We start from the raw sequence: 143,679 nt of genomic DNA on the forward strand, positions 1-143,679 counted from the left end.
CCATACTAAAAAAAAAAAAAAAACAGTATCATCACGCGGATTTAAGTACTGTAGAAAATTACAAAACTCGAATCCAGAAGGGAAAGACAGACCTTTTGTAATGAGGATGAATCTAAACATGAAAAGATAAACAGGAGAATGAAACCAATACATAGAAAAATACTACAAAAAAAAATACAAAATCACCTTAAAAGTTTGAAAAGAATACGATAAAACTTGGGTCTATAAGGGAAACGCGATTTGTAATGAGGAAAAACAAAAGATAGTAAAGGAAACATGATATTGATATAATTGGACATCAGATCATTAGGTAGTTTGCCTTGAAAACAGACGATGGCGCAGACGGTAACAGAGTGCATGGGGAGCCTCAGAAGGTCGTCACCGCAGGAGCCTTGGCCGCTCATCCTGTACAGCTTCGTGTTTGCCTCCGCCACCTGCACTGCCTCCACCATCACCACCACCACCACCATCACCACCACCACCAGCCTCTCCGCTCTCATCTTCCACGTGGCTGAGTGTCTCTGGAATAGAATAGGCGAGTTTACGTAGAGAGAGAGAGAGAGAGAGAGAGAGAGAGAGAGAGAGAGAGAGAGAGAGAGGCAATCTATATCAGGAATTTACATCCATTATCACAGTATAACTACTAATACATTTTTCCCCATACTCATTTCACAAACTGCTCTTACAATATTAAAAAAAAAAGTATGAAAGAAAAACCAAATCCATAACAACAAATAATAATCATAATAAAATAGAACCAATATACGTACATTACACACTAATACTGTATATACCTGACTTTCCTGTATATATGTACACAATTTACCCTAAGTGTACAGTGTATTGATACTAACTGCGTGTCGAACTGATTTACTGCGTCGCGGTGGAGGTTAGGCTTCCTTCCCCTACTAATGTGCTGAGGGAGTCCGTAAGGGAGAAAGTAATAACTAAGTCGTGAAAAGAATAGAGAGCTGGAGTGACGGAAAAGGACAGGAGGAGGAATGAGTGTGCGTATGTATCAGGGTTTTCTGAAAGTCGTGGAAGTGTCCAAGAAAGTCCAGGAGGCAAAATTAAGATGATTTGGTTGTCTGAGGAGAGGAAATTAAAACCAGCGCGTTGCAGGGGAAGCCATGGTGGTAACAGAAATGCGGCGAGGAAGATTTAGGATAAGGTGGAAAGACTGCATTAAAGAACACACGAGAGAAAGAATGAAAGACAGAAACACCTGGAAAGACTCACTCAAAACAGCGACTCCGAATAGGGATTTAATCTGAGAAAGGAATGCACAGTTACTTAATTTAATTCATCACATTAGAAGTGGTTATCTGACTGACCTTCACCTTCGTATTCTTATGTTACTAAAGGAAAGGATGTAGTCTCAGTTACGAGTCTGCTGTTCACTCCTTCGCAGCTCCTTCGCTCAATATCCTGTTCTTAAACGCTTTGCTCGCTCATCTGAACTGTTTTCAAAGACCACAGAGATGCTTAGCCATGTTCTAATGAGTGTTTCTCCAACTGGTGTGGGGTCCTTGTTAAACTGGTGCTGGAATCGTGAAAACACCACTGAAACTCACAAATAATTTCCACTGGAGCGTTAGTTGTAAGAGATAAGATGAAATGTTTAGAAGTACGGTCGTAAGTCAAGCAAGGACTGTGGATTGAAGTGAAGCGGTTGGTTGTAGAACGAGCGATAAAATAAAACTTCCCCCTCCCCTTTCTTTCTCTCTCTCTCTCTCTCTCTCTCTCTCTCTCTCTCTCTCTCTCTCTCTCTCTCTCTCTCTCTCTCTCTCTAACTCATTTACACACTAGCACCCGCACACGAATAAAATAACAGCTTCATGTATCAATCTCGAGTCCCAGCCCTCAACATATACTTTTCCAATTACCAGTAAGGAGGGCGGCTCAATATTCACCTTTTTTTATCCCGGCACGATACTCGAGTCCTGAATGCCTCTGGATTGATTGGAAAAGTAAAGTGCACGGGGAAGTAGAAGAAAGTAATTGGACATGATAGACTGAGATTTATGAAGTGAGAGTGAGTAGAGAGAGAAGGTAAAAAGCTGCAGATATTTAAGCGTTCAGTGTGATCCTTGTAACTTTAATTGTGTGTGTGTGTGTGTGTGTGTGTGTGTGTGTGTGTGTGTGTGTGTGTGTGTGTGTGTGCGCGCATTACCTCAGTAGTAAGCTAAAGATAGTTCCGGGCACCTCATTAGGAACTTTTTTGGGGCTCTATTGACCACAGAATTGCAACATAATATCTCTGTACTATTTCTGTAAATTAAAAATATAAATAAATAAATCAAGGTCATGAGTTTCAGAGAGACGATCAAGGAAGATGTAAGGAGAGGGACAGAGACTAGCACTCCTTTCTAATGCACTTATCAAAATAGCCACGCACACAGAAAGGAATGTTGATGTTCTCGTTTCTCTTGCCTTTAGTTCTACACGCACCACTCTGCACTCGTAACTCTGGTTTCATGACGGTGTTCGTGAAGTCAAGTACACGCTTTATATTCCTAAGAGGATTTTCAAGACACGTGTCAGAAACTAAATTGGTCTCTCTTTCTCTGTGAATCTTATACTAGTTTCTTTTCTGGGAACAGCATTGAAAGCTTTACTTTAGACTTTTTTTCTTTTACCTTGGCCGATCTCCCACATCCATGTAAAAGGTGCTATTTAACAACATTATTAGGGTTATTTTTCTTCTTCTGTGTCCATTAGAAGTTATTACAGATTTTTAAGAGTGTTTATATGATTCTAATGATAGCTGAGTAAAGGATCCAGTGGACTCAATAGATCTTATCCTTATTTTTAAAACGTCATTATAAGTGTCTTTCTTTTTTTTTATACTTAATTTTTAAAACTACATTATAAGTGTTTCTTTTTCTTATACTTTATTTTTGGAACAGCATTACTTATGAGTGTGTTTCTTTGTCTTTCTTTTTTTTCTATTATTTTTTTCCCTTGGCTAATCTCCAGAACCCGTAACAAGTGCTATAACTCAATTACTTTTATCTGGATGCACTGAAGCTGTTGGGGTTTTCAAGAGTGTTTGCATGGCTTTAGTGATACCTGAACAAATTATTCTGCATCGTCATTAGGAAAAAAAAAATACCCATGAAAACCCAAATGATCATCCCTGTGAACTTTGAAATCAGTCCTCATGAGAAGCTAAAAGGATTGAGAATGTGGATCTTGGTGTTAAGAGGCTTGTGTTCATGTGAATCCTCGCCCAGTAGGAGTGATTGCTTAATTACTAAAGTGTCTTTGAATGTTGTGATGCTGAAGTGAAGGCAGAGTGTAATGGTGATAATGATGATAAGAATTTGGCAAAAGATACCGGTGAATATCAGGACAAAATGTGAAATAAGAGAAGAACAAAAGCAATAACTAGAATAATCAATATGAGAAGAATGTTAATTAAATGATAACATCAGCGACGGTGATTAGATATGACAATGATGATAATGGAAAGAGTGATAGTGAGGATGATGATGATGATGATGATGATGATGATGAGGAGGAGGAGGAGGAGGAGGAGGAGGAGGAGGAGGAGGAGAAGGAGAATAGTGATCCCAATAATCTTAATGAGTAGAGAAGTATTTATGATCTGAGAGCTACAGATCTTGAGACCTTTATTGCTCCTGGTGATGGCAATTAAGATACAATCTAAGAAGAGGCGACTGTTGAGCTGTTGACACCTGCGTTATAACAGAAGAAAACATGTAAGACTGAAGCTGCACTATGTATTAGGCAAGTGCTTGAAATAGTAAATGCATTGAAAAGTTCATTCTTTAATTCATTCATATATTAATAAACAGTGACTGAATGGTAATTTAGTGTCAAAACAATGAGGTAATATGTCAATTAATACAGGAATACTATACATATTAGAAAAGTGTTTGAGATGATAAATACACTAATAAATTGATTCATCATTTTATTTATCCATTTCATTCAAGACACATAATTTTGTGATGCTCTTTTTGACAGTTTTTTCTTGGGACTTGTATCTCCAGTGGAGCTTTTTCTTCTGTCTTTCTGTTTATCCTGGTCAAATCCCCTTTTACATTAAAAAAGAAATGTATATATACTCTTGGTAATAAAGGCTGATTGAATGGTATTTTGGCGTCTGTTCATACTGAAATACTATCAATATAAAATGAGTAACAATTGTATATAGCACATGCCCAAGTTAAGTCCACCGTCACATGAATATTAGTCGTTAGTGTTACCCAAGGAGGTGACAAGAGGCGGACACTCGCGCCGTAACACTGCCTTCCTCACCTGGTTAGCGCCCCGAACCTCGCGTTCCTTGCTGGAGGGAGACAAGGGGTAATGAGACCCTTTTTAATATTTCACCCACCCACACATCCACACCTTACCCCATCCAACCTCTCCAACCCACACATCTACACCCTCAGTTCACATCCATACACATCCACCAGTCCACCCTACCCCCATCCACCCACATACCTACACTTCCTCCACCCCCCTCCCCCACTCACACACACACACACACACACACACACACACACACACACACACACACACACACACACACACACACACACACACACACACACACACACACACACACACACACACACACACACACACACACACACACACACACACACACACACATAACATGACGGAAATAATTACCCCTAAACTAATCAAACATATAAAGCGAGATTAATTTTTCACACGCTGCAGATCACTGAACAAAATTTATAATATGTAGAAAAATCAGTACGTGTGTGACAGTAAATCCCATTGCTGGGGAATTAGTACATGCGGAGATTTATTTGATTTCCTGTTCAAAATTTTAAAAAATAATAATAAATAAATAAATAAATAAAAAACCTGAAATGGTTTTATTGTGAATGCTGTATAGAGTAAAAAGTTTTTTTTTTTTTTGTCGTATATTACTGAAATCACTGAATCACAGACATTTTTGTGGTAGTTATTAATTTGCAGGTGTTGTGTGTATGTGTGTGTGTGTGTGTGTGTGTGTGTGTGTGTGTGTTAGTAATCTCAAGTCAGGCGTTTATATTTCAATTAACACAAGTGTGGAATGCAGTATTTTTTATGCTTTCTGAAACTTATATTTTGTGGCTAATTTTATTGTAGAACTGGGGTCAATAAAACTACTACTACTTTTACTACTACTGTGTGTGTGTGTGTGTGTGTGTGTGTGTGTGTGTGTGTGTGTGTGTGTGTGTGTGTGTGTGAGTGTGTATGTGTGTGTGTGTAGGTAAGTAGGTGGGTAGGCAGTAGTTAGGCAAAGAGGTAAATAACTTATATTTTGTTGCTAATTTTATTGCAGAACTGGGATCAATAAAACTACTACTACTCTTACTACTTTTTGTTTTGTGCGTGCATGTATGTATGTATGTATGTCTGTGTGTGTGTGTGTTTAGGTAGGTAGGTAGGAAGGCAGAAGGAAGGCAGGCAAACAGGTAAATAGCAAAGCAAACGAGAGACCAGAAACCCACCTGTGTTCCCGGCCACTGTATTCACCACACTACGCTTATTTCTTGCCTGACTTCACGCCCTAGTCAGTGTGTTTCTTTGTCGCCTTGCCTCTCGCCTTGCCTCTCGCCCCGCCCCTCCCTGCCTTGCCTTGCCTCCCTCCCTTCTTTGACCCGTCACTATGTAAGGAACGTCACCGCCAAATAGAGACGTTAATACCTCAACCTTCTTACACACACACACACGCGCGCATACACACGAGGCTGAGTCATTCCTCTATTCACTTTCCTTCCTCCACCTGCCTCTCTTTAGTCTCCCCCAGCAGTGTTGTTTATCTCACTTCTTTGTCGGTACGCTGATGCTCTTCTTTGAGTCGAGTGATTTACTTTCCTATCCATACGTCCAGCTGTTCAAGACTCAATATGACCCATTTTTCGAGTCTGTTTCATGTGGATCAGCAGTTACCCTCCGCCAGACGTCCACATCTAGAAAATAAAGGATAAAAAATCATTCTTGTTATATCTCCATCTCACTCGTGCGGGAGTTAAGCACTATCTTCACTCCCTCATCCTTTGCTGCCAAGCCCAGGATGGTTTCTCTATTGCCTCTGTTCCTCAACTTGCCACAACTCCACAACTTCCTACGTGGGCCCCAGCGAGGGTCATCAAAGTGCCTCAGGAAAGAAGAAAGAATAGACTACTTTTCAGAACTCTTTTGCTTTGTCTGAAGAAGAGTTGCTCACGTTTCTCTCTCTCTCTCTCTCTCTCTCTCTCTCTCTCTCTCTCTCTCTCTCTCTCTCTCTCTCTCTCTCTCTCTCTCTCTCTCTCTCTCCCCTTTAAAGTTTGTCTTTCCTTTTTTTTTGTTGTGAAAGCGCGAAACAATATTATATATACTAGAGAGAGAGAGAGAGAGAGAGAGAGAGAGAGAGAGAGAGAGAGAGAGAGAGAGAGAGAGAGAGAGAGAGAGAGAGAGAGACTAACTCCAACTCTAAACAATTTAAACTTATGTTTTAGAACTTTCACGCTGTGTGGCGCCACTTGCACAGTAATCACGGAAGTAAGGAGAACTGTAATAGATCATTTTCATGTTTTACTATTTTCTTTTCTTGCTACCCAAAGAAATATTATAGTGTTAATAAGGATTGTATTACTACTACTACTGCTACTACTACTACTACTACTGCTACTACTACTACTACTGCTACTAGCAATAATAATAATAATAATAATAATGATGATGATAATAATATTAATAATAATAATAATAATAATAATAATAATAATAATAATAATAACAATACTAGCAATAATAGAAGAAGAAGAAGAAGAAGAATGATAAAAGCAACACAATAACCAGAAAAGAGGTTATTATGACGGAAAATAATCTTTATACTACCCTTTTGCCTGTGGTGGTGATGGCGGCGGTGGTGGTGGTGGTAGTGGCGGTGGTAGTGGCGGTAAACACACAAGGAGGTGCAGTTGAAAGAGAGACAAAAACACCACAGCAGGAACTCATAAACATTACCATAGTGACACTTGGGGCTTGCGTAATGACACACGGGGGAGTGGAATATTTGCTTAATTAACCTCAAACCAAGAAACATAATGCAGAACCGTTTTCTGAGTCCCACTTAATTTGTAGGTTTTAGTTTTTACTTTCTTTATTCGTTTAAAATCTAACTATCTTATTTTTGTTACTTTTACCTTTCATTTTAACATTTCATCCGTTCAGTGCTGGTCTATCTTTTCCATAATCATCTACAATTTTTAAAAGACTTTTTTTTTTTTTGTAGTACAGTGTCTTAAAAACGTACTTCTGTAACTTGGCAAAGATCAAATTAGCCTCATTTTTTTTATTCTTCGTCTTTATGCCCATCCAAAAAACTTATCGCAGTGGTCTTAAGGTTCACGAAAGACGCCCATAGCAGGAAAGGATTAATTTTCTTTTTTTTTTTTTGTTTTTTGTTTATGTAATTTTATTATTCTGCGTCATACAGGGTTGACATTGAAGAAACCCACCCAAAAAAAAAAAAACACCCCAAAAAAGCACCCAAATTGGGTTTTTTTTTTTTTTAGGGTTTTATTAAAAATATTTTACATATAAAAATTTATTTCTATTGCTAAATAAGGTCTATATATGTACCTATACATAAAAAATGTAAAAGTAGTCAAGCCTGACCCGTTCATTTCCCGTACAGTAAAAGTTAACACAGGCTTTGTACAAACGGACCAACTTGTATCAGCATGACGTAAACAAGTGCATGTTCTTCATTAAGAGAAAGTGTTAAAATCTTTCAAGATCTAACTCCCATCGTGACTTCTGGCACCTAACAAAGAATATCTCCAATAACTTTGCTTCTTCATCTTTCACTCCTTTATTTCAACCTGATGGCACCACTGCCATCTCATCTATTTCTAAAGCTGAACTCTCCGCTCAAACCTTTGCTAAATACTTTACCCTGGACGATTCAGGGTTTATTCCCCCTTCTCCTCTACCTTCTGACTACTTCATGCTACCCATTAAAATCCTTCACAGTGATTTTTCCATGCCCTCGCTTGTCTAAACCCTCGGAAGGCTTATGGATCTGATAGGGTCCCTCCTATTGTTCTCCGAAACTGCGCCCCCGTTGTTGCATCTTGCCTAGTCATACTCTTTCAAATCTGTCTGTCAACATCTACTTTTCCTTCTTGCTGGAAATTGCATACATTCAGCCTATTCCTAAAAAGGGTGACCGTTCTAATCCCTCATACTACCGTCCTATTGCTTTAATTTCTTGCCTATTTAAAATTTTGAATCTATCCTTAACTGGAAGATTCTTAAACATATATCACTTCACAACCTGATCGCCAGTATGGTGTTCCGTCAAGGCCGCTCTACTGGTGATCTTCTGGCTTTCCTTACTGAGTCTTGGTCATCCTCTTTTAGGGATTTTGGTGAAACTTTTGCTCTTGCCTTGGACATATCAAAAGCTTTTGATAGACCCTGGCACAAAGCTTTGATTTTCAAACTATTCTCCTACGGTTTCTATCCTTCTCTCTGTAACTTCATCTCAAGTTTCTTTTCAGACCATTCTATTATTGTTGTGGTAAACGGTGACTGTTCTTCTAAATCTATTAACAGTGGTGTTCCTCAGGGATCTGTCCTGTCACCCACTCTCTTCCTATTATTCATCAATGATCTTCTGAACCACACTTCTTGTCCTATCCTCTCCTCTGCTGATGATGTCACCCTGCACTTTCCCACGTCTTTTCGTAAACGTCCAGCCTTTCAGGAAGTAAACAGTTCACGCAGGGAAGCCACAGAATGCCTAACTTCTGACCTCTCTAAAATTTCTGATTTGGGCAGTATTGCTGATTGGACAGTATAACTTAGTATTGTTCAATGCCTCAAAAACTCAATTCCTCCATCTATCAACTCGACACAACTTTCCAGACAACTATTCCCTCTTCTTCACTGACACTCAACTGTTTCCCTCTTCTACACTGAACATCCTCGATATGTGTTTTACTTATAATCTAAACAGCGAACTTCACATCTCATTTCTAGCTAAAACAGCTTCTGTGAAGTTAGGTGTCCTGATTCGTCTCCGCTAGTTTTTCTCATCCCCCCCACCCCCAGCTGCTAACTCTGTACAGGGGCCCTAACCATCCATGTATGGAGTATGCTTCACACGTCTAGGGGGGATTCCACTTATACCGCTCTTTTTAGACAGGTGGAATCAAAAGCTTTTCGTCTTATCAACTCTTCTCCTCTAACTGACTGTCTTCGGCACCTCTCTCATCTCCGCAATGTTGCATCTTTTGTTATCTTGTACCGCTATTTGCATGCCAACTGCTCTTCTGATCTTGCTAACTGCATGCCTCCCCTCCTCCCACGGCCTTGCTGCACATGACTTTCTTCTATCTCTCATCCTTATTATGTCTACCTCTCTGATGCAAGAATTAACCAGTATTCTCATTCATTCATCCCTTTTTCTGATAAACTCTGGCACTCCCTGCCTGCTTCTGTATTTTTACTTCCTATGACTTGAACTCTTTCAAGAGGGAGGTTTCAAGATACTTATCTTGTAATTTTTTACTTCCGCTTTCGACTATGTTCCGTTACAGGCACCTCATTGTTTTCTTTTTTCTTCTTTTTTTTAATCATTATATTTTTGCTGCTCCTGACCGGTGCTCATCCTACATGAAAAAAAAATCTAACCTTTTATTTCACTCTAAATGATTTTTAATTGATTATTTAAACTGATTTACATATAAATATGAGGAATAAACAAAAAAAATAAAATCCAAGAATCAATAAAACAAAAAACAATAAAACTTCCGTTTTTTTTTTTTTTTTTTTTTTTTTTTTTTTTTTTTTTTTTTTTTACTCAGAATTTTTTTTCCACCCCTGGTGCCATATGACCTTAGTAGTTGCGGCGCCACGTAAGAAATTTTTAACTCACTTCACTTCGCTCCCCGCCATCCCGTCAGTGTTCCTGCCACGCGTCCTTTCCTTTGCTTTACATCAACCCATCGCCCCGCCAGGAAGAGGAAAGCAGCATCGTCCTAAGTGAAATAATTGTAACTCATGATTCGCTTTACATTCGCATTCCTCTTTTCTTTCTTTTTCTTAAGGGGACTGACTAAATGGCATAAATAATAGGAGGAAAGAAAGTAAAGCTCTCCCAATTTTTTGCTACCAGAAAGTCTTAGGAGTTAAAAAGAAAAAAAGAAAGAAAGAAAGAAAGCGTTGGTCTGTTGAATTTCGGAATTGTTTTGATACCTCTCTTCTGAAACAGGTTGAGATGTACGTACGTTATATACGAGTACAAAAGAGTTCCAGTCAAGCTGTTCTGTGATACAAGAAGCTCCGAAGATGTCTTGATACTGCTTTCCTGCTGTCTAAGTCACAAGAAGGAGAAAAGCAGAATCAGGCGAAGTTTCTCAGAGTCTATCAGCAAAAGGAGTAAAGCAGCAAAGATACTATACTGTTCAACTCTTCCATTACTAAAGTGGACTAAATAGCGATGAAAGTATAAAGTCGTACAAATCAGCATTGATCACTGTGCATATATATATATATATATATATATATATAAAGGTACTAGGCCTTGCTGGCGCCCGAGAGTGTAAGAAAGGCAGGAAAAGTGAGTGGCGAGTGTGTGGGGCGACACTGTACCCTCCCCACGGTTTTGGAGGACAAAGCGAAAGATGTAGGCGGGAGGAAGGGCCAGTGAGCTGCGTATGCTTGACCTCTGAGTGGACGTAGGAAAAAAAAAAAATGACACGTTTCGGAAATAACTTGTATCATAAGTAGAGAACGTGCATCCCGTTAAGCAGCCGCGCATTGCAAGGCCACGAGAGTACGTGGTATGATCGCAAGTGACACGTCCGGAAATCAGCGTTTAATTGCGTGTCTTAATAGAAAAAAATAGCTGATTTACAAATTATACATCAAAGTATGACCTCGTCTAGTTCAGGAGAGTCCTTCGTATAAATGCACTGGTGTGTGTATGTGTGTGTGAGTGTTATTGCTAGTTATCTCTCTCTCTCTCTCTCTCTCTCTCTCTCTGTCAATAGTTGCACAGGTCTTCAAGGGTATTTTTACAGTTTTAGTGACAAATTAACAACATTTCTACATTAATAACAGGAGAAACACCATTGAAAACCCTGATAATCATCTTTATGGCTTTGAAAAACAGTCGTGAGGCGAGAGAGAGAGAGAGAGTAGGAGCATTTCAGTTGAGCCTATTCTGCCCTGGTTCGTGTTTGCTGCGGTGACACGGTGCCGCACTGAGTGAAGATTGCGTTCATAATCACTTATCGGGGGTGGAGTGGGGAAAGGAGAGTCAGGAAGTGAGGATGTTTATATTATTTGACATATTATTTGATAGCATGTCAACTTTTGTGTGTGTGTGTGTGTGTGTGTGTGTGGGTGTTGGATCAGTGACAGGTGGCGCTGGGGAGCTACCACGGCGAGCGGCTGGCTGGCTGCAGTGTTTTGGTCAGCACTGGTCAATCTTGCCCTACACGCTCTATTAACCAGTGTTTCCGTCTTCCCGACACCTTCTTCCTGCACCAAGCACCGTCAAGCATCACCAGAGAGGCACGAGTACGTAAGGTGAGTCTAGCGGAGCCAATCTCTCCTCAGTCAGCCTTACTGCCTTCACAACACCCTAATCCTCCCTGTAGTGTCTTGTATTCGTTTATTTAGGATTCATTATTCGTTATTTAGTTTTTTTAGGGGTTAATTATTTATATTTAGGTTTTGTTTACGTCTGAGTCTGGAAAGAGTTGGAAATTTATTCAAATATTTAATGTTCGCTAATATGGAAACAAGCCCTCAGCTGTGTTATTAGCCATTATTTGCCTCGTCTCTCACTTATTGTAAGCCTAACATATCACAAGATGGATCCACATGTCTACCCTTCATATCCGCTGGTCAGATATATCCGTCATTGCCTGGTTTTGGTGTTATATAGGAATAAATAAGGCAACATGGCCGCCGGCTCCCCCACTGAGGTCGCCCCCCGAGGGCCGTCATGATGGACTGGCACCTGTTCCGGCTTGTTGGTTCCAATATTTTTTTTAATTTTTCTGAATTAATTTATTTGGCTTGTATAGTAAGATTTTATGGTTTCTAAAAATATTTCGTTGCTTTTGAAGAGTTTTTCTTGCTTCAGTTAAGTAAATGTGCTGAATCTGGTGGTGTTTTTTATGTAAATAAGGGGCAGTTTGTACGGTGAAATTTACCCAGCCTGGTTTTTGGCTTTTTTATTTGAGGCTTTAATGAAGATTTTATTGCTTCAAAAAATCGTTTATGATTTTTAAAGTATGTTGCGTTCCTGTTGAGTTAAGTATGTGGAATTTGATAGGCTTATTGTCCCGTTGAAAGTGGTGATTTTGTCATTTTTTAGCTTCTTTATTTTTTTATTGTAGCTTGTAACTAAGTGTGCATTATTTTAAAAAATAGTTCAGATTTTTTAAAATGTTTTTTTACCAGTGTAAAGTGGAATAGGTGGACTTTTCAGTGTTTTTAATGGTGTGAAAATTTCCAACACTTTTTCCATATTTCACATAATATTTCTTTATAACTACTGAGACTGGAGGTGTTTTGATATTGTGAATATTAATTAAAGTAATTGTCAAGTCAGAATATATAATGCATTCGAGCCTAGCTTCATTTTTTCTATGGGTCAATTTCAAAATGAAATACATTACGTACGTATGGCAGCGGGGCGCCGGCACCTCGCCTGTGACGTCATCAAGGATTCGGGACTCTGTCTGCTCCAGTGTCTCCTCAATATTTACCGTAATTTCCAGTGTTTTCCAAGTGTTTCCAGCTGTTTCTAAAGTCAGGCGTGTAGATAGTTGTAGTAGAAGGAAGAAAATAAGAGAAATGAAAGAGGAGAAGGAAGAAATAAAAAGAAATGGAGGAGGAGGCAAAACAAGTAAACAATATTTAGCTTAGTTTCCCTTTCTGCGCTGCAGTTCTCTGTAATATTTGGTGTGTTTTGGGTGTTTTATGTGTTTAGGATGTATGTAGGAATATTGTGGGGTGTTTAGAGTGTGTTTTGGTGGTGTTTAGGTGTGTTTTGGGTGTATATTTGCTGTTATCATTGTGTTTTGGGTGAATTTTGGGTGTTTTAAATGTGGTTTAGGATGTTTTTAGTTATATTGTAAGTGGTTTGAGTCGTGTGGGGTGTTTTGAGTATATTGTGGGATGTTTCTGTGTGTTATGGGTGTGTTTGGGGGTATATTGAGGTGTAGTGAGTTTGTTTTGGGTTTATTTTCTGTTTTAAGTGTTTCGGTGAGTTTGGGTGTGTGTGTCGGGTCTTTTGAGGTGTATTTGATTGTGTGGAAGTAGTTTTGGGTCTTTAAGGGTGTGTTTGTGGCGTGTTTGTGGTGTTGAGTGGTGCTTTAAGTGTGTTTTGGATGTTTTGATGTGTTTTGGGTGTGTTTGATGAGTTTTGGGGTGATGTAGTGTATTTTGGGTGTTTTAAATCTTTTGAGTGTGTTTGGATGAGTTTTAGGTATATTGGGATGCTTTGAGTGTGTTTTGGATAAATTTCGCGTGATTGGGGTGGGTTATTTGGATATTTTTAGATGTTACAGGGTGTTTTCAGTGAATATTCAATATTTGGTTGTGTTTAGGTGAGTGTAGTGGGTATTTTGGGGTGTTGTGATGTGTTTTGGTTGTGTTTTGGATGTTTTGAGTGTATTTTGAGTGTGTTTTGGTAAGTTTTGTTGCATGTAGGGATGTTGAGTGTTATATATATATATATATATATATATATATATATATATATATATATATATATATATATATATATATATATATATATATAATAGGAAGGCAATGAGAAGAGGGACAAAAGAACACGGGATGCACTGCCTGTGTTCATACCGGGATCTGATGTCAGTTCTTGTGAAGGGCCAGAATGCATATTCCTGAAGTCTGGAAGGAGTCGTCCCCCAGCCTGTATGGACACTAGGCTGTAGCTCCAAAACTAACTGTAGGATTCTCTCTAAAATAGTCTCATTGAGATTCTTGCACAAAATTACCTATACGTAACTTAATCTAACCTAACCTAACCGCTACAAGAGTAAATGGGCCGAAACATTACCAGACTTCAGGAATATGCCTCCAGAGGGATACAGGTTAAGGTCGCTTCACACACATCAGTGCCGTATTCGTTCCATGCTGTTCAGTGCTTCAGTGTCAGTAAAAAAAAAATTCATCATTTTGGAATTCAGCGGAAGCATTTACACACGTCCGGCGAAGTACCGTGTTTTGACAGAAGTGATTGTTACGTCTCCGTTCCGTGAAATGGAATATCGTCGTCACTGGTATTTTAAAAATTTTCACGGATGTCGGACAAGTGTTTGAAATAAAATAGAAGAAATTGAAATGGTGATAAATACTCTTTTTAATTGATGTAATTAATCACATTGTACATTATACTTACCACAACACACCACATCACACCACACCACATCATAACACACCACACCATACCACAGCACACCACACATCACTGAGCAATGTCATCAAACAGTTTTTGGACATTCTTAAGTACTGGAAAATTTTTGTTTCATCATTAATTAATTCCTTGCACAGAGTAGCAAAATCTCCTTCAGTTTCTCTTTTTCTTCCACGTTTCATGTACCCACTTTTCTTTTCTTTATTTTTTGTTAAGCAAGCATCTTGCTCTTCATGAAGAATTATGACAATCATAGCCAACTCCACGTCTGAAAGGGATATGTGTGCATAGACGTCACGAAAGCGACATGGATATCACTGACACTATACGATACTAATACGGCACTGATAGGTGTGAAACCACCTTTGAGTGTACTATTCAGATAGTGTACCCACTATCTGCCAATTTCACTGGGACAAAAGCACAATTAGGTGATTGTTAAGAAGAAGAACAACAATAATAATAATAATAATAATAATAATAATAATAATAATAATAATAATATAATAAAAGGAGTTAAGCCATCTATATAGTTAGCTAGATTGATATTATCATTATTATTGTTATCATCATTATTACATATCAAGGTATTGTGACATTATTATTAATAATATATTATTATTATTATTATTATTATTATTATTATTATTATTATTATTATTATTATTATTATTATTATTGTTATTGTTATTATTATTATCATTATCATATTTCAGCTATCCAACATCAGAACAGTATATGAATATCGCAAATGCTGTTTTGACATCATTTCCTGCCATCCTGAGAAACAGTGATCTCGAGGAGCATGAATTGCAGCTGCAATGGAAATTGCGCATCCAGCGCAAGTTTCAGAATTCAAGAAAGAGGCAGGATTCCTCAGTGACTGAGGTGACGTCAAGGAAAAAGAAGATCCCTTGCATAGCGCCAAAAGAGACTACATGTCCACTGATGTATGGAGTAAAGGCTTACCTTCCACCAAGGCCCCATTCAGAAGATGATGAGTCATTAGAGAGACATAGACAGTGGCTTGCTCTACATTGGATGAAGAAAGATCCCGAGTTAGATAAGGTATGTGATATTTGTACGCTTGATTTATCTTTTTTATATTTCAGAGACTTCTTTACTGGTGTTGTTTAAAAATACCTGCTCTTATGTAAGCAATTTCAATGGTACTGGTGGATAGCCACTGAAAAATTATGCTTGTATATATATATATATATATATATATATATATATATATATATATATATATATATATATATATATATATATATATATATATATATATATATATATATATTTATATATATATATATATATATATATATATATATATATATATATATATATATATATATGAGGGAGAGAGGGAGGCTGGCGGGACAGTCAACTTATGAAAACTAATTTTACTTTAATGATTTCCCTCAGGCTGAACGCCTCATGCAGTTGACACTCTCTGAGAGACGCAAAAAAATAATCAATGGGAACATTCTTCTAGCAGAAATCCTGAACTTGTACCCGTGGATTCAGATTTTTGATGGCATAAGTGTGTATATATGTACACTTTATGGATTTTGCTACATATTGTTACTAATTGTCAACTTTATATGTAGGGCTATAATGTATATAGCTATTTATATTTTATAGTAGGTAATTGATATTTAACTACTGGTACTTCCATTCTCCCTCTCAGGCTCAGAGGCCTCAGTGACGGGAGATAAGCACTCATAACTAAGAACAGTTATTGCAGATGCTCATCTCTGTAACCTTCACATATAATTATTTGATGCTTATATCTTTACAGATAATCAAGGAGTTCTTGAGATTAGAACCACAAGCGGATGAACCAGACCCAAGAGTAGCAGTTTTGAAAGGGCTGGAGAAATATAGGCTCCCAATAATTGCCATTCTCAAAAAAAGAAAAGCAGTTCCTCTGTATATGGAAACCTTACTTGAAGCTAAATCCCCACGATGAAAGTCAATGTGAGTAATGTCTAGTTCAATTTGTTCATTTCAGTAGCTGGTACCAATTTAATATATGTATCTTTTCATCATTAGCAATGCATCTTTCACTTTTATAAGCTTAGTATTCATGAAACTATGCTGCATGCAAAAACCAAACATATGATATATATATATATATATATATATATATATATATATATATATATATATATATATATATATATATATATATATATATATATATATATATATATATATATATATATATATATATATATATATATATATATTTTTTTTTTTTTTTTTTTTTTTTTTTTTTTTAATGCCTTTTTTACCTTTTTTTTTTTTTTATTTCTCTATGTTATTGCAAGTGATAAGTGAAGCTTCTTTATTACTGTTCTGAGCATTTCTGTAGATTTGTTTAGTTAGTATATCCCATAGAAATACTCATTTTCTTTTTTTGTGTGGCTTTAAAGGATTAATGGTGACATATGGATATGATCTGGGTTAAAAGCTTGTACAAATAAGGTTAAATTTCTATTTTTGCACTTGTTCTTTCCCTAAGTTTCTTAAAAGTACTGTGATATAATAATTAGCAGTGGACTAATTAATTATTCTTTACAGGGTCTGTAACTCCTTACATTTAATTTATGTTAACTTTACTTACATATTTTTTTCCTTTAGTTTATGAATGGGAGGAAGGTTTAATATTCATATCTTAAGAGATGCTTACTTTCTTTTCCGCATTGCAAGTTTTAGTGATTAATACTAACAAATGTGTATTATTTACTTAATGGCTTGTTAAAGCAGGTTGTTTTTGTGTTGGTTTTTTTTTTTTCTCATGCTAGGATGAAGTGTTACTAATGGAGTTTATTTTTTACATATGTTTTATATATCATTACAGTTTTGAGGGGAGCTTTCTGTTAAATGTTCAAGTGAAAAGCATATTATAGTATAGATGATAAAAATTATAGTGTTTATTTTTTTTATTTTTTTTTTTTTAATGCAATGAAATGTAAGGAACATTTAATTGTATATGAATATATTGAATTTATTACCTATTCTCTCCATAACCTTGAGACAGCAGTAGCTAGCTGCTAGTATTAAAGGTACTAATGATTCATCATCTGCCTAAGAAAGACTAACTAATTAGTCATTTAATTGACTAACCTATGATCCACTTTACTAATGTGGTTAGTAGAAGCAGTGAACAGTACGAAGGCATTAGTCAGATATATTTGAGTAAGACCATACTCAGGTTGAGTGCTCAGTTAGTCACAAATTGACTAACATTATGTTAGTCACTGTGACTAATGCTCCCACTCGTTCTAGACCCCATGGGTTTTACTAAGAAAAGTTAGTCAGCACGACTAACTTTGGTTTTGTGTGATATATAAAGGTACTAGGCCTTGCTGGCGCCCGAGAGTGTAAGAAAGGCGGGAAAAGTGAGTAGCGAGTGTGTGGGGCGACACTGTACCCTCCCCACGGTTTTGGAGGACAAAGTGAAAGATGGAGGCGGAAGGAAGGGCCAGTGAGCTGCGTATGCTTGACCTCTGAGTGGACGTAGGGAAAAAAAAAAAAAATGACACGTTTCGGAAATAACTTGTATCATAAGTAGAGAACGTGCATCCCTTAAGCAGCCGCGCATTGCAAGGCCACGAGAGTACTTGGTATGATCGCAAGTGACACGTCCGGAAATCAGCGTTTAATTGCGTGTGTCTTAATAGAAAAAAATAGCTGATTTCCAAATTATACATCAAAGTATGACCTCGTCTAGTTCAGAAGAGTCCTTCGTACAAATGCACTGGTGTGTGTACGTGTGTGTGAGTGTTATTGCTAGTTATCTCTCTCTCTCTCTCTCTCTCTCTCTCTCTCTCTGTCAGGAGTTGCACAGGTCTTCAAGGGTATTTTTACGGTTTTAGTGACAGATTAACAACATTTCTACATTAATAACAGGAGAAACACCATTGAAAACCCTGATAATCATCTTTATAGCTTTGAAAAACAGTCATGAGGAGAGAGAGAGAGAGAGAGAGAGAGAGAGAGAGAGAGAGAGAGAGTAGGAGCCAGGGTTGCCAGGTCTGCGGCAGTATTCCCGCGCACTTTTACTCCAAAAAGAGCCCAAACCCGCGGACTCCACCCTCCAAAAGAGACCAAAAAGAGCCCAATATTTTATGAATAATATGCATGTTGTGTTAAAAACGAGAAAGGTAGAAAACGAGACATACTTTATTTAAACCTATAATAATAATAATGATAATAATAATAATAATAATAATAATAATAATAGTGATAGTAGTAGTAGTAGTAATTGTTGTTGTTGTAGTAGTAGTAGTAGTAGTAACAGCAATAATAAAGAGTATTGTCAGTACTTTCGTCTATTATCAATGAATATTCACTTTTTCCAATGTCACAACACATTTCCTTCAGCATACACGGTGCTAACACTTTGTTTACGAGTGCCGTGCATTTTGTCCTATGTAAGGATATATCCTTACCAGAAACATCTTTTACTAGCTCACCCATGTGATCGATTGTCCTGACGCTTGAATGACAAGCAATGTGAGCTGCTAACTTCAGCTCAGCAACTTTTGCATCACTAGTGACTTTTGTTCTTGATAACCCTGATTGAAACAGAGTCCTCATGTTAGAAAATGGAGCAGCATTTTTCTCATGCTTTGCTGTTAGACCATGCTTGATAAGGTCACTGTGATGGGCTCTGATCACAGTTTTGCAAAATTTGCAGGATGCATGAGTATCATCGCCGGGTATACTCCTTATCCACGTCTTGAGCCCGTCCTCTTGTTCCCACTCTTTACAGTATCTTTTGCTGTATTTCGACCACTTGCTCATGTTCACTTGAGCGTACACACGTATGCACGTGGCCTGTATCCAGTATACTTGTATCTCCTCCAGGCAGGCTGAGGCAGCTATGAGGCTGAGAATAAACTGGCTGTGTTTCAGTGTGTGTGCTGTGAGGTGAATGTGGAAATTATGGGTGCGGCATGCAGGTGTTCAGGATGGGTGTCCTACAGTCTTAATGAGGTCATGCGGCCCCAGTAGTAATCCCCTTAGGGAGAGGGGAGACTTGTTCACACCCTTCTGCTGGCTGACCTGGCGCCATTCCTTAACATATGAGTGAGTCTACTCCCTGATTTGGTATGTCGGGAAGGCAAGAGTATATTATATATTTTCAAATATAAGTAGCCCAGAAAATAGCCCAACTGCGGTAAAAAGAGCCCAAAAAGCGCCAAACCGCGGAAACCATATTTTTCACGCCCAATACCAGGAACGACTCTGGTAGGAGCATTTCAGTTGAGCCTATTCTGCCCTGGTTCGTGTTTGCTGCGGTGACACGGTGCCGCACTGAGTGAAGATTGCGTTTATAATCACTTATCGGTGGAGTGGGGAAAGGAGAGTCAGGAAGTGAGGATATTTATATTATTTGACATATTATTTGATAGCATGTCAACTTTTGTGTGTGTGTGTGTGGGTGGGTGTTGGATCAGTGACAGGTGGCGCTGGGGAGTTACCACGGCGAGCGGCTGGCTGGCTGCAGTGTTTTGGTCAGCACTGGTCAATCTTGCCCTACACGCTCTATTAACTAGTGTTTCCGTCTTCCCGACACCTTCTTCCTGCACCAAGCACCGTCAAGCATCACCAGAGAGGCACGAGTACGTAAGGTGAGTCTAGCGGGGCCAATCTCTCCTCAGTCAGCCTTACTGCCTTCACAACACCCTAATCCTCCCTGTAGTGTCTTGTATTCGTTTATTTAGGATTCATTATTCGTTATTTAGTTTTTTTAGGGGTTAATTATTTATATTTAGGTTTTGTTTACGTCTGAGTCTGGAAAGAGTTGGAAATTTATTCAAATATTTAATGTTCGCTAATATGTAAACAAGCCCTCAGCTGTGTTATTAGCCATTATTTGCCTCGTCTCTCACTTATTGTAAGCCTAACATATCACAAGATGGATCCACATGTCTAGCCTTCATATCCGCTGGTCAGATATATCCGTCATTGCCTGGTTTTGGTGTTATATAGGAATAAATAAGGCAACATGGCCGCCGGCTCCCCCACTGAGGTCGCCCCCGAGGGCCGTCATGATGGACTGGCACCTGTTCCGGCTTGTTGGTTCCAATATTTTTTTAAATTTTTCTGAATTAATTTATTTGGCTTGTATAGTAAGATTTTATGGTTTCTAAAAATATTTCGTTGCTTTTGAAGTGTTTTTCTTGCTTCAGTTAAGTAAATGTGCTGAATCTGGTGGTGTTTTTTATGTAAATAAGGGGCAGTTTGTACGGTGAAATTTACCCAGCCTGGTTTTTGGCTTTTTTATTTGAGGCTTTAATGAAGATTTTATTGCTTCAAAAAATCGTTTATGATTTTTAAAGTATGTTGCGTTCCTGTTGAGTTAAGTATGTGGAATTTGATAGGCTTATTGTCCCGTTGAAAGTGGTGATTTTGTCATTTTTTAGCTTCTTTATTTTTTTATTGTAGCTTGTAACTAAGTGTGCATTATTTTAAAAAATAGTTCAGATTTTTTAAAATGTTTTTTTACCAGTGTAAAGTGGAATAGGTGGACTTTTCAGTGTTTTTAATGGAGTGAAAATTTCCAACACTTTTTCCATATTTCACATAATATTTCTTTATAACTACTGAGACTGGAGGTGTTTTGATATTGTGAATATTAATTAAAGTAATTGTCAAGTCAGAATATATAATGCATTCGAGCCTAGCTTCATTTTTTCTATGGGTCAATTTCAAAATGAAATACATTACGTACGTATGGCAGCGGGGCGCCGGCACCTCGCCTGTGACGTCATCAAGGATTCGGGACTCTGTCTGCTCCAGTGTCTCCTCAATATTTACCGTAATTTCCAGTGTTTTCCAAGTGTTTCCAGCTGTTTCTAAAGTCAGGCGTGTAGATAGTTGTAGTAGAAGGAAGAAAATAAGAGAAATGAAAGAGGAGAAGGAAGAAATAAAAAGAAATGGAGGAGGAGGCAAAACAAGTAAACAATATTTAGCTTAGTTTCCCTTTCTGCGCTGCAGTTCTCTGTAATATTTGGTGTGTTTTGGGTGTTTTATGTGTTTAGGATGTATGTAGGAATATTGTGGGGTGTTTAGAGTGTGTTTAGAGTGGTGTTTAGGTGTGTTTTGGGTGTATATTTGCTGTTATCATTGTGTTTTGGGTGAATTTTGGGTGTTTTAAATGTGGTTTAGGATGTTTTTAGTTATATTGTAAGTGGTTTGAGTCGTGTGGGGTGTTTTGAGTATATTGTGGGATGTTTCTGTGTGTTATGGGTGTGTTTGGGGGTATATTGAGGTGTAGTGAGTTTGTTTTGGGTTTATTTTCTGTTTTAAGTGTTTCGGTGAGTTTGGGTGTGTGTGTCGGGTCTTTTGAGGTGTATTTGATTGTGTGGAAGTAGTTTTGGGTCTTTAAGGGTGTGTTTGTGGCGTGTTTGTGGTGTTGAGTGGTGCTTTAAGTGTGTTTTGGATGTTTTGATGTGTTTTGGGTGTGTTTGATGAGTTTTGGGGTGTTGTAGTGTATTTTGGGTGTTTTAAATCTTTTGAGTGTGTTTGGATGAGTTTTAGGTATATTGGGGTGCTTTGAGTGTGTTTTGGATAAACTTCGCCTGATTGGGGTGGGTTATTTGGATATTTTTAGATGTTACAGGGTGTTTTCAGTGAATATTCAATATTTGGTTGTGTTTAGGTGAGTGTAGTGGGTATTTTGGGGTGTTGTGATGTGTTTTGGTTGTGTTTTGGATGTTTTGAGTGTATTTTGAGTGTTTTGGTAAGTTTTGTTGCATGTAGGGATGTTGAGTGTTTTATATATATATATATATATATATATATATATATATATATATATATATATATATATATATATATATATATATAATAGGAAGGCAATGAGAAGAGGGACAAAAGAACACGGGATGCACTGCCTGTGTTCATACCGGGATCTGATGTCAGTTCTTGTGAAGGGCCAGAATGCATATTCCTGAAGTCTGGAAGGAGTCGTCCCCCAGCCTGTATGGACACTAGGCTGTAGCTCCAAAACTAACTGTAGGATTCTCTCTAAAATAGTCTCATTGAGATTCTTGCACAAAATTACCTATACGTAACTTAATCTAACCTAACCTAACCGCTACAAGAGTAAATGGGCCGAAACATTACCAGACTTCAGGAATATGCCTCCAGAGGGATACAGGTTAAGGTCGCTTCACACACATCAGTGCCGTATTCGTTCCATGCTGTTCAGTGCTTCAGTGTCAGTAAAAAAAAAATTCATCATTTTGGAATTCAGCGGAAGCATTTACACACGTCCGGCGAAGTACCGTGTTTTGACAGAAGTGATTGTTACGTCTCCGTTCCGTGAAATGGAATATCGTCGTCACTGGTATTTTAAAAATTTTCACGGATGTCGGACAAGTGTTTGAAATAAAATAGAAGAAATTGAAATGGTGATAAATACTCTTTTTAATTGATGTAATTAATCACATTGTACATTATACTTACCACAACACACCACATCACACCACACCACATCATAACACACCACACCATACCACAGCACACCACACATCACTGAGCAATGTCATCAAACAGTTTTTGGACATTCTTAAGTACTGGAAAATTTTTGTTTCATCATTAATTAATTCCTTGCACAGAGTAGCAAAATCTCCTTCAGTTTCTCTTTTTCTTCCACGTTTCATGTACCCACTTTTCTTTTCTTTATTTTTTGTTAAGCAAGCATCTTGCTCTTCATGAAGAATTATGACAATCATAGCCAACTCCACGTCTGAAAGGGATATGTGTGCATAGACGTCACGAAAGCGACATGGATATCACTGACACTATACGATACTAATACGGCACTGAGAGGTGTGAAACCACCTTTGAGTGTACTATTCAAATAGTGTGCCCACTATCTGCCAATTTCACTGGGACAAAAGCACAATTAGGTGATTGTTAAGAAGAAGATCAAAAATAATAATAATAATAATAATAATAATAATAATAATAATAATAATAATAATAATAATATAATAAAAGGAGTTAAGCCATCTATATAGTTAGCTAGATTGATATTATCATTATTATTGTTATCATCATTATTACATATCAAGTTATTGTGACATTATTATTAATAATATATTATTATTATTATTATTATTATTATTATTATTATTATTATTATTATTATTATTATTGTTATTATTATTATCATTATCATATTTCAGCTATCCAACATCAGAACAGTATATGAATATCGCAAATGCTGTTTTGACATCATTTCCTGCCATCCTGAGAAACAGTGATCTCGAGGAGCATGAATTGCAGCTGCAATGGAAATTGCGCATCCAGCGCAAGTTTCAGAATTCAAGAAAGAGGCAGGATTCCTCAGTGACTGAGGTGACGTCAAGGAAAAAGAAGATCCCTTGCATAGCGCCAAAAGAGACTACGTGTCCACTGATGTATGGAGTAAAGGCTTACCTTCCACCAAGGCCCCATTCAGAAGATGATGAGTCATTAGAGAGACATAGACAGTGGCTTGCTCTACATTGGATGAAGAAAGATCCCGAGTTAGATAAGGTATGTGATATTTGTACGCTTGATTTATCTTTTTTATATTTCAGAGACTTCTTTACTGGTGTTGTTTAAAAATACCTGCTCTTATGTAAGCAATTTCAATGGTACTGGTGGATAGCCACTGAAAAATTATGCTTGTATATATATATATATATATATATATATATATATATATATATATATATATATATATATATATATATATATATATATATATGAGGGAGAGAGGGAGGCTGGCGGGACAGTCAACTTATAAAAACTAATTTTACTTTAATGATTTCCCTCAGGCTGAACGCCTCATGCAGTTGACACTCTCTGAGAGACGCAGAAAAATAAATCAATGGGAACATTCTTCTAGCAGAAATCCTGAACTTGTACCCGTGGATTCAGACTTTTGATGGCATAAGTGTGTATATATGTACACTTTATGGATTTTGCTACATATTGTTACTAATTTTCAACTTTATTTGTAGGGCTATAATGTATATAGCTATTTATATTTCATAGTAGGTAATTGATATTTAACTACTGGTACTTCCATTCTCCCTCTCAGGCTCAGAGGCCTCAGTGACGGGAGATAAGCACTCATAACTAAGAACAGTTATTACAGATGCTCATCTCTGTAACCTTCACATATAATTATTTGATGCTTATATCTTTACAGATAATGAAGGAGTTCCTGAGATTAGAACCACAAGCGGATGAACCAGACCCAAGAGTAGCAGTTTTGAAAGGGCTGGAGAAATATAGGCTCCCAATAATTGCCATTCTCAAAAAAAGAAAAGCAGTTCCTCTGTATATGGAAACCTTACTTGAAGCTAAATCCCCACGATGAAAGTCAATGTGAGTAATGTCTAGTTCAATTTGTTCATTTCAGTAGCTGGTACCAATTTAATATATGTATCTTTTCATCATTAGCAATGCATCTTTCACTTTTATAAGCTTAGTATTCATGAAACTATGCTGCATGCAAAAACCAAACATATGATATATATATATATATATATATATATATTTTTTTTTTTTTTTTTTTTTTTTTTTTAATGCCTTTTTTACCTTTTTTTTTTCATTTCTCTATGTTATTGCAAGTGATAAGTGAAGCTTCTTTATTACTGTTCTGAGCATTTCTGTAGATTTGTTTAGTTAGTATATCCCATAGAAATACTCATTTTCTTTTTTTGTGTGGCTTTAAAGGATTAATGGTGACATATGGATATGATCTGGGTTAAAAGCTTGTACAAATAAGGTTAAATTTCTATTTTTGCACTTGTTGTTTCCCTAAGTTTCTTAAAAGTACTGTGATATAATGATTAGCAGTGGACTAATTAATTATTCTTTACAGGGTCTGTAACTCCTTACATTTAATTTATGTTAACTTTACTTACATATTTTTTCCTTTAGTTTATGAATGGGAGGAAGGTTTAATATTCATATCTTAAGAGATGCTTACTTTCTTTTCCGCATTGCAAGTTTTAGTGATTAATACTAACAAATGTGTATTATTTACTTAATGGCTTGTTAAAGCAGGTTGTTTTTGTGTTGCTTTTTTTTTTTTTTCTCATGCTAGGATGAAGTGTTACTAATGGAGTTTATTTTTTACATATGTTTTATATATCATTACAGTTTTGAGGGGAGCTTTCTGTTAAATGTTCAAGTGAAAAGCATATTATAGTATAGATGATAAAAATTATAGTGTTTATTTTTTTTATTTTTTTTTTTTTAATGCAATGAAATGTAGGGAACATTTAATTGTATATGAATATATTGAATTTATTACCTATTCTCTCCATAACCTTGAGACAGCAGTAGCTAGCTGCTAGTATTAAAGATACTAATGATTCATCATCTGCCTAAGAAAGACTAACTAATTAGTCATTTAATTGACTAACCTATGATCCACTTTACTAATGTGGTTAGTAGAAGCAGTGAACAGTACGAAGGCATTAGTCAGATATATTTGAGTAAGACCATACTCAGGTTGAGTGCTCAGTTAGTCACAAATTGACTAACATTATGTTAGTCACTGTGACTAATGCTCCCACTCGTTCTAGACCCCATGGGTTTTACTAAAAAAAGTTAGTCAACACGACTAACTTTGGTTTTGTGTGATATATAAAGGTACTAGGCCTTGCTGGCGCCCGAGAGTGTAAGAAAGGCGGGAAAAGTGAGTGGCGAGTGTGTGGGGCGACACTGTACCCTCCCCACGGTTTTGGAGGACAAAGTGAAAGATGGAGGCGGAAGGAAGGGCCAGTGAGCTGCGTATGCTTCACCTCTGAGTGGACGTAGGGGAAAAAAAAAAAATGACACGTTTCGGAAATAACTTGTATCATAAGTAGAGAACGTGCATCCCTTAAGCAGCCGCGCATTGCAAGGCCACGAGAGTACGTGGTATGATCGCAAGTGATACGTCCGGAAATCAGCGTTTAATTGCGTGTGTCTTAATAGAAAAAAATAGCTGATTTCCAAATTATACATCAAAGTATGACCTCGTCTAGTTCAGAAGAGTCCTTCGTATAAATGCACTGGTGTGTGTACGTGTGTGTGAGTGTTATTGCTAGTTATCTCTCTCTCTCTCTCTCTCTCTCTCTCTCTCTCTCTCTCTCTCTCTCTCTCTCTCTCTCTCTCTCTCTCTGTCAGGAGTTGCACAGGTCTTCAAGGGTATTTTTACGGTTTTAGTGACAGATTAACAACATTTCTACATTAATAACAGGAGAAACACCATTGAAAACCCTGATAATCATCTTTATAGCTTTGAAAAACAGTCATGAGGAGAGAGAGAGAGAGAGAGAGAGAGAGAGAGAGAGAGAGAGAGAGAGAGAGAGAGAGAGTAGGAGCCAGGGTTGCCAGGTCTGCGGCAGTATTCCCGCGCACTTTTACTCCAAAAAGAGCCCAAAACCCGCGGACTCCACCCTCCAAAAGAGCCCAAAAAGAGCCCAATATTTTATGAATAATATGCATGTTGTGTTAAAAACGAGAAAGGTAGAAAACGAGACATACTTTATTTAAACCTATAATAATAATAATGATAATAATAATAATAATAATAATAATAATAGTGATAGTAGTAGTAGTAGTAGTAATTGTTGTTGTTGTGGTAGTAGTAGTAGTAGTAACAGCAATAATAAAGAGTATTGTCAGTACTTTCGTCTATTATCAATGAATATTCACTTTTGCCAATGTCACAACACATTTCCTTCAGCATACACGGTGCTAACACTTTGTTTACGAGTGCCGTGCATTTTGTCCTATGTAAGGATATATCCTTACCAGAAACATCTTTTACTAGCTCACCCATGTGATCGATTGTCCTGACGCTTGAATGACAAGCAATGTGAGCTGCTAACTTCAGCTCAGCAACTTTTGCATCACTAGTGACTTTTGTTCTTGATAACCCTGATTGAAACAGAGTCCTCATGTTAGAAAATGGAGCAGCATTTTTCTCATGCTTTGCTGTTAGACCATGCTTGATAAGGTCACTGTGATGGGCTCTGATCACAGTTTTGCAAAATTTGCAGGATGCATGAGTATCATCGCCGGGTATACTCCTTATCCACGTCTTGAGCCCGTCCTCTTGTTCCCACTCTTTACAGTATCTTTTGCTGTATTTCGACCACTTGCTCATGTTCACTTGAGCGTACACACGTATGCACGTGGCCTGTATCCAGTATACTTGTATCTCCTCCAGGCAGGCTGAGGCAGCTATGAGGCTGAGAATAAACTGGCTGTGTTTCAGTGTGTGTGCTGTGAGGTGAATGTGGAAATTATGGGTGCGGCATGCAGGTGTTCAGGATGGGTGTCCTACAGTCTTAATGAGGTCATGGGGCCCCAGTAGTAATCCCCTTAGGGAGAGGGGAGACTTGTTCACACCCTTCTGCTGGCTGACCTGGCGCCATTCCTTAACATATGAGTGAGTCTACTCCCTGATTTGGTATGTCGGGAAGGCAAGAGTATATTATATATTTTCAAATATAAGTAGCCCAGAAAATAGCCCAACTGCGGTAAAAAGAGCCCAAAAAGCGCCAAACCGCGGAAACCATATTTTTCACGCCCAATACCAGGAACGACTCTGGTAGGAGCATTTCAGTTGAGCCTATTCTGCCCTGGTTCGTGTTTGCTGCGGTGACACGGTGCCGCACTGAGTGAAGATTGCGTTTATAATCACTTATCGGTGGAGTGGGGAAAGGAGAGTCAGGAAGTGAGGATATTTATATTATTTGACATATTATTTGATAGCATGTCAACTTTTGTATGTGTGTGTGTGGGTGGGTGTTGGATCAGTGACAGGTGGCGCTGGGGAGTTACCACGGCGAGCGGCTGGCTGGCTGCAGTGTTTTGGTCAGCACTGGTCAATCTTGCCCTACACGCTCTATTAACTAGTGTTTCCGTCTTCCCGACACCTTCTTCCTGCACCAAGCACCGTCAAGCATCACCAGAGAGGCACGAGTACGTAAGGTGAGTCTAGCGGGGCCAATCTCTCCTCAGTCAGCCTTACTGCCTTCACAACACCCTAATCCTCCCTGTAGTGTCTTGTATTCGTTTATTTAGGATTCATTATTCGTTATTTAGTTTTTTTAGGGGTTAATTATTTATATTTAGGTTTTGTTTACGTCTGAGTCTGGAAAGAGTTGGAAATTTATTCAAATATTTAATGTTCGCTAATATGTAAACAAGCCCTCAGCTGTGTTATTAGCCATTATTTGCCTCGTCTCTCACTTATTGTAAGCCTAACATATCACAAGATGGATCCACATGTCTAGCCTTCATATCCGCTGGTCAGATATATCCGTCATTGCCTGGTTTTGGTGTTATATAGGAATAAATAAGGCAACATGGCCGCCGGCTCCCCCACTGAGGTCGCCCCCGAGGGCCGTCATGATGGACTGGCACCTGTTCCGGCTTGTTGGTTCCAATATTTTTTTTTATTTTTCTGAATTAATTTATTTGGCTTGTATAGTAAGATTTTATGGTTTCTAAAAATATTTCGTTGCTTTTGAAGAGTTTTTCTTGCTTCAGTTAAGTAAATGTGCTGAATCTGGTGGTGTTTTTTATGTAAATAAGGGGCAGTTTGTACGGTGAAATTTACCCAGCCTGGTTTTTGGCTTTTTTATTTGAGGCTTTAATGAAGATTTTATTGCTTCAAAAAATCGTTTATGATTTTTAAAGTATGTTGCGTTCCTGTTGAGTTAAGTATGTGGAATTTGATAGGCTTATTGTCCCGTTGAAAGTGGTGATTTTGTCATTTTTTAGCTTCTTTATTTTTTTATTGTAGCTTGTAACTAAGTGTGCATTATTTTAAAAAATAGTTCAGATTTTTTAAAATGTTTTTTTACCAGTGTAAAGTGGAATAGGTGGACTTTTCAGTGTTATTAATGGTGTGAAAATTTCCAACACTTTTTCCATATTTCACATAATATTTCTTTATAACTACTGAGACTGGAGGTGTTTTGATATTGTGAATATTAATTAAAGTAATTGTCAAGTCAGAATATATAATGCATTCGAGCCTAGCTTCATTTTTTCTATGGGTCAATTTCAAAATGAAATACATTACGTACGTATGGCAGCGGGGCGCCGGCACCTCGCCTGTGACGTCATCAAGGATTCGGGACTCTGTCTGCTCCAGTGTCTCCTCAATATTTACCGTAATTTCCAGTGTTTTCCAAGTGTTTCCAGCTGTTTCTAAAGTCAGGCGTGTAGATAGTTGTAGTAGAAAAAGAAAATAAGAGAAATGAAAGAGGAGAAGGAAGAAATAAAAAGAAATGGAGGAGGAGGCAAAACAAGTAAACAATATTTAGCTTAGTTTCCCTTTCTGCGCTGCAGTTCTCTGTAATATTTGGTGTGTTTTGGGTGTTTTATGTGTTTAGGATGTATGTAGGAATATTGTGGGGTGTTTAGAGTGTAATTTGGTGGTGTTTAGGTGTGTTTTGGGTGTATATTTGCTGTTATCATTGTGTTTTGGGTAAATTTTGGGTGTTTTAAATGTGGTTTAGGATGTTTTTAGTTATATTGTAAGTGGTTTGAGTCGTGTGGGGTGTTTTGAGTATATTGTGGGATGTTTCTGTGTGTTATGGATGTGTTTGGGGGTATATTGAGGTGTAGTGAGTTTGTTTTGGGTTTATTTTCTGTTTTAAGTGTTTCGGTGAGTTTGGGTGTGTGTGTCGGGTCTTTTGAGGTGTATTTGATTGTGTGGAAGTAGTTTTGGGTCTTTAAGGGTGTGTTTGTGGCGTGTTTGTGGTGTTGAGTGGTGCTTTAAGTGTGTTTTGGATGTTTTGATGTGTTTTGGGTGTGTTTGATGAGTTTAGGGGTGTTGTAGTGTATTTTGGGTGTTTTAAATCTTTTGAGTGTGTTTGGATGAGTTTTAGGTATATTGGGGTGCTTTGAGTGTGTTTTGGATAAATTTCGCGTGATTGGGGTGGGTTATTTGGATATTTTTAGATGTTACAGGGTGTTTTGAGTGAATATTCAATATTTGGTTGTGTTTAGGTGAGTGTAGTGGGTATTTTGGGGTGTTGTGATGTGTTTTGGTTGTGTTTTGGATGTTTTGAGTGTATTTTGAGTGTGTTTTGGTAAGTTTTGTTGCATGCAGGGATGTTGAGTGTTATATATATGTATATATATATATATATATATATATATATATATATATATATATATATATATATATATATATATATATATATATATAATAGGAAGGCAATGAGAAGAGGGACAAAAGAACACGGGATGCACCGCCTGTGTTCATACCGGGATCTGATGTCAGTTCTTGTGAAGGGCCAGAATGCATATTCCTGAAGTTTGGAAGGAGTCGTCCGCCAGCCTGTATGGACACTAGGCTGTAGCTCCAAAACTAACTGTAGGATTCTCTCTAAAATAGTCTCATTGAGATTCTTGCACAAAATTACCTATACGTAACTTAATCTAACCTAACCTAACCGCTACAAGAGTAAATGGGCCGAAACATTACCAGACTTCAGGAATATGCCTCCAGAGGGATACAGGTTAAGGTCGCTTCACACACATCAGTGCCGTATTCGTTCCATGCTGTTCAGTGCTTCAGTGTCAGTAAAAAAAAAATTCATCATTTTGGAATTCAGCGGAAGCATTTACACACGTCCGGCGAAGTACCGTGTTTTGACAGAAGTGATTGTTACGTCTCCGTTCCGTGAAATGGAATATCGTCGTCACTGGTATTTTAAAAATTTTCACGGATGTCGGACAAGTGTTTGAAATAAAATAGAAGAAATTGAAATGGTGATAAATACTCTTTTTAATTGATGTAATTAATCACATTGTACATTATACTTACCACAACACACCACATCACACCACACCACATCATAACACACCACACCATACCACAGCACACCACACATCACTGAGCAATGTCATCAAACAGTTTTTGGACATTCTTAAGTACTGGAAAATTTTTGTTTCATCATTAATTAATTCCTTGCACAGAGTAGCAAAATCTCCTTCAGTTTCTCTTTTTCTTCCACGTTTCATGTACCCACTTTTCTTTTCTTTATTTTTTGTTAAGCAAGCATCTTGCTCTTCATGAAGAATTATGACAATCATAGCCAACTCCACGTCTGAAAGGGATATGTGTGCATAGACGTCACGAAAGCGACATGGATATCACTGACACTATACGATACTAATACGGCACTGATAGGTGTGAAACCACCTTTGAGTGTACTATTCAGATAGTGTACCCGCTATCTGCCAATTTCACTGGGACAAAAGCACAATTAGGTGATTGTTAAGAAGAAGAACAACAATAATAATAATAATAATAATAATAATAATAATAATAATAATAATATAATAAAAGGAGTTAAGCCATCTATATAGTTAGCTAGATTGATATTATCATTATTATTGTTATCATCATTATTACATATCAAGGTATTGTGACATTATTATTAATAATATATTATTATTATTATTTTTATTAGTATTATTATTATTATTATTATTATTATTATTATTGTTATTATTATTATCATTATCATATTTCAGCTATCCAACATCAGAACAGTATATGAATATCGCAAATGCTGTTTTGACATCATTTCCTGCCATCCTGAGAAACAGTGATCTCGAGGAGCATGAATTGCAGCTGCAATGGAAATTGCGCATCCAGCGCAAGTTTCAGAATTCAAGAAAGAGGCAGGATTCCTCAGTGACTGAGGTGACGTCAAGGAAAAAGAAGATCCCTTGCATAGCGCCAAAAGAGACTACATGTCCACTGATGTATGGAGTAAAGGCTTACCTTCCACCAAGGCCCCATTCAGAAGATGATGAGTCATTAGAGAGACATAGACAGTGGCTTGCTCTACATTGGATGAAGAAAGATCCTAAGTTAGATAAGGTATGTGATATTTGTACGCTTGATTTATCTTTTTTATATTTCAGAGACTTCTTTACTGGTGTTGTTTAAAAATACCTGCTCTTATGTAAGCAATTTCAATGGTACTGGTGGATAGCCACTGAAAAATTATGCTTGTATATATATATATATATATATATATATATATATATATATATATATATATATATATATATATATATATATATATATATATATATATATTATATATATATATATATATATATATATATATATATATATATATATATGAGGAAGAGAGGGAGGCTGGCGGGACAGTCAACTTATGAAAACTAATTTTACTTTAATGATTTCCCTCAGGCTGAACGCCTCATGCAGTTGACACTCTCTGAGAGACGCAAAAAAATAATCAATGGGAACATTCTTGTAGCAGAAATCCTGAACTTGTACCCGTGGATTCAGACTTTTGATGGCATAAGTGTGTATATATGTACACTTTATGGATTTTGCTACATATTGTTACTAATTGTCAACTTTATTTGTAGGGCTATAATGTATATAGCTATTTATATTTTATAGTAGGTAATTGATATTTAACTACTGGTACTTCCATTCTCCCTCTCAGGCTCAGAGGCCTCAGTGACGGGAGATAAGCACTCATAACTGAGAACAGTTATTGCAGATGCTCATCTCTGTAACCTTCACATATAATTATTTGATGCTTATATCTTTACAGATAATGAAGGAGTTCCTGAGATTAGAACCACAAGCGGATGAACCAGACCCAAGAGTAGCAGTTTTGAAAGGGCTGGAGAAATATAGGCTCCCAATAATTGCCATTCTCAAAAAAAGAAAAGCAGTTCCTCTGTATATGGAAACCTTACTTGAAGCTAAATCCCCACGATGAAAGTCAATGTGAGTAATGTCTAGTTCAATTTGTTCATTTCAGTAGCTGGTACCAATTTAATATATGTATCTTTTCATCATTAGCAATGCATCTTTCACTTTTATAAGCTTAGTATTCATGAAACTATGCTGCATGCAAAAACCAAACATATGATATATATATATATATATATATATATATATATATATATATATATATATATATATATATATATATATATATATATATATATATATATATATATATATATATATATATTTTTTTTTTTTTTTTAATGCCTTTTTTACCTTTTTTTTTTCATTTCTCTATGTTATTGCAAGTGATAAGTGAAGCTTCTTTATTACTGTTCTGAGCATTTCTGTAGATTTGTTTAGTTAGTATATCCCATAGAAATACTCATTTTCTTTTTTTGTGTGGCTTTAAAGGATTAATGGTGACATATGGATATGATCTGGGTTAAAAGCTTGTACAAATAAGGTTAAATTTCTATTTTTGCACTTGTTGTTTCCCTAAGTTTCTTAAAAGTACTGTGATATAATGATTAGCAGTGGACTAATTAATTATTCTTTACAGGGTCTGTAACTCCTTACATTTAATTTATGTTAACTTTACTTACATATTTTTTCCTTTAGTTTATGAATGGGAGGAAGGTTTAATATTCATATCTTAAGAGATGCTTACTTTCTTTTCCGCATTGCAAGTTTTAGTGATTAATACTAACAAATGTGTATTATTTACTTAATGGCTTGTTAAAGCAGGTTGTTTTTGTGTTGCTTTTTTTTTTTTTCTCATGCTAGGATGAAGTGTTACTAATGGAGTTTATTTTTTACATATGTTTTATATATCATTACAGTTTTGAGGGGAGCTTTCTGTTAAATGTTCAAGTGAAAAGCATATTATAGTATAGATGATAAAAATTATAGTGTTTATTTTTTTTTATTTTTTTTTTTTTTAATGCAATGAAATGTAAGGAACATTTAATTGTATATGAATATATTGAATTTATTACCTATTCTCTCCATAACCTTGAGACAGCAGTAGCTAGCTGCTAGTATTAAAGGTACTAAAGATTCATCATCTGCCTAAGAAAGACTAACTAATTAGTCATTTAATTGACTAACCTATGATCCACTTTACTAATGTGGTTAGTAGAAGCAGTGAACAGTACGAAGGCATTAGTCAGATATATTTCAGTAAGACCATACTCAGGTTGAGTGCTCAGTTAGTCACAAATTGACTAACATTATGTTAGTCACTGTGACTAATGCTGCCACTCGTTCTAGACCCCATGTGTTTTACTAAGAAAAGTTAGTCAGCACGACTAACTTTGGTTTTGTGTGATATATAAAGGTACTAGTCCTTGCTGGCGCCCGAGAGTGTAAGAAAGGCGGGAAAAGTGAGTGGCGAGTGTGTGGGGCGACACTGTACCCTCCCCACGGTTTTGGAGGACAAAGTGAAAGATGGAGGCGGAAGGAAGGGCCAGTGAGCTGCGTATGCTTCACCTCTGAGTGGACGTAGGGGAAAAAAAAAAATGACACGTTTCGGAAATAACTTGTATCATAAGTAGAGAACGTGCATTGCAAGCCGCGCATTGCAAGGCCACGAGAGTACGTGGTATGATCGCAAGTGACACGTCCGGAAATCAGCGTTTAATTGCGTGTGTCTTAATAGAAAAAAATAGCTGATTTCCAAATTATACATCAAAGTATGACCTCGTCTAGTTCAGAAGGGTCCTTCGTATAAATGCACTGGTGTGTGTATGTGTGTGTGAGTGTTTTTGCTAGTTATCTCTCTCTCTCTCTCTCTCTGTCAGGAGTTGCACAGGTCTTCAAGGGTATTTTTACGGTTTTAGTGACAGATTAACAACATTTCTACATTAATAACAGGAGAAACACCATTGAAAACCCTGATAATCATCTTTATAGCTTTGAAAAACAGTCATGAGGAGAGAGAGAGAGAGAGAGAGAGAGAGAGAGAGAGAGAGAGAGAGAGAGAGAGAGAGTAGGAGCCAGGGTTGCCAGGTCTGCGGCAGTATTCCCGCGCACTTTTACTCCAAAAAGAGCCCAAAACCCGCGGACTCCACCCTCCAAAAGAGCCCAAAAAGAGCCCAATATTTTATGAATAATATGCATGTTGTGTTAAAAACGAGAAAGGTAGAAAACGAGACATACTTTATTTAAACCTATAATAATAATAATGATAATAATAATAATAATAATAATAATAATAGTGATATTAGTAGTAGTAGTAGTAATTGTTGTTGTTGTGGTAGTAGTAGTAGTAGTAACAGCAATAATAAAGAGTATTGTCAGTACTTTCGTCTATTATCAATGAATATTCACTTTTGCCAATGTCACAACACATTTCCTTCAGCATACACGGTGCTAACACTTTGTTTACGAGTGCCGTGCATTTTGTCCTATGTAAGGATATATCCTTACCAGAAACATCTTTTACTAGCTCACCCATGTGATCGATTGTCCTGACGCTTGAATGACAAGCAATGTGAGCTGCTAACTTCAGCTCAGCAACTTTTGCATCACTAGTGACTTTTGTTCTTGATAACTCTGATTGAAACAGAGTCCTCATGTTAGAAAATGGAGCAGCATTTTTCTCATGCTTTGCTGTTAGACCATGCTTGATAAGGTCACTGTGATGGGCTCTGATCACAGTTTTGCAAAATTTGCAGGATGCATGAGTATCATCGCCGGGTATACTCCTTATCCACGTCTTGAGCCCGTCCTCTTGTTCCCACTCTTTACAGTATCTTTTGCTGTATTTCGACCACTTGCTCATGTTCACTTGAGCGTACACACGTATGCACGTGGCCTGTATCCAGTATACTTGTATCTCCTCCAGGCAGGCTGAGGCAGCTATGAGGCTGAGAATAAACTGGCTGTGTTTCAGTGTGTGTGCTGTGAGGTGAATGTGGAAATTATGGGTGCGGCATGCAGGTGTTCAGGATGGGTGTCCTACAGTCTTAATGAGGTCATGGGGCCCCAGTAGTAATCCCCTTAGGGAGAGGGGAGACTTGTTCACACCCTTCTGCTGGCTGACCTGGCGCCATTCCTTAACATATGAGTGAGTCTACTCCCTGATTTGGTATGTCGGGAAGGCAAGAGTATATTATATATTTTCAAATATAAGTAGCCCAGAAAATAGCCCAACTGCGGTAAAAAGAGCCCAAAAAGCGCCAAACCGCGGAAACCATATTTTTCACGCCCAATACCAGGAACGACTCTGGTAGGAGCATTTCAGTTGAGCCTATTCTGCCCTGGTTCGTGTTTGCTGCGGTGACACGGTGCCGCACTGAGTGAAGATTGCGTTTATAATCACTTATCGGTGGAGTGGGGAAAGGAGAGTCAGGAAGTGAGGATATTTATATTATTTGACATATTATTTGATAGCATGTCAACTTTTGTGTGTGTGTGTGTGGGTGGGTGTTGGATCAGTGACAGGTGGCGCTGGGGAGTTACCACGGCGAGCGGCTGGCTGGCTGCAGTGTTTTGGTCAGCACTGGTCAATCTTGCCCTACACGCTCTATTAACTAGTGTTTCCGTCTTCCCGACACCTTCTTCCTGCACCAAGCACCGTCAAGCATCACCAGAGAGGCACGAGTACGTAAGGTGAGTCTAGCGGGGCCAATCTCTCCTCAGTCAGCCTTACTGCCTTCACAACACCCTAATCCTCCCTGTAGTGTCTTGTATTCGTTTATTTAGGATTCATTATTCGTTATTTAGTTTTTTTAGGGGTTAATTATTTATATTTAGGTTTTGTTTACGTCTGAGTCTGGAAAGAGTTGGAAATTTATTCAAATATTTAATGTTCGCTAATATGTAAACAAGCCCTCAGCTGTGTTATTAGCCATTATTTGCCTCGTCTCTCACTTATTGTAAGCCTAACATATCACAAGATGGATCCACATGTCTAGCCTTCATATCCGCTGGTCAGATATATCCGTCATTGCCTGGTTTTGGTGTTATATAGGAATAAATAAGGCAACATGGCCGCCGGCTCCCCCACTGAGGTCGCCCCCGAGGGCCGTCATGATGGACTGGCACCTGTTCCGGCTTGTTGGTTCCAATATTTTTTTTAATTTTTCTGAATTAATTTATTTGGCTTGTATAGTAAGATTTTATGGCTTCTAAAAATATTTCGTTGCTTTTGAAGTGTTTTTCTTGCTTCAGTTAAGTAAATGTGCTGAATCTGGTGGTGTTTTTTATGTAAATAAGGGGCAGTTTGTACGGTGAAATTTACCCAGCCTGGTTTTTGGCTTTTTTATTTGAGGCTTTAATGAAGATTTTATTGCTTCAAAAAATCGTTTATGATTTTTAAAGTATGTTGCGTTCCTGTTGAGTTAAGTATGTGGAATTTGATAGGCTTATTGTCCCGTTGAAAGTGGTGATTTTGTCATTTTTTAGCTTCTTTATTTTTTTATTGTAGCTTGTAACTAAGTGTGCATTATTTTAAAAAATAGTTCAGATTTTTTAAAATGTTTTTTTACCAGTGTAAAGTGGAATAGGTGGACTTTTCAGTGTTTTTAATGGTGTGAAAATTTCCAACACTTTTTCCATATTTCACATAATATTTCTTTATAACTACTGAGACTGGAGGTGTTTTGATATTGTGAATATTAATTAAAGTAATTGTCAAGTCAGAATATATAATGCATTCGAGCCTAGCTTCATTTTTTCTATGGGTCAATTTCAAAATGAAATACATTACGTACGTATGGCAGCGGGGCGCCGGCACCTCGCCTGTGACGTCATCAAGGATTCGGGACTCTGTCTGCTCCAGTGTCTCCTCAATATTTACCGTAATTTACAGTGTTTTCCAAGTGTTTCCAGCTGTTTCTAAAGTCAGGCGTGTAGATAGTTGTAGTAGAAGGAAGAAAATAAGAGAAATGAAAGAGGAGAAGGAAGAAATAAAAAGAAATGGAGGAGGAGGCAAAACAAGTAAACAATATTTAGCTTAGTTTCCCTTTCTGCGCTGCAGTTCTCTGTAATATTTGGTGTGTTTTGGGTGTTTTATGTGTTTAGGATGTATGTAGGAATATTGTGGGGTGTTTAGAGTGTGTTTTGGTGGTGTTTAGGTGTGTTTTGGGTGTATATTTGCTGTTATCATTGTGTTTTGGGTGAATTTTGGGTGTTTTAAATGTGGTTTAGGATGTTTTTAGTTATATTGTAAGTGGTTTGAGTCGTGTGGGGTGTTTTGAGTATATTGTGGGATGTTTCTGTGTGTTATGGGTGTGTTTGGGGGTATATTGAGGTGTAGTGAGTTTGTTTTGGGTTTATTTTCTGTTTTAAGTGTTTCGGTGAGTTTGGGTGTGTGTGTCGGGTCTTTTGAGGTGTATTTGATTGTGTGGAAGTAGTTTTGGGTCTTTAAGGGTGTGTTTGTGGCGTGTTTGTGGTGTTGAGTGGTGCTTTAAGTGTGTTTTGGATGTTTTGATGTGTTTTGGGTGTGTTTGATGAGTTTTGGGGTGTTGTAGTGTATTTTGGGTGTTTTAAATCTTTTGAGTGTGTCTGGATGAGTTTTAGGTATATTGGGGTGCTTTGAGTGTGTTTTGGATAAACTTCGCGTGATTGGGGTGGGTTATTTGGATATTTTTAGATGTTACAGGGTGTTTTCAGTGAATATTCAATATTTGGTTGTGTTTAGGTGAGTGTAGTGGGTATTTTGGGGTGTTGTGATGTGTTTTGGTTGTGTTTTGGATGTTTTGAGTGTATTTTGAGTGTGTTTTGGTAAGTTTTGTTGCATGTAGGGATGTTGAGTGTTATATATATATATATATATATATATATATATATATATATATATATATATATATATATATATATATATATATATAATGGGAAGGCAATGAGATGAGGGACAAAAGAACATGGGATGCACCGCCTGTGTTCATACCGGGATCTGATGTCAGTTCTTGTGAAGGGCCAGAATGCATATTCCTGAAGTCTGGAAGGAGTCGTCCGCCAGCCTGTATGGACACTAGGCTGTAGCTCCAAAACTAACTGTAGGATTCTCTCTAAAATAGTCTCATTGAGATTCTTGCACAAAATTACCTATACGTAACTTAATCTAACCTAACCTAACCGCTACAAGAGTAAATGGGCCGAAACATTACCAGACTTCAGGAATATGCCTCCAGAGGGATACAGGTTAAGGTCGCTTCACACACATCAGTGCCGTATTCGTTCCATGCTGTTCAGTGCTTCAGTGTCAGTAAAAAAAAAATTCATCATTTTGGAATTCAGCGGAAGCATTTACACACGTCCGGCGAAGTACCGTGTTTTGAAAGAAGTGATTGTTACGTCTCCGTTCCGTGAAATGGAATATCGTCGTCACTGGTATTTTAAAAATTTTCACGGATGTCGGACAAGTGTTTGAAATAAAATAGAAGAAATTGAAATGGTGATAAATACTCTTTTTAATTGATGTAATTAATCACATTGTACATTATACTTACCACAACACACCACATCACACCACACCACATCATAACACACCACACCATACCACAGCACACCACACATCACTGAGCAATGTCATCAAACAGTTTTTGGACATTCTTAAGTACTGGAAAATTTTTGTTTCATCATTAATTAATTCCTTGCACAGAGTAGCAAAATCTCCTTCAGTTTCTCTTTTTCTTCCACGTTTCATGTACCCACTTTTCTTTTCTTTATTTTTTGTTAAGCAAGCATCTTGCTCTTCATGAAGAATTATGACAATCATAGCCAACTCCACGTCTGAAAGGGATATGTGTGCATAGACGTCACGAAAGCGACATGGATATCACTGACACTATACGATACTAATACGGCACTGATAGGTGTGAAACCACCTTTGAGTGTACTATTCAGATAGTGTACCCACTATCTGCCAATTTCACTGGGACAAAAGCACAATTAGGTGATTGTTAAGAAGAAGAACAACAATAATAATAATAATAATAATAATAATAATAATAATAATAATAATAATATAACAAAAGGAGTTAAGCCATCTATATAGTTAGCTAGATTGATATTATCATTATTATTGTTATCATCATTATTACATATCAAGGTATTGTGACATTATTATTAATAATATATTATTATTATTATTTTCATTATTATTATTATTATTATTATTATTATTATTATTATTGTTATTATTATTATCATTATCATATTTCAGCTATCCAACATCAGAACAGTATATGAATATCGCAAATGCTGTTTTGACATCATTTCCTGCCATCCTGAGAAACAGTGATCTCGAGGAGCATGAATTGCAGCTGCAATGGAAATTGCGCATCCAGCGCAAGTTTCAGAATTCAAGAAAGAGGCAGGATTCCTCAGTGACTGAGGTGACGTCAAGGAAAAAGAAGATCCCTTGCATAGCGCCAAAAGAGACTACGTGTCCACTGATGTATGGAGTAAAGGCTTACCTTCCACCAAGGCCCCATTCAGAAGATGATGAGTCATTAGAGAGACATAGACAGTGGCTTGCTCTACATTGGATGAAGAAAGATCCCGAGTTAGATAAGGTATGTGATATTTGTACGCTTGATTTATCTTTTTTATATTTCAGAGACTTCTTTACTGGTGTTGTTTAAAAATACCTGCTCTTATGTAAGCAATTTCAATGGTACTGGTGGATAGCCACTGAAAAATTATGCTTGTATATATATATATATATATATATATATATATATATATATATATATATATATATATATATATATATATATATATATATATATATATATATATATGAGGGAGAGAGGGAGGCTGGCGGGACAGTCAACTTATGAAAACTAATTTTACTTTAATGATTTCCCTCAGGCTGAACGCCTCATGCAGTTGACACTCTCTGAGAGACGCAAAAAAATAATCAATGGGAACATTCTTCTAGCAGAAATCCTGAACTTGTACCTGTGGATTCAGACTTTTGATGGCATAAGTGTGTATATATGTACACTTTATGGATTTTGCTACATATTGTTACTAATTGTCAACTTTATTTGTAGGGCTATAATGTATATAGCTATTTATATTTTATAGTAGGTAATTGATATTTAACTACTGGTACTTCCATTCTCCCTCTCAGGCTCAGAGGCCTCAGTGACGGGAGATAAGCACTCATAACTAAGAACAGTTATTGCAGATGCTCATCTCTGTAACCTTCACATATAATTATTTGATGCTTATATCTTTACAGATAATGAAGGAGTTCCTGAGATTAGAACCACAAGCGGATGAACCAGACCCAAGAGTAGCAGCTTTGAAAGGGCTGGAGAAATATAGACTCCCAATAATTGCCATTCTCAAAAAAAGAAAAGCAGTTCCTCTGTATATGGAAACCTTACTTGAAGCTAAATCCCCACGATGAAAGTCAATGTGAGTAATGTCTAGTTCAATTTGTTCATTTCAGTAGCTGGTACCAATTTAATATATGTATCTTTTCATCATTAGCAATGCATCTTTCACTTTTATAAGCTTAGTATTCATGAAACTATGCTGCATGCAAAAACCAAACATATGATATATATATATATAATATATATATATATATATATATATATATATATATATATATATATATATATATATATATATATATATATATATATATATATATATATATATATATATATATATATATATATATATATATTTTTTTTTTAATGCCTTTTTTACCTTTTTTTTTTTTATTTCTCTATGTTATTGCAAGTGATAAGTGAAGCTTCTTTATTACTGTTCTGAGCATTTCTGTAGATTTGTTTAGTTAGTATATCCCATAGAAATACTCATTTTCTTTTTTTGTGTGGCTTTAAAGGATTAATGGTGACATATGGATATGATCTGGGTTAAAAGCTTGTACAAATAAGGTTAAATGTCTATTTTTGCACTTGTTGTTTCCCTAAGTTTCTTAAAAGTACTGTGATATAATGATTAGCAGTGGACTAATTAATTATTCTTTACAGGGTCTGTAACTCCTTACATTTAATTTATGTTAACTTTACTTACATATTTTTTCCTTTAGTTTATGAATGGGAGGAAGGTTTAATATTCATATCTTAAGAGATGCTTACTTTCTTTTCCGCATTGCAAGTTTTAGTGATTAATACTCACAAATGTGTATTATTTACTTAATGGCTTGTTAAAGCAGGTTGTTTTTGTGTTGCTTTTTTTTTTTTTCTCATGCTACGATGAAGTGTTACTAATGGAGTTTATTTTTTACATATGTTTTATATATCATTACAGTTTTGAGGGGAGCTTTCTGTTAAATGTTCAAGTGAAAAGCATATTATACTATAGATGATAAAAATTATAGTGTTTATTTTTTTTATTTATTTTTTTTTAATGCAATGAAATGTAGGGAACATTTAATTGTATATGAATATATTGAATTTATTACCTATTCTCTCCATAACCTTGAGACAGCAGTAGCTAGCTGCTAGTATTAAAGGTACTAATGATTCATCATCTGCCTAAGAAAGACTAACTAATTAGTCATTTAATTGACTAACCTATGATCCACTTTACTAATGTGGTTAGTAGAAGCAGTGAACAGTACGAAGGCATTAGTCAGATATATTTGAGTAAGACCATACTCAGGTTGAGTGCTCAGTTAGTCACAAATTGACTAACATTATGTTAGTCACTGTGACTAATGCCACTCGTTCTAGACCCCATGTGTTTTACTAAGAAAAGTTAGTCAGCACGACTAACTTTGGTTTTGTGTGATATATAAAGGTACTAGGCCTTGCTGGCGCCCGAGAGTGTAAGAAAGGCGGGAAAAGTGAGTGGCGAGTGTGTGGGGCGACACTGTACCCTCCCCACGGTTTTGGAGGACAAAGTGAAAGATGGAGGCGGAAGGAAGGGCCAGTGAGCTGCGTATGCTTCACCTCTGAGTGGACGTAGGGGAAAAAAAAAATGACACGTTTCGGAAATAACTTGTATCATAAGTAGAGAACGTGCATCCCTTAAGCAGCTGCGCATTGCAAGGCCACGAGAGTACGTGGTATGATCGCAAGTGACACGTCCGGAAATCAGCGTTTAATTGCGTGTGTCTTAATAGAAAAAAATAGCTGATTTCCAAATTATACATCAAAGTATGACCTCGTCTAGTTCAGAAGAGTCCTTCGTATAAATGCACTGGTGTGTGTATGTGTGTGTGAGTGTTATTGCTAGTTATCTCTCTCTCTCTCTCTCTCTCTCTCTCTCTCTCTCTCTGTCAGGAGTTGCACAGGTCTTCAAGGGTATTTTTACGGTTTTAGTGACAGATTAACAACATTTCTACATTAATAACAGGAGAAACACCATTGAAAACCCTGATAATCATCTTTATAGCTTTGAAAAACAGTCATGAGGAGAGAGAGAGAGAGAGAGAGAGAGAGAGAGAGAGAGTAGGAGCCAGGGTTGCCAGGTCTGCGGCAGTATTCCCGCGCACTTTTACTCCAAAAAGAGCCCAAAACCCGCGGACTCCACCCTCCAAAAGAGCCCAAAAAGAGCCCAATATTTTATGAATAATATGCATGTTGTGTTAAAAACGAGAAAGGTAGAAAACGAGACATACTTTATTTAAACCTATAATAATAATAATGATAATAATAATAATAATAATAATAATAATAGTGATAGTAGTAGTAGTAGTAGTAATTGTTGTTGTTGTGGTAGTAGTAGTAGTAGTAACAGCAATAATAAAGAGTATTGTCAGTACTTTCGTCTATTATCAATGAATATTCACTTTTGCCAATGTCACAACACATTTCCTTCAGCATACACGGTGCTAACACTTTGTTTACGAGTGCCGTGCATTTTGTCCTATGTAAGGATATATCCTTACCAGAAACATCTTTTACTAGCTCACCCATGTGATCGATTGTCCTGACGCTTGAATGACAAGCAATGTGAGCTGCTAACTTCAGCTCAGCAACTTTTGCATCACTAGTGACTTTTGTTCTTGATAACCCTGATTGAAACAGAGTCCTCATGTTAGAAAATGGAGCAGCATTTTTCTCATGCTTTGCTGTTAGACCATGCTTGATAAGGTCACTGTGATGGGCTCTGATCACAGTTTTGCAAAATTTGCAGGATGCATGAGTATCATCGCCGGGTATACTCCTTATCCACGTCTTGAGCCCGTCCTCTTGTTCCCACTCTTTACAGTATCTTTTGCTGTATTTCGACCACTTGCTCATGTTCACTTGAGCGTACACACGTATGCACGTGGCCTGTATCCAGTATACTTGTATCTCCTCCAGGCAGGCTGAGGCAGCTATGAGGCTGAGAATAAACTGGCTGTGTTTCAGTGTGTGTGCTGTGAGGTGAATGTGGAAATTATGGGTGCGGCATGCAGGTGTTCAGGATGGGTGTCCTACAGTCTTAATGAGGTCATGCGGCCCTAGTAGTAATCCCCTTAGGGAGAGGGGAGACTTGTTCACACCCTTCTGCTGGCTGACCTGGCGCCATTCCTTAACATATGAGTGAGTCTACTCCCTGATTTGGTATGTTGGAAAGGCAAGAGTATATTATATATTTTCAAATAAGTAGCCAAGAAAATAGCCCAACTGCGGTAAAAAGAGCCCAAAAAGCGCCAAACCGCGGAAACCATATTTTTCACGCCCAATACCAGGAACGACTCTGGTAGGAGCATTTCAGTTGAGCCTATTCTGCCCTAGTTCGTGTTTGCTGCGGTGACACGGTGCCGCAGTGAGTGAAGATTGCGTTTATAATCACTTATCGGTGGAGTGGGGAAAGGAGAGTCAGGAAGTGAGGATATTTATATTATTTGACATATTATTTGATAGCATGTCAACTTTTGTGTGTGTGTGTGTGGGTGGGTGTTGGATCAGTGACAGGTGGCGCTGGGGAGTTACCACGGCGAGCGGCTGGCTGGCTGCAGTGTTTTGGTCAGCACTGGTCAATCTTGCCCTACACGCTCTATTAACTAGTGTTTCCGTCTTCCCGACACCTTCTTCCTTCACCAAGCACCGTCAAGCATCACCAGAGAGGCACGAGTACGTAAGGTGAGTCTAGCGGGGCCAATCTCTCCTCAGTCAGCCTTACTGCCTTCACAACACCCTAATCCTCCCTGTAGTGTCTTGTATTCGTTTATTTAGGATTCATTATTCGTTATTTAGTTTTTTTAGGGGTTAATTATTTATATTTAGGTTTTGTTTACGTCTGAGTCTGGAAAGAGTTGGAAATTTATTCAAATATTTAATGTTCGCTAATATGTAAACAAGCCCTCAGCTGTGTTATTAGCCATTATTTGCCTCGTCTCTCACTTATTGTAAGCCTAACATATCACAAGATGGATCCACATGTCTAGCCTTCATATCCGCTGGTCAGATATATCCGTCATTGCCTGGTTTTGGTGTTATATAGGAATAAATAAGGCAACATGGCCGCCGGCTCCCCCACTGAGGTCGCCCCCGAGGGCCGTCATGATGGACTGGCACCTGTTCCGGCTTGTTGGTTCCAATATTTTTTTAAATTTTTCTGAACTAATTTATTTGGCTTGTATAGTAAGATTTTATGGTTTCTAAAAATATTTCGTTGCTTTTGAAGAGTTTTTCTTGCTTCAGTTAAGTAAATGTGCTGAATCTGGTGGTGTTTTTTATGTAAATAAGGGGCAGTTTGTACGGTGAAATTTACCCAGCCTGGTTTTTGGCTTTTTTATTTGAGGCTTTAATGAAGATTTTATTGCTTCAAAAAATCGTTTATGATTTTTAAAGTATGTTGCGTTCCTGTTGAGTTAAGTATGTGGAATTTGATAGGCTTATTGTCCCGTTGAAAGTGGTGATTTTGTCATTTTTTAGCTTCTTCATTTTTTTATTGTAGCTTGTAACTAAGTGTGCATTATTTTAAAAAATAGTTCAGATTTTTTAAAATGTTTTTTTACCAGTGTAAAGTGGAATAGGTGGACTTTTCAGTGTTTTTAATGGTGTGAAAATTTCCAACACTTTTTCCATATTTCACATAATATTTCTTTATAACTACTGAGACTGGAGGTGTTTTGATATTGTGAATATTAATTAAAGTAATTGTCAAGTCAGAATATATAATGCATTCGAGCCTAGCTTCATTTTTTCTATGGGTCAATTTCAAAATGAAATACATTACGTACGTATGGCAGCGGGGCGCCGGCACCTCGCCTGTGACGTCATCAAGGATTCGGGACTCTGTCTGCTCCAGTGTCTCCTCAATATTTACCGTAATTTCCAGTGTTTTCCAAGTGTTTCCAGCTGTTTCTAAAGTCAGGCGTGTAGATATTTGTAGTAGAAGGAAGAAAATAAGAGAAATGATAGAGGAGAAGGAAGAAATAAAAAGAAATGGAGGAGGAGGCAAAACAAGTAAACAATATTTAGCTTAGTTTCCCTTTCTGCGCTGCAGTTCTCTGTAATATTTGGTGTGTTTTGGGTGTTTTATGTGTTTAGGATGTATGTAGGAATATTGTGGGGTGTTTAGAGTGTGTTTTGGTGGTGTTTAGGTGTGTTTTGGGTGTATATTTGCTGTTATCATTGTGTTTTGGGTGAATTTTGGGTGTTTTAAATGTGGTTTAGGATGTTTTTAGTTATATTGTAAGTGGTTTGAGTCGTGTGGGGTGTTTTGAGTATATTGTGGGATGTTTCTGTGTGTTATGGGTGTGTTTGGGGGTATATTGAGGTGTAGTGAGTTTGTTTTGGGTTTATTTTCTGTTTTAAGTGTTTCGGTGAGTTTGGGTGTGTGTGTCGGGTCTTTTGAGGTGTATTTGATTGTGTGGAAGTAGTTTTGGGTCTTTAAGGGTGTGTTTGTGGCGTGTTTGTGGTGTTGAGTGGTGCTTTAAGTGTGTTTTGGATGTTTTGATGTGTTTTGGGTGTGTTTGATGAGTTTTGGGGTGTTGTAGTGTATTTTGGGTGTTTTAAATCTTTTGAGTGTGTTTGGATGAGTTTTAGGTATATTGGGGTGCTTTGAGTGTGTTTTGGATAAATTTCGCGTGATTGGGGTGGGTTATTTGGATATTTTTAGATGTTACAGGGTGTTTTCAGTGAATATTCAATATTTGGTTGTGTTTAGGTGAGTGTAGTGGGTATTTTGGGGTGTTGTGATGTGTTTTGGTTGGTTTTTGGATGTTTTGAGTGTATTTTGAGTGTGTTTTGGTAAGTTTTGTTGCATGTAGGAATGTTGAGTGTTATATACGAGTATATATATATATATATATATATATATATATATATATATATATATATATATATATATATATATATATATATATATATATATATATATATATATATATATAATAGGAAGGCAATGAGAAGAGGGACAAAAGAACACGGGATGCACCGCCTGTGTTCATACCGGGATCTGATGTCAGTTCTTGTGAAGGGCCAGAATGCATATTCCTGAAGTCTGGAAGGAGTCGTCCGCCAGCCTGTATGGACACTAGGCTGTAGCTTTAAAACTAACTGTAGGATTCTCTCTAAAATAGTCTCATTCAGATTCTTGCACAAAATTACCTATACGTAACTTAATCTAACCTAACCTAACCGCTACAAGAGTAAATGGGCCGAAACATTACCAGACTTCAGGAATATGCCTCCAGAGGGATACAGGTTAAGGTCGCTTCACACACATCAGTGCCGTATTCGTTCCATGCTGTTCAGTGCTTCAGTGTCAGTAAAAAAAAAATTCATCATTTTGGAATTCAGCGGAAGCATTTACACACGTCCGGCGAAGTACCGTGTTTTGACAGAAGTGATTGTTACGTCTCCGTTCCGTGAAATGGAATATCGTCGTCACTGGTATTTTAAAAATTTTCACGGATGTCGGACAAGTGTTTGAAATAAAATAGAAGAAATTGAAATGGTGATAAATACTCTTTTTAATTGATGTAATTAATCACCTTGTACATTATACTTACCACAACACACCACATCATACCACACCACATCATAACACACCACACCATACCACAGCACACCACACATCACTGAGCAATGTCATCAAACAGTTTTTGGACATTCTTAAGTACTGGAAAATTTTTGTTTCATCATTAATTAATTCCTTGCACAGAGTAGCAAAATCTCCTTCAGTTTCTCTTTTTCTTCCACGTTTCATGTACCCACTTTTCTTTTCTTTATTTTTTGTTAAGCAAGCATCTTGCTCTTCATGAAGAATTATGACAATCATAGCCAACTCCACGTCTGAAAGGGATATGTGTGCATAGACGTCACGAAAGCGACATGGATATCACTGACACTATACGATACTAATACGGCACTGATAGGTGTGAAACCACCTTTGAGTGTACTATTCAGATAGTGTACCCACTATCTGCCAATTTCACTGGGACAAAAGCACAATTAGGTGATTGTTAAGAAGAAGAACAACAATAATAATAATAATAATAATAATAATAATAATAATAATAATAATAATAAAAGGAGTTAAGCCATCTATATAGTTAGCTAGATTGATATTATCATTATTATTGTTATCATCATTATTACATATCAAGGTATTGTGACATTATTATTAATAATATATTATTATTATTATTATTATTATTATTATTATTATTATTATTATTATTATTATTATTGTTATTATTATTATCATTATCATATTTCAGCTATCGAACATCAGAACAGTATATGAATATCGCAAATGCTGTTTTGACATCATTTCCTGCCATCCTGAGAAACAGTGATCTCGAGGAGCATGAATTGCAGCTGCAATGGAAATTACGCATCCAGCGCAAGTTTCAGAATTCAAGAAAGAGGCAGGATTCCTCAGTGACTGAGGTGACGTCAAGGAAAAAGAAGATCCCTTGCATAGCGCCAAAAGAGACTACATGTCCACTGATGTATGGAGTAAAGGCTTACCTTCCACCAAGGCCCCATTCAGAAGATGATGATTCATTAGAGAGACATAGACAGTGGCTTGCTCTACATTGGATGAAGAAAGATCCCGAGTTAGATAAGGTATGTGATATTTGTACGCTTGATTTATCTTTTTTATATTTCAGAGACTTCTTTACTGGTGTTGTTTAAAAATACCTGCTCTTATGTAAGCAATTTCAATGGTACTGGTGGATAGCCACTGAAAAATTATGCTTGTATATATATATATATATATATATATATATATATATATATATATATATATATATATATATATATATATATATATATATATATATATATATATATATATATATATATATATATATATATATATATATATATATATGAGGGAGAGAGGGAGGCTGGCGGGACAGTCAACTTATGAAAACTAATTTTACTTTAATGATTTCCCTCAGGCTGAACGCCTCATGCAGTTGACACTCTCTGAGAGACGCAAAAAAATAATCAATGGGAACATTCTTCTAGCAAAAATCCTGAACTTGTACCCGTGGATTCAGACTTTTGATGGCATAAGTGTGTATATATGTACACTTTATGGATTTTGCTACATATTGTTACTAATTGTCAACTTTATTTGTAGGGCTATAATGTATATAGCTATTTATATTTTATAGTAGGTAATTGATATTTAACTACTGGTACTTCCATTCTCCCTCTCAGGCTCAGAGGCCTCAGTGACGGGAGATAAGCACTCATAACTAAGAACAGTTATTGCAGATGCTCATCTCTGTAACCTTCACATATAATTATTTGATGCTTATATCTTTACAGATAATGAAGGAGTTCCTGAGATTAGAACCACAAGCGGATGAACCAGACCCAAGAGTAGCAGTTTTGAAAGGGCTGGAGAAATATAGGCTCCCAATAATTGCCATTCTCAAAAAAAGAAAAGCATTTCCTCTGTATATGGAAACCTTACTTGAAGCTAAATCCCCACGATGAAAGTCAATGTGAGTAATGTCTAGTTCAATTTGTTCATTTCAGTAGCTGGTACCAATTTAATATATGTATCTTTTCATCATTAGCAATGCATCTTTCACTTTCATAAGCTTAGTATTCATGAAACTATGCTGCATGCAAAAACCAAACATATGATATATATATATATATATATATATATATATATATATATATATATATATATATATATATATATATATATATATATATATATATATATATATATATATATATTTTTTTTTTTTTTTTTTTTTTTTTTTTTTTAATTTTTTAATGCCTTTTTTACCTTTTTTTTTTTTTTATTTCTCTATGTTATTGCAAGTGATAAGTGAAGCTTCCTTATTACTGTTCTGAGCATTTCTGTAGATTTCTTTAGTTAGTATATCCCATAGATATACTCATTTTCTTTTTTTGTGTGGCTTTAAAGGATTAATGGTGACATATGGATATGATCTGGGTTAAAAGCTTGTACAAATAAGGTTAAATGTCTATTTTTGCACTTGTTGTTTCCCTAAGTTTCTTAAAAGTACTGTGATATAATGATTAGCAGTGGACTAATTAATTATTCTTTACAGGGTCTGTAACTCCTTACATTTAATTTATGTTAACTTTACTTACATATTTTTTCCTTTAGTTTATGAATGGGAGGAAGGTTTAATATTCATATCTTAAGAGATGCTTACTTTCTTTTCCGCATTGCAAGTTTTAGTGATTAATACTCACAAATGTGTATTATTTACTTAATGGCTTGTTAAAGCAGGTTGTTTTTGTGTTGCTTTTTTTTTTTTTCTCATGCTACGATGAAGTGTTACTAATGGAGTTTATTTTTTACATATGTTTTATATATCATTACAGTTTTGAGGGGAGCTTTCTGTTAAATGTTCAAGTGAAAAGCATATTATACTATAGATGATAAAAATTAGTGTTTATTTTTTTTATTTTTTTTTTTTTTTAATGCAATGAAATGTAGGGAACATTTAATTGTATATGAATATATTGAATTTATTACCTATTCTCTCCATAACCTTGAGACAGCAGTAGCTAGCTGCTAGTATTAAAGGTACTAATGATTCATCATCTGCCTAAGAAAGACTAACTAATTAGTCATTTAATTGACTAACCTATGATCCACTTTACTAATGTGGTTAGTAGAAGCAGTGAACAGTACGAAGGCATTAGTCAGATATATTTGAGTAAGACCATACTCAGGTTGAGTGCTCAGTTAGTCACAAATTGACTAACATTATGTTAGTCACTGTGACTAATGCTGCCACTCGTTCTAGACCCCATGGGTTTTACTAAGAAAAGTTAGTCAGCACGACTAACTTTGGTTTTGTGTGATATATAAAGGTACTAGGCCTTGCTGGCGCCCGAGAGTGTAAGAAAGGCGGGAAAAGTGAGTGGTGAGTGTGTGGGGCGACACTGTACCCTCCCCACGGTTTTGGAGGACAAAGTGAAAGATGGAGGTGGAAGGAAGGGCCAGTGAGTTGCGTATGCTTGACCTCTGAGTGGACATAGGGGAAAAAAAAAAATGACACGTTTCGGAAATAACTTGTATCATAAGTAGAGAACGTGCATCCCTTAAGCAGCCGCGCATTGCAAGGCCACGAGAGTACGTGGTATGATCGCAAGTGACACGTCCGGAAATCAGCGTTTAATTGCGTGTGTCTTAATAGAAAAAAATAGCTGATTTCCAAATTATACATCAAAGTATGACCTCGTCTAGTTCAGAAGAGTCCTTCGTATAAATGCACTGGTGTGTGTATGTGTGTGTGAGTGTTATTGCTAGTTATCTCTCTCTCTCTCTCTCTCTCTCTCTCTCTCTCTCTCTCTCTCTCTCTCTCTCTCTCTCTCTCTCTCTCTCTGTCAGGAGTTGCACATGTCTTCAAGGGTATTTTTACTGTTTTAGTGACAGATTAACAACATTTCTACATTAATAACAGGAGAAACACCATTGAAAACCCTGATAATCATCTTTATAGCTTTGAAAAACAGTCATGAGGAGAGAGAGAGAGAGAGAGAGAGAGAGAGAGTAGGAGCCAGGGTTGCCAGGTCTGCGGCAGTATTCCTGCGCACTTTTACTCCAAAAAGAGCCCAAAACCCGCGGACTCCACCCTCCAAAAGAGCCCAAAAAGAGCCCAATATTTTATGAATAATATGCATGTTGTGTTAAAAACGAGAAAGGTAGAAAACGAGACATACTTTATTTAAACCTATAATAATAATAATGATAATAATAATAATAATAATAATAATAATAATAGTGATAGTAGTAGTAGTAGTAGTAATTGTTGTTGTTGTGGTAGTAGTAGTAGTAGTAACAGTAATAATAAAGAGTATTGTCAGTACTTTCGTCTATTATCAATGAATATTCACTTTTGCCAATGTCACAACACATTTCCTTCAGCATACACGGTGCTAACACTCTGTTTACGAGTGCCGTGCATTTTGTCCTATGTAAGGATATATCCTTACAAGAAACATCTTTTACTAGCTCACCCATGTGATCGATTGTCCTGACGCTTGAATGACAAGCAATGTGAGCTGCTAACTTCAGCTCAGCAACTTTTGCATCACTAGTGACTTTTGTTCTTGATAACCCTGATTGAAACAGAGTCCTCATGTTAGAAAATGGAGCAGCATTTTTCTCATGCTTTGCTGTTAGACCATGCTTGATAAGGTCACTGTGATGGGCTCTGATCACAGTTTTGCAAAATTTGCAGGATGCATGAGTATCATCGCCGGGTATACTCCTTATCCACGTCTTGAGCCCGTCCTCTTGTTCCCACTCTTTACAGTATCTTTTGCTGTATTTCGACCACTTGCTCATGTTCACTTGAGCGTACACACGTATGCACGTGGCCTGTATCCAGTATACTTGTATCTCCTCCAGGCAGGCTGAGGCAGCTATGAGGCTGAGAATAAACTGGCTGTGTTTCAGTGTGTGTGCTGTGAGGTGAATGTGGAAATTATGGGTGCGGCATGCAGGTGTTCAGGATGGGTGTCCTACAGTCTTAATGAGGTCATGCGGCCCTAGTAGTAATCCCCTTAGGGAGAGGGGAGACTTGTTCACACCCTTCTGCTGGCTGACCTGGCGCCATTCCTTAACATATGAGTGAGTCTACTCCCTGATTTGGTATGTTGGAAAGGCAAGAGTATATTATATATTTTCAAATAAGTAGCCAAGAAAATAGCCCAACTGCGGTAAAAAGAGCCCAAAAAGCGCCAAACCGCGGAAACCATATTTTTCACGCCCAATACCAGGAACGACTCTGGTAGGAGCATTTCAGTTGAGCCTATTCTGCCCTAGTTCGTGTTTGCTGCGGTGACACGGTGCCGCAGTGAGTGAAGATTGCGTTTATAATCACTTATCGGTGGAGTGGGGAAAGGAGAGTCAGGAAGTGAGGATATTTATATTATTTGACATATTATTTGATAGCATGTCAACTTTTGTGTGTGTGTGTGTGGGTGGGTGTTGGATCAGTGACAGGTGGCGCTGGGGAGTTACCACGGCGAGCGGCTGGCTGGCTGCAGTGTTTTGGTCAGCACTGGTCAATCTTGCCCTACACGCTCTATTAACTAGTGTTTCCGTCTTCCCGACACCTTCTTCCTTCACCAAGCACCGTCAAGCATCACCAGAGAGGCACGAGTACGTAAGGTGAGTCTAGCGGGGCCAATCTCTCCTCAGTCAGCCTTACTGCCTTCACAACACCCTAATCCTCCCTGTAGTGTCTTGTATTCGTTTATTTAGGATTCATTATTCGTTATTTAGTTTTTTTAGGGGTTAATTATTTATATTTAGGTTTTGTTTACGTCTGAGTCTGGAAAGAGTTGGAAATTTATTCAAATATTTAATGTTCGCTAATATGTAAACAAGCCCTCAGCTGTGTTATTAGCCATTATTTGCCTCGTCTCTCACTTATTGTAAGCCTAACATATCACAAGATGGATCCACATGTCTAGCCTTCATATCCGCTGGTCAGATATATCCGTCATTGCCTGGTTTTGGTGTTATATAGGAATAAATAAGGCAACATGGCCGCCGGCTCCCCCACTGAGGTCGCCCCCGAGGGCCGTCATGATGGACTGGCACCTGTTCCGGCTTGTTGGTTCCAATATTTTTTTAAATTTTTCTGAACTAATTTATTTGGCTTGTATAGTAAGATTTTATGGTTTCTAAAAATATTTCGTTGCTTTTGAAGAGTTTTTCTTGCTTCAGTTAAGTAAATGTGCTGAATCTGGTGGTGTTTTTTATGTAAATAAGGGGCAGTTTGTACGGTGAAATTTACCCAGCCTGGTTTTTGGCTTTTTTATTTGAGGCTTTAATGAAGATTTTATTGCTTCAAAAAATCGTTTATGATTTTTAAAGTATGTTGCGTTCCTGTTGAGTTAAGTATGTGGAATTTGATAGGCTTATTGTCCCGTTGAAAGTGGTGATTTTGTCATTTTTTAGCTTCTTTATTTTTTTATTGTAGCTTGTAACTAAGTGTGCATTATTTTAAAAAATAGTTCAGATTTTTTAAAATGTTTTTTTACCAGTGTAAAGTGGAATAGGTGGACTTTTCAGTGTTTTTAATGGTGTGAAAATTTCCAACACTTTTTCCATATTTCACATAATATTTCTTTATAACTACTGAGACTGGAGGTGTTTTGATATTGTGAATATTAATTAAAGTAATTGTCAAGTCAGAATATATAATGCATTCGAGCCTAGCTTCATTTTTTCTATGGGTCAATTTCAAAATGAAATACATTACGTACGTATGGCAGCGGGGCGCCGGCACCTCGCCTGTGACGTCATCAAGGATTCGGGACTCTGTCTGCTCCAGTGTCTCCTCAATATTTACCGTAATTTACAGTGTTTTCCAAGTGTTTCCAGCTGTTTCTAAAGTCAGGCGTGTAGATAGTTGTAGTAGAAGGAAGAAAATAAGAGAAATGAAAGAGGAGAAGGAAGAAATAAAAAGAAATGGAGGAGGAGGCAAAACAAGTAAACAATATTTAGCTTAGTTTCCCTTTCTGCGCTGCAGTTCTCTGTAATATTTGGTGTGTTTTGGGTGTTTTATGTGTTTAGGATGTATGTAGGAATATTGTGGGGTGTTTAGAGTGTGTTTTGGTGGTGTTTAGGTGTGTTTTGGGTGTATATTTGCTGTTATCATTGTGTTTTGGGTGAATTTTGGGTGTTTTAAATGTGGTTTAGGATGTTTTTAGTTATATTGTAAGTGGTTTGAGTCGTGTGGGGTGTTTTGAGTATATTGTGGGATGTTTATGTGTGTTATGGGTGTGTTTGGGGGTATATTGAGGTGTAGTGAGTTTGTTTTGCGTTTATTTTCTGTTTTAAGTGTTTCGGTGAGTTTGGGTGTGTGTGTCGGGTCTTTTGAGGTGTATTTGATTGTGTGGAAGTAGTTTTGGGTCTTTAAGGGTGTGTTTGTGGTGTTGAGTGGTGCTTTAAGTGTGTTTTGGATGTTTTGATGTGTTTTGGGTGTGTTTGATGAGTTTTGGGGTGTTGTAGTGTATTTTGGGTGTTTTAAATCTTTTGAGTGTGTTTGGATGAGTTTTAGGTATATTGGGGTGCTTTGAGTGTGTTTTGGATAAACTTCGCGTGATTGTGGTGGGTTATTTGGATATTTTTAGATGTTACAGGGTGTTTTCAGTGAATATTCAATATTTGGTTGTGTTTAGGTGAGTGTAGTGGGTATTTTGGGGTGTTGTGATGTGTTTTGGTTGTGTTTTGGATGTTTTGAGTGTATTTTGAGTGTGTTTTGGTAAGTTTTGTTGCATGTAGGGATATTGAGTGTTATATATATATATATATATATATATATATATATATATATATATATATATATATATATATATATATATATATATATATATATATATATATATAATAGGAAGGCAATGAGAAGAGGGACAAAAGAACATGGGATGCACCGCCTGTGTTCATACCGGGATCTGATGTCAGTTCTTGTGAAGGGCCAGAATGCATATTCCTGAAGTCTGGAAGGAGTCGTCCCCCAGCCTGTATGGACACTAGGCTGTAGCTCCAAAACTAACTGTAGGATTCTCTCTAAAATAGTCTCATTGAGATTCTTGCACAAAATTACCTATACGTAACTTAATCTAACCTAACCTAACCGCTACAAGAGTAAATGGGCCGAAACATTACAAGACTTCAGGAATATGCCTCCAGAGGGATACAGGTTAAGGTCGCTTCACACACATCAGTGCCGTATTCGTTCCATGCTGTTCAGTGCTTCAGTGTCAGTAAAAAAAAAATTCATCATTTTGGAATTCAGCGGAAGCATTTACACACGTCCGGCGAAGTACCGTGTTTTGACAGAAGTGATTGTTACGTCTCCGTTCCGTGAAATGGAATATCGTCGTCACTGGTATTTTAAAAATTTTCACGGATGTCAGACAAGTGTTTGAAATAAAATAGAAGAAATTGAAATGGTGATAAATACTCTTTTTAATTGATGTAATTAATCACATTGTACATTATACTTACCACAACACACCACATCACACCACACCACATCATAACACACCACACCATACCACAGCACACCACATATCACTGAGCAATGTCATCAAACAGTTTTTGGACATTCTTAAGTACTGGAAAATTTTTGTTTCATCATTAATTAATTCCTTGCACAGAGTAGCAAAATCTCCTTCAGTTTCTCTTTTTCTTCCACGTTTCATGTACCCACTTTTCTTTTCTTTATTTTTTGTTAAGCAAGCATCTTGCTCTTCATGAAGAATTATGACAATCATAGCCAACTCCACGTCTGAAAGGGATATGTGTGCATAGACGTCACGAAAGCGACATGGATATCACTGACACTATACGATACTAATACGGCACTGATAGGTGTGAAACCACCTTTGAGTGTACTATTCAGATAGTGTACCCACTATCTGCCAATTTCACTGGGACAAAAGCACAATTAGGTGATTGTTAAGAAGAAGAAGAACAAAAATAATAATAATAATAATAATAATAATAATAATAATAATAATATAATAAAAGGAGTTAAGCCATCTATATAGTTAGCTAGATTGATATTATCATTATTATTGTTATCATCATTATTACATATCAATGTATTGTGACATTATTATTAATAATATATTATTATTATTATTATTATTAGTATTATTATTATTATTATTATTATTATTATTATTGTTATTATTATTATCATTATCATATTTCAGCTATCCAACATCAGAACAGTATATGAATATCGCAAATGCTGTTTTGACATCATTTCCTGCCATCCTGAGAAACAGTGATCTCGAGGAGCATGAATTGCAGCTGCAATGGAAATTGCGCATCCAGCGCAAGTTTCAGAATTCAAGAAAGAGGCAGGATTCCTCAGTGACTGAGGTGACGTCAAGGAAAAAGAAGATCCCTTGCATAGCGCCAAAAGAGACTACGTGTCCACTGATGTATGGAGTAAAGGCTTACCTTCCACCAAGGCCCCATTCAGAAGATGATGAGTCATTAGACAGACATAGACAGTGGCTTGCTCTACATTGGATGAAGAAAGATCCCGAGTTAGATAAGGTATGTGATATTTGTACGCTTGATTTATCTTTTTTATATTTCAGAGACTTCTTTACTGGTGTTGTTTAAAAATACCTGCTCTTATGTAAGCAATTTCAATGGTACTGGTGGATAGCCACTGAAAAATTATGCTTGTATATATATATATATATATATATATATATATATATATATATATATATATATATATGAGGGAGAGAGGGAGGCTGGCGGGACAGTCAACTTATGAAAACTAATTTTACTTTAATGATTTCCCTCAGGCTGAACGCCTCATGCAGTTGACACTCTCTGAGAGACGCAAAAAAATAATCAATGGGAACATTCTTCTAGCAGAAATCCTGAACTTGTACCCGTGGATTCAGACTTTTGATGGCATAAGTGTGTATATATGTACACTTTATGGATTTTGCTACATATTGTTACTAATTGTCAACTTTATTTGTAGGGCTATAATGTATATAGCTATTTATATTTTATAGTAGTTAATTGATATTTAACTACTGGTACTTCCATTCTCCCTCTCAGGCTCAGAGGCCTCAGTGACGGGAGATAAGCACTCATAACTAAGAACAGTTATTGCAGATGCTAATCTCTGTAACCTTCACATATAATTATTTGATGCTTATATCTTTACAGATAATGAAGGAGTTCCTGAGATTAGAACCACAAGCGGATGAACCAGACCCAAGAGTAGCAGTTTTGAAAGGGCTGGAGAAATATAGGCTCCCAATAATTGCCATTCTCAAAAAAAGAAAAGCAGTTCCTCTGTATATAGAAACCTTACTTGAAGCTAAATCCCCACGATGAAAGTCAATGTGAGTAATGTCTAGTTCAATTTGTTCATTTCAGTAGCTGGTACCAATTTAATATATGTATCTTTTCATCATTAGCAATGCATCTTTCACTTTTATAAGCTTAGTGTTCATGAAACTATGCTGCATGCAAAAACCAAACATATGATATATATATATATATATATATATATATATATATATATATATATATATATATATATATATATATATATATATATATATATATATATATATATATATATATATATATATTTTTTTTTTTTTTTTTTTTTTTTTTTTTTTTTTTAATGCCTTTTTTACCTTTTTTTTTTTTTATTTCTCTATGTTATTGCAAGTGATAAGTGAAGCTTCCTTATTACTGTTCTGAGCATTTCTGTAGATTTGTTTAGTTAGTATATCCCATAGAAATACTCATTTTCTTTTTTTGTGTGGCTTTAAAGGATTAATGGTGACATATGGATATGATCTGGGTTAAAAGCTTGTACAAATAAGGTTAAATGTCTATTTTTGCACTGGTTGTTTCCCTAAGTTTCTTAAAAGTACTGTGATATAATGATTAGCAGTGGACTAATTAATTATTCTTTACAGGGTCTGTAACTCCTTACATTTAATTTATGTTAACTTTACTTACATAATTTTTCCTTTAGTTTATGAATGGGAGGAAGGTTTAATATTCATATCTTAAGAGATGCTTACTTTCTTTTCCGCATTGCAAGTTTTAGTGATTAATACTCACAAATGTGTATTATTTACTTAATGGCTTGTTAAAGCAGGTTGTTTTTGTGTTGCTTTTTTTTTTTTCTCATGCTAGGATGAAGTGTTACTAATGGAGTTTATTTTTTACATATGTTTTATATATCATTACAGTTTTGAGGGGAGCTTTCTGTTAAATGTTCAAGTGAAAAGCATATTATACTATAGATGATAAAAATTATAGTGTTTATTTTTTTTATTTATTTTTTTTAATGCAATGAAATGTAGGGAACATTTAATTGTATATGAATATATTGAATATATTACCTATTCTCTCCATAACCTCGAGACAGCAGTAGCTAGCTGCTAGTATTAAAGGTACTAATGATTCATCATCTGCCTAAGAAAGACTAACTAATTAGTCATTTAATTGACTAACCTATGATCCACTTTACTAATGTGGTTAGTAGAAGCAGTGAACAGTACGAAGGCATTAGTCAGATATATTTGAGTAAGACCATACTCAGGTTGAGTGCTCAGTTAGTCACAAATTGACTAACATTATGTTAGTCACTGTGACTAATGCTGCCACTCATTCTAGACCCCATGGGTTTTACTAAGAAAAGTTAGTCAGCACGACTAACTTTGGTTTTGTGTGATATATAAAGGTACTAGGCCTTGCTGGCGCCCGAGAGTGTAAGAAAGGCGGGAAAAGTGAGTGGCGAGTGTGTGGGGCGACACTGTACCCTCCCCACGGTTTTGGAGGACAAAGTGAAAGATGGAGGCGGAAGGAAGGGCCAGTGAGCTGCGTATGCTTGACCTCTGAGTGGACGTAGGGGAAAAAAAAAAATGACACGTTTCGGAAATAACTTGTATCATAAGCAGAGAACGTGCATCCCTTAAGCAGCCGCGCATTGCAAGGCCACGAGAGTACGTGGTATGATCGCAAGTGACACGTCCGGAAATCAGCGTTTAATTGCGTGTGTCTTAATAGAAAAAAATAGCTGATTTCCAAATTATACATCAAAGTATGACCTCGTCTAGTTCAGAAGAGTCCTTCGTATAAATGCACTGGTGTGTGTATGTGTGTGTGAGTGTTATTGCTAGTTATCTCTCTCTCTCTCTCTCTCTCTCTCTCTCTCTCTCTCTGTCAGGAGTTGCACAGGTCTTCAAGGGTATTTTTACGGTTTTAGTGACAGATTAACAACATTTCTACATTAATAACAGGAGAAACACCATTGAAAACCCTGATAATCATCTTTATAGCTTTGAAAAACAGTCATGAGGAGAGAGAGAGAGAGAGAGAGAGAGAGAGAGAGAGTAGGAGCCAGGGTTGCCAGGTCTGCGGCAGTATTCCCGCGCACTTTTACTCCAAAAAGAGCCCAAAACCCGCGGACTCCACCCTCCAAAAGAGCCCAAAAAGAGCCCAATATTTTATGAATAATATGCATGTTGTGTTAAAAACGAGAAAGGTAGAAAACGAGACATACTTTATTTAAACCTATAATAATAATAATGATAATAATAATAATAATAATAATAATAATAATAATAATAATAGTGATAGTAGTAGTAGTAGTAGTAATTGTTGTTGTTGTGGTAGTAGTAGTAGTAGTAACAGCAATAATAAAGAGTATTGTCAGTACTTTCGTCTATTATCAATGAATATTCACTTTTTCCAATGTCACAACACATTTCCTTCAGCATACACGGTGCTAACACTTTGTTTACGAGTGCCGTGCATTTTGTCCTATGTAAGGATATATCCTTACCAGAAACATCTTTTACTAGCTCACCCATGTGATCGATTGTCCTGACGCTTGAATGACAAGCAATGTGAGCTGCTAACTTCAGCTCAGCAACTTTTGCATCACTAGTGACTTTTGTTCTTGATATCCCTGAATGAAACAGAGTCCTCATGTTAGAAAATGGAGCAGCATTTTTCTCATGCTTTGCTGTTAGACCATGCTTGATAAGGTCACTGTGATGGGCTCTAATCACAGTTTTGCAAAATTTGCAGGATGCATGAGTATCATCGCCGGGTATACTCCTTATCCACGTCTTGAGCCCGTCCTCTTGTTCCCACTCTTTACAGTATCTTTTGCTGTATTTCGACCACTTGCTCATGTTCACTTGAGCGTACACACGTATGCACGTGGCCTGTATCCAGTATACTTGTATCTCCTCCAGGCAGGCTGAGGCAGCTATGAGGCTGAGAATAAACTGGCTGTGTTTCAGTGTGTGTGCTGTGAGGTGAATGTGGAAATTATGGGTGCGGCATGCAGGTGTTCAGGATGGGTGTCCTACAGTCTTAATGAGGTCATGCGGCCCCAGTAGTAATCCCCTTAGGGAGAGGGGAGACTTGTTCACACCCTTCTGCTGGCTGACCTGGCGCCATTCCTTAACATATGAGTGAGTCTACTCCCTGATTTGGTATGTCGGGAAGGCAAGAGTATATTATATATTTTCAAATATAAGTAGCCCAGAAAATAGCCCAACTGCGGTAAAAAGAGCCCAAAAAGCGCCAAACCGCGGAAACCATATTTTTCACGCCCAATACCAGGAACGACTCTGGTAGGAGCATTTCAGTTGAGCCTATTCTGCCCTAGTTCGTGTTTGCTGCGGTGACACGGTGCCGCACTGAGTGAAGATTGCTTTTATAATCACTTATCGGTGGAGTGGGGAAAGGAGAGTCAGGAAGTGAGGATATTTATATTATTTGACATATTATTTGATAGCATGTCAACTTTTGTGTGTGTGTGTGTGGGTGGGTGTTGGATCAGTGACAGGTGGCGCTGGGGAGTTACCACGGCGAGCGGCTGGCTGGCTGCAGTGTTTTGGTCAGCACTGGTCAATCTTGCCCTACACGCTCTATTAACTAGTGTTTCCGTCTTCCCGACACCTTCTTCCTGCACCAAGCACCGTCAAGCATCACCAGAGAGGCACGAGTACGTAAGGTGAGTCTAGCGGGGCCAATCTCTCCTCAGTCAGCCTTACTGCCTTCACAACACCCTAATCCTCCCTGTAGTGTCTTGTATTCGTTTATTTAGGATTCATTATTCGTTATTTAGTTTTTTTAGGGGTTAATTATTTATATTTAGGTTTTGTTTACGTCTGAGTCTGGAAAGAGTTGGAAATTTATTCAAATATTTAATGTTCGCTAATATGTAAACAAGCCCTCAGCTGTGTTATTAGCCATTATTTGCCTCGTCTCTCACTTATTGTAAGCCTAACATATCACAAGATGGATCCACATGTCTAGCCTTCATATCCGCTGGTCAGATATATCTGTCATTGCCTGGTTTTGGTGTTATATAGGAATAAATAAGGCAACATGGCCGCCGGCTCCCCCACTGAGGTCGCCCCCGAGGGCCGTCATGATGGACTGGCACCTGTTCCGGCTTGTTGGTTCCAATATTTTTTTTTATTTTTCTGAATTAATTTATTTGGCTTGTATAGTAAGATTTTATGGTTTCTAAAAATATTTCGTTGCTTTTGAAGTGTTTTTCTTGCTTCAGTTAAGTAAATGTGCTGAATCTGGTGGTGTTTTTTATGTAAATAAGGGGCAGTTTGTACGGTGAAATTTACCCAGCCTGGTTTTTGGCTTTTTTATTTGAGGCTTTAATGAAGATTTTATTGCTTCAAAAAATCGTTTATGATTTTTAAAGTATGTTGCGTTCCTGTTGAGTTAAGTATGTGGAATTTGATAGGCTTATTGTCCCGTTGAAAGTGGTGATTTTGTCATTTTTTAGCTTCTTTATTTTTTTATTGTAGCTTGTAACTAAGTGTGCATTATTTTAAAAAATAGTTCAGATTTTTTAAAATGTTTTTTTACCAGTGTAAAGTGGAATAGGTGGACTTTTCAGTGTTTTTAATGGTGTGAAAATTTCCAACACTTTTTCCATATTTCACATAATATTTCTTTATAACTACTGAGACTGGAGGTGTTTTGATATTGTGAATATTAATTAAAGTAATTGTCAAGTCAGAATATATAATGCATTCGAGCCTAGCTTCATTTTTTCTATGGGTCAATTTCAAAATGAAATACATTACGTACGTATGGCAGCGGGGCGCCGGCACCTCGCCTGTGACGTCATCAAGGATTCGGGACTCTGTCTGCTCCAGTGTCTCCTCAATATTTACCGTAATTTACAGTGTTTTCCAAGTGTTTCCAGCTGTTTCTAAAGTCAGGCATGTAGATAGTTGTAGTAGAAGGAAGAAAATAAGAGAAATGAAAGAGGAGAAGGAAGAAATAAAAAGAAATGGAGGAGGAGGCAAAACAAGTAAACAATATTTAGCTTAGTTTCCCTTTCTGCGCTGCAGTTCTCTGTAATATTTGGTGTGTTTTGGGTGTTTTATGTGTTTAGGATGTATGTAGGAATATTGTGGGGTGTTTAGAGTGTGTTTTGGTGGTGTTTAGGTGTGTTTTGGGTGTATATTTGCTGTTATCATTGTGTTTTGGGTAAATTTTGGGTGTTTTAAATGTGGTTTAGGATGTTTTTAGTTATATTGTAAGTGGTTTGAGTCGTGTGGGGTGTTTTGAGTATATTGTGGGATGTTTCTGTGTGTTATGGGTGTGTTTGGGGGTATATTGAGGTGTAGTGAGTTTGTTTTGGGTTTATTTTCTGTTTTAAGTGTTTCGGTGAGTTTGGGTGTGTGTGTCGGGTCTTTTGAGGTGTATTTGATTGTGTGGAAGTAGTTTTGGGTCTTTAAGGGTGTGTTTGTGGCGTGTTTGTGGTGTTGAGTGGTGCTTTAAGTGTGTTTTGGATGTTTTGATGTGTTTTGGGTGTGTTTGATGAGTTTTGGGGTGTTGTAGTGTATTTTGGGTGTTTTAAATCTTTTGAGTGTGTTTGGATGAGTTTTAGGTATATTGGGGTGCTGTGAGTGTGTTTTGGATAAATTTCGCGTGATTGGGGTGGGTTATTTGGATATTTTTAGATGTTACAGGGTGTTTTCAGTGAATATTCAATATTTGGTTGTGTTTAGGTGAGTGTAGTGGGTATTTTGGGGTGTTGTGATGTGTTTTGGTTGTGTTTTGGATGTTTTGAGTGTATTTTGAGTGTGTTTTGGTAAGTTTTGTTGCATGTAGGGATGTTGAGTGTTATATATATGTATGTATATATATATATATATATATATATATATATATATATATATATATATATATATATATATATATATATATACTCGTGTATATATATAATAGGAAGGCAATGAGAAGAGGGACAAAAGAACACGAGATGCACCGCCTGTGTTCATACCGGGATCTGATGTCAGTTCTTGTGAAGGGCCAGAATGCATATTCCTGAAGTCTGGAAGGAGTCGTCCGCCAGCCTGTATGGACACTAGGCTGTAGCTCCAAAACTAACTGTAGGATTCTCTCTAAAATAGTCTCATTGAGATTCTTCCACAAAATTACCTATACGTAACTTAATCTAACCTAACCTAACCGCTACAAGAGTAAATGGGCCGAAACATTACCAGACTTCAGGAATATGCCTCCAGAGGGATACAGGTTAAGGTCGCTTCACACACATCAGTGCCGTGTTCGTTTCATGCTCTTCAGTGCTTCAGTGTCAGTAAAAAAAAAATTCATCATTTTGGATTTCAGCGGAAGTATTTACACACGTCCGGCGAAGTACCGTGTTTTGACAGAAGTGATTGTTACGTCTCCGTTCCGTGAAATGGAATATCGTCGTCACTGGTATTTTAAAAATTTTCACGGATGTCGGACAAGTGTTTGAAATAAAATAGAAGAAATTGAAATGGTGATAAATACTCTTTTTAATTGATGTAATTAATCACATTGTACATTATACTTACCACAACACACCACATCACACCACATCACATCATAACACACCACACCATACCACAGCACACCACACATCACTGAGCAATGTCATCAAACAGTTTTTGGACATTCTTAAGTACTGGAAATTTTTTGTTTCATCATTAATTAATTCCTTGCACAGAGTAGCAAAATCTCCTTCAGTTTCTCTTTTTCTTCCACGTTTCATGTACCCACTTTTCTTTTCTTTATTTTTTGTTAAGCAAGCATCTTGCTCTTCATGAAGAATTATGACAATCATAGCCAACTCCACGTCTGAAAGGGATATGTGTGCATAGACGTCACGAAAGCGACATGGATATCACTGACACTATACGATACTAATACGGCACTGATAGGTGTGAAACCACCTTTGAGTGTACTATTCAGATAGTGTACCCACTATCTGCCAATTTCACTGGGACAAAAGCACAATTAGGTGATTGTTAAGAAGAAGAACAAAAATAATAATAATAATAATAATAATAATAATAATAATAATAATAATAATAATAATAATAATATAATAAAAGGAGTTAAGCCATCTATATAGTTAGCTAGATTGATATTATCATTATTATTGTTATCATCATTATTACATATCAAGGTATTGTGACATTATTATTAATAATATATTATTATTATTATTATTATTAGTATTATTATTATTATTATTATTATTATTATTATTATTATTGTTATTATTATTATCATTATCATATTTCAGCTATCCAACATCAGAACAGTATATGAATATCGCAAATGCTGTTTTGACATCATTTCCTGCCATCCTGAGAAACAGTGATCTCGAGGAGCATGAATTGCAGCTGCAATGGAAATTGCGCATCCAGCGCAAGTTTCAGAATTCAAGAAAAAGGCAGGATTCCTCAGTGACTGAGGTGACGTCAAGGAAAAAGAAGATCCCTTGCATAGCGCCAAAAGAGACTACGTATCCACTGATGTATGGAGTAAAGGCTTACCTTCCACCAAGGCCCCATTCAGAAGATGATGAGTCATTAGAGAGACATAGACAGTGGCTTGCTCTACATTGGATGAAGAAAGATACCGAGTTAGATAAGGTATGTGATATTTGTACGCTTGATTTATCTTTTTTATATTTCAGAGACTTCTTTACTGGTGTTGTTTAAAAATACCTGCTCTTATGTAAGCAATTTCAATGGTACTGGTGGATAGCCACTGAAAAATGATGCTTGTATATATAAATATATATATATATATATATATATATATATATATATATATATATATATATATATATATATATATATATATATATATATATATATATATGAGGGAGAGAGGGAGCCTGGCGGGACAGTCAACTCAGGAAAACTAATTTTATTTTAATGATTTTCCTCAGGCTGAACGCCTCATGCAGTTGACACTCTCTGAGAGCCGCAAAAAAATAATCAATGGGAACATTCTTGTAGCAGAAATCCTGAACTTGTACCCGTGGATTCAGACTTTTGATGGCATAAGTGTGTATATATGTACACTTTATGGATTTTGCTACATATTGTTACTAATTGTTAACTTTATTTGTAGGGCTATAATGTATATAGCTATTTATATTTTATAGTAGGTAATTGATATTTAACTACTGGTACTTCCATTCTCCCTCTCAGGCTCAAAGGCCTCAGTGACGGGAGATAAGCACTCATAACTAAGTACAGTTATTGCAGATGCTCATCTCTGTAACCTTCACTTATAATTATTTGATGCTTATATCTTTACAGATAATCAAGGAGTTCCTGAGATTAGAACCACAAGCGGATGAACCAGACCCAAGAGTAGCAGTTTTGAAAGGGTTGGAGAAATATAGGCTCCCAATAATTGCCATTCTCAAAAAAAGTAAAGCAGTTCCTCTGTATATGGAAACCTTACTTGAACTCTATGACCACGATGAAAGTCAATGTGAGTAATGTCTAGTTCAATTTGTTCATTTCAGTAGCTGGTAGCAATTTAATATATGTATCTTTTCATCATTAGCAATGCATCTTTCACTTTTATAAGCTTAGTACTCGTATTCATGAAACTATGCTGCATGCAAAAACCAAACATTGTATTAAGCATGACTTATCTAACTGTAATGCTTGCACCAATTTCTATAAAGGTACAAATTTAATTGTTAAATTCCTGCTCTTCTATCAAATTTTTGGCTGAGTGCTATGGCTAAATAATTGTTTGCAGCATAAGTGATGTTAAAGATTTTAATAGGTGTAAAGCATCTCTCTCTCTCTCTCTCTCTCTCTCTCTCTCTCTCTCTCTCTCTCTCTCTCTCTCTCTCTCTCTCTCTCTCTCTCTCTCTCTCTCTCTCGTAAGGAAAGACATTATTTCTAGTGTAAATAAACCCAATAGGCTGTCCAATTTGAAATTTAAAATGTAAATATTATCAATCTTTTTAGAAATGTTAGCTGCATCCTCTTCCCTTGCAGTCCAATAATACAGGTCACTAATTCGTGTGGAGATAGAATTCTTGGAGTCACCTTTGCCGGCACTAGCGCAAGTGCAAACAGTCTAATAAAGATTTCTTCCATGGTTGTGATGAAGTTCAGGACTTCTCACACTGTTTTGATGGATATGATGAGAAGAATCAGGAGTTCGGAACATCAGTGCGTTATGTCGGGGCATGTAGGTTCGGCTGGGGTTTTCTTTCTTTCTTTCTTTTTTTTTTTTTCGATCAGTACTCATCATATTCTTATGAGGACTTGCTAGACAAAGCATTATTGCATTATGATATTACCCAAATAGTGTCTCAAGTAAAAAACATAACCGCATACTCGTACAAAAGATTTGCTGCTGTGACACAAAGGACAAAAATCATTAGTATACTGGTCGTTCTGAGCATTCAATCAAAATGCTTGTCATTCATATAATTAGTAGAACCATCGAGGAGCTTTATTTTTGTTAATTCTTATGTGATAAAGCAATAATTACAGGAGACTTTTAAAAGATTGGTACTCAAATTAGTGGACTGTCCTATTGGATGTGAGCATATCTTCACTTTTTCCTTACACAGTTAATTTTCTTTTGTTTATTTGATTTACTGATTATCATATTTATTTATATATTTATTTATTTGCACCAGATGCTTGCTTAGTTATATTGGGGTTACTTCACCTGCTTGGAGAAAGGAAAGACTCCATTTTTACTAAGGTTAAATTTCAGTATCTTTGATTTTAGAGAGGTGTGTATATATTGAAATTTCTGAATATATTATCACCTTAAGATATACATCTACATATAAATTTTATTTTAATGTCAAAATGTTATTATGTTTACACTATTATTTCTTCCTTAAGGTACCAGAAGAAGAACTAAGAACAGGGCAGTGTAGTGTGTATTTGATGGTGCACCTGTAGCTGAAACAACATGTATTTTTATGGCTGTAGAATCATTGGTAGCAGGGCTTTGTGTTTAATATTCAACACCCAAAAAATTGTGAACATTTCCTCCGTTTCACAACATCCCATCTCTTAGGTATCAAGTATGACAAAGGTAACACTTCAAAAACAAGATCTCTACTTGTAAAACTCAATGAAGTAAAGACAGAATTAAGCTACAAAAATGCATAAATCTGCTTCCAAATATATTCAACTTCACACATAATGCCTCTCTCTCTCTCTCTCTCTCTCTCTCTCTCTCTCTCTCTCTCTCTCTCTCTCTCTCTCTCTCTCTCTCTCTCTCTCTCTCTCTCTCTCTCTCTCTCTCTCTCTCTCTCTCTCTCTCTCTCTCTCTCTCTCTCTCTCTCTCTCTCTCTCACACACACACACACACACACTAGTCAATTACTAGTTAAAGATTAATCAGTGAAATAAATACATAACATTATGTAAATAAGTTTTCTAAAAGGAAAAGGAAATACTTGTACTTCCCCTTCCCCCCAACCCAGTATTCATGAAATCTTACTGAATTGTTCTTGTTATATATATATATATATATATATATATATATATATATATATATATATATATATATATATATATATATATATATATATATATATATATATATATATATATATATATATATATATATATATATAATGAATGGAGAGTAGACATTCTCTCTCTCTCTCTCTCTCTCTCTCTCTCTCTCTCTCTCTCTCTCTCTCTCTCTCTCTCTCTCTCTCTCTCTCTCTCTCTCTCTCTCTCTCTCTCTCTCCAAATCGGGAAGTATTCTTCATGTACCATATGATATATATATATATATATATATATATATATATATATATATATATATATATATATATATATATATATATATATATATATATATATATATATATATATATATATATATATATATATATATATATATATATATATATATATATATATATATATATATATATATATATATTTTATTTATTTATTTATTTTTTTTTTTATGCCTTTTTTACCTTTTTTTTTTTTTATTTCTCTATGTTATTGCAAATGATACGTGAAGCTTCTTTATTATTGTTCTGAGCACTTCTGTAGATTTGTTTAGTTAGTATATCCCATAGAAATACTCATTTTCTTTTTTTGTGTGGCTTTAAAGGATTAATGGTGACATATGGATATGATCTGGGTTAAAAGCTTGTACAAATAAGGTTAAATGTCTATTTTTGCACTGGTTGTTTCCCTAAGTTTCTTAAAAGTACTGTGATATAATGATTAGCAGTGGACTAATTAATTATTCTTTACAGGGTCTGTAACTCCTTACATTTAATTTATGTTAACTTTACTTACATATTTTTTCCTTTAGTTTATGAATGGGAGGAAGGTTTAATATTCATATCTTAAGAGATGCTTACTTTCTTTTCCGCATTGCAAGTTTTAGTGATTAATACTCACAAATGTGTATTATTTACTTAATGGCTTGTTAAAGCAGGTTGTTTTTGTGTTGCTTTTTTTTTTTTTCTCATGCTAGGATGAAGTGTTACTAATGGAGTTTATTTTTTACATATGTTTTATATATCATTACAGTTTTGAGGGGAGCTTTCTGTTAAATGTTCAAGTGAAAAGCATATTATACTATAGATAATAAAAATTATAGTGTTTATTTTTTTTATTTTATTTTTTTTTTAATGCAATGAAATGTAGGGAACATTTAATTGTATATGAATATATTGAATTTATTACCTATTCTCTCCCTAACCTTGAGACAGCAGTAGCTAGCTGCTAGTATTAAAGGTACTAATGATTCATCATCTGCCTAAGAAAGACTAACTAATTAGTCATTTAATTGACTAACCTATGATCCACTTTACTAATGTGGTTAGTAGAAGCAGTGAACAGTACGAAGGCATTAGTCAGATATATTTGAGTAAGACCATACTCAGGTTGAGTGCTCAGTTAGTCACAAATTGACTAACATTATGTTAGTCACTGTGACTAATGCTGCCACTCGTTCTAGACCCCATGTGTTTTACTAAGAAAAGTTAGTCAGCACGACTAACTTTGGTTTTGTGTGATATATAAAGGTACTAGGCCTTGCTGGCGCCCGAGAGTGTAAGAAAGGCGGGAAAAGTGAGTGGCGAGTGTGTGGGGCGACACTGTACCCTCCCCACGGTTTTGGAGGACAAAGTGAAAGATGGAGGCGGAAGGAAGGGCCAGTGAGCTGCGTATGCTTCACCTCTGAGTGGACGTAGGGGAAAAAAAAAAATGACACGTTTCGGAAATAACTTGTATCATAAGTAGAGAACGTGCATCCCTTAAGCAGCCGCGCATTGCAAGGCCACGAGAGTACGTGGTATGATCGCAAGTGACACGTCCGGAAATCAGCGTTTAATTGCGTGTGTCTTAATAGAAAAAAATAGCTGATTTCCAAATTATACATCAAAGTATGACCTCGTCTAGTTCAGAAGAGTCCTTCGTATAAATGCACTGGTGTGTGTATGTGTGTGTGAGTGTTTTTGCTAGTTATCTCTCTCTCTCTCTCTCTCTCTCTCTCTCTGTCAGGAGTTGCACAGGTCTTCAAGGGTATTTTTACGGTTTTAGTGACAGATTAACAACATTTCTACATTAATAACAGGAGAAACACCATTGAAAACCCTGATAATCATCTTTATAGCTTTGAAAAACAGTCATGAGGAGAGAGAGAGAGAGAGAGAGAGAGAGTAGGAGCCAGGGTTGCCAGGTCTGCGGCAGTATTCCCGCGCACTTTTACTCCAAAAAGAGCCCAAAACCCGCGGACTCCACCCTCCAAAAGAGCCCAAAAAGAGCCCAATATTTTATGAATAATATGCATGTTGTGTTAAAAACGAGAAAGGTAGAAAACGAGACATACTTTATTTAAACCTATAATAATAATAATGATAATAATAATAATAATAATAATAATAATAATAGTGATAGTAGTAGTAGTAGTAGTAATTGTTGTTGTTGTGGTAGTAGTAGTAGTAGTAACAGCAATAATAAATAGTATTGTCAGTAATTTCGTCTATTATCAATGAATATTCAATTTTGCCAATGTCACAACACATTTCCTTCAGCATACACGGTGCTAACACTTTGTTTACGAGTGCCGTGCATTTTGTCCTATGTAAGGATATATCCTTACCAGAAACATCTTTTACTAGCTCACCCATGTGTTCGATTGTCCTGACGCTTGAATGACAAGCAATGTGAGCTGCTAACTTCAGCTCAGCAACTTTTGCATCACTAGTGACTTTTGTTCTTGATAACCCTGATTGAAACAGAGTCCTCATGTTAGAAAATGGAGCAGCATTTTTCTAATGCTTTGCTGTTAGACCATGCTTGATAAGGTCACTGTGATGGGCTCTGATCACAGTTTTGCAAAATTTGCAGGATGCATGAGTATCATCGCCGGGTATACTCCTTATCCACGTCTTGAGCCCGTCCTCTTGTTCCCACTCTTTACAGTATCTTTTGCTGTATTTCGACCACTTGCTCATGTTCACTTGAGCGTACACACGTATGCACGTGGCCTGTATCCAGTATACTTGTATCTCCTCCAGGCAGGCTGAGGCAGCTATGAGGCTGAGAATAAACTGGCTGTGTTTCAGTGTGTGTGCTGTGAGGTGAATGTGGAAATTATGGGTGCGGCATGCAGGTGTTCAGGATGGGTGTCCTACAGTCTTAATGAGGTCATGCGGCCCCAGTAGTAATCCCCTTAGGGAGAGGGGAGACTTGTTCACACCCTTCTGCTGGCTGACCTGGCGCCATTCCTTAACATATGAGTGAGTCTACTCCCTGATTTGGTATGTCGGGAAGGCAAGAGTATATTATATATTTTCAAATATAAGTAGCCCAGAAAATAGCCCAACTGCGGTAAAAAGAGCCCAAAAAGCGCCAAACCGCGGAAACCATATTTTTCACGCCCAATACCAGGAACGACTCTGGTAGGAGCATTTCAGTTGAGCCTATTCTGCCCTGGTTCGTGTTTGCTGCGGTGACACGGTGCCGCACTGAGTGAAGATTGCGTTTATAATCACTTATCGGTGGAGTGGGGAAAGGAGAGTCAGGAAGTGAGGATATTTATATTATTTGACATATTATTTGATAGCATGTCAACTTTTGTGTGTGTGTGTGTGGGTGGGTGTTGGATCAGTGACAGGTGGCGCTGGGGAGTTACCACGGCGAGCGGCTGGCTGGCTGCAGTGTTTTGGTCAGCACTGGTCAATCTTGCCCTACACGCTCTATTAACTAGTGTTTCCGTCTTCCCGACACCTTCTTCCTGCACCAAGCACCGTCAAGCATCACCAGAGAGGCACGAGTACGTAAGATGAGTCTAGCGGGGCCAATCTCTCCTCAGTCAGCCTTACTGCCTTCACAACACCCTAATCCTCCCTGTAGTGTCTTGTATTCGTTTATTTAGGATTCATTATTCGTTATTTAGTTTTTTTAGGGGTTAATTATTTATATTTAGGTTTTGTTTACGTCTGAGTCTGGAAAGAGTTGGAAATTTATTCAAATATTTAATGTTCGCTAATATGTAAACAAGCCCTCAGCTGTGTTATTAGCCATTATTTGCCTCGTCTCTCACTTATTGTAAGCCTAACATATCACAAGATGGATCCACATGTCTAGCCTTCATATCCGCTGGTCAGATATATCCGTCATTGCCTGGTTTTGGTGTTATATAGGAATAAATAAGGCAACATGGCCGCCGGCTCCCCCACTGAGGTCGCCCCCGAGGGCCGTCATGATGGACTGGCACCTGTTCCGGCTTGTTGGTTCCAATATTTTTTTAAATTTTTCTGAATTAATTTATTTGGCTTGTATAGTAAGATTTTATGGTTTCTAAAAATATTTCGTTGCTTTTGAAGAGTTTTTCTTGCTTCAGTTAAGTAAATGTGCTGAATCTGGTGGTGTTTTTTATGTAAATAAGGGGCAGTTTGTACGGTGAAATTTACCCAGCCTGGTTTTTGGCTTTTTTATTTGAGGCTTTAATGAAGATTTTATTGCTTCAAAAAATCGTTTATGATTTTTAAAGTATGTTGCGTTCCTGTTGAGTTAAGTATGTGGAATTTGATAGGCTTATTGTCCCGTTGAAAGTGGTGATTTTGTCATTTTTTAGCTTCTTTATTTTTTTATTGTAGCTTGTAACTAAGTGTGCATTATTTTAAAAAATAGTTCAGATTTTTTAAAATGTTTTTTTACCAGTGTAAAGTGGAATAGGTGGACTTTTCAGTGTTTTTAATGGTGTGAAAATTTCCAACACTTTTTCCATATTTCACATAATATTTCTTTATAACTACTGAGACTGGAGGTGTTTTGATATTGTGAATATTAATTAAAGTAATTGTCAAGTCAGAATATATAATGCATTCGAGCCTAGCTTCATTTTTTCTATGGGTCAATTTCAAAATGAAATACATTACGTACGTATGGCAGCGGGGCGCCGGCACCTCGCCTGTGACGTCATCAAGGATTCGGGACTCTGTCTGCTCCAGTGTCTCCTCAATATTTACCGTAATTTCCAGTGTTTTCCAAGTGTTTCCAGCTGTTTCTAAAGTCAGGCGTGTAGATAGTTGTAGTAGAAGGAAGAAAATAAGAGAAATGAAAGAGGAGAAGGAAGAAATAAAAAGAAATGGAGGAGGAGGCAAAACAAGTAAACAATATTTAGCTTAGTTTCCCTTTCTGCGCTGCAGTTCTCTGTAATATTTGGTGTGTTTTGGGTGTTTTATGTGTTTAGGATGTATGTAGGAATATTGTGGGGTGTTTAGAGTGTGTTTTGGTGGTGTTTAGGTGTGTTTTGGGTGTATATTTGCTGTTATCATTGTGTTTTGGGTGAATTTTGGGTGTTTTAAATGTGGTTTAGGATGTTTTTAGTTATATTGTAAGTGGTTTGAGTCGTGTGGGGTGTTTTGAGTATATTGTGGGATGTTTCTGTGTGTTATGGGTGTGTTTGGGGGTATATTGAGGTGTAGTGAGTTTGTTTTGGGTTTATTTTCTGTTTTAAGTGTTTCGGTGAGTTTGGGTGTGTGTGTCGGGTCTTTTGAGGTGTATTTGATTGTGTGGAAGTAGTTTTGGGTCTTTAAGGGTGTGTTTGTGGCGTGTTTGTGGTGTTGAGTGGTGCTTTAAGTGTGTTTTGGATGTTTTGATGTGTTTTGGGTGTGTTTGATGAGTTTTGGGGTGTTGTAGTGTATTTTGGGTGTTTTAAATCTTTTGAGTGTGTTTGGATGAGTTTTAGGTATATTGGGGTGCTTTGAGTGTGTTTTGGATAAACTTCGCGTGATTGGGGTGGGTTATTTGGATATTTTTAGATGTTACAGGGTGTTTTCAGTGAATATTCAATATTTGGTTGTGTTTAGGTGAGTGTAGTGGGTATTTTGGGGTGTTGTGATGTGTTTTGGTTGTGTTTTGGATGTTTTGAGTGTATTTTGAGTGTGTTTTGGTAAGTTTTGTTGCATGTAGGGATGTTGAGTGTTATATATATATATATATATATATATATATATATATATATATATATATATATATATATATATATATATATATATAATAGGAAGGCAATGAGAAGAGGGACAAAAGAACACGGGATGCACCGCCTGTGTTCATACCGGGATCTGATGTCAGTTCTTGTGAAGGGCCAGAATGCATATTCCTGAAGTCTGGAAGGAGTCGTCCCCCAGCCTGTATGGACACTAGGCTGTAGCTCCAAAACTAACTGTAGGATTCTCTCTAAAATAGTCTCATTGAGATTCTTGCACAAAATTACCTATACGTAACTTAATCTAACCTAACCTAACCGCTACAAGAGTAAATGGGCCGAAACATTACCAGACTTCAGGAATATGCCTCCAGAGGGATACAGGTTAAGGTCGCTTCACACACATCAGTGCCGTATTCGTTCCATGCTGTTCAGTGCTTCAGTGTCAGTAAAAAAAAAATTCATCATTTTGGAATTCAGCGGAAGCATTTACACACGTCCGGCGAAGTACCGTGTTTTGACAGAAGTGATTGTTACGTCTCCGTTCCGTGAAATGGAATATCGTCGTCACTGGTATTTTAAAAATTTTCACGGATGTCGGACAAGTGTTTGAAATAAAATAGAAGAAATTGAAATGGTGATAAATACTCTTTTTAATTGATGTAATTAATCACATTGTACATTATACTTACCACAACACACCACATCACACCACACCACATCATAACACACCACACCATACCACAGCACACCACACATCACTGAGCAATGTCATCAAACAGTTTTTGGACATTCTTAAGTACTGGAAAATTTTTGTTTCATCATTAATTAATTCCTTGCACAGAGTAGCAAAATCTCCTTCAGTTTCTCTTTTTCTTCCACGTTTCATGTACCCACTTTTCTTTTCTTTATTTTTTGTTAAGCAAGCATCTTGCTCTTCATGAAGAATTATGACAATCATAGCCAACTCCACGTCTGAAAGGGATATGTGTGCATAGACGTCACGAAAGCGACATGGATATCACTGACACTATACGATACTAATACGGCACTGATAGGTGTGAAACCACCTTTGAGTGTACTATTCAGATAGTGTACCCACTATCTGCCAATTTCACTGGGACAAAAGCACAATTAGGTGATTGTTAAGAAGAAGAAGAACAATAATAATAATAATAATAATAATAATAATAATAATAATATAATAAAAGGAGTTAAGCCATCTATATAGTTAGCTAGATTGATATTATCATTATTATTGTTATCATCATTATTACATATCAAGGTATTGTGACATTATTATTAATAATATATTATTATTATTATTATTATTATTATTATTATTATTATTATTATTATTATTATTATTATTGTTATTATTATTATCATTATCATATTTCAGCTATCCAACATCAGAACAGTATATGAATATCGCAAATGCTGTTTTGACATCATTTCCTGCCATCCTGAGAAACAGTGATCTCGAGGAGCATGAATTGCAGCTGCAATGGAAATTGCGCATCCAGCGCAAGTTTCAGAATTCAAGAAAGAGGCAGGATTCCTCAGTGACTGAGGTGACGTCAAGGAAAAAGAAGATCCCTTGCATAGCGCCAAAAGAGACTACGTGTCCACTGATGTATGGAGTAAAGGCTTACCTTCCACCAAGGCCCCATTCAGAAGATGATGAGTCATTAGAGAGACATAGACAGTGGCTTGCTCTACATTGGATGAAGAAAGATCCCGAGTTAGATAAGGTATGTGATATTTGTACGCTTGATTTATCTTTTTTATATTTCAGAGACTTCTTTACTGGTGTTGTTTAAAAATACCTGCTCTTATGTAAGCAATTTCAATGGTACTGGTGGATAGCCACTGAAAAATTATGCTTGTATATATATATATATATATATATATATATATATATATATATATATATATATATATATATATATATATATATATATGAGGGAGAGAGGGAGGCTGGCGGGACAGTCAACTTATGAAAACTAATTTTACTTTAATGATTTCCCTCAGGCTGAACGCCTCATGCAGTTGACACTCTCTGAGAGACGCAAAAAAATAATCAATGGGAACATTCTTCTAGCAGAAATCCTGAACTTGTACCCGTGGATTCAGACTTTTGATGGCATAAGTGTGTATATATGTACACTTTATGGATTTTGCTACATATTGTTACTAATTGTCAACTTTATTTGTAGGGCTATAATGTATATAGCTATTTATATTTTATAGTAGTTAATTGATATTTAACTACTGGTACTTCCATTCTCCCTCTCAGGCTCAGAGGCCTCAGTGACGGGAGATAAGCACTCATAACTAAGAACAGTTATTGCAGATGCTAATCTCTGTAACCTTCACATATAATTATTTGATGCTTATATCTTTACAGATAATGAAGGAGTTCCTGAGATTAGAACCACAAGCGGATGAACCAGACCCAAGAGTAGCAGTTTTGAAAGGGCTGGAGAAATATAGGCTCCCAATAATTGCCATTCTCAAAAAAAGAAAAGCAGTTCCTCTGTATATGGAAACCTTACTTGAAGCTAAATCCCCACGATGAAAGTCAATGTGAGTAATGTCTAGTTCAATTTGTTCATTTCAGTAGCTGGTACCAATTTAATATATGTATCTTTTCATCATTAGCAATGCATCTTTCACTTTTATAAGCTTAGTATTCATGAAACTATGCTGCATGCAAAAACCAAACATATGATATATATATATATATATATATATATATATATATATATATATATATATATATATATATATATATATATATATATATATATATATATATATATTTTTTTTTTTTTTTTTTTTTTTTTTAATGCCTTTTTTACCTTTTTTTTTTTATTTCTCTATGTTATTGCAAGTGATAAGTGAAGCTTCCTTATTACTGTTCTGAGCATTTCTGTAGATTTGTTTAGTTAGTATATCCCATAGAAATACTCATTTTCTTTTTTTGTGTGGCTTTAAAGGATTAATGGTGACATATGGATATGATCTGGGTTAAAAGCTTGTACAAATAAGGTTAAATGTCTATTTTTGCACTTGTTGTTTCCCTAAGTTTCTTAAAAGTACTGTGATATAATGATTAGCAGTGGACTAATTAATTATTCTTTACAGGGTCTGTAACTCCTTACATTTAATTTATGTTAACTTTACTTACATATTTTTTCCTTTAGTTTATGAATGGGAGGAAGGTTTAATATTCATATCTTAAGAGATGCTTACTTTCTTTTCCGCATTGCAAGTTTTAGTGATTAATACTCACAAATGTGTATTATTTACTTAATGGCTTGTTAAAGCAGGTTGTTTTTGTGTTGCTTTTTTTTTTTTTCTCATGCTAGGATGAAGTGTTACTAATGGAGTTTATTTTTTACATATGTTTTATATATCATTACAGTTTTGAGGGGAGCTTTCTGTTAAATGTTCAAGTGAAAAGCATATTATACTATAGATGATAAAAATTATAGTGTTTATTTTTTTTATTTTAATTTTTTTAATGCAATGAAATGTAGGGAACATTTAATTGTATATGAATATATTGAATTTATTACCTATTCTCTCCATAACCTTGAGACAGCAGTAGCTAGCTGCTAGTATTAAAGGTACTAATGATTCATCATCTGCCTAAGAAAGACTAACTAATTAGTCATTTAATTGACTAACCTATGATCCACTTTACTAATGTGGTTAGTAGAAGCAGTGAACAGTACGAAGGCATTAGTCAGATATATTTGAGTAAGACCATACTCAGGTTGAGTGCTCAGTTAGTCACAAATTGACTAACATTATGTTAGTCACTGTGACTAATGCTGCCACTCATTCTAGACCCCATGGGTTTTACTAAGAAAAGTTAGTCAGCACGACTAACTTTGGTTTTGTGTGATATATAAAGGTACTAGGCCTTGCTGGCGCCCGAGAGTGTAAGAAAGGCGGGAAAAGTGAGTGGCGAGTGTGTGGGGCGACACTGTACCCTCCCCACGGTTTTGGAGGACAAAGTGAAAGATGGAGGCGGAAGGAAGGGCCAGTGAGCTGCGTATGCTTCACCTCTGAGTGGACGTAGGGGAAAAAAAAAAATGACACGTTTCGGAAATAACTTGTATCATAAGTAGAGAACGTGCATCCCTTAAGCAGCCGCGCATTGCAAGGCCACGAGAGTACGTGGTATGATCGCAAGTGACACGTCCGGAAATCAGCGTTTAATTGCGTGTGTCTTAATAGAAAAAAATAGCTGATTTCCAAATTATACATCAAAGTATGACCTCGTCTAGTTCAGAAGAGTCCTTCGTATAAATGCACTGGTGTGTGTATGTGTGTGTGAGTGTTATTGCTAGTTATCTCTCTCTCTCTCTCTCTCTCTCTCTCTCTCTCTGTCAGGAGTTGCACAGGTCTTCAAGGGTATTTTTACGGTTTTAGTGACAGATTAACAACATTTCTACATTAATAACAGGAGAAACACCATTGAAAACCCTGATAATCATCTTTATAGCTTTGAAAAACAGTCATGAGGAGAGAGAGAGAGAGAGAGAGAGAGAGAGAGTAGGAGCCAGGGTTGCCAGGTCTGCGGCAGTATTCCCGCGCACTTTTACTCCAAAAAGAGCCCAAAACCCGCGGACTCCACCCTCCAAAAGAGCCCAAAAAGAGCCCAATATTTTATGAATAATATGCATGTTGTGTTAAAAACGAGAAAGGTAGAAAACGAGACATACTTTATTTAAACCTATAATAATAATAATGATAATAATAATAATAATAATAATAATAATAGTGATAGTAGTAGTAGTAGTAGTAATTGTTGTTGTTGTGGTAGTAGTAGTAGTAGTAACAGCAATAATAAAGAGTATTGTCAGTACTTTCGTCTATTATCAATGAATATTCACTTTTTCCAATGTCACAACACATTTCCTTCAGCATACACGGTGCTAACACTTTGTTTACGAGTGCCGTGCATTTTGTCCTATGTAAGGATATATCCTTACCAGAAACATCTTTTACTAGCTCACCCATGTGATCGATTGTCCTGACGCTTGAATGACAAGCAATGTGAGCTGCTAACTTCAGCTCAGCAACTTTTGCATCACTAGTGACTTTTGTTCTTGATAACCCTGATTGAAACAGAGTCCTCATGTTAGAAAATGGAGCAGCATTTTTCTCATGCTTTGCTGTTAGACCATGCTTGATAAGGTCACTGTGATGGGCTCTGATCACAGTTTTGCAAAATTTGCAGGATGCATGAGTATCATCGCCGGGTATACTCCTTATCCACGTCTTGAGCCCGTCCTCTTGTTCCCACTCTTTACAGTATCTTTTGCTGTATTTCGACCACTTGCTCATGTTCACTTGAGCGTACACACGTATGCACGTGGCCTGTATCCAGTATACTTGTATCTCCTCCAGGCAGGCTGAGGCAGCTATGAGGCTGAGAATAAACTGGCTGTGTTTCAGTGTGTGTGCTGTGAGGTGAATGTGGAAATTATGGGTGCGGCATGCAGGTGTTCAGGATGGGTGTCCTACAGTCTTAATGAGGTCATGCGGCCCCAGTAGTAATCCCCTTAGGGAGAGGGGAGACTTGTTCACACCCTTCTGCTGGCTGACCTGGCGCCATTCCTTAACATATGAGTGAGTCTACTCCCTGATTTGGTATGTCGGGAAGGCAAGAGTATATTATATATTTTCAAATATAAGTAGCCCAGAAAATAGCCCAACTGCGGTAAAAAGAGCCCAAAAAGCGCCAAACCGCGGAAACCATATTTTTCACGCCCAATACCAGGAACGACTCTGGTAGGAGCATTTCAGTTGAGCCTATTCTGCCCTGGTTCGTGTTTGCTGCGGTGACACGGTGCCGCACTGAGTGAAGATTGCGTTTATAATCACTTATCGGTGGAGTGGGGAAAGGAGAGTCAGGAAGTGAGGATATTTATATTATTTGACATATTATTTGATAGCATGTCAACTTTTGTGTGTGTGTGTGTGGGTGGGTGTTGGATCAGTGACAGGTGGCGCTGGGGAGTTACCACGGCGAGCGGCTGGCTGGCTGCAGTGTTTTGGTCAGCACTGGTCAATCTTGCCCTACACGCTCTATTAACTAGTGTTTCCGTCTTCCCGACACCTTCTTCCTGCACCAAGCACCGTCAAGCATCACCAGAGAGGCACGAGTACGTAAGGTGAGTCTAGCGGGGCCAATCTCTCCTCAGTCAGCCTTACTGCCTTCACAACACCCTAATCCTCCCTGTAGTGTCTTGTATTCGTTTATTTAGGATTCATTATTCGTTATTTAGTTTTTTTAGGGGTTAATTATTTATATTTAGGTTTTGTTTACGTCTGAGTCTGGAAAGAGTTGGAAATTTATTCAAATATTTAATGTTCGCTAATATGTAAACAAGCCCTCAGCTGTGTTATTAGCCATTATTTGCCTCGTCTCTCACTTATTGTAAGCCTAACATATCACAAGATGGATCCACATGTCTAGCCTTCATATCCGCTGGTCAGATATATCCGTCATTGCCTGGTTTTGGTGTTATATAGGAATAAATAAGGCAACATGGCCGCCGGCTCCCCCACTGAGGTCGCCCCCGAGGGCCGTCATGATGGACTGGCACCTGTTCCGGCTTGTTGGTTCCAATATTTTTTTAAATTTTTCTGAATTAATTTATTTGGCTTGTATAGTAAGATTTTATGGTTTCTAAAAATATTTCGTTGCTTTTGAAGTGTTTTTCTTGCTTCAGTTAAGTAAATGTGCTGAATCTGGTGGTGTTTTTTATGTAAATAAGGGGCAGTTTGTACGGTGAAATTTACCCAGCCTGGTTTTTGGCTTTTTTATTTGAGGCTTTAATGAAGATTTTATTGCTTCAAAAAATCGTTTATGATTTTTAAAGTATGTTGCGTTCCTGTTGAGTTAAGTATGTGGAATTTGATAGGCTTATTGTCCCGTTGAAAGTGGTGATTTTGTCATTTTTTAGCTTCTTTATTTTTTTATTGTAGCTTGTAACTAAGTGTGCATTATTTTAAAAAATAGTTCAGATTTTTTAAAATGTTTTTTTACCAGTGTAAAGTGGAATAGGTGGACTTTTCAGTGTTTTTAATGGTGTGAAAATTTCCAACACTTTTTCCATATTTCACATAATATTTCTTTATAACTACTGAGACTGGAGGTGTTTTGATATTGTGAATATTAATTAAAGTAATTGTCAAGTCAGAATATATAATGCATTCGAGCCTAGCTTCATTTTTTCTATGGGTCAATTTCAAAATGAAATACATTACGTACGTATGGCAGCGGGGCGCCGGCACCTCGCCTGTGACGTCATCAAGGATTCGGGACTCTGTCTGCTCCAGTGTCTCCTCAATATTTACCGTAATTTCCAGTGTTTTCCAAGTGTTTCCAGCTGTTTCTAAAGTCAGGCGTGTAGATAGTTGTAGTAGAAGGAAGAAAATAAGAGAAATGAAAGAGGAGAAGGAAGAAATAAAAAGAAATGGAGGAGGAGGCAAAACAAGTAAACAATATTTAGCTTAGTTTCCCTTTCTGCGCTGCAGTTCTCTGTAATATTTGGTGTGTTTTGGGTGTTTTATGTGTTTAGGATGTATGTAGGAATATTGTGGGGTGTTTAGAGTGTGTTTTGGTGGTGTTTAGGTGTGTTTTGGGTGTATATTTGCTGTTATCATTGTGTTTTGGGTGAATTTTGGGTGTTTTAAATGTGGTTTAGGATGTTTTTAGTTATATTGTAAGTGGTTTGAGTCGTGTGGGGTGTTTTGAGTATATTGTGGGATGTTTCTGTGTGTTATGGGTGTGTTTGGGGGTATATTGAGGTGTAGTGAGTTTGTTTTGGGTTTATTTTCTGTTTTAAGTGTTTCGGTGAGTTTGGGTGTGTGTGTCGGGTCTTTTGAGGTGTATTTGATTGTGTGGAAGTAGTTTTGGGTCTTTAAGGGTGTGTTTGTGGCGTGTTTGTGGTGTTGAGTGGTGCTTTAAGTGTGTTTTGGATGTTTTGATGTGTTTTGGGTGTGTTTGATGAGTTTTGGGGTGTTGTAGTGTATTTTGGGTGTTTTAAATCTTTTGAGTGTGTTTGGATGAGTTTTAGGTATATTGGGGTGCTTTGAGTGTGTTTTGGATAAACTTCGCGTGATTGGGGTGGGTTATTTGGATATTTTTAGATGTTACAGGGTGTTTTCAGTGAATATTCAATATTTGGTTGTGTTTAGGTGAGTGTAGTGGGTATTTTGGGGTGTTGTGATGTGTTTTGGTTGTGTTTTGGATGTTTTGAGTGTATTTTGAGTGTGTTTTGGTAAGTTTTGTTGCATGTAGGGATGTTGAGTGTTATATATATATATATATATATATATATATATATATATATATATATATATATATATATATATATATATATATATATATATATATATAATGGGAAGGCAATGAGAAGAGGGACAAAAGAACATGGGATGCACCGCCTGTGTTCATACCGGGATCTGATGTCAGTTCTTGTGAAGGGCCAGAATGCATATTCCTGAAGTCTGGAAGGAGTCGTCCGCCAGCCTGTATGGACACTAGGCTGTAGCTCCAAAACTAACTGTAGGATTCTCTCTAAAATAGTCTCATTGAGATTCTTGCACAAAATTACCTATACGTAACTTAATCTAACCTAACCTAACCGCTACAAGAGTAAATGGGCCGAAACATTACCAGACTTCAGGAATATGCCTCCAGAGGGATACAGGTTAAGGTCGCTTCACACACATCAGTGCCGTATTCGTTCCATGCTGTTCAGTGCTTCAGTGTCAGTAAAAAAAAAATTCATCATTTTGGAATTCAGCGGAAGTATTTACACACGTCCGGCGAAGTACCGTGTTTTGACAGAAGTGATTGTTACGTCTCCGTTCCGTGAAATGGAATATCGTCGTCACTGGTATTTTAAAAATTTTCACGGATGTCGGACAAGTGTTTGAAATAAAATAGAAGAAATTGAAATGGTGATAAATACTCTTTTTAATTGATGTAATTAATCACATTGTACATTATACTTACCACAACACACCACATCACACCACACCACATCATAACACACCACACCATACCACAGCACACCACACATCACTGAGCAATGTCATCAAACAGTTTTTGGACATTCTTAAGTACTGGAAAATTTTTGTTTCATCATTAATTAATTCCTCGCACAGAGTAGCAAAATCTCCTTCAGTTTCTCTTTTTCTTCCACGATTCTGGGCTTGTTCCTCCCTCTCCTCCACCCTCTGACTACTTCATGCCTCGTATTAAAATTCTTCGTAATGATGTTTTCCATGCCCTCGCTGGCCTAAACCCTCAGAAGGCTTATGGACCTGATGGGGTCCCTCCTATTGTTCTCCGAAACTGTGCCTCCGTGCTTGCACCTTGCCTAGTCAAACTCTTTCAGCTCTGTCTGTCAACATCTACCTTTCCTTCCTGCTGGAAGTTTGCCTACATTCAACCTGTTCCTAAAAAGGGTGACCGCTCTAATCCCTCAAACTACCGTCCTATTGCTTTAATTTCCTGCTTATCTAAAGTTTTTGAATCTATCCTCAACAGGAAGATTCTTAAACATCTATCACTTCACAACCTTCTATCTGATCGCCAGTATGGGTTCCGTCAAGGACGCTCTACTGGTGATCTTCTGGCTTTCCTTACTGAGTCTTGGTCATCCTCTTTTAGAGACTTTGGTGAAACTTTTGCTGTTGCCTTGGACATATCAAAAGCCTTTGATAGAGTCTGGCACAAAGCTTTGATTTCCAAACTACCCTCCTACGGTTTCTATCCTTCTCTCTGTAACTTCATCTCAAGTTTCCTTTCTGACCGTTCTATTGCTGCTGTGGTAGACGGTCACTGTTCTTCTCCTAAATCTATTAACAGTGGTGTTCCTCAGGGTTCTGTCCTGTCACCCACTCTCTTCTTATTATTCATTAATGATCTTCTAAACCAAACTTCTTGTCCTATCCACTCCTATGCTGATGATACCACCCTGCACTTTTCCACGTCTTTTCATAGACGTCCAACCCTTCAGGAGGTAAACATATCACGCAGGGAAGCCACAGAACGCCTGACTTCTGATCTTTCTAAAATTTCTGATTGGGGCAGAGCAAACTTGGTATTGTTCAATGCCTCAAAAACTCAATTCCTCCATTTATCAACTCGACACAATCTTCCAGACAACTATCCCCTCTTCTTAAATGACACTCAACTGTCCCCCTCTTCTACACTGAACATCCTCGGTCTGTCCTTTACTTATAATCTGAACTGGAAACTTCACATCTCATCTCTAGCTAAAACGGCTTCTATGAAGTTAGGTGTTCTGAGACGTCTCCGCCAGTTTTTCTCACCCCCCCAGCTGCTAACTCTGTACAAGGGCCTTATCCGTCCATGTATGGAGTATGCTTCACATGTCTGGGGGGGTTCCACTCATACTGCTGTTCTAGACAGGGTGGAATCAAAAGCTTTTCGTCTCATCAACTCCTCTCCTCTAACTGACTGTCTTCAGCCTCTCTCTCACCGCCGCAATGTTGCATCTCTTGCTGTCTTCTACCGCTATTTTCATGCTAACTGCTCTTCTGATCTTGCTAACTGCATGCCTCCCCTCCTTCCGCGGCCTCGCTGCACAAGACTTTCTTCTTTCTCTCACTCCTATTCTGTCCACCTCTCTAACGCAAGAGTTAACCAGTATTCTCAATCATTCATACCTTTCTCTGGTAAACTCTGGAACTCCTTGCCTGCTTCTGTATTTCCACCTTCCTATGACTTGAATTCCTTCAAGAGGGAGGTTTCAAGACACTTATCCACCAATTTTTGACCACTGCTTTGACCCTTTTAGGGACTGGCATTTCAGTGGGCATTTTTTTTATTAGATTTTTGTTGCCCTTGGCCAGTATCCTTCCTACATAAAAAAAAAAAAAAAAAAAAAAAAAAACGTTTCATGTACCCACTTTTCTTTTCTTTATTTTTTGTTAAGCAAGCATCTTGCTCTTCATGAAGAATTATGACAATCATAGCCAACTCCACGTCTGAAAGGGATATGTGTGCATAGACGTCACGAAAGCGACATGGATATCACTGACACTATACGATACTAATACGGCACTGATAGGTGTGAAACCACCTTTGAGTGTACTATTCAGATAGTGTACCCACTATCTGCCAATTTCACTGGGACAAAAGCACAATTAGGTGATTGTTAAGAAGAACAACAATAATAATAATAATAATAATAATAATAATAATAATAATAATATAATAAAAGGAGTTAAGCCATCTATATAGTTAGCTGGATTGATATTATCCTTATTATTGTTATCATCATTATTACATATCAAGGTATTGTGACATTATTATTAATAATATGTTATTATTATTATTATTATTATTATTATTATTATTATTATTATTATCATTATCATATTTCAGCTATCCAACATTATTATTATTATTATTATTATTATTATTATTATTATTATTATTATTATTATTGTTATTATTATTATCATTATCATATTTCAGCTATCCAACATCAAAACAGTATATGAATATGGCAAATGCTGTTTTGACATCATTTCCTGCCATCCTGAGAAACAGTGATCTCGAGGAGCATGAATTGCAGCTGCAATGGAAATTGCGCATCCAGCGCAAGTTTCAGAATTCAAGAAAGAGGCAGGATTCCTCAGTGACTGAGGTGACGTCAAGGAAAAAGAAGATCCCTTGCATAGCGCCAAAAGAGACTACGTGTCCACTGATGTATGGAGTAAAGGCTTACCTTCCACCAAGGCCCCATTCAGAAGATGATGAGTCATTAGAGAGACATAGACAGTGGCTTGCTCTACATTGGATGAAGAAAGATCCCGAGTTAGATAAGGTATGTGATATTTGTACGCTTGATTTATCTTTTTTATATTTCAGAGACTTCTTTACTGGTGTTGTTTAAAAATACCTGCTCTTATGTAAGCAATTTCAATGGTACTGGTGGATAGCCACTGAAAAATGATGCTTGTATATATAAATATATATATATATATATATATATATATATATATATATATATATATATATATATATATATATATATATATATATATATGAGGGAGAGAGGGAGCCTGGCGGGACAGTCAACTCAGGAAAACTAATTTTATTTTAATGATTTTCCTCAGGCTGAACGCCTCATGCAGTTGACACTCTCTGAGAGCCGCAAAAAAATAATCAATGGGAACATTCTTGTAGCAGAAATCCTGAACTTGTACCCGTGGATTCAGACTTTTGATGGCATAAGTGTGTATATATGTACACTTTATGGATTTTGCTACATATTGTTACTAATTGTTAACTTTATTTGTAGGGCTATAATGTATATAGCTATTTATATTTTATAGTAGGTAATTGATATTTAACTACTGGTACTTCCATTCTCCCTCTCAGGCTCAAAGGCCTCAGTGACGGGAGATAAGCACTCATAACTAAGTACAGTTATTGCAGATGCTCATCTCTGTAACCTTCACTTATAATTATTTGATGCTTATATCTTTACAGATAATCAAGGAGTTCCTGAGATTAGAACCACAAGCGGATGAACCAGACCCAAGAGTAGCAGTTTTGAAAGGGTTGGAGAAATATAGGCTCCCAATAATTGCCATTCTCAAAAAAAGTAAAGCAGTTCCTCTGTATATGGAAACCTTACTTGAACTCTATGACCACGATGAAAGTCAATGTGAGTAATGTCTAGTTCAATTTGTTCATTTCAGTAGCTGGTAGCAATTTAATATATGTATCTTTTCATCATTAGCAATGCATCTTTCACTTTTATAAGCTTAGTATTCATGAAACTATGCTGCATGCAAAAACCAAACATATGATATATATATATATATATATATATATATATATATATATATATATATATATATATATATATATATATATATATATATATATATATATATATATATATATATATATATATATATATATATATATATATATATATATATATATATATTTTTTTTTTTTTTTTTTTTATGCCTTTTTTACCTTTTTTTTTTTATTTCTCTATGTTATTGCAAGTGATAAGTGAAGCTTCTTTATTATTGTTCTGAGCATTTCTGTAGATTTGTTTAGTTAGTATATCCCATAGAAATACTCATTTTCTTTTTTTGTGTGGCTTTAAAGGATTAATGGTGACATATGGATATGATCTGGGTTAAAAGCTTGTACAAATAAGGTTAAATGTCTATTTTTGCACTGGTTGTTTCCCTAAGTTTCTTAAAAGTACTGTGATATAATGATTAGCAGTGGACTAATTAATTATTCTTTACAGGGTCTGTAACTCCTTACATTTAATTTATGTTAACTTTACTTACATATTTTTTCCTTTAGTTTATGAATGGGAGGAAGGTTTAATATTCATATCTTAAGAGATGCTTACTTTCTTTTCCGCATTGCAAGTTTTAGTGATTAATACTCACAAATGTGTATTATTTACTTAATGGCTTGTTAAAGCAGGTTGTTTTTGTGTTGCTTTTTTTTTTTTTCTCATGCTAGGATGAAGTGTTACTAATGGAGTTTATTTTTTACATATGTTTTATATATCATTACAGTTTTGAGGGGAGCTTTCTGTTAAATGTTCAAGTGAAAAGCATATTATACTATAGATAATAAAAATTATAGTGTTTATTTTTTTTATTTTATTTTTTTTTTAATGCAATGAAATGTAGGGAACATTTAATTGTATATGAATATATTGAATTTATTACCTATTCTCTCCCTAACCTTGAGACAGCAGTAGCTAGCTGCTAGTATTAAAGGTACTAATGATTCATCATCTGCCTAAGAAAGACTAACTAATTAGTCATTTAATTGACTAACCTATGATCCACTTTACTAATGTGGTTAGTAGAAGCAGTGAACAGTACGAAGGCATTAGTCAGATATATTTGAGTAAGACCATACTCAGGTTGAGTGCTCAGTTAGTCACAAATTGACTAACATTATGTTAGTCACTGTGACTAATGCTGCCACTCGTTCTAGACCCCATGGGTTTTACTAAGAAAAGTTAGTCAGCACGACTAACTTTGGTTTTGTGTGATATATAAAGGTACTAGGCCTTGCTGGCGCCCGAGAGTGTAAGAAAGGCGGGAAAAGTGAGTGGCGAGTGTGTGGGGCGACACTGTACCCTCCCCACGGTTTTGGAGGACAAAGTGAAAGATGGAGGCGGAAGGAAGGGCCAGTGAGCTGCGTATGCTTCACCTCTGAGTGGACGTAGGGGAAAAAAAAAAATGACACGTTTCGGAAATAACTTGTATCATAAGTAGAGAACGTGCATCCCTTAAGCAGCCGCGCATTGCAAGGCCACGAGAGTACGTGGTATGATCGCAAGTGACACGTCCGGAAATCAGCGTTTAATTGCGTGTGTCTTAATAGAAAAAAATAGCTGATTTCCAAATTATACATCAAAGTATGACCTCGTCTAGTTCAGAAGAGTCCTTCGTATAAATGCACTGGTGTGTGTATGTGTGTGTGAGTGTTTTTGCTAGTTATCTCTCTCTCTCTCTCTCTCTCTCTCTCTCTCTCTGTCAGGAGTTGCACAGGTCTTCAAGGGTATTTTTACGGTTTTAGTGACAGATTAACAACATTTCTACATTAATAACAGGAGAAACACCATTGAAAACCCTGATAATCATCTTTATAGCTTTGAAAAACAGTCATGAGGAGAGAGAGAGAGAGAGAGAGAGAGAGAGAGAGAGAGAGAGAGAGAGAGTAGGAGCCAGGGTTGCCAGGTCTGCGGCAGTATTCCCGCGCACTTTTACTCCAAAAAGAGCCCAAAACCCGCGGACTCCACCCTCCAAAAGAGCCCAAAAAGAGCCCAATATTTTATGAATAATATGCATGTTGTGTTAAAAACGAGAAAGGTAGAAAACGAGACATACTTTATTTAAACCTATAATAATAATAATGATAATAATAATAATAATAATAATAATAATAATAATAGTGATAGTAGTAGTAGTAGTAGTAATTGTTGTTGTTGTGGTAGTAGTAGTAGTAGTAACAGCAATAATAAAGAGTATTGTCAGTACTTTCGTCTATTATCAATGAATATTCACTTTTTCCAATGTCACAACACATTTCCTTCAGCATACACGGTGCTAACACTTTGTTTACGAGTGCCGTGCATTTTGTCCTATGTAAGGATATATCCTTACCAGAAACATCTTTTACTAGCTCACCCATGTGATCGATTGTCCTGACGCTTGAATGACAAGCAATGTGAGCTGCTAACTTCAGCTCAGCAACTTTTGCATCACTAGTGACTTTTGTTCTTGATAACCCTGATTGAAACAGAGTCCTCATGTTAGAAAATGGAGCAGCATTTTTCTCATGCTTTGCTGTTAGACCATGCTTGATAAGGTCACTGTGATGGGCTCTGATCACAGTTTTGCAAAATTTGCAGGATGCATGAGTATCATCGCCGGGTATACTCCTTATCCACGTCTTGAGCCCGTCCTCTTGTTCCCACTCTTTACAGTATCTTTTGCTGTATTTCGACCACTTGCTCATGTTCACTTGAGCGTACACACGTATGCACGTGGCCTGTATCCAGTATACTTGTATCTCCTCCAGGCAGGCTGAGGCAGCTATGAGGCTGAGAATAAACTGGCTGTGTTTCAGTGTGTGTGCTGTGAGGTGAATGTGGAAATTATGGGTGCGGCATGCAGGTGTTCAGGATGGGTGTCCTACAGTCTTAATGAGGTCATGCGGCCCCAGTAGTAATCCCCTTAGGGAGAGGGGAGACTTGTTCACACCCTTCTGCTGGCTGACCTGGCGCCATTCCTTAACATATGAGTGAGTCTACTCCCTGATTTGGTATGTCGGGAAGGCAAGAGTATATTATATATTTTCAAATATAAGTAGCCCAGAAAATAGCCCAACTGCGGTAAAAAGAGCCCAAAAAGCGCCAAACCGCGGAAACCATATTTTTCACGCCCAATACCAGGAACGACTCTGGTAGGAGCATTTCAGTTGAGCCTATTCTGCCCTGGTTCGTGTTTGCTGCGGTGACACGGTGCCGCACTGAGTGAAGATTGCGTTTATAATCACTTATCGGTGGAGTGGGGAAAGGAGAGTCAGGAAGTGAGGATATTTATATTATTTGACATATTATTTGATAGCATGTCAACTTTTGTGTGTGTGTGTGTGGGTGGGTGTTGGATCAGTGACAGGTGGCGCTGGGGAGTTACCACGGCGAGCGGCTGGCTGGCTGCAGTGTTTTGGTCAGCACTGGTCAATCTTGCCCTACACGCTCTATTAACTAGTGTTTCCGTCTTCCCGACACCTTCTTCCTGCACCAAGCACCGTCAAGCATCACCAGAGAGGCACGAGTACGTAAGGTGAGTCTAGCGGGGCCAATCTCTCCTCAGTCAGCCTTACTGCCTTCACAACACCCTAATCCTCCCTGTAGTGTCTTGTATTCGTTTATTTAGGATTCATTATTCGTTATTTAGTTTTTTTAGGGGTTAATTATTTATATTTAGGTTTTGTTTACGTCTGAGTCTGGAAAGAGTTGGAAATTTATTCAAATATTTAATGTTCGCTAATATGTAAACAAGCCCTCAGCTGTGTTATTAGCCATTATTTGCCTCGTCTCTCACTTATTGTAAGCCTAACATATCACAAGATGGATCCACATGTCTAGCCTTCATATCCGCTGGTCAGATATATCCGTCATTGCCTGGTTTTGGTGTTATATAGGAATAAATAAGGCAACATGGCCGCCGGCTCCCCCACTGAGGTCGCCCCCGAGGGCCGTCATGATGGACTGGCACCTGTTCCGGCTTGTTGGTTCCAATATTTTTTTAAATTTTTCTGAATTAATTTATTTGGCTTGTATAGTAAGATTTTATGGTTTCTAAAAATATTTCGTTGCTTTTGAAGTGTTTTTCTTGCTTCAGTTAAGTAAATGTGCTGAATCTGGTGGTGTTTTTTATGTAAATAAGGGGCAGTTTGTACGGTGAAATTTACCCAGCCTGGTTTTTGGCTTTTTTATTTGAGGCTTTAATGAAGATTTTATTGCTTCAAAAAATCGTTTATGATTTTTAAAGTATGTTGCGTTCCTGTTGAGTTAAGTATGTGGAATTTGATAGGCTTATTGTCCCGTTGAAAGTGGTGATTTTGTCATTTTTTAGCTTCTTTATTTTTTTATTGTAGCTTGTAACTAAGTGTGCATTATTTTAAAAAATAGTTCAGATTTTTTAAAATGTTTTTTTACCAGTGTAAAGTGGAATAGGTGGACTTTTCAGTGTTTTTAATGGTGTGAAAATTTCCAACACTTTTTCCATATTTCACATAATATTTCTTTATAACTACTGAGACTGGAGGTGTTTTGATATTGTGAATATTAATTAAAGTAATTGTCAAGTCAGAATATATAATGCATTCGAGCCTAGCTTCATTTTTTCTATGGGTCAATTTCAAAATGAAATACATTACGTACGTATGGCAGCGGGGCGCCGGCACCTCGCCTGTGACGTCATCAAGGATTCGGGACTCTGTCTGCTCCAGTGTCTCCTCAATATTTACCGTAATTTCCAGTGTTTTCCAAGTGTTTCCAGCTGTTTCTAAAGTCAGGCGTGTAGATAGTTGTAGTAGAAGGAAGAAAATAAGAGAAATGAAAGAGGAGAAGGAAGAAATAAAAAGAAATGGAGGAGGAGGCAAAACAAGTAAACAATATTTAGCTTAGTTTCCCTTTCTGCGCTGCAGTTCTCTGTAATATTTGGTGTGTTTTGGGTGTTTTATGTGTTTAGGATGTATGTAGGAATATTGTGGGGTGTTTAGAGTGTGTTTTGGTGGTGTTTAGGTGTGTTTTGGGTGTATATTTGCTGTTATCATTGTGTTTTGGGTGAATTTTGGGTGTTTTAAATGTGGTTTAGGATGTTTTTAGTTATATTGTAAGTGGTTTGAGTCGTGTGGGGTGTTTTGAGTATATTGTGGGATGTTTCTGTGTGTTATGGGTGTGTTTGGGGGTATATTGAGGTGTAGTGAGTTTGTTTTGGGTTTATTTTCTGTTTTAAGTGTTTCGGTGAGTTTGGGTGTGTGTGTCGGGTCTTTTGAGGTGTATTTGATTGTGTGGAAGTAGTTTTGGGTCTTTAAGGGTGTGTTTGTGGCGTGTTTGTGGTGTTGAGTGGTGCTTTAAGTGTGTTTTGGATGTTTTGATGTGTTTTGGGTGTGTTTGATGAGTTTTGGGGTGTTGTAGTGTATTTTGGGTGTTTTAAATCTTTTGAGTGTGTTTGGATGAGTTTTAGGTATATTGGGGTGCTTTGAGTGTGTTTTGGATAAATTTCGCGTGATTGGGGTGGGTTATTTGGATATTTTTAGATGTTACAGGGTGTTTTCAGTGAATATTCAATATTTGGTTGTGTTTAGGTGAGTGTAGTGGGTATTTTGGGGTGTTGTGATGTGTTTTGGTTGTGTTTTGGATGTTTTGAGTGTATTTTGAGTGTGTTTTGGTAAGTTTTGTTGCATGTAGGGATGTTGAGTGTTATATATATATATATATATATATATATATATATATATATATATATATATATATATATATATATATATATATATAATAGGAAGGCAATGAGAAGAGGGACAAAAGAACACGGGATGCACCGCCTGTGTTCATACCGGGATCTGATGTCAGTTCTTGTGAAGGGCCAGAATGCATATTCCTGAAGTCTGGAAGGAGTCGTCCGCCAGCCTGTATGGACACTAGGCTGTAGCTCCAAAACTAACTGTAGGATTCTCTCTAAAATAGTCTCATTGAGATTCTTGCACAAAATTACCTATACGTAACTTAATCTAACCTAACCTAACCGCTACAAGAGTAAATGGGCCGAAACATTACCAGACTTCAGGAATATGCCTCCAGAGGGATACAGGTTAAGGTCGCTTCACACACATCAGTGCCGTATTCGTTCCATGCTGTTCAGTGCTTCAGTGTCAGTAAAAAAAAAATTCATCATTTTGGAATTCAGCGGAAGCATTTACACACGTCCGGCGAAGTACCGTGTTTTGACAGAAGTGATTGTTACGTCTCCGTTCCGTGAAATGGAATATCGTCGTCACTGGTATTTTAAAAATTTTCACGGATGTCGGACAAGTGTTTGAAATAAAATAGAAGAAATTGAAATGGTGATAAATACTCTTTTTAATTGATGTAATTAATCACATTGTACATTATACTTACCACAACACACCACATCACACCACACCACATCATAACACACCACACCATACCACAGCACACCACACATCACTGAGCAATGTCATCAAACAGTTTTTGGACATTCTTAAGTACTGGAAAATTTTTGTTTCATCATTAATTAATTCCTTGCACAGAGTAGCAAAATCTCCTTCAGTTTCTCTTTTTCTTCCACGTTTCATGTACCCACTTTTCTTTTCTTTATTTTTTGTTAAGCAAGCATCTTGCTCTTCATGAAGAATTATGACAATCATAGCCAACTCCACGTCTGAAAGGGATATGTGTGCATAGACGTCACGAAAGCGACATGGATATCACTGACACTATACGATACTAATACGGCACTGATAGGTGTGAAACCACCTTTGAGTGTACTATTCAGATAGTGTACCCACTATCTGCCAATTTCACTGGGACAAAAGCACAATTAGGTGATTGTTAAGAAGAAGAACAACAATAATAATAATAATAATAATAATAATAATAATAATAATAATAATAATAATAATATAATAAAAGGAGTTAAGCCATCTATATAGTTAGCTAGATTGATATTATCATTATTATTGTTATCATCATTATTACATATCAAGGTATTGTGACATTATTATTAATAATATATTATTATTATTATTATTATTATTATTATTATTATTATTATTATTATTATTATTATTATTATTATTGTTATTATTATTATCATTATCATATTTCAGCTATCCAACATCAGAACAGTATATGAATATCGCAAATGCTGTTTTGACATCATTTCCTGCCATCCTGAGAAACAGTGATCTCGAGGAGCATGAATTGCAGCTGCAATGGAAATTGCGCATCCAGCGCAAGTTTCAGAATTCAAGAAAGAGGCAGGATTCCTCAGTGACTGAGGTGACGTCAAGGAAAAAGAAGATCCCTTGCATAGCGCCAAAAGAGACTACGTGTCCACTGATGTATGGAGTAAAGGCTTACCTTCCACCAAGGCCCCATTCAGAAGATGATGAGTCATTAGAGAGACATAGACAGTGGCTTGCTCTACATTGGATGAAGAAAGATCCCGAGTTAGATAAGGTATGTGATATTTGTACGCTTGATTTATCTTTTTTATATTTCAGAGACTTCTTTACTGGTGTTGTTTAAAAATACCTGCTCTTATGTAAGCAATTTCAATGGTACTGGTGGATAGCCACTGAAAAATTATGCTTGTATATATATATATATATATATATATATATATATATATATATATATATATATATATATATATATATATATATATGAGGGAGAGAGGGAGGCTGGCGGGACAGTCAACTTATGAAAACTAATTTTACTTTAATGATTTCCCTCAGGCTGAACGCCTCATGCAGTTGACACTCTCTGAGAGACGCAAAAAAATAATCAATGGGAACATTCTTCTAGCAGAAATCCTGAACTTGTACCCGTGGATTCAGACTTTTGATGGCATAAGTGTGTATATATGTACACTTTATGGATTTTGCTACATATTGTTACTAATTGTCAACTTTATTTGTAGGGCTATAATGTATATAGCTATTTATATTTTATAGTAGGTAATTGATATTTAACTACTGGTACTTCCATTCTCCCTCTCAGGCTCAGAGGCCTCAGTGACGGGAGATAAGCACTCATAACTAAGAACAGTTATTGCAGATGCTCATCTCTGTAACCTTCACATATAATTATTTGATGCTTATATCTTTACAGATAATGAAGGAGTTCCTGAGATTAGAACCACAAGCGGATGAACCAGACCCAAGAGTAGCAGTTTTGAAAGGGCTGGAGAAATATAGGCTCCCAATAATTGCCATTCTCAAAAAAAGAAAAGCAGTTCCTCTGTATATGGAAACCTTACTTGAAGCTAAATCCCCACGATGAAAGTCAATGTGAGTAATGTCTAGTTCAATTTGTTCATTTCAGTAGCTGGTACCAATTTAATATATGTATCTTTTCATCATTAGCAATGCATCTTTCACTTTTATAAGCTTAGTATTCATGAAACTATGCTGCATGCAAAAACCAAACATATGATATATATATATATATATATATATATATATATATATATATATATATATATATATATATATATATATATATATATATATATATATATATATATATATATATATATATATATATATATATTTTTTTTTTTTTAATGCCTTTTTTACCTTTTTTTTTTTTATTTCTCTATGTTATTGCAAGTGATAAGTGAAGCTTCTTTATTACTGTTCTGAGCATTTCTGTAGATTTGTTTAGTTAGTATATCCCATAGAAATACTCATTTTCTTTTTTTGTGTGGCTTTAAAGGATTAATGGTGACATATGGATATGATCTGGGTTAAAAGCTTGTACAAATAAGGTTAAATGTCTATTTTTGCACTTGTTGTTTCCCTAAGTTTCTTAAAAGTACTGTGATATAATGATTAGCAGTGGACTAATTAATTATTCTTTACAGGGTCTGTAACTCCTTACATTTAATTTATGTTAACTTTACTTACATATTTTTTCCTTTAGTTTATGAATGGGAGGAAGGTTTAATATTCATATCTTAAGAGATGCTTACTTTCTTTTCCGCATTGCAAGTTTTAGTGATTAATACTCACAAATGTGTATTATTTACTTAATGGCTTGTTAAAGCAGGTTGTTTTTGTGTTGCTTTTTTTTTTTTCTCATGCTAGGATGAAGTGTTACTAATGGAGTTTATTTTTTACATATGTTTTATATATCATTACAGTTTTGAGGGGAGCTTTCTGTTAAATGTTCAAGTGAAAAGCATATTATACTATAGATAATAAAAATTATAGTGTTTATTTTTTTTATTTTATTTTTTTTTTTAATGCAATGAAATGTAGGGAACATTTAATTGTATATGAATATATTGAATTTATTACCTATTCTCTCCCTAACCTTGAGACAGCAGTAGCTAGCTGCTAGTATTAAAGGTACTAATGATTCATCATCTGCCTAAGAAAGACTAACTAATTAGTCATTTAATTGACTAACCTATGATCCACTTTACTAATGTGGTTAGTAGAAGCAGTGAACAGTACGAAGGCATTAGTCAGATATATTTGAGTAAGACCATACTCAGGTTGAGTGCTCAGTTAGTCACAAATTGACTAACATTATGTTAGTCACTGTGACTAATGCTGCCACTCGTTCTAGACCCCATGTGTTTTACTAAGAAAAGTTAGTCAGCACGACTAACTTTGGTTTTGTGTGATATATAAAGGTACTAGGCCTTGCTGGCGCCCGAGAGTGTAAGAAAGGCGGGAAAAGTGAGTGGCGAGTGTGTGGGGCGACACTGTACCCTCCCCACGGTTTTGGAGGACAAAGTGAAAGATGGAGGCGGAAGGAAGGGCCAGTGAGCTGCGTATGCTTCACCTCTGAGTGGACGTAGGGGAAAAAAAAAAATGACACGTTTCGGAAATAACTTGTATCATAAGTAGAGAACGTGCATCCCTTAAGCAGCCGCGCATTGCAAGGCCACGAGAGTACGTGGTATGATCGCAAGTGACACGTCCGGAAATCAGCGTTTAATTGCGTGTGTCTTAATAGAAAAAAATAGCTGATTTCCAAATTATACATCAAAGTATGACCTCGTCTAGTTCAGAAGAGTCCTTCGTATAAATGCACTGGTGTGTGTATGTGTGTGTGAGTGTTTTTGCTAGTTATCTCTCTCTCTCTCTCTCTCTCTCTCTCTCTCTCTGTCAGGAGTTGCACAGGTCTTCAAGGGTATTTTTACGGTTTTAGTGACAGATTAACAACATTTCTACATTAATAACAGGAGAAACACCATTGAAAACCCTGATAATCATCTTTATAGCTTTGAAAAACAGTCATGAGGAGAGAGAGAGAGAGAGAGAGAGAGAGAGAGAGTAGGAGCCAGGGTTGCCAGGTCTGCGGCAGTATTCCCGCGCACTTTTACTCCAAAAAGAGCCCAAAACCCGCGGACTCCACCCTCCAAAAGAGCCCAAAAAGAGCCCAATATTTTATGAATAATATGCATGTTGTGTTAAAAACGAGAAAGGTAGAAAACGAGACATACTTTATTTAAACCTATAATAATAATAATGATAATAATAATAATAATAATAATAATAATAGTGATAGTAGTAGTAGTAGTAGTAATTGTTGTTGTTGTGGTAGTAGTAGTAGTAGTAACAGCAATAATAAATAGTATTGTCAGTACTTTCGTCTATTATCAATGAATATTCACTTTTGCCAATGTCACAACACATTTCCTTCAGCATACACGGTGCTAACACTTTGTTTACGAGTGCCGTGCATTTTGTCCTATGTAAGGATATATCCTTACCAGAAACATCTTTTACTAGCTCACCCATGTGATCGATTGTCCTGACGCTTGAATGACAAGCAATGTGAGCTGCTAACTTCAGCTCAGCAACTTTTGCATCACTAGTGACTTTTGTTCTTGATAACCCTGATTGAAACAGAGTCCTCATGTTAGAAAATGGAGCAGCATTTTTCTCATGCTTTGCTGTTAGACCATGCTTGATAAGGTCACTGTGATGGGCTCTGATCACAGTTTTGCAAAATTTGCAGGATGCATGAGTATCATCGCCGGGTATACTCCTTATCCACGTCTTGAGCCCGTCCTCTTGTTCCCACTCTTTACAGTATCTTTTGCTGTATTTCGACCACTTGCTCATGTTCACTTGAGCGTACACACGTATGCACGTGGCCTGTATCCAGTATACTTGTATCTCCTCCAGGCAGGCTGAGGCAGCTATGAGGCTGAGAATAAACTGGCTGTGTTTCAGTGTGTGTGCTGTGAGGTGAATGTGGAAATTATGGGTGCGGCATGCAGGTGTTCAGGATGGGTGTCCTACAGTCTTAATGAGGTCATGCGGCCCCAGTAGTAATCCCCTTAGGGAGAGGGGAGACTTGTTCACACCCTTCTGCTGGCTGACCTGGCGCCATTCCTTAACATATGAGTGAGTCTACTCCCTGATTTGGTATGTCGGGAAGGCAAGAGTATATTATATATTTTCAAATATAAGTAGCCCAGAAAATAGCCCAACTGCGGTAAAAAGAGCCCAAAAAGCGCCAAACCGCGGAAACCATATTTTTCACGCCCAATACCAGGAACGACTCTGGTAGGAGCATTTCAGTTGAGCCTATTCTGCCCTGGTTCGTGTTTGCTGCGGTGACACGGTGCCGCACTGAGTGAAGATTGCGTTTATAATCACTTATCGGTGGAGTGGGGAAAGGAGAGTCAGGAAGTGAGGATATTTATATTATTTGACATATTATTTGATAGCATGTCAACTTTTGTGTGTGTGTGTGTGGGTGGGTGTTGGATCAGTGACAGGTGGCGCTGGGGAGTTACCACGGCGAGCGGCTGGCTGGCTGCAGTGTTTTGGTCAGCACTGGTCAATCTTGCCCTACACGCTCTATTAACTAGTGTTTCCGTCTTCCCGACACCTTCTTCCTGCACCAAGCACCGTCAAGCATCACCAGAGAGGCACGAGTACGTAAGGTGAGTCTAGCGGGGCCAATCTCTCCTCAGTCAGCCTTACTGCCTTCACAACACCCTAATCCTCCCTGTAGTGTCTTGTATTCGTTTATTTAGGATTCATTATTCGTTATTTAGTTTTTTTAGGGGTTAATTATTTATATTTAGGTTTTGTTTACGTCTGAGTCTGGAAAGAGTTGGAAATTTATTCAAATATTTAATGTTCGCTAATATGTAAACAAGCCCTCAGCTGTGTTATTAGCCATTATTTGCCTCGTCTCTCACTTATTGTAAGCCTAACATATCACAAGATGGATCCACATGTCTAGCCTTCATATCCGCTGGTCAGATATATCCGTCATTGCCTGGTTTTGGTGTTATATAGGAATAAATAAGGCAACATGGCCGCCGGCTCCCCCACTGAGGTCGCCCCCGAGGGCCGTCATGATGGACTGGCACCTGTTCCGGCTTGTTGGTTCCAATATTTTTTTAAATTTTTCTGAATTAATTTATTTGGCTTGTATAGTAAGATTTTATGGTTTCTAAAAATATTTCGTTGCTTTTGAAGTGTTTTTCTTGCTTCAGTTAAGTAAATGTGCTGAATCTGGTGGTGTTTTTTATGTAAATAAGGGGCAGTTTGTACGGTGAAATTTACCCAGCCTGGTTTTTGGCTTTTTTATTTGAGGCTTTAATGAAGATTTTATTGCTTCAAAAAATCGTTTATGATTTTTAAAGTATGTTGCGTTCCTGTTGAGTTAAGTATGTGGAATTTGATAGGCTTATTGTCCCGTTGAAAGTGGTGATTTTGTCATTTTTTAGCTTCTTTATTTTTTTATTGTAGCTTGTAACTAAGTGTGCATTATTTTAAAAAATAGTTCAGATTTTTTAAAATGTTTTTTTACCAGTGTAAAGTGGAATAGGTGGACTTTTCAGTGTTTTTAATGGTGTGAAAATTTCCAACACTTTTTCCATATTTCACATAATATTTCTTTATAACTACTGAGACTGGAGGTGTTTTGATATTGTGAATATTAATTAAAGTAATTGTCAAGTCAGAATATATAATGCATTCGAGCCTAGCTTCATTTTTTCTATGGGTCAATTTCAAAATGAAATACATTACGTACGTATGGCAGCGGGGCGCCGGCACCTCGCCTGTGACGTCATCAAGGATTCGGGACTCTGTCTGCTCCAGTGTCTCCTCAATATTTACCGTAATTTCCAGTGTTTTCCAAGTGTTTCCAGCTGTTTCTAAAGTCAGGCGTGTAGATAGTTGTAGTAGAAGGAAGAAAATAAGAGAAATGAAAGAGGAGAAGGAAGAAATAAAAAGAAATGGAGGAGGAGGCAAAACAAGTAAACAATATTTAGCTTAGTTTCCCTTTCTGCGCTGCAGTTCTCTGTAATATTTGGTGTGTTTTGGGTGTTTTATGTGTTTAGGATGTATGTAGGAATATTGTGGGGTGTTTAGAGTGTGTTTTGGTGGTGTTTAGGTGTGTTTTGGGTGTATATTTGCTGTTATCATTGTGTTTTGGGTGAATTTTGGGTGTTTTAAATGTGGTTTAGGATGTTTTTAGTTATATTGTAAGTGGTTTGAGTCGTGTGGGGTGTTTTGAGTATATTGTGGGATGTTTCTGTGTGTTATGGGTGTGTTTGGGGGTATATTGAGGTGTAGTGAGTTTGTTTTGGGTTTATTTTCTGTTTTAAGTGTTTCGGTGAGTTTGGGTGTGTGTGTCGGGTCTTTTGAGGTGTATTTGATTGTGTGGAAGTAGTTTTGGGTCTTTAAGGGTGTGTTTGTGGCGTGTTTGTGGTGTTGAGTGGTGCTTTAAGTGTGTTTTGGATGTTTTGATGTGTTTTGGGTGTGTTTGATGAGTTTTGGGGTGTTGTAGTGTATTTTGGGTGTTTTAAATCTTTTGAGTGTGTTTGGATGAGTTTTAGGTATATTGGGGTGCTTTGAGTGTGTTTTGGATAAACTTCGCGTGATTGGGGTGGGTTATTTGGATATTTTTAGATGTTACAGGGTGTTTTCAGTGAATATTCAATATTTGGTTGTGTTTAGGTGAGTGTAGTGGGTATTTTGGGGTGTTGTGATGTGTTTTGGTTGTGTTTTGGATGTTTTGAGTGTATTTTGAGTGTGTTTTGGTAAGTTTTGTTGCATGTAGGGATGTTGAGTGTTATATATATATATATATATATATATATATATATATATATATATATATATATATATATATATATATATATATATATATATATATATATATATAATGGGAAGGCAATGAGAAGAGGGACAAAAGAACATGGGATGCACCGCCTGTGTTCATACCGGGATCTGATGTCAGTTCTTGTGAAGGGCCAGAATGCATATTCCTGAAGTCTGGAAGGAGTCGTCCGCCAGCCTGTATGGACACTAGGCTGTAGCTCCAAAACTAACTGTAGGATTCTCTCTAAAATAGTCTCATTGAGATTCTTGCACAAAATTACCTATACGTAACTTAATCTAACCTAACCTAACCGCTACAAGAGTAAATGGGCCGAAACATTACCAGACTTCAGGAATATGCCTCCAGAGGGATACAGGTTAAGGTCGCTTCACACACATCAGTGCCGTATTCGTTCCATGCTGTTCAGTGCTTCAGTGTCAGTAAAAAAAAAATTCATCATTTTGGAATTCAGCGGAAGCATTTACACACGTCCGGCGAAGTACCGTGTTTTGACAGAAGTGATTGTTACGTCTCCGTTCCGTGAAATGGAATATCGTCGTCACTGGTATTTTAAAAATTTTCACGGATGTCGGACAAGTGTTTGAAATAAAATAGAAGAAATTGAAATGGTGATAAATACTCTTTTTAATTGATGTAATTAATCACATTGTACATTATACTTACCACAACACACCACATCACACCACACCACATCATAACACACCACACCATACCACAGCACACCACACATCACTGAGCAATGTCATCAAACAGTTTTTGGACATTCTTAAGTACTGGAAAATTTTTGTTTCATCATTAATTAATTCCTCGCACAGAGTAGCAAAATCTCCTTCAGTTTCTCTTTTTCTTCCACGTTTCATGTACCCACTTTTCTTTTCTTTATTTTTTGTTAAGCAAGCATCTTGCTCTTCATGAAGAATTATGACAATCATAGCCAACTCCACGTCTGAAAGGGATATGTGTGCATAGACGTCACGAAAGCGACATGGATATCACTGACACTATACGATACTAATACGGCACTGATAGGTGTGAAACCACCTTTGAGTGTACTATTCAGATAGTGTACCCACTATCTGCCAATTTCACTGGGACAAAAGCACAATTAGGTGATTGTTAAGAACAACAACAATAATAATAATAATAATAATAATAATAATAATAATAATAATAATAATATAATAAAAGGAGTTAAGCCATCTATATAGTTAGCTGGATTGATATTATCCTTATTATTGTTATCATCATTATTACATATCAAGGTATTGTGACATTATTATTAATAATATGTTATTATTATTATTATTATTATTATTATTATTATTATTATTATTATTATTATTATTATTATCATTATCATATTTCAGCTATCCAACATTATTATTATTATTATTATTATTATTATTATTATTATTATTATTATTATTATTGTTATTATTATTATCATTATCATATTTCAGCTATCCAACATCAAAACAGTATATGAATATGGCAAATGCTGTTTTGACATCATTTCCTGCCATCCTGAGAAACAGTGATCTCGAGGAGCATGAATTGCAGCTGCAATGGAAATTGCGCATCCAGCGCAAGTTTCAGAATTCAAGAAAGAGGCAGGATTCCTCAGTGACTGAGGTGACGTCAAGGAAAAAGAAGATCCCTTGCATAGCGCCAAAAGAGACTACGTGTCCACTGATGTATGGAGTAAAGGCTTACCTTCCACCAAGGCCCCATTCAGAAGATGATGAGTCATTAGAGAGACATAGACAGTGGCTTGCTCTACATTGGATGAAGAAAGATCCCGAGTTAGATAAGGTATGTGATATTTGTACGCTTGATTTATCTTTTTTATATTTCAGAGACTTCTTTACTGGTGTTGTTTAAAAATACCTGCTCTTATGTAAGCAATTTCAATGGTACTGGTGGATAGCCACTGAAAAATTATGCTTGTATATATATATATATATATATATATATATATATATATATATATATATATATATATATATATATATATATATATATATATATATATATATGAGGGAGAGAGGGAGGCTGGCGGGACAGTCAACTTATAAAAACTAATTTTACTTTAATGATTTCCCTCAGGCTGAACGCCTCATGCAGTTGACACTCTCTGAGAGACGCAAAAAAATAATCAATGGGAACATTCTTCTAGCAGAAATCCTGAACTTGTACCCGTGGATTCAGACTTTTGATGGCATAAGTGTGTATATATGTACACTTTATGGATTTTGCTACATATTGTTACTAATTGTCAACTTTATTTGTAGGGCTATAATGTATATAGCTATTTATATTTTATAGTAGTTAATTGATATTTAACTACTGGTACTTCCATTCTCCCTCTCAGGCTCAGAGGCCTCAGTGACGGGAGATAAGCACTCATAACTAAGAACAGTTATTGCAGATGCTAATCTCTGTAACCTTCACATATAATTATTTGATGCTTATATCTTTACAGATAATGAAGGAGTTCCTGAGATTAGAACCACAAGCGGATGAACCAGACCCAAGAGTAGCAGTTTTGAAAGGGCTGGAGAAATATAGGCTCCCAATAATTGCCATTCTCAAAAAAAGAAAAGCAGTTCCTCTGTATATGGAAACCTTACTTGAAGCTAAATCCCCACGATGAAAGTCAATGTGAGTAATGTCTAGTTCAATTTGTTCATTTCAGTAGCTGGTACCAATTTAATATATGTATCTTTTCATCATTAGCAATGCATCTTTCACTTTTATAAGCTTAGTATTCATGAAACTATGCTGCATGCAAAAACCAAACATATGATATATATATATATATATATATATATATATATATATATATATATATATATATATATATATATATATATATATATATATATATATATATATATATATATATATATATATATATATATATATATATATTTTTTTTTTTTTTTTTTTTTTTTAATGCCTTTTTTACCTTTTTTTTTTTATTTCTCTATGTTATTGCAAGTGATAAGTGAAGCTTCCTTATTACTGTTCTGAGCATTTCTGTAGATTTGTTTAGTTAGTATATCCCATAGAAATACTCATTTTCTTTTTTTGTGTGGCTTTAAAGGATTAATGGTGACATATGGATATGATCTGGGTTAAAAGCTTGTACAAATAAGGTTAAATGTCTATTTTTGCACTTGTTGTTTCCCTAAGTTTCTTAAAAGTACTGTGATATAATGATTAGCAGTGGACTAATTAATTATTCTTTACAGGGTCTGTAACTCCTTACATTTAATTTATGTTAACTTTACTTACATATTTTTTCCTTTAGTTTATGAATGGGAGGAAGGTTTAATATTCATATCTTAAGAGATGCTTACTTTCTTTTCCGCATTGCAAGTTTTAGTGATTAATACTCACAAATGTGTATTATTTACTTAATGGCTTGTTAAAGCAGGTTGTTTTTGTGTTGCTTTTTTTTTTTTTTCTCATGCTAGGATGAAGTGTTACTAATGGAGTTTATTTTTTACATATGTTTTATATATCATTACAGTTTTGAGGGGAGCTTTCTGTTAAATGTTCAAGTGAAAAGCATATTATACTATAGATGATAAAAATTATAGTGTTTATTTTTTTATTTTTTTTAATGCAATGAAATGTAGGGAACATTTAATTGTATATGAATATATTGAATTTATTACCTATTCTCTCCATAACCTTGAGACAGCAGTAGCTAGCTGCTAGTATTAAAGGTACTAATGATTCATCATCTGCCTAAGAAAGACTAACTAATTAGTCATTTAATTGACTAACCTATGATCCACTTTACTAATGTGGTTAGTAGAAGCAGTGAACAGTACGAAGGCATTAGTCAGATATATTTGAGTAAGACCATACTCAGGTTGAGTGCTCAGTTAGTCACAAATTGACTAACATTATGTTAGTCACTGTGACTAATGCTGCCACTCATTCTAGACCCCATGGGTTTTACTAAGAAAAGTTAGTCAGCACGACTAACTTTGGTTTTGTGTGATATATAAAGGTACTAGGCCTTGCTGGCGCCCGAGAGTGTAAGAAAGGCGGGAAAAGTGAGTGGCGAGTGTGTGGGGCGACACTGTACCCTCCCCACGGTTTTGGAGGACAAAGTGAAAGATGGAGGCGGAAGGAAGGGCCAGTGAGCTGCGTATGCTTCACCTCTGAGTGGACGTAGGGGAAAAAAAAAAATGACACGTTTCGGAAATAACTTGTATCATAAGTAGAGAACGTGCATCCCTTAAGCAGCCGCGCATTGCAAGGCCACGAGAGTACGTGGTATGATCGCAAGTGACACGTCCGGAAATCAGCGTTTAATTGCGTGTGTCTTAATAGAAAAAAATAGCTGATTTCCAAATTATACATCAAAGTATGACCTCGTCTAGTTCAGAAGAGTCCTTCGTATAAATGCACTGGTGTGTGTATGTGTGTGTGAGTGTTATTGCTAGTTATCTCTCTCTCTCTCTCTCTCTCTCTCTCTCTCTCTCTCTCTCTCTCTCTCTGTCAGGAGTTGCACAGGTCTTCAAGGGTATTTTTACGGTTTTAGTGACAGATTAACAACATTTCTACATTAATAACAGGAGAAACACCATTGAAAACCCTGATAATCATCTTTATAGCTTTGAAAAACAGTCATGAGGAGAGAGAGAGAGAGAGAGAGAGAGAGAGTAGGAGCCAGGGTTGCCAGGTCTGCGGCAGTATTCCCGCGCACTTTTACTCCAAAAAGAGCCCAAAACCCGCGGACTCCACCCTCCAAAAGAGCCCAAAAAGAGCCCAATATTTTATGAATAATATGCATGTTGTGTTAAAAACGAGAAAGGTAGAAAACGAGACATACTTTATTTAAACCTATAATAATAATAATGATAATAATAATAATAATAATAATAATAATAGTGATAGTAGTAGTAGTAGTAGTAATTGTTGTTGTTGTGGTAGTAGTAGTAGTAGTAACAGCAATAATAAAGAGTATTGTCAGTACTTTCGTCTATTATCAATGAATATTCACTTTTTCCAATGTCACAACACATTTCCTTCAGCATACACGGTGCTAACACTTTGTTTACGAGTGCCGTGCATTTTGTCCTATGTAAGGATATATCCTTACCAGAAACATCTTTTACTAGCTCACCCATGTGATCGATTGTCCTGACGCTTGAATGACAAGCAATGTGAGCTGCTAACTTCAGCTCAGCAACTTTTGCATCACTAGTGACTTTTGTTCTTGATAACCCTGATTGAAACAGAGTCCTCATGTTAGAAAATGGAGCAGCATTTTTCTCATGCTTTGCTGTTAGACCATGCTTGATAAGGTCACTGTGATGGGCTCTGATCACAGTTTTGCAAAATTTGCAGGATGCATGAGTATCATCGCCGGGTATACTCCTTATCCACGTCTTGAGCCCGTCCTCTTGTTCCCACTCTTTACAGTATCTTTTGCTGTATTTCGACCACTTGCTCATGTTCACTTGAGCGTACACACGTATGCACGTGGCCTGTATCCAGTATACTTGTATCTCCTCCAGGCAGGCTGAGGCAGCTATGAGGCTGAGAATAAACTGGCTGTGTTTCAGTGTGTGTGCTGTGAGGTGAATGTGGAAATTATGGGTGCGGCATGCAGGTGTTCAGGATGGGTGTCCTACAGTCTTAATGAGGTCATGCGGCCCCAGTAGTAATCCCCTTAGGGAGAGGGGAGACTTGTTCACACCCTTCTGCTGGCTGACCTGGCGCCATTCCTTAACATATGAGTGAGTCTACTCCCTGATTTGGTATGTCGGGAAGGCAAGAGTATATTATATATTTTCAAATATAAGTAGCCCAGAAAATAGCCCAACTGCGGTAAAAAGAGCCCAAAAAGCGCCAAACCGCGGAAACCATATTTTTCACGCCCAATACCAGGAACGACTCTGGTAGGAGCATTTCAGTTGAGCCTATTCTGCCCTGGTTCGTGTTTGCTGCGGTGACACGGTGCTGCACTGAGTGAAGATTGCGTTTATAATCACTTATCGGTGGAGTGGGGAAAGGAGAGTCAGGAAGTGAGGATATTTATATTATTTGACATATTATTTGATAGCATGTCAACTTTTGTGTGTGTGTGTGTGTGGGTGGGTGTTGGATCAGTGACAGGTGGCGCTGGGGAGTTACCACGGCGAGCGGCTGGCTGGCTGCAGTGTTTTGGTCAGCACTGGTCAATCTTGCCCTACACGCTCTATTAACTAGTGTTTCCGTCTTCCCGACACCTTCTTCCTGCACCAAGCACCGTCAAGCATCACCAGAGAGGCACGAGTACGTAAGGTGAGTCTAGCGGGGCCAATCTCTCCTCAGTCAGCCTTACTGCCTTCACAACACCCTAATCCTCCCTGTAGTGTCTTGTATTCGTTTATTTAGGATTCATTATTCGTTATTTAGTTTTTTTAGGGGTTAATTATTTATATTTAGGTTTTGTTTACGTCTGAGTCTGGAAAGAGTTGGAAATTTATTCAAATATTTAATGTTCGCTAATATGTAAACAAGCCCTCAGCTGTGTTATTAGCCATTATTTGCCTCGTCTCTCACTTATTGTAAGCCTAACATATCACAAGATGGATCCACATGTCTAGCCTTCATATCCGCTGGTCAGATATATCCGTCATTGCCTGGTTTTGGTGTTATATAGGAATAAATAAGGCAACATGGCCGCCGGCTCCCCCACTGAGGTCGCCCCCGAGGGCCGTCATGATGGACTGGCACCTGTTCCGGCTTGTTGGTTCCAATATTTTTTTAAATTTTTCTGAATTAATTTATTTGGCTTGTATAGTAAGATTTTATGGTTTCTAAAAATATTTCGTTGCTTTTGAAGTGTTTTTCTTGCTTCAGTTAAGTAAATGTGCTGAATCTGGTGGTGTTTTTTATGTAAATAAGGGGCAGTTTGTACGGTGAAATTTACCCAGCCTGGTTTTTGGCTTTTTTATTTGAGGCTTTAATGAAGATTTTATTGCTTCAAAAAATCGTTTATGATTTTTAAAGCATGTTGCGTTCCTGTTGAGTTAAGTATGTGGAATTTGATAGGCTTATTGTCCCGTTGAATGTGGTGATTTTGTCATTTTTTAGCTTCTTTATTTTTTTATTGTAGCTTGTAACTAAGTGTGCATTATTTTAAAAAATAGTTCAGATTTTTTAAAATGTTTTTTTACCAGTGTAAAGTGGAATAGGTGGACTTTTCAGTGTTTTTAATGGTGTGAAAATTTCCAACACTTTTTCCATATTTCACATAATATTTCTTTATAACTACTGAGACTGGAGGTGTTTTGATATTGTGAATATTAATTAAAGTAATTGTCAAGTCAGAATATATAATGCATTCGAGCCTAGCTTCATTTTTTCTATGGGTCAATTTCAAAATGAAATACATTACGTACGTATGGCAGCGGGGCGCCGGCACCTCGCCTGTGACGTCATCAAGGATTCGGGACTCTGTCTGCTCCAGTGTCTCCTCAATATTTACCGTAATTTCCAGTGTTTTCCAAGTGTTTCCAGCTGTTTCTAAAGTCAGGCGTGTAGATAGTTGTAGTAGAAAAAAGAAAATAAGAGAAATGAAAGAGGAGAAGGAAGAAATAAAAAGAAATGGAGGAGGAGGCAAAACAAGTAAACAATATTTAGCTTAGTTTCCCTTTCTGCGCTGCAGTTCTCTGTAATATTTGGTGTGTTTTGGGTGTTTTATGTGTTTAGGATGTATGTAGGAATATTGTGGGGTGTTTAGAGTGTGTTTTGGTGGTGTTTAGGTGTGTTTTGGGTGTATATTTGCTGTTATCATTGTGTTTTGGGTGAATTTTGGGTGTTTTAAATGTGGTTTAGGATGTTTTTAGTTATATTGTAAGTGGTTTGAGTCGTGTGGGGTGTTTTGAGTATATTGTGGGATGTTTCTGTGTGTTATGGGTGTGTTTAGGGGTATATTGAGGTGTAGTGAGTTTGTTTTGGGTTTATTTTCTGTTTTAAGTGTTTCGGTGAGTTTGGGTGTGTGTGTCGGGTCTTTTGAGGTGTATTTGATTGTGTGGAAGTAGTTTTGGGTCTTTAAGGGTGTGTCTGTGGCGTGTTTGTGGTGTTGAGTGGTGCTTTAAGTGTGTTTTGGATGTTTTGATGTGTTTTGGGTGTGTTTGATGAGTTTTGGGGTGTTGTAGTGTATTTTGGGTGTTTTAAATCTTTTGAGTGTGTTTGGATGAGTTTTAGGTATATTGGGGTGCTTTGAGTGTGTTTTGGATAAACTTCGCGTGATTGGGGTGGGTTATTTGGATATTTTTAGATGTTACAGGGTGTTTTCAGTGAATATTCAATATTTGGTTGTGTTTAGGTGAGTGTAGTGGGTATTTTGGGGTGTTGTGATGTGTTTTGGTTGTGTTTTGGATGTTTTGAGTGTATTTTGAGTGTGTTTTGGTAAGTTTTGTTGCATGTAGGGATGTTGAGTGTTATATATATATATATATATATATATATATATATATATATATATATATATATATATATATATATATATATATATATATATATATATAATGGGAAGGCAATGAGAAGAGGGACAAAAGAACATGGGATGCACCGCCTGTGTTCATACCGGGATCTGATGTCAGTTCTTGTGAAGGGCCAGAATGCATATTCCTGAAGTCTGGAAGGAGTCGTCCGCCAGCCTGTATGGACACTAGGCTGTAGCTCCAAAACTAACTGTAGGATTCTCTCTAAAATAGTCTCATTGAGATTCTTGCACAAAATTACCTATACGTAACTTAATCTAACCTAACCTAACCGCTACAAGAGTAAATGGGCCGAAACATTACCAGACTTCAGGAATATGCCTCCAGAGGGATACAGGTTAAGGTCGCTTCACACACATCAGTGCCGTATTCGTTCCATGCTGTTCAGTGCTTCAGTGTCAGTAAAAAAAAAATTCATCATTTTGGAATTCAGCGGAAGTATTTACACACGTCCGGCGAAGTACCGTGTTTTGACAGAAGTGATTGTTACGTCTCCGTTCCGTGAAATGGAATATCGTCGTCACTGGTATTTTAAAAATTTTCACGGATGTCGGACAAGTGTTTGAAATAAAATAGAAGAAATTGAAATGGTGATAAATACTCTTTTTAATTGATGTAATTAATCACATTGTACATTATACTTACCACAACACACCACATCACACCACACCATATCATAACACACCACACCATACCACAGCACACCACACATCACTGAGCAATGTCATCAAACAGTTTTTGGACATTCTTAAGTACTGGAAAATTTTTGTTTCATCATTAATTAATTCCTCGCACAGAGTAGCAAAATCTCCTTCAGTTTCTCTTTTTCTTCCACGATTCTGGGCTTGTTCCTCCCTCTCCTCCACCCTCTGACTACTTCATGCCTCGTATTAAAATTCTTCGTAATGATGTTTTCCATGCCCTCGCTGGCCTAAACCCTCAGAAGGCTTATGGACCTGATGGGGTCCCTCCTATTGTTCTCCGAAACTGTGCCTCCGTGCTTGCACCTTGCCTAGTCAAACTCTTTCAGCTCTGTCTGTCAACATCTACCTTTCCTTCCTGCTGGAAGTTTGCCTACATTCAACCTGTTCCTAAAAAGGGTGACCGCTCTAATCCCTCAAACTACCGTCCTATTGCTTTAATTTCCTGCTTATCTAAAGTTTTTGAATCTATCCTCAACAGGAAGATTCTTAAACATCTATCACTTCACAACCTTCTATCTGATCGCCAGTATGGGTTCCGTCAAGGACGCTCTACTGGTGATCTTCTGGCTTTCCTTACTGAGTCTTGGTCATCCTCTTTTAGAGACTTTGGTGAAACTTTTGCTGTTGCCTTGGACATATCAAAAGCCTTTGATAGAGTCTGGCACAAAGCTTTGATTTCCAAACTACCCTCCTACGGTTTCTATCCTTCTCTCTGTAACTTCATCTCAAGTTTCCTTTCTGACCGTTCTATTGCTGCTGTGGTAGACGGTCACTGTTCTTCTCCTAAATCTATTAACAGTGGTGTTCCTCAGGGTTCTGTCCTGTCACCCACTCTCTTCTTATTATTCATTAATGATCTTCTAAACCAAACTTCTTGTCCTATCCACTCCTATGCTGATGATACCACCCTGCACTTTTCCACGTCTTTTCATAGACGTCCAACCCTTCAGGAGGTAAACATATCACGCAGGGAAGCCACAGAACGCCTGACTTCTGATCTTTCTAAAATTTCTGATTGGGGCAGAGCAAACTTGGTATTGTTCAATGCCTCAAAAACTCAATTCCTCCATTTATCAACTCGACACAATCTTCCAGACAACTATCCCCTCTTCTTAAATGACACTCAACTGTCCCCCTCTTCTACACTGAACATCCTCGGTCTGTCCTTTACTTATAATCTGAACTGGAAACTTCACATCTCATCTCTAGCTAAAACGGCTTCTATGAAGTTAGGTGTTCTGAGACGTCTCCGCCAGTTTTTCTCACCCCCCCAGCTGCTAACTCTGTACAAGGGCCTTATCCGTCCATGTATGGAGTATGCTTCACATGTCTGGGGGGGTTCCACTCATACTGCTGTTCTAGACAGGGTGGAATCAAAAGCTTTTCGTCTCATCAACTCCTCTCCTCTAACTGACTGTCTTCAGCCTCTCTCTCACCGCCGCAATGTTGCATCTCTTGCTGTCTTCTACCGCTATTTTCATGCTAACTGCTCTTCTGATCTTGCTAACTGCATGCCTCCCCTCCTTCCGCGGCCTCGCTGCACAAGACTTTCTTCTTTCTCTCACTCCTATTCTGTCCACCTCTCTAACGCAAGAGTTAACCAGTATTCTCAATCATTCATACCTTTCTCTGGTAAACTCTGGAACTCCTTGCCTGCTTCTGTATTTCCACCTTCCTATGACTTGAATTCCTTCAAGAGGGAGGTTTCAAGACACTTATCCACCAATTTTTGACCACTGCTTTGACCCTTTTAGGGACTGGCATTTCAGTGGGCATTTTTTTTATTAGATTTTTGTTGCCCTTGGCCAGTATCCTTCCTACATAAAAAAAAAAAAAAAAAAAAAAAAAACGTTTCATGTACCCACTTTTCTTTTCTTTATTTTTTGTTAAGCAAGCATCTTGCTCTTCATGAAGAATTATGACAATCATAGCCAACTCCACGTCTGAAAGGGATATGTGTGCATAGACGTCACGAAAGCGACATGGATATCACTGACACTATACGATACTAATACGGCACTGATAGGTGTGAAACCACCTTTGAGTGTACTATTCAGATAGTGTACCCACTATCTGCCAATTTCACTGGGACAAAAGCACAATTAGGTGATTGTTAAGAAGAACAACAATAATAATAATAATAATAATAATAATAATAATAATAATATAATAAAAGGAGTTAAGCCATCTATATAGTTAGCTGGATTGATATTATCCTTATTATTGTTATCATCATTATTACATATCAAGGTATTGTGACATTATTATTAATAATATGTTATTATTATTATTATTATTATTATTATTATTATTATTATTATTATTATCATTATCATATTTCAGCTATCCAACATTATTATTATTATTATTATTATTATTATTATTATTATTATTATTATTATTATTATTATTATTATTGTTATTATTATTATCATTATCATATTTCAGCTATCCAACATCAAAACAGTATATGAATATGGCAAATGCTGTTTTGACATCATTTCCTGCCATCCTGAGAAACAGTGATCTCGAGGAGCATGAATTGCAGCTGCAATGGAAATTGCGCATCCAGCGCAAGTTTCAGAATTCAAGAAAGAGGCAGGATTCCTCAGTGACTGAGGTGACGTCAAGGAAAAAGAAGATCCCTTGCATAGCGCCAAAAGAGACTACGTGTCCACTGATGTATGGAGTAAAGGCTTACCTTCCACCAAGGCCCCATTCAGAAGATGATGAGTCATTAGAGAGACATAGACAGTGGCTTGCTCTACATTGGATGAAGAAAGATACCGAGTTAGATAAGGTATGTGATATTTGTACGCTTGATTTATCTTTTTTATATTTCAGAGACTTCTTTACTGGTGTTGTTTAAAAATACCTGCTCTTATGTAAGCAATTTCAATGGTACTGGTGGATAGCCACTGAAAAATGATGCTTGTATATATAAATATATATATATATATATATATATATATATATATATATATATATATATATATATATATATATATATATATATATATATGAGGGAGAGAGGGAGCCTGGCGGGACAGTCAACTCAGGAAAACTAATTTTATTTTAATGATTTTCCTCAGGCTGAACGCCTCATGCAGTTGACACTCTCTGAGAGCCGCAAAAAAATAATCAATGGGAACATTCTTGTAGCAGAAATCCTGAACTTGTACCCGTGGATTCAGACTTTTGATGGCATAAGTGTGTATATATGTACACTTTATGGATTTTGCTACATATTGTTACTAATTGTTAACTTTATTTGTAGGGCTATAATGTATATAGCTATTTATATTTTATAGTAGGTAATTGATATTTAACTACTGGTACTTCCATTCTCCCTCTCAGGCTCAAAGGCCTCAGTGACGGGAGATAAGCACTCATAACTAAGTACAGTTATTGCAGATGCTCATCTCTGTAACCTTCACTTATAATTATTTGATGCTTATATCTTTACAGATAATCAAGGAGTTCCTGAGATTAGAACCACAAGCGGATGAACCAGACCCAAGAGTAGCAGTTTTGAAAGGGTTGGAGAAATATAGGCTCCCAATAATTGCCATTCTCAAAAAAAGTAAAGCAGTTCCTCTGTATATGGAAACCTTACTTGAACTCTATGACCACGATGAAAGTCAATGTGAGTAATGTCTAGTTCAATTTGTTCATTTCAGTAGCTGGTAGCAATTTAATATATGTATCTTTTCATCATTAGCAATGCATCTTTCACTTTTATAAGCTTAGTATTCATGAAACTATGCTGCATGCAAAAACCAAACATTGTATTAAGCATGACTTATCTAACTGTAATGCTTGCACCAATTTCTATAAAGGTACAAATTTAATTGTTAAATTCCTGCTCTTCTATCAAATTTTTGGCTGAGTGCTATGGCTAAATAATTGTTTGCAGCATAAGTGATGTTAAAGATTTTAATAGGTGTAAAGCATCTCTCTCTCTCTCTCTCTCTCTCTCTCTCTCTCTCTCTCTCTCTCTCTCTCTCTCTCTCTCTCTCTCTCTCTCTCTCTCTCTCTCTCTCTCTCTCTCGTAAGGAAAGACATTATTTCTAGTGTAAATAAACCCAATAGGCTGTCCAATTTGAAATTTAAAATGTAAATATTATCAATCTTTTTAGAAATGTTAGCTGCATCCTCTTCCCTTGCAGTCCAATAATACAGGTCACTAATTCGTGTGGAGATAGAATTCTTGGAGTCACCTTTGCCGGCACTAGCGCAAGTGCAAACAGTCTAATAAAGGTTTCTTCCATGGTTGTGATGAAGTTCAGGACTTCTCACACTGTTTTGATGGATATGATGAGAAGAATCAGGAGTTCGGAACATCAGTGCGTTATGTCGGGGCATGTAGGTTCGGCTGGGGTTTTCTTTCTTTCTTTCTTTTTTTTTTTTTTCGATCAGTACTCATCATATTCTTATGAGGACTTGCTAGACAAAGCATTATTGCATTATGATATTACCCAAATAGTGTCTCAAGTAAAAAACATAACCGCATACTCGTACAAAAGATTTGCTGCTGTGACACAAAGGACAAAAATCATTAGTATACTGGTCGTTCTGAGCATTCAATCAAAATGCTTGTCATTCATATAATTAGTAGAACCATCGAGGAGCTTTATTTTTGTTAATTCTTATGTGATAAAGCAATAATTACAGGAGACTTTTAAAAGATTGGTACTCAAATTAGTGGACTGTCCTATTGGATGTGAGCATATCTTCACTTTTTCCTTACACAGTTAATTTTCTTTTGTTTATTTGATTTACTGATTATCATATTTATTTATATATTTATTTATTTGCACCAGATGCTTGCTTAGTTATATTGGGGTTACTTCACCTGCTTGGAGAAAGGAAAGACTCCATTTTTACTAAGGTTAAATTTCAGTATCTTTGATTTTAGAGAGGTGTGTATATATTGAAATTTCTGAATATATTATCACCTTAAGATATACATCTACATATAAATTTTATTTTAATGTCAAAATGTTATTAATGTTTACACTATTATTTCTTCCTTAAGGTACCAGAAGAAGAACTAAGAACAGGGCAGTGTAGTGTGTATTTGATGGTGCACCTGTAGCTGAAACAACATGTATTTTTATGGCTGTAGAATCATTGGTAGCAGGGCTTTGTGTTTAATATTGAACACCCAAAAAATTGTGAACATTTCCTCCGTTTCACAACATCCCATCTCTTAGGTATCAAGTATGACAAAGGTAACACTTCAAAAACAAGATCTCTACTTGTAAAACTCAATGAAGTAAAGACAGAATTAAGCTACAAAAATGCATAAATCTGCTTCCAAATATATTCAACTTCACACATAATGCCTCTCTCTCTCTCTCTCTCTCTCTCTCTCTCTCTCTCTCTCTCTCTCTCTCTCTCTCTCTCTCTCTCTCTCTCTCTCTCTCTCTCTCTCTCTCTCTCTCTCTCTCTCTCTCTCTCTCTCTCTCTCTCTCTCTCTCTCTCTCTCTCTCTCTCTCTCTTTCTCACACACACACACACTAGTCAATTACTAGTTAAAGATTAATCAGTGAAATAAATACATAACATTATGTAAATAAGTTTTCTAAAAGGAAAAGGAAATACTTGTACTTCCCCTTCCCCCCAACCCAGTATTCATGAAATCTTACTGAATTCTTCTTGTTATATATATATATATATATATATATATATATATATATATATATATATATATATATATATATATATATATATATATATATATATATATATATATATATATATATATATATATATATATATATATATATATATATATATATATATATATATATATATATATATATATATTTTTTTTTTTTTTATGCCTTTTTTACCTTTTTTTTTTTTTTATTTCTCTATGTTATTGCAAATGATACGTGAAGCTTCTTTATTATTGTTCTGAGCACTTCTGTAGATTTGTTTAGTTAGTATATCCCATAGAAATACTCATTTTCTTTTTTTGTGTGGCTTTAAAGGATTAATGGTGACATATGGATATGATCTGGGTTAAAAGCTTGTACAAATAAGGTTAAATGTCTATTTTTGCACTGGTTGTTTCCCTAAGTTTCTTAAAAGTACTGTGATATAATGATTAGCAGTGGACTAATTAATTATTCTTTACAGGGTCTGTAACTCCTTACATTTAATTTATGTTAACTTTACTTACATATTTTTTCCTTTAGTTTATGAATGGGAGGAAGGTTTAATATTCATATCTTAAGAGATGCTTACTTTCTTTTCCGCATTGCAAGTTTTAGTGATTAATACTCACAAATGTGTATTATTTACTTAATGGCTTGTTAAAGCAGGTTGTTTTTGTGTTGCTTTTTTTTTTTTTCTCATGCTAGGATGAAGTGTTACTAATGGAGTTTATTTTTTACATATGTTTTATATATCATTACAGTTTTGAGGGGAGCTTTCTGTTAAATGTTCAAGTGAAAAGCATATTATACTATACGAGTAGATAATAAAAATTATAGTGTTTATTTTTTTTATTTTATTTTTTTTTTTAATGCAGTGAAATGTAGGGAACATTTAATTGTATATGAATATATTGAATTTATTACCTATTCTCTCCCTAACCTTGAGACAGCAGTAGCTAGCTGCTAGTATTAAAGGTACTAATGATTCATCATCTGCCTAAGAAAGACTAAATAATTAGTCATTTAATTGACTAACCTATGATCCACTTTACTAATGTGGTTAGTAGAAGCAGTGAACAGTACGAAGGCATTAGTCAGATATATTTGAGTAAGACCATACTCAGGTTGAGTGCTCAGTTAGTCACAAATTGACTAACATTATGTTAGTCACTGTGACTAATGCTGCCACTCGTTCTAGACCCCATGTGTTTTACTAAGAAAAGTTAGTCAGCACGACTAACTTTGGTTTTGTGTGATATATAAAGGTACTAGGCCTTGCTGGCGCCCGAGAGTGTAAGAAAGGCGGGAAAAGTGAGTGGCGAGTGTGTGGGGCGACACTGTACCCTCCCCACGGTTTTGGAGGACAAAGTGAAAGATGGAGGCGGAAGGAAGGGCCAGTGAGCTGCGTATGCTTCACCTCTGAGTGGACGTAGGGGAAAAAAAAAAATGACACGTTTCGGAAATAACTTGTATCATAAGTAGAGAACGTGCATCCACGTTCTCTACGTGGATGCACGTCCACGTTTAAGCAGCCGCGCATTGCAAGGCCACGAGAGTACGTGGTATGATCGCAAGTGACACGTCCGGAAATCAGCGTTTAATTGCGTGTGTCTTAATAGAAAAAAATAGCTGATTTCCAAATTATACATCAAAGTATGACCTCGTCTAGTTCAGAAGAGTCCTTCGTATAAATGCACTGGTGTGTGTATGTGTGTGTGAGTGTTTTTGCTAGTTATCTCTCTCTCTCTCTCTCTCTCTCTTTCTCTCTCTGTCAGGAGTTGCACAGGTCTTCAAGGGTATTTTTACGGTTTTAGTGACAGATTAACAACATTTCTACATTAATAACAGGAGAAACACCATTGAAAACCCTGATAATCATCTTTATAGCTTTGAAAAACAGTCATGAGGAGAGAGAGAGAGAGAGAGAGAGAGAGAGAGAGAGTAGGAGCCAGGGTTGCCAGGTCTGCGGCAGTATTCCCGCGCACTTTTACTCCAAAAAGAGCCCAAAACCCGCGGACTCCACCCTCCAAAAGAGCCCAAAAAGAGCCCAATATTTTATGAATAATATGCATGTTGTGTTAAAAACGAGAAAGGTAGAAAACGAGACATACTTTACTTAAACCTATAATAATAATAATGATAATAATAATAATAATAATAATAATAATAGTGATAGTAGTAGTAGTAGTAGTAATTGTTGTTGTTGTGGTAGTAGTAGTAGTAGTAACAGCAATAATAAATAGTATTGTCAGTAATTTCGTCTATTATCAATGAATATTCAATTTTGCCAATGTCACAACACATTTCCTTCAGCATACACGGTGCTAACACTTTGTTTACGAGTGCCGTGCATTTTGTCCTATGTAAGGATATATCCTTACCAGAAACATCTTTTACTAGCTCACCCATGTGTTCGATTGTCCTGACGCTTGAATGACAAGCAATGTGAGCTGCTAACTTCAGCTCAGCAACTTTTGCATCACTAGTGACTTTTGTTCTTGATAACCCTGATTGAAACAGAGTCCTCATGTTAGAAAATGGAGCAGCATTTTTCTAATGCTTTGCTGTTAGACCATGCTTGATAAGGTCACTGTGATGGGCTCTGATCACAGTTTTGCAAAATTTGCAGGATGCATGAGTATCATCGCCGGGTATACTCCTTATCCACGTCTTGAGCCCGTCCTCTTGTTCCCACTCTTTACAGTATCTTTTGCTGTATTTCGACCACTTGCTCATGTTCACTTGAGCGTACACACGTATGCACGTGGCCTGTATCCAGTATACTTGTATCTCCTCCAGGCAGGCTGAGGCAGCTATGAGGCTGAGAATAAACTGGCTGTGTTTCAGTGTGTGTGCTGTGAGGTGAATGTGGAAATTATGGGTGCGGCATGCAGGTGTTCAGGATGGGTGTCCTACAGTCTTAATGAGGTCATGCGGCCCCAGTAGTAATCCCCTTAGGGAGAGGGGAGACTTGTTCACACCCTTCTGCTGGCTGACCTGGCGCCATTCCTTAACATATGAGTGAGTCTACTCCCTGATTTGGTATGTCGGGAAGGCAAGAGTATATTATATATTTTCAAATATAAGTAGCCCAGAAAATAGCCCAACTGCGGTAAAAAGAGCCCAAAAAGCGCCAAACCGCGGACACCATATTTTTCACGCCCAATACCAGGAACGACTCTGGTAGGATAATTTCAGTTGAGCCTATTCTGCCCTGGTTCGTGTTTGCTGCGGTGACACGGTGCCGCACTGAGTGAAGATTGCGTTTATAATCACTTATCGGTGGAGTGGGGAAAGGAGAGTCAGGAAGTGAGGATATTTATATTATTTGACATATTATTTGATAGCATGTCAACTTTTGTGTGTGTGTGTGTGGGTGGGTGTTGGATCAGTGACAGGTGGCGCTGGGGAGTTACCACTGCGAGCGGCTGGCTGGCTGCAGTGTTTTGGTCAGCACTGGTCAATCTTGCCCTACACGCTCTATTAACTAGTGTTTCCGTCTTCCCGACACCTTCTTCCTGCACCAAGCACCGTCAAGCATCACCAGAGAGGCACGAGTACGTAAGATGAGTCTAGCGGGGCCAATCTCTCCTCAGTCAGCCTTACTGCCTTCACAACACCCTAATCCTCCCTGTAGTGTCTTGTATTCGTTTATTTAGGATTCATTATTCGTTATTTAGTTTTTTTAGGGGTTAATTATTTATATTTAGGTTTTGTTTACGTCTGAGTCTGGAAAGAGTTGGAAATTTATTCAAATATTTAATGTTCGCTAATATGTAAACAAGCCCTCAGCTGTGTTATTAGCCATTATTTGCCTCGTCTCTCACTTATTGTAAGCCTAACATATCACAAGATGGATCCACATGTCTAGCCTTCATATCCGCTGGTCAGATATATCCGTCATTGCCTGGTTTTGGTGTTATATAGGAATAAATAAGGCAACATGGCCGCCGGCTCCCCCACTGAGGTCGCCCCCGAGGGCCGTCATGATGGACTGGCACCTGTTCCGGCTTGTTGGTTCCAATATTTTTTAAAATTTTTCTGAATTAATTTATTTGGCTTGTATAGTAAGATTTTATGGTTTCTAAAAATATTTCGTTGCTTTTGAAGAGTTTTTCTTGCTTCAGTTAAGTAAATGTGCTGAATCTGGTGGTGTTTTTTATGTAAATAAGGGGCAGTTTGTACGGTGAAATTTACCCAGCCTGGTTTTTGGCTTTTTTATTTGAGGCTTTAATGAAGATTTTATTGCTTCAAAAAATCGTTTATGATTTTTAAAGTATGTTGCGTTCCTGTTGAGTTAAGTATGTGGAATTTGATAGGCTTATTGTCCCGTTGAAAGTGGTGATTTTGTCATTTTTTAGCTTCTTTATTTTTTTATTGTAGCTTGTAACTAAGTGTGCATTATTTTAAAAAATAGTTCAGATTTTTTAAAATGTTTTTTTACCAGTGTAAAGTGGAATAGGTGGACTTTTCAGTGTTTTTAATGGTGTGAAAATTTCCAACACTTTTTCCATATTTCACATAATATTTCTTTATAACTACTGAGACTGGAGGTGTTTTGATATTGTGAATATTAATTAAAGTAATTGTCAAGTCAGAATATATAATGCATTCGAGCCTAGCTTCATTTTTTCTATGGGTCAATTTCAAAATGAAATACATTACGTACGTATGGCAGCGGGGCGCCGGCACCTCGCCTGTGACGTCATCAAGGATTCGGGACTCTGTCTGCTCCAGTGTCTCCTCAATATTTACCGTAATTTCCAGTGTTTTCCAAGTGTTTCCAGCTGTTTCTAAAGTCAGGCGTGTAGATAGTTGTAGTAGAAGGAAGAAAATAAGAGAAATGAAAGAGGAGAAGGAAGAAATAAAAAGAAATGGAGGAGGAGGCAAAACAAGTAAACAATATTTAGCTTAGTTTCCCTTTCTGCGCTGCAGTTCTCTGTAATATTTGGTGTGTTTTGGGTGTTTTATGTGTTTAGGATGTATGTAGGAATATTGTGGGGTGTTTAGAGTGTGTTTTGGTGGTGTTTAGGTGTGTTTTGGGTGTATATTTGCTGTTATCATTGTGTTTTGGGTGAATTTTGGGTGTTTTAAATGTGGTTTAGGATGTTTTTAGTTATATTGTAAGTGGTTTGAGTCGTGTGGGGTGTTTTGAGTATATTGTGGGATGTTTCTGTGTGTTATGGGTGTGTTTGGGGGTATATTGAGGTGTAGTGAGTTTGTTTTGGGTTTATTTTCTGTTTTAAGTGTTTCGGTGAGTTTGGGTGTGTGTGTCGGGTCTTTTGAGGTGTATTTGATTGTGTGGAAGTAGTTTTGGGTCTTTAAGGGTGTGTTTGTGGCGTGTTTGTGGTGTTGAGTGGTGCTTTAAGTGTGTTTTGGATGTTTTGATGTGTTTTGGGTGTGTTTGATGAGTTTTGGGGTGTTGTAGTGTATTTTGGGTGTTTTAAATCTTTTGAGTGTGTTTGGATGAGTTTTAGGTATATTGGGGTGCTTTGAGTGTGTTTTGGATAAACTTCGCGTGATTGGGGTGGGTTATTTGGATATTTTTAGATGTTACAGGGTGTTTTCAGTGAATATTCAATATTTGGTTGTGTTTAGGTGAGTGTAGTGGGTATTTTGGGGTGTTGTGATGTGTTTTGGTTGTGTTTTGGATGTTTTGAGTGTATTTTGAGTGTGTTTTGGTAAGTTTTGTTGCATGTAGGGATGTTGAGTGTTATATATATATATATATATATATATATATATATATATATATATATATATATATATATATATATATATATATATATATATATATATATATATATATATATATATATATAATGGGAAGGCAATGAGAAGAGGGACAAAAGAACATGGGATGCACCGCCTGTGTTCATACCGGGATCTGATGTCAGTTCTTGTGAAGGGCCAGAATGCATATTCCTGAAGTCTGGAAGGAGTCGTCCGCCAGCCTGTATGGACACTAGGCTGTAGCTCCAAAACTAACTGTAGGATTCTCTCTAAAATAGTCTCATTGAGATTCTTGCACAAAATTACCTATACGTAACTTAATCTAACCTAACCTAACCGCTACAAGAGTAAATGGGCCGAAACATTACCAGACTTCAGGAATATGCCTCCAGAGGGATACAGGTTAAGGTCGCTTCACACACATCAGTGCCGTATTCGTTCCATGCTGTTCAGTGCTTCAGTGTCAGTAAAAAAAAAATTCATCATTTTGGAATTCAGCGGAAGTATTTACACACGTCCGGCGAAGTACCGTGTTTTGACAGAAGTGATTGTTACGTCTCCGTTCCGTGAAATGGAATATCGTCGTCACTGGTATTTTAAAAATTTTCACGGATGTCGGACAAGTGTTTGAAATAAAATAGAAGAAATTGAAATGGTGATAAATACTCTTTTTAATTGATGTAATTAATCACATTGTACATTATACTTACCACAACACACCACATCACACCACACCACATCATAACACACCACACCATACCACAGCACACCACACATCACTGAGCAATGTCATCAAACAGTTTTTGGACATTCTTAAGTACTGGAAAATTTTTGTTTCATCATTAATTAATTCCTCGCACAGAGTAGCAAAATCTCCTTCAGTTTCTCTTTTTCTTCCACGATTCTGGGCTTGTTCCTCCCTCTCCTCCACCCTCTGACTACTTCATGCCTCGTATTAAAATTCTTCGTAATGATGTTTTCCATGCCCTCGCTGGCCTAAACCCTCAGAAGGCTTATGGACCTGATGGGGTCCCTCCTATTGTTCTCCGAAACTGTGCCTCCGTGCTTGCACCTTGCCTAGTCAAACTCTTTCAGCTCTGTCTGTCAACATCTACCTTTCCTTCCTGCTGGAAGTTTGCCTACATTCAACCTGTTCCTAAAAAGGGTGACCGCTCTAATCCCTCAAACTACCGTCCTATTGCTTTAATTTCCTGCTTATCTAAAGTTTTTGAATCTATCCTCAACAGGAAGATTCTTAAACATCTATCACTTCACAACCTTCTATCTGATCGCCAGTATGGGTTCCGTCAAGGACGCTCTACTGGTGATCTTCTGGCTTTCCTTACTGAGTCTTGGTCATCCTCTTTTAGAGACTTTGGTGAAACTTTTGCTGTTGCCTTGGACATATCAAAAGCCTTTGATAGAGTCTGGCACAAAGCTTTGATTTCCAAACTACCCTCCTACGGTTTCTATCCTTCTCTCTGTAACTTCATCTCAAGTTTCCTTTCTGACCGTTCTATTGCTGCTGTGGTAGACGGTCACTGTTCTTCTCCTAAATCTATTAACAGTGGTGTTCCTCAGGGTTCTGTCCTGTCACCCACTCTCTTCTTATTATTCATTAATGATCTTCTAAACCAAACTTCTTGTCCTATCCACTCCTATGCTGATGATACCACCCTGCACTTTTCCACGTCTTTTCATAGACGTCCAACCCTTCAGGAGGTAAACATATCACGCAGGGAAGCCACAGAACGCCTGACTTCTGATCTTTCTAAAATTTCTGATTGGGGCAGAGCAAACTTGGTATTGTTCAATGCCTCAAAAACTCAATTCCTCCATTTATCAACTCGACACAATCTTCCAGACAACTATCCCCTCTTCTTAAATGACACTCAACTGTCCCCCTCTTCTACACTGAACATCCTCGGTCTGTCCTTTACTTATAATCTGAACTGGAAACTTCACATCTCATCTCTAGCTAAAACGGCTTCTATGAAGTTAGGTGTTCTGAGACGTCTCCGCCAGTTTTTCTCACCCCCCCAGCTGCTAACTCTGTACAAGGGCCTTATCCGTCCATGTATGGAGTATGCTTCACATGTCTGGGGGGGTTCCACTCATACTGCTGTTCTAGACAGGGTGGAATCAAAAGCTTTTCGTCTCATCAACTCCTCTCCTCTAACTGACTGTCTTCAGCCTCTCTCTCACCGCCGCAATGTTGCATCTCTTGCTGTCTTCTACCGCTATTTTCATGCTAACTGCTCTTCTGATCTTGCTAACTGCATGCCTCCCCTCCTTCCGCGGCCTCGCTGCACAAGACTTTCTTCTTTCTCTCACTCCTATTCTGTCCACCTCTCTAACGCAAGAGTTAACCAGTATTCTCAATCATTCATACCTTTCTCTGGTAAACTCTGGAACTCCTTGCCTGCTTCTGTATTTCCACCTTCCTATGACTTGAATTCCTTCAAGAGGGAGGTTTCAAGACACTTATCCACCAATTTTTGACCACTGCTTTGACCCTTTTAGGGACTGGCATTTCAGTGGGCATTTTTTTTATTAGATTTTTGTTGCCCTTGGCCAGTATCCTTCCTACATAAAAAAAAAAAAAAAAAAAAAAAAAAAAAAACGTTTCATGTACCCACTTTTCTTTTCTTTATTTTTTGTTAAGCAAGCATCTTGCTCTTCATGAAGAATTATGACAATCATAGCCAACTCCACGTCTGAAAGGGATATGTGTGCATAGACGTCACGAAAGCGACATGGATATCACTGACACTATACGATACTAATACGGCACTGATAGGTGTGAAACCACCTTTGAGTGTACTATTCAGATAGTGTACCCACTATCTGCCAATTTCACTGGGACAAAAGCACAATTAGGTGATTGTTAAGAACAACAACAATAATAATAATAATAATAATAATAATAATAATAATAATAATAATAATATAATAAAAGGAGTTAAGCCATCTATATAGTTAGCTGGATTGATATTATCCTTATTATTGTTATCATCATTATTACATATCAAGGTATTGTGACATTATTATTAATAATATGTTATTATTATTATTATTATTATTATTATTATTATTATTATTATTATTATTATTATTATCATTATCATATTTCAGCTATCCAACATTATTATTATTATTATTATTATTATTATTATTATTATTATTATTATTATTATTGTTATTATTATTATCATTATCATATTTCAGCTATCCAACATCAAAACAGTATATGAATATGGCAAATGCTGTTTTGACATCATTTCCTGCCATCCTGAGAAACAGTGATCTCGAGGAGCATGAATTGCAGCTGCAATGGAAATTGCGCATCCAGCGCAAGTTTCAGAATTCAAGAAAGAGGCAGGATTCCTCAGTGACTGAGGTGACGTCAAGGAAAAAGAAGATCCCTTGCATAGCGCCAAAAGAGACTACGTGTCCACTGATGTATGGAGTAAAGGCTTACCTTCCACCAAGGCCCCATTCAGAAGATGATGAGTCATTAGAGAGACATAGACAGTGGCTTGCTCTACATTGGATGAAGAAAGATCCCGAGTTAGATAAGGTATGTGATATTTGTACGCTTGATTTATCTTTTTTATATTTCAGAGACTTCTTTACTGGTGTTGTTTAAAAATACCTGCTCTTATGTAAGCAATTTCAATGGTACTGGTGGATAGCCACTGAAAAATTATGCTTGTATATATATATATATATATATATATATATATATATATATATATATATATATATATATATATATATATATATATATATATATGAGGGAGAGAGGGAGGCTGGCGGGACAGTCAACTTATAAAAACTAATTTTACTTTAATGATTTCCCTCAGGCTGAACGCCTCATGCAGTTGACACTCTCTGAGAGACGCAAAAAAATAATCAATGGGAACATTCTTCTAGCAGAAATCCTGAACTTGTACCCGTGGATTCAGACTTTTGATGGCATAAGTGTGTATATATGTACACTTTATGGATTTTGCTACATATTGTTACTAATTGTCAACTTTATTTGTAGGGCTATAATGTATATAGCTATTTATATTTTATAGTAGTTAATTGATATTTAACTACTGGTACTTCCATTCTCCCTCTCAGGCTCAGAGGCCTCAGTGACGGGAGATAAGCACTCATAACTAAGAACAGTTATTGCAGATGCTAATCTCTGTAACCTTCACATATAATTATTTGATGCTTATATCTTTACAGATAATGAAGGAGTTCCTGAGATTAGAACCACAAGCGGATGAACCAGACCCAAGAGTAGCAGTTTTGAAAGGGCTCGAGAAATATAGGCTCCCAATAATTGCCATTCTCAAAAAAAGAAAAGCAGTTCCTCTGTATATGGAAACCTTACTTGAAGCTAAATCCCCACGATGAAAGTCAATGTGAGTAATGTCTAGTTCAATTTGTTCATTTCAGTAGCTGGTACCAATTTAATATATGTATCTTTTCATCATTAGCAATGCATCTTTCACTTTTATAAGCTTAGTATTCATGAAACTATGCTGCATGCAAAAACCAAACATATGATATATATATATATATATATATATATATATATATATATATATATATATATATTTTTTTTTTTTTTTTTTTTTAATGCCTTTTTTACCTTTTTTTTTTTATTTCTCTATGTTATTGCAAGTGATAAGTGAAGCTTCCTTATTACTGTTCTGAGCATTTCTGTAGATTTGTTTAGTTAGTATATCCCATAGAAATACTCATTTTCTTTTTTTGTGTGGCTTTAAAGGATTAATGGTGACATATGGATATGATCTGGGTTAAAAGCTTGTACAAATAAGGTTAAATGTCTATTTTTGCACTTGTTGTTTCCCTAAGTTTCTTAAAAGTACTGTGATATAATGATTAGCAGTGGACTAATTAATTATTCTTTACAGGGTCTGTAACTCCTTACATTTAATTTATGTTAACTTTACTTACATATTTTTTCCTTTAGTTTATGAATGGGAGGAAGGTTTAATATTCATATCTTAAGAGATGCTTACTTTCTTTTCCGCATTGCAAGTTTTAGTGATTAATACTCACAAATGTGTATTATTTACTTAATGGCTTGTTAAAGCAGGTTGTTTTTGTGTTGCTTTTTTTTTTTTTCTCATGCTAGGATGAAGTGTTACTAATGGAGTTTATTTTTTACATATGTTTTATATATCATTACAGTTTTGAGGGGAGCTTTCTGTTAAATGTTCAAGTGAAAAGCATATTATACTATAGATGATAAAAATTATAGTGTTTATTTTTTTATTTTTTTTAATGCAATGAAATGTAGGGAACATTTAATTGTATATGAATATATTGAATTTATTACCTATTCTCTCCATAACCTTGAGACAGCAGTAGCTAGCTGCTAGTATTAAAGGTACTAATGATTCATCATCTGCCTAAGAAAGACTAACTAATTAGTCATTTAATTGACTAACCTATGATCCACTTTACTAATGTGGTTAGTAGAAGCAGTGAACAGTACGAAGGCATTAGTCAGATATATTTGAGTAAGACCATACTCAGGTTGAGTGCTCAGTTAGTCACAAATTGACTAACATTATGTTAGTCACTGTGACTAATGCTGCCACTCATTCTAGACCCCATGGGTTTTACTAAGAAAAGTTAGTCAGCACGACTAACTTTGGTTTTGTGTGATATATAAAGGTACTAGGCCTTGCTGGCGCCCGAGAGTGTAAGAAAGGCGGGAAAAGTGAGTGGCGAGTGTGTGGGGCGACACTGTACCCTCCCCACGGTTTTGGAGGACAAAGTGAAAGATGGAGGCGGAAGGAAGGGCCAGTGAGCTGCGTATGCTTCACCTCTGAGTGGACGTAGGGGAAAAAAAAAAATGACACGTTTCGGAAATAACTTGTATCATAAGTAGAGAACGTGCATCCCTTAAGCAGCCGCGCATTGCAAGGCCACGAGAGTACGTGGTATGATCGCAAGTGACACGTCCGGAAATCAGCGTTTAATTGCGTGTGTCTTAATAGAAAAAAATAGCTGATTTCCAAATTATACATCAAAGTATGACCTCGTCTAGTTCAGAAGAGTCCTTCGTATAAATGCACTGGTGTGTGTATGTGTGTGTGAGTGTTATTGCTAGTTATCTCTCTCTCTCTCTCTCTCTCTCTCTCTCTCTCTCTCTCTCTCTCTCTCTCTCTCTCTCTCTCTCTCTCTCTCTCTCTCTCTCTGTCAGGAGTTGCACAGGTCTTCAAGGGTATTTTTACGGTTTTAGTGACAGATTAACAACATTTCTACATTAATAACAGGAGAAACACCATTGAAAACCCTGATAATCATCTTTATAGCTTTGAAAAACAGTCATGAGGAGAGAGAGAGAGAGAGAGAGAGAGAGAGAGTAGGAGCCAGGGTTGCCAGGTCTGCGGCAGTATTCCCGCGCACTTTTACTCCAAAAAGAGCCCAAAACCCGCGGACTCCACCCTCCAAAAGAGCCCAAAAAGAGCCCAATATTTTATGAATAATATGCATGTTGTGTTAAAAACGAGAAAGGTAGAAAACGAGACATACTTTATTTAAACCTATAATAATAATAATGATAATAATAATAATAATAATAATAATAATAGTGATAGTAGTAGTAGTAGTAGTAATTGTTGTTGTTGTGGTAGTAGTAGTAGTAGTAACAGCAATAATAAAGAGTATTGTCAGTACTTTCGTCTATTATCAATGAATATTCACTTTTTCCAATGTCACAACACATTTCCTTCAGCATACACGGTGCTAACACTTTGTTTACGAGTGCCGTGCATTTTGTCCTATGTAAGGATATATCCTTACCAGAAACATCTTTTACTAGCTCACCCATGTGATCGATTGTCCTGACGCTTGAATGACAAGCAATGTGAGCTGCTAACTTCAGCTCAGCAACTTTTGCATCACTAGTGACTTTTGTTCTTGATAACCCTGATTGAAACAGAGTCCTCATGTTAGAAAATGGAGCAGCATTTTTCTCATGCTTTGCTGTTAGACCATGCTTGATAAGGTCACTGTGATGGGCTCTGATCACAGTTTTGCAAAATTTGCAGGATGCATGAGTATCATCGCCGGGTATACTCCTTATCCACGTCTTGAGCCCGTCCTCTTGTTCCCACTCTTTACAGTATCTTTTGCTGTATTTCGACCACTTGCTCATGTTCACTTGAGCGTACACACGTATGCACGTGGCCTGTATCCAGTATACTTGTATCTCCTCCAGGCAGGCTGAGGCAGCTATGAGGCTGAGAATAAACTGGCTGTGTTTCAGTGTGTGTGCTGTGAGGTGAATGTGGAAATTATGGGTGCGGCATGCAGGTGTTCAGGATGGGTGTCCTACAGTCTTAATGAGGTCATGCGGCCCCAGTAGTAATCCCCTTAGGGAGAGGGGAGACTTGTTCACACCCTTCTGCTGGCTGACCTGGCGCCATTCCTTAACATATGAGTGAGTCTACTCCCTGATTTGGTATGTCGGGAAGGCAAGAGTATATTATATATTTTCAAATATAAGTAGCCCAGAAAATAGCCCAACTGCGGTAAAAAGAGCCCAAAAAGCGCCAAACCGCGGAAACCATATTTTTCACGCCCAATACCAGGAACGACTCTGGTAGGAGCATTTCAGTTGAGCCTATTCTGCCCTGGTTCGTGTTTGCTGCGGTGACACGGTGCTGCACTGAGTGAAGATTGCGTTTATAATCACTTATCGGTGGAGTGGGGAAAGGAGAGTCAGGAAGTGAGGATATTTATATTATTTGACATATTATTTGATAGCATGTCAACTTTTGTGTGTGTGTGTGTGTGGGTGGGTGTTGGATCAGTGACAGGTGGCGCTGGGGAGTTACCACGGCGAGCGGCTGGCTGGCTGCAGTGTTTTGGTCAGCACTGGTCAATCTTGCCCTACACGCTCTATTAACTAGTGTTTCCGTCTTCCCGACACCTTCTTCCTGCACCAAGCACCGTCAAGCATCACCAGAGAGGCACGAGTACGTAAGGTGAGTCTAGCGGGGCCAATCTCTCCTCAGTCAGCCTTACTGCCTTCACAACACCCTAATCCTCCCTGTAGTGTCTTGTATTCGTTTATTTAGGATTCATTATTCGTTATTTAGTTTTTTTAGGGGTTAATTATTTATATTTAGGTTTTGTTTACGTCTGAGTCTGGAAAGAGTTGGAAATTTATTCAAATATTTAATGTTCGCTAATATGTAAACAAGCCCTCAGCTGTGTTATTAGCCATTATTTGCCTCGTCTCTCACTTATTGTAAGCCTAACATATCACAAGATGGATCCACATGTCTAGCCTTCATATCCGCTGGTCAGATATATCCGTCATTGCCTGGTTTTGGTGTTATATAGGAATAAATAAGGCAACATGGCCGCCGGCTCCCCCACTGAGGTCGCCCCCGAGGGCCGTCATGATGGACTGGCACCTGTTCCGGCTTGTTGGTTCCAATATTTTTTTAAATTTTTCTGAATTAATTTATTTGGCTTGTATAGTAAGATTTTATGGTTTCTAAAAATATTTCGTTGCTTTTGAAGTGTTTTTCTTGCTTCAGTTAAGTAAATGTGCTGAATCTGGTGGTGTTTTTTATGTAAATAAGGGGCAGTTTGTACGGTGAAATTTACCCAGCCTGGTTTTTGGCTTTTTTATTTGAGGCTTTAATGAAGATTTTATTGCTTCAAAAAATCGTTTATGATTTTTAAAGCATGTTGCGTTCCTGTTGAGTTAAGTATGTGGAATTTGATAGGCTTATTGTCCCGTTGAATGTGGTGATTTTGTCATTTTTTAGCTTCTTTATTTTTTTATTGTAGCTTGTAACTAAGTGTGCATTATTTTAAAAAATAGTTCAGATTTTTTTAAATGTTTTTTTACCAGTGTAAAGTGGAATAGGTGGACTTTTCAGTGTTTTTAATGGTGTGAAAATTTCCAACACTTTTTCCATATTTCACATAATATTTCTTTATAACTACTGAGACTGGAGGTGTTTTGATATTGTGAATATTAATTAAAGTAATTGTCAAGTCAGAATATATAATGCATTCGAGCCTAGCTTCATTTTTTCTATGGGTCAATTTCAAAATGAAATACATTACGTACGTATGGCAGCGGGGCGCCGGCACCTCGCCTGTGACGTCATCAAGGATTCGGGACTCTGTCTGCTCCAGTGTCTCCTCAATATTTACCGTAATTTCCAGTGTTTTCCAAGTGTTTCCAGCTGTTTCTAAAGTCAGGCGTGTAGATAGTTGTAGTAGAAGGAAGAAAATAAGAGAAATGAAAGAGGAGAAGGAAGAAATAAAAAGAAATGGAGGAGGAGGCAAAACAGGTAAACAATATTTAGCTTAGTTTCCCTTTCTGCGCTGCAGTTCTCTGTAATATTTGGTGTGTTTTGGGTGTTTTATGTGTTTAGGATGTATGTAGGAATATTGTGGGGTGTTTAGAGTGTGTTTTGGTGGTGTTTAGGTGTGTTTTGGGTGTATATTTGCTGTTATCATTGTGTTTTGGGTGAATTTTGGGTGTTTTAAATGTGGTTTAGGATGTTTTTAGTTATATTGTAAGTGGTTTGAGTCGTGTGGGGTGTTTTGAGTATATTGTGGGATGTTTCTGTGTGTTATGGGTGTGTTTGGGGGTATATTGAGGTGTAGTGAGTTTGTTTTGGGTTTATTTTCTGTTTTAAGTGTTTCGGTGAGTTTGGGTGTGTGTGTCGGGTCTTTTGAGGTGTATTTGATTGTGTGGAAGTAGTTTTGGGTCTTTAAGGGTGTGTTTGTGGCGTGTTTGTGGTGTTGAGTGGTGCTTTAAGTGTGTTTTGGATGTTTTGATGTGTTTTGGGTGTGTTTGATGAGTTTTGGGGTGTTGTAGTGTATTTTGGGTGTTTTAAATCTTTTGAGTGTGTTTGGATGAGTTTTAGGTATATTGGGGTGCTTTGAGTGTGTTTTGGATAAACTTCGCGTGATTGGGGTGGGTTATTTGGATATTTTTAGATGTTACAGGGTGTTTTCAGTGAATATTCAATATTTGGTTGTGTTTTGGTGAGTGTAGTGGGTATTTTGGGGTGTTGTGATGTATTTTGGTTGTGTTTTGGATGTTTTGAGTGTATTTTGAGTGTGTTTTGGTAAGTTTTGTTGCATGTAGGGATGTTGAGTGTTATATATATATATATATATATATATATATATATATATATATATATATATATATATATATATATATATATATATATATATAATAGGAAGGCAATGAGAAGAGGGACAAAAGAACACGGGATGCACCGCCTGTGTTCATACCGGGATCTGATGTCAGTTCTTGTGAAGGGCCAGAATGCATATTCCTGAAGTCTGGAAGGAGTCGTCCCCCAGCCTGTATGGACACTAGGCTGTAGCTCCAAAACTAACTGTAGGATTCTCTCTAAAATAGTCTCATTGAGATTCTTGCACAAAATTACCTATACGTAACTTAATCTAACCTAACCTAACCGCTACAAGAGTAAATGGGCCGAAACATTACAAGACTTCAGGAATATGCCTCCAGAGGGATACAGGTTAAGGTCGCTTCACACACATCAGTGCCGTATTCGTTCCATGCTGTTCAGTGCTTCAGTGTCAGTAAAAAAAAAATTCATCATTTTGGAATTCAGCGGAAGCATTTACACACGTCCGGCGAAGTACCGTGTTTTGACAGAAGTGATTGTTACGTCTCCGTTCCGTGAAATGGAATATCGTCGTCACTGGTATTTTAAAAATTTTCACGGATGTCGGACAAGTGTTTGAAATAAAATAGAAGAAATTGAAATGGTGATAAATACTCTTTTTAATTGATGTAATTAATCACATTGTACATTATACTTACCACAACACACCACATCACACCACACCACATCATAACACACCACACCATACCACAGCACACCACACATCACTGAGCAATGTCATCAAACAGTTTTTGGACATTCTTAAGTACTGGAAAATTTTTGTTTCATCATTAATTAATTCCTTGCACAGAGTAGCAAAATCTCCTTCAGTTTCTCTTTTTCTTCCACGTTTCATGTACCCACTTTTCTTTTCTTTATTTTTTGTTAAGCAAGCATCTTGCTCTTCATGAAGAATTATGACAATCATAGCCAACTCCACGTCTGAAAGGGATATGTGTGCATAGACGTCACGAAAGCGACATGGATATCACTGACACTATACGATAGTAATACGGCACTGATAGGTGTGAAACCACCTTTGAGTGTACTATTCAGATAGTGTACCCACTATCTGCCAATTTCACTGGGACAAAAGCACAATTAGGTGATTGTTAAGAAGAAGAAGAACAATAATAATAATAATAATAATAATAATAATAATAATTATAATAATAATAATAATAATATAATAAAAGGAGTTAAGCCATCTATATAGTTAGCTAGATTGATATTATCATTATTATTGTTATCATCATTATTACATATCAAGGTATTGTGACATTATTATTAATAATATATTATTATTATTATTATTAGTATTATTATTATTATTATTATTATTATTATTATTATTATTATTATTATTATTATTATTATTATCATTATCATATTTCAGCTATCCAACATCAGAACAGTATATGAATATCGCAAATGCTGTTTTGACATCATTTCCTGCCATCCTGAGAAACAGTGATCTCGAGGAGCATGAATTGCAGCTGCAATGGAAATTGCGCATCCAGCGCAAGTTTCAGAATTCAAGAAAGAGGCAGGATTCCTCAGTGACTGAGGTGACGTCAAGGAAAAAGAAGATCCCTTGCATAGCGCCAAAAGAGACTACGTGTCCACTGATGTATGGAGTAAAGGCTTACCTTCCACCAAGGCCCCATTCAGAAGATGATGAGTCATTAGCGAGACATAGACAGTGGCTTGCTCTACATTGGATGAAGAAAGATCCCGAGTTAGATAAGGTATGTGATATTTGTACGCTTGATTTATCTTTTTTATATTTCAGAGACTTCTTTACTGGTGTTGTTTAAAAATACCTGCTCTTATGTAAGCAATTTCAATGGTACTGGTGGATAGCCACTGAAAAATTATGCTTGTATATATATATATATATATATATATATATATATATATATATATATATATATATATATATATATATATATATATATATGAGGGAGAGAGGGAGGCTGGCGGAACAGTCAACTTATGAAAACTAATTTTACTTTAATGATTTCCCTCAGGCTGAACGCCTCATGCAGTTGACACTCTCTGAGAGACGCAAAAAAATAATCAATGGGAACATTCTTCTAGCAGAAATCCTGAACTTGTACCCGTGGATTCAGACTTTTGATGGCATAAGTGTGTATATATGTACACTTTATGGATTTTGCTACATATTGTTACTAATTGTCAACTTTATTTGTAGGGCTATAATGTATATAGCTATTTATATTTTATAGTAGGTAATTGATATTTAACTACTGGTACTTCCATTCTCCCTCTCAGGCTCAGAGGCCTCAGTGACGGGAGATAAGCACTCATAACTAAGAACAGTTATTGCAGATGCTCATCTCTGTAACCTTCACATATAATTATTTGATGCTTATATCTTTACAGATAATAAAGGAGTTCCTGAGATTAGAACCACAAGCGGATGAACCAGACCCAAGAGTAGCAGTTTTGAAAGGGCTGGAGAAATATAGGCTCCCAATAATTGCCATTCTCAAAAAAAGAAAAGCAGTTCCTCTGTATATGGAAACCTTACTTGAAGCTAAATCCCCACGATGAAAGTCAATGTGAGTAATGTCTAGTTCAATTTGTTCATTTCAGTAGCTGGTACCAATTTAATATATGTATCTTTTCATCATTAGCAATGCATCTTTCACTTTTATAAGCTTAGTATTCATGAAACTATGCTGCATGCAAAAACCAAACATATGATATATATATATATATATATATATATATATATATATATATATATATATATATATATATATATATATATATATATATATATATATATATATATTTTTTTTTTTTTTTTTTTTTTTTTTTTTTTTTAATGCCTTTTTTACCTTTTTTTTTTTTTTATTTCTCTATGTTATTGCAAGTGATAAGTGAAGCTTCTTTATTACTGTTCTGAGCATTTCTGTAGATTTGTTTAGTTAGTATATCCCATAGAAATACTCATTTTCTTTTTTTGTGTGGCTTTAAAGGATTAATGGTGACATATGGATATGATCTGGGTTAAAAGCTTGTACAAAAAAGGTTAAATGTCTATTTTTGCACTTGTTGTTTCCCTAAGTTTCTTAAAAGTACTGTGATATAATGATTAGCAGTGGACTAATTAATTATTCTTTACAGGGTCTGTAACTCCTTACATTTAATTTATGTTAACTTTACTTACATATTTTTTCCTTTAGTTTATGAATGGGAGGAAGGTTTAATATTCATATCTTAAGAGATGCTTACTTTCTTTTCCGCATTGCAAGTTTTAGTGATTAATACTCACAAATGTGTATTATTTACTTAATGGCTTGTTAAAGCAGATTGTTTTTGTGTTGCTTTTTTTTTTTTTCTCATGCTAGGATGAAGTGTTACTAATGGAGTTTATTTTTTACTTATGTTTTATATATCATTACAGTTTTGAGGGGAGCTTTCTGTTAAATGTTCAAGTGAAAAGCATATTATACTATAGATGATAAAAATTATAGTGTTTATTTTTTTTATTTATTTTTTTTTAATGCAATGAAATGTAGGGAACATTTAATTGTATATGAATATATTGAATTTATTACCTATTCTCTCCATAACCTTGAGACAGCAGTAGCTAGCTGCTAGTATTAAAGGTACTAATGATTCATCATCTGCCTAAGAAACACTAACTAATTAGTCATTTAATTGACTAACCTATGATCCACTTTACTAATGTGGTTAGTAGAAGCAGTGAACAGTACGAAGGCATTAGTCAGATATATTTGAGTAAGACCATACTCAGGTTGAGTGCTCAGTTAGTCACAAATTGACTAACATTATGTTAGTCACTGTGACTAATGCTGCCACTCGTTCTAGACCCCATGTGTTTTACTAAGAAAAGTTAGTCAGCACGACTAACTTTGGTTTTGTGTGATATATAAAGGTACTAGGCCTTGCTGGCGCCCGAGAGTGTAAGAAAGGCGGGAAAAGTGAGTGGCGAGTGTGTGGGGCGACACTGTACCCTCCCCACGGTTTTGGAGGACAAAGTGAAAGATGGAGGCAGAAGGAAGGGCCAGTGAGCTGCGTATGCTTCACCTCTGAGTGGACGTAGGGGAAAAAAAAAAAATGACACGTTTCGGAAATAACTTGTATCATAAGTAGAGAACGTGCATCCCTTAAGCAGCCGCGCATTGCAAGGCCACGAGAGTACGTGGTATGATCGCAAGTGACACGTCCGGAAATCAGCGTTTAATTGCGTGTGTCTTAATAGAAAAAAATAGCTGATTTCCAAATTATACATCAAAGTATGACCTCTTCTAGTTCAGAAGAGTCCTTCGTATAAATGCACTGGTGTGTGTATGTGTGTGTGAGTGTTTTTGCTAGTTATCTCTCTCTCTCTCTCTCTCTCTCTCTCTCTCTCTCTCTCTCTCTCTCTCTCTCTCTCTGTCAGGAGTTGCACAGGTCTTCAAGGGTATTTTTACGGTTTTAGTGACAGATTAACAACATTTCTACATTAATAACATGAGAAACACCATTGAAAACCCTGATAATCATCTTTATAGCTTTGAAAAACAGTCATGAGGAGAGAGAGAGAGAGAGAGAGAGAGAGAGAGAGAGAGAGAGAGAGTAGGAGCCAGGGTTGCCAGGTCTGCGGCAGTATTCCCGCGCACTTTTACTCCAAAAAGAGCCCAAAACCCGCGGACTCCACCCTCCAAAACAGCCCAAAAAGAGCCCAATATTTTATGAATAATATGCATGTTGTGTTAAAAACGAGAAAGGTAGAAAACGAGACATACTTTATTTAAACCTATAAAAATAATAATGATAATAATAATAATAATAATAATAATAATAATAATAATAATAATAGTGATAGTAGTAGTAGTAGTAGTAATTGTTGTTGTTGTGGTAGTAGTAGTAGTAGTAACAGCAATAATAAAGAGTATTGTCAGTACTTTCGTCTATTATCAATGAATATTCACTTTTGCCAATGTCACAACACATTTCCTTCAGCATACACGGTGCTAACACTTTGTTTACGAGTGCCGTGCATTTTGTCCTATGTAAGGATATATCCTTACCAGAAACATCTTTTACTAGCTCACCCATGTGATCGATTGTCCTGACGCTTGAATGACAAGCAATGTGAGCTGCTAACTTCAGCTCAGCAACTTTTGCATCACTAGTGACTTTTGTTCTTGATAACCCTGATTGAAACAGAGTCCTCATGTTAGAAAATGGAGCAGCATTTTTCTCATGCTTTGCTGTTAGACCATGCTTGATAAGGTCACTGTGATGGGCTCTGATCACAGTTTTGCAAAATTTGCAGGATGCATGAGTATCATCGCCGGGTATACTCCTTATCCACGTCTTGAGCCCGTCCTCTTGTTCCCACTCTTTACAGTATCTTTTGCTGTATTTCGACCACTTGCTCATGTTCACTTGAGCGTACACACGTATGCACGTGGCCTGTATCCAGTATACTTGTATCTCCTCCAGGCAGGCTGAGGCAGCTATGAGGCTGAGAATAAACTGGCTGTGTTTCAGTGTGTGTGCTGTGAGGTGAATGTGGAAATTATGGGTGCGGCATGCAGGTGTTCAGGATGGGTGTCCTACAGTCTTAATGAGGTCATGCGGCCCTAGTAGTAATCCCCTTAGGGAGAGGGGAGACTTGTTCACACCCTTCTGCTGGCTGACCTGGCGCCATTCCTTAACATATGAGTGAGTCTACTCCCTGATTTGGTATGTCGGGAAGGCAAGAGTATATTATATATTTTCAAATATAAGTAGCCCAGAAAATAGCCCAACTGCGGTAAAAAGAGCCCAAAAAGCGCCAAACCGCGGAAACCATATTTTTCACGCCCAATACCAGGAACGACTCTGGTAGGAGCATTTCAGTTGAGCCTATTCTGCCCTGGTTCGTGTTTGCTGCGGTGACACGGTGCCGCACTGAGTGAAGATTGCGTTTATAATCACTTATCGGTGGAGTGGGGAAAGGAGAGTCAGGAAGTGAGGATATTTATATTATTTGACATATTATTTGATAGCATGTCAACTTTTGTGTGTGTGTGTGTGGGTGGGTGTTGGATCAGTGACAGGTGGCGCTGGGGAGTTACCACGGCGAGCGGCTGGCTGGCTGCAGTGTTTTGGTCAGCACTGGTCAATCTTGCCCTACACGCTCTATTAACTAGTGTTTCCGTCTTCCCGACACCTTCTTCCTGCACCAAGCACCGTCAAGCATCACCAGAGAGGCACGAGTACGTAAGGTGAGTCTAGCGGGGCCAATCTCTCCTCAGTCAGCCTTACTGCCTTCACAACACCCTAATCCTCCCTGTAGTGTCTTGTATTCGTTTATTTAGGATTCATTATTCGTTATTTAGTTTTTTTAGGGGTTAATTATTTATATTTAGGTTTTGTTTACGTCTGAGTCTGGAAAGAGTTGGAAATTTATTCAAATATTTAATGTTCGCTAATATGTAAACAAGCCCTCAGCTGTGTTATTAGCCATTATTTACCTCGTCTCTCACTTATTGTAAGCCTAACATATCACAAGATGGATCCACATGTCTAGCCTTCATATCCGCTGGTCAGATATATCCGTCATTGCCTGGTTTTGGTGTTATATAGGAATAAATAAGGCAACATGGCCGCCGGCTCCCCCACTGAGGTCGCCCCCGAGGGCCGTCATGATGGACTGGCACCTGTTCCGGCTTGTTGGTTCCAATATTTTTTTAAATTTTTCTGAATTAATTTATTTGGCTTGTATAGTAAGATTTTATGGTTTCTAAAAATATTTCGTTGCTTTTGAAGAGTTTTTCTTGCTTCAGTTAAGTAAATGTGCTGAATCTGGTGGTGTTTTTTATGTAAATAAGGGGCAGTTTGTACGGTGAAATTTACCCAGCCTGGTTTTTGGCTTTTTTATTTGAGGCTTTAATGAAGATTTTATTGCTTCAAAAAATCGTTTATGATTTTTAAAGTATGTTGCGTTCCTGTTGAGTTAAGTATGTGGAATTTGATAGGCTTATTGTCCCGTTGAAAGTGGTGATTTTGTCATTTTTTAGCTTCTTTATTTTTATATTGTAGCTTGTAACTAAGTGTGCATTATTTTAAAAAATAGTTCAGATTTTTTAAAATGTTTTTTTACTAGTGTAAAGTGGAATAGGTGGACTTTTCAGTGTTTTTAATGGTGTGAAAATTTCCAACACTTTTTCCATATTTCACATAATATTTCTGTATAACTACTGAGACTGGAGGTGTTTTGATATTGTGAATATTAATTAAGGTAATTGTCAAGTCAGAATATATAATGCATTCGAGCCTAGCTTCATTTTTTCTATGGGTCAATTTCAAAATGAAATACATTACGTACGTATGGCAGCGGGGCGCCGGCACCTCGCCTGTGACGTCATCAAGGATTCGGGACTCTGTCTGCTCCAGTGTCTCCTCAATATTTACCGTAATTTCCAGTGTTTTCCAAGTGTTTCCAGCTGTTTCTAAAGACAGGCGTGTAGATAGTTGTAGTAGAAGGAAGAAAATAAGAGAAATGAAAGAGGAGAAGGAAGAAATAAAAAGAAATGGAGGAGGAGGCAAAACAAGTAAACAATATTTAGCTTAGTTTCCCTTTCTGCGCTGCAGTTCTCTGTAATATTTGGTGTGTTTTGGGTGTTTTATGTGTTTAGGATGTATGTAGGAATATTGTGGGGTGTTTAGAGTGTGTTTTGGTGGTGTTTAGGTGTGTTTTGGGTGTATATTTGCTGTTATCATTGTGTTTTGGGTGAATTTTGGGTGTTTTAAATGTGGTTTAGGATGTTTTTAGTTATATTGTAAGTGGTTTGAGTCGTGTGGGGTGTTTTGAGTATATTGTGGGATGTTTCTGTGTGTTATGGGTGTGTTTGGGGGTATATTGAGGTGTAGTGAGTTTGTTTTGGGTTTATTTTCTGTTTTAAGTGTTTCGGTGAGTTTGGGTGTGTGTGTCGGGTCTTTTGAGGTGTATTTGATTGTGTGGAAGTAGTTTTGGGTCTTTAAGGGTGTGTTTGTGGCGTGTTTGTGGTGTTGAGTGGTGCTTTAAGTGTGTTTTGGATGTTTTGATGTGTTTTGGGTGTGTTTGATGAGTTTTGGGGTGTTGTAGTGTATTTTGGGTGTTTTAAATCTTTTGAGTGTGTTTGGATGAGTTTTAGGTATATTGGGGTGCTTTGAGTGTGTTTTGGATAAATTTCGCGTGATTGGGGTGGGTTATTTGGATATTTTTAGATGTTACAGGGTGTTTTCAGTGAATATTCAATATTTGGTTGTGTTTAGGTGAGTGTAGTGGGTATTTTGGGGTGTTGTGATGTGTTTTGGTTGGTTTTTGGATGTTTTGAGTGTATTTTGAGTGTGTTTTGGTAAGTTTTGTTGCATGTAGGGATGTTGAGTGTTATATATATATATATATATATATATATATATATATATATATATATATATATATATATATATATATATATATAATAGGAAGGCAATGAGAAGAGGGACAAAAGAACACGGGATGCACCGCCTGTGTTCATACCGGGATCTGATGTCAGTTCTTGTGAAGGGCCAGAATGCATATTCCTGAAGTCTGGAAGGAGTCGTCCGCCAGCCTGTATGGACACTAGGCTGTAGCTCCAAAACTAACTGTAGGATTCTCTCTAAAATAGTCTCATTGAGATTCTTGCACAAAATTACCTATATGTAACTTAATCTAACCTAACCTAACCGCTACAAGAGTAAATGGGCCGAAACATTACCAGACTTCAGGAATATGCCTCCAGAGGGATACAGGTTAAGGTCGCTTCACACACATCAGTGCCGTGTTCGTTCCATGCTGTTCAGTGCTTCAGTGTCAGTAAAAAAAAAATTCGTCATTTTGGAATTCAGCGGAAGTATTTACACACGTCCGGCGAAGTACCGTGTTTTGACAGAAGTGATTGTTACGTCTCCGTTCCGTGAAATGGAATATCGTCATCACTGGTATTTTAAAAATTTTCACGGATGTCGGACAAGTGTTTGAAATAAAATAGAAGAAATTGAAATGGTGATAAATACTCTTTTTAATTGATGTAATTAATCACATTGTACATTATACTTACCACAACACACCACATCACACCACACCACATCATAACACACCACACCATACCACAGCACACCACACATCACTGAGCAATGTCATCAAACAGTTTTTGGACATTCTTAAGTACTGGAAAATTTTTGTTTCATCATTAATTAATTCCTTGCACAGAGTAGCAAAATCTCCTTCAGTTTCTCTTTTTCTTCCACGTTTCATGTACCCACTTTTCTTTTTTTTATTTTTTGTTAAGCAAGGATCTTGCTCTTCATGAAGAATTATGACAATCATAGCCAACTCCACGTCTGAAAGGGATATGTGTGCATAGACGTCACGAAAGCGACATGGATATCACTGACACTATACGATACTAATACGGCACTGATAGGTGTGAAACCACCTTTGAGTGTACTATTCAGATAGTGTACCCACTATCTGCCAATTTCACTGGGACAAAAGCACAATTAGGTGATTGTTAAGAAGAAGAACAAAAATAATAATAATAATAATAATAATAATAATAATAATAATAATATAATAAAAGGAGTTAAGCCATCTATATAGTTAGCTAGATTGATATTATCATTATTATTGTTATCATCATTATTACATATCAAGGTATTGTGACATTATTATTAATAATATATTATTATTAGTAGTAGTAGTAGTACTATTATTATTATTATTATTATTATTATTATTATTATTATTATTGTTATTATTATTATCATTATCATATTTCAGCTATCCAACATCAGAACAGTATATGAATATCGCAAATGCTGTTTTGACATCATTTCCTGCCATCCTGAGAAACAGTGATCTCGAGGAGCATGAATTGCAGCTGCAATGGAAATTGCGCATCCAGCGCAAGTTTCAGAATTCAAGAAAGAGGCAGGATTCCTCAGTGACTGAGGTGACGTCAAGGAAAAAGAAGATCCCTTGCATAGCGCCAAAAGAGACTACGTGGCCACTGATGTATGGAGTAAAGGCTTACCTTCCACCAAGGCCCCATTCAGAAGATGATGAGTCATTAGAGAGACATAGACAGTGGCTTGCTCTACATTGGATGAAGAAAGATCCCGAGTTAGATAAGGTATGTGATATTTGTACGCTTGATTTATCTTTTTTATATTTCAGAGACTTCTTTACTGGTGTTGTTTAAAAATACCTGCTCTTATGTAAGCAATTTCAATGGTACTGGTGGATAGCCACTGAAAAATTATGCTTGTATATATATATATATATATATATATATATATATATATATATATATATATATATATATATATATATATATATATATATGAGGGAGAGAGGGAGGCTGGCGGGACAGTCAACTTATGAAAACTAATTTTACTTTAATGATTTCCCTCAGGTTGAACGCCTCATGCAGTTGACACTCTCTGAGAGACGCAAAAAAATAATCAATGGGAACATTCTTGTAGCAGAAATCCTGAACTTGTACCCGTGGATTCAGACTTTTGATGGCATAAGTGTGTATATATGTACACTTTATGGATTTTGCTACATATTGTTACTAATTGTCAACTTTATTTGTAGGGCTATAATGTATATAGCTATTTATATTTTATAGTAGGTAATTGATATTTAACTACTGGTACTTCCATTCTCCCTCTCAGGCTCAGAGGCCTCAGTGACGGGAGATAAGCACTCATAACTAAGAACAGTTATTGCAGATGCTCATCTCTGTAACCTTCACATATAATTATTTGATGCTTATATCTTTACAGATAATGAAGGAGTTCCTGAGATTAGAACCACAAGCGGATGAACCAGACCCAAGAGTAGCAGTT

The 143,679-nt window shown here is 36.8% G+C and overlaps 11 protein-coding genes and 1 long non-coding RNA gene across 22 annotated transcripts in view; all 12 read left to right on the top strand.

Moving 5' to 3' along the window:
- Positions 1-11,230: 11,230 nt before the first annotated feature.
- Positions 11,231-16,490, top strand: LOC135103989 (uncharacterized). Its single transcript, XM_064010850.1, has 3 exons — positions 11,231-11,580; positions 15,160-15,511; positions 16,248-16,490. The coding sequence occupies exons 2-3, from the start codon at positions 15,182-15,184 to the stop codon at positions 16,416-16,418; spliced, it is 501 nt and encodes a 166-aa protein (XP_063866920.1). The 5' UTR covers positions 11,231-11,580; positions 15,160-15,181; the 3' UTR covers positions 16,419-16,490.
- A 2,278-nt stretch (positions 16,491-18,768) lies between these two features.
- LOC135104375 (uncharacterized) lies at positions 18,769-32,357 on the top strand. 3 transcript variants are annotated; one of them, XM_064011739.1, is made up of 5 exons: positions 18,769-20,091; positions 23,659-24,010; positions 24,672-24,850; positions 28,422-28,459; positions 32,027-32,357. In XM_064011739.1, the coding sequence occupies exons 1-3, from the start codon at positions 19,874-19,876 to the stop codon at positions 24,840-24,842; spliced, it is 741 nt and encodes a 246-aa protein (XP_063867809.1). In that variant the 5' UTR covers positions 18,769-19,873; the 3' UTR covers positions 24,843-24,850; positions 28,422-28,459; positions 32,027-32,357. The 3 variants fall into 3 exon arrangements, with proteins under 3 accessions (XP_063867809.1, XP_063867808.1, XP_063867810.1); XM_064011738.1 differs by lacking the exons at positions 28,422-28,459; positions 32,027-32,357 and having other exon boundaries at positions 24,672-24,954; XM_064011740.1 differs by lacking the exons at positions 28,422-28,459; positions 32,027-32,357 and having other exon boundaries at positions 18,769-20,082; positions 24,672-24,954.
- Positions 32,358-35,846: 3,489 nt separating this feature from the next.
- Positions 35,847-41,718, top strand: LOC135103990 (uncharacterized). 2 transcript variants are annotated; one of them, XM_064010851.1, is made up of 3 exons: positions 35,847-36,890; positions 40,450-40,801; positions 41,476-41,718. In XM_064010851.1, exons 1-3 carry the CDS (start codon positions 36,673-36,675, stop codon positions 41,644-41,646), a joined length of 741 nt encoding a protein of 246 aa, XP_063866921.1. In that variant the 5' UTR covers positions 35,847-36,672; the 3' UTR covers positions 41,647-41,718. The 2 variants fall into 2 exon arrangements, with proteins under 2 accessions (XP_063866921.1, XP_063866922.1); XM_064010852.1 differs by having other exon boundaries at positions 35,847-36,881.
- A 7,167-nt stretch (positions 41,719-48,885) lies between these two features.
- Positions 48,886-50,188, top strand: LOC135103991 (uncharacterized). Its single transcript, XR_010270267.1, has 2 exons — positions 48,886-49,231; positions 49,946-50,188. It is a non-coding gene; the product is annotated as an uncharacterized LOC135103991 (long non-coding RNA).
- Positions 50,189-57,352: 7,164 nt separating this feature from the next.
- On the top strand, positions 57,353-58,626 carry LOC135103992 (uncharacterized). The gene is made up of 2 exons (XM_064010854.1): positions 57,353-57,707; positions 58,344-58,626. The coding sequence occupies exons 1-2, from the start codon at positions 57,378-57,380 to the stop codon at positions 58,512-58,514; spliced, it is 501 nt and encodes a 166-aa protein (XP_063866924.1). The 5' UTR covers positions 57,353-57,377; the 3' UTR covers positions 58,515-58,626.
- A 3,238-nt stretch (positions 58,627-61,864) lies between these two features.
- LOC135103993 (uncharacterized) lies at positions 61,865-68,616 on the top strand. 3 transcript variants are annotated; one of them, XM_064010855.1, is made up of 5 exons: positions 61,866-62,172; positions 65,776-66,127; positions 66,806-66,983; positions 68,158-68,225; positions 68,372-68,616. In XM_064010855.1, the coding sequence occupies exons 1-5, from the start codon at positions 61,955-61,957 to the stop codon at positions 68,429-68,431; spliced, it is 876 nt and encodes a 291-aa protein (XP_063866925.1). In that variant the 5' UTR covers positions 61,866-61,954; the 3' UTR covers positions 68,432-68,616. The 3 variants fall into 3 exon arrangements, with proteins under 3 accessions (XP_063866927.1, XP_063866925.1, XP_063866926.1); XM_064010856.1 differs by having other exon boundaries at positions 61,866-62,163; XM_064010857.1 differs by lacking the exon at positions 68,158-68,225 and having other exon boundaries at positions 61,865-62,172.
- Positions 68,617-71,527: 2,911 nt separating this feature from the next.
- Positions 71,528-86,848, top strand: LOC135104376 (uncharacterized). Of its 2 annotated transcripts, XM_064011742.1 has the most exons (5): positions 71,528-72,791; positions 76,354-76,705; positions 77,362-77,540; positions 81,108-81,145; positions 86,497-86,848. In XM_064011742.1, the coding sequence occupies exons 1-3, from the start codon at positions 72,583-72,585 to the stop codon at positions 77,530-77,532; spliced, it is 732 nt and encodes a 243-aa protein (XP_063867812.1). In that variant the 5' UTR covers positions 71,528-72,582; the 3' UTR covers positions 77,533-77,540; positions 81,108-81,145; positions 86,497-86,848. The 2 variants fall into 2 exon arrangements, with proteins under 2 accessions (XP_063867812.1, XP_063867811.1); XM_064011741.1 differs by lacking the exon at positions 81,108-81,145.
- Positions 86,849-90,028: 3,180 nt separating this feature from the next.
- LOC135104379 (uncharacterized) lies at positions 90,029-96,233 on the top strand. Its single transcript, XM_064011749.1, has 3 exons — positions 90,029-91,370; positions 94,945-95,296; positions 95,951-96,233. Exons 1-3 carry the CDS (start codon positions 91,153-91,155, stop codon positions 96,119-96,121), a joined length of 741 nt encoding a protein of 246 aa, XP_063867819.1. The 5' UTR covers positions 90,029-91,152; the 3' UTR covers positions 96,122-96,233.
- A 2,261-nt stretch (positions 96,234-98,494) lies between these two features.
- LOC135104378 (uncharacterized) lies at positions 98,495-104,715 on the top strand. Its single transcript, XM_064011748.1, has 3 exons — positions 98,495-99,752; positions 103,411-103,762; positions 104,433-104,715. The coding sequence occupies exons 1-3, from the start codon at positions 99,535-99,537 to the stop codon at positions 104,601-104,603; spliced, it is 741 nt and encodes a 246-aa protein (XP_063867818.1). The 5' UTR covers positions 98,495-99,534; the 3' UTR covers positions 104,604-104,715.
- A 3,219-nt stretch (positions 104,716-107,934) lies between these two features.
- On the top strand, positions 107,935-116,801 carry LOC135104380 (uncharacterized). The gene is made up of 5 exons (XM_064011750.1): positions 107,935-108,259; positions 113,622-113,973; positions 114,642-114,819; positions 115,997-116,064; positions 116,212-116,801. The coding sequence occupies exons 2-5, from the start codon at positions 113,644-113,646 to the stop codon at positions 116,269-116,271; spliced, it is 636 nt and encodes a 211-aa protein (XP_063867820.1). The 5' UTR covers positions 107,935-108,259; positions 113,622-113,643; the 3' UTR covers positions 116,272-116,801.
- A 9,000-nt stretch (positions 116,802-125,801) lies between these two features.
- On the top strand, positions 125,802-127,057 carry LOC135103994 (uncharacterized). Its single transcript, XM_064010858.1, has 2 exons — positions 125,802-126,152; positions 126,815-127,057. The coding sequence occupies exons 1-2, from the start codon at positions 125,823-125,825 to the stop codon at positions 126,983-126,985; spliced, it is 501 nt and encodes a 166-aa protein (XP_063866928.1). The 5' UTR covers positions 125,802-125,822; the 3' UTR covers positions 126,986-127,057.
- A 10,684-nt stretch (positions 127,058-137,741) lies between these two features.
- Positions 137,742-143,679, top strand: part of LOC135104377 (uncharacterized) — a 27,009-nt gene continuing 21,071 nt past the window's right edge. For 2 of the 5 annotated variants that reach the window (XM_064011746.1, XM_064011747.1), the window contains exons 1-3: positions 137,742-139,043; positions 142,607-142,958; positions 143,617-143,679. The exon at positions 143,617-143,679 is cut by the window's right edge and continues 116 nt beyond it. The gene's annotated coding sequence lies outside the window, so the exon portion shown is untranslated. The remainder of the gene's footprint in view (positions 139,044-142,606; positions 142,959-143,616) is intronic. The other 3 variants (XR_010270419.1, XR_010270418.1, XR_010270420.1) reach the window with 2 other exon arrangements.

This window comes from Scylla paramamosain, chromosome 10, assembly GCF_035594125.1.
Source record: "Scylla paramamosain isolate STU-SP2022 chromosome 10, ASM3559412v1, whole genome shotgun sequence".
Lineage (NCBI taxonomy): Eukaryota > Metazoa > Arthropoda > Malacostraca > Decapoda > Portunidae > Scylla > Scylla paramamosain.

Bases quoted from the DNA above. Each gene is read 5' to 3' on its own strand.
- LOC135103989 (XM_064010850.1), top strand. From the start codon at position 15,182: ATGAATATCGCAAATGCTGTTTTGACATCATTTCCTGCCATCCTGAGA. The intron at 15,512-16,247 runs GTATGTGATATT...ATATCTTTACAG, and splicing joins AAGATCCCGAGTTAGATAAG to ATAATCAAGGAGTTCTTGAG.
- LOC135104375 (XM_064011739.1), top strand. From the start codon at position 19,874: ATGTCAACTTTTGTGTGTGTGTGTGTGGGTGGGTGTTGGATCAGTGAC. The intron at 20,092-23,658 runs GTGAGTCTAGCG...ATCATATTTCAG, and splicing joins GAGAGGCACGAGTACGTAAG to CTATCCAACATCAGAACAGT. The intron at 24,011-24,671 runs GTATGTGATATT...ATATCTTTACAG, and splicing joins AAGATCCCGAGTTAGATAAG to ATAATGAAGGAGTTCCTGAG.
- LOC135103990 (XM_064010851.1), top strand. From the start codon at position 36,673: ATGTCAACTTTTGTGTGTGTGTGTGTGGGTGGGTGTTGGATCAGTGAC. The intron at 36,891-40,449 runs GTGAGTCTAGCG...ATCATATTTCAG, and splicing joins GAGAGGCACGAGTACGTAAG to CTATCCAACATCAGAACAGT. The intron at 40,802-41,475 runs GTATGTGATATT...ATATCTTTACAG, and splicing joins AAGATCCCGAGTTAGATAAG to ATAATGAAGGAGTTCCTGAG.
- LOC135103992 (XM_064010854.1), top strand. From the start codon at position 57,378: ATGAATATCGCAAATGCTGTTTTGACATCATTTCCTGCCATCCTGAGA. The intron at 57,708-58,343 runs GTATGTGATATT...ATATCTTTACAG, and splicing joins AAGATCCCGAGTTAGATAAG to ATAATGAAGGAGTTCCTGAG.
- LOC135103993 (XM_064010855.1), top strand. From the start codon at position 61,955: ATGTCAACTTTTGTGTGTGTGTGTGTGGGTGGGTGTTGGATCAGTGAC. The intron at 62,173-65,775 runs GTGAGTCTAGCG...ATCATATTTCAG, and splicing joins GAGAGGCACGAGTACGTAAG to CTATCCAACATCAGAACAGT. The intron at 66,984-68,157 runs GTGAGTAATGTC...TATTTGCACCAG, and splicing joins TGACCACGATGAAAGTCAAT to ATGCTTGCTTAGTTATATTG.
- LOC135104376 (XM_064011742.1), top strand. From the start codon at position 72,583: ATGTCAACTTTTGTGTGTGTGTGTGTGGGTGGGTGTTGGATCAGTGAC. The intron at 72,792-76,353 runs GTACGTAAGATG...ATCATATTTCAG, and splicing joins GCATCACCAGAGAGGCACGA to CTATCCAACATCAGAACAGT. The intron at 76,706-77,361 runs GTATGTGATATT...ATATCTTTACAG, and splicing joins AAGATCCCGAGTTAGATAAG to ATAATGAAGGAGTTCCTGAG.
- LOC135104379 (XM_064011749.1), top strand. From the start codon at position 91,153: ATGTCAACTTTTGTGTGTGTGTGTGTGGGTGGGTGTTGGATCAGTGAC. The intron at 91,371-94,944 runs GTGAGTCTAGCG...ATCATATTTCAG, and splicing joins GAGAGGCACGAGTACGTAAG to CTATCCAACATCAGAACAGT. The intron at 95,297-95,950 runs GTATGTGATATT...ATATCTTTACAG, and splicing joins AAGATCCCGAGTTAGATAAG to ATAATGAAGGAGTTCCTGAG.
- LOC135104378 (XM_064011748.1), top strand. From the start codon at position 99,535: ATGTCAACTTTTGTGTGTGTGTGTGTGGGTGGGTGTTGGATCAGTGAC. The intron at 99,753-103,410 runs GTGAGTCTAGCG...ATCATATTTCAG, and splicing joins GAGAGGCACGAGTACGTAAG to CTATCCAACATCAAAACAGT. The intron at 103,763-104,432 runs GTATGTGATATT...ATATCTTTACAG, and splicing joins AAGATCCCGAGTTAGATAAG to ATAATGAAGGAGTTCCTGAG.
- LOC135104380 (XM_064011750.1), top strand. From the start codon at position 113,644: ATGAATATGGCAAATGCTGTTTTGACATCATTTCCTGCCATCCTGAGA. The intron at 113,974-114,641 runs GTATGTGATATT...ATATCTTTACAG, and splicing joins AAGATACCGAGTTAGATAAG to ATAATCAAGGAGTTCCTGAG. The intron at 114,820-115,996 runs GTGAGTAATGTC...TATTTGCACCAG, and splicing joins TGACCACGATGAAAGTCAAT to ATGCTTGCTTAGTTATATTG.
- LOC135103994 (XM_064010858.1), top strand. From the start codon at position 125,823: ATGAATATGGCAAATGCTGTTTTGACATCATTTCCTGCCATCCTGAGA. The intron at 126,153-126,814 runs GTATGTGATATT...ATATCTTTACAG, and splicing joins AAGATCCCGAGTTAGATAAG to ATAATGAAGGAGTTCCTGAG.